The sequence below is a fragment of the Scleropages formosus genome, chromosome 25, assembly GCF_900964775.1.
Source record: "Scleropages formosus chromosome 25, fSclFor1.1, whole genome shotgun sequence".
NCBI lineage: Eukaryota > Metazoa > Chordata > Actinopteri > Osteoglossiformes > Osteoglossidae > Scleropages > Scleropages formosus.
Window position 1 is genome coordinate 18,235,648 of NC_041830.1, and position 142,184 is coordinate 18,377,831.

The 142,184-nt window shown below is 43.8% G+C and overlaps 1 long non-coding RNA gene and 5 gene segments (V, D, J or C); all 6 read right to left on the reverse strand.

Moving 5' to 3' along the window:
* Positions 1–10,487: 10,487 nt before the first annotated feature.
* LOC114909462 (T cell receptor alpha variable 26-1-like) lies at positions 10,488–11,132 on the reverse strand. The segment is given in 2 exon segments: positions 10,488–10,798; positions 10,934–11,132. Coding segments are annotated over 2 exon segments (414 nt in total).
* An 8,937-nt stretch (positions 11,133–20,069) lies between these two features.
* LOC108937470 (T cell receptor alpha variable 14/delta variable 4-like) lies at positions 20,070–21,668 on the reverse strand. The segment is given in 3 exon segments: positions 20,070–20,307; positions 21,281–21,449; positions 21,593–21,668. Coding segments are annotated over 3 exon segments (456 nt in total).
* An 11,857-nt stretch (positions 21,669–33,525) lies between these two features.
* LOC114909463 (T cell receptor alpha variable 26-1-like) lies at positions 33,526–34,043 on the reverse strand. The segment is given in 2 exon segments: positions 33,526–33,836; positions 33,973–34,043. Coding segments are annotated over 2 exon segments (354 nt in total).
* An 8,295-nt stretch (positions 34,044–42,338) lies between these two features.
* On the reverse strand, positions 42,339–103,950 carry LOC114909464 (T cell receptor alpha variable 26-1-like). The segment is given in 2 exon segments: positions 42,339–42,646; positions 103,848–103,950. Coding segments are annotated over 2 exon segments (411 nt in total).
* A 5,305-nt stretch (positions 103,951–109,255) lies between these two features.
* On the reverse strand, positions 109,256–109,731 carry LOC114909511 (uncharacterized). The gene is made up of 3 exons (XR_003797337.1): positions 109,663–109,731; positions 109,376–109,499; positions 109,256–109,298 (listed from the first exon to the last, which is right to left on the reverse strand). It is a non-coding gene; the product is annotated as an uncharacterized LOC114909511 (long non-coding RNA).
* Positions 109,732–130,557: 20,826 nt separating this feature from the next.
* On the reverse strand, positions 130,558–132,499 carry LOC114909465 (T cell receptor alpha variable 19-like; the record flags this gene model as incomplete). The annotated part of the segment is given in 3 exon segments: positions 130,558–130,815; positions 132,039–132,343; positions 132,438–132,499. Coding segments are annotated over 3 exon segments (612 nt in total), but the record flags the coding sequence as incomplete, so codon positions are not given.
* Between the last annotated feature and the right edge of the window lie 9,685 nt (positions 132,500–142,184).

Consider the following 142,184-nt stretch of genomic DNA (forward strand, 5'->3'; position numbering starts at 1 on the left):
ATATTTCCAGTACATTGCGTGACCTGAAAATGTGCGCTTTTTAACAAACACAAATATTAAGACAAACTATAAACTGTCTGTGGGGGGAGCATCGCCTCGCGAACCTTGAAATCGCCTTGCAAACGCGGGCGCAATGACGTCATTTGGACAACCGTGTTCTGTGTAGTACCACATTCCAACGCTGGGCGGAGACATTGGCCAACAAATACGACCTTTCTTGCGCAGAAGCGTTCAGTTCAGGTCAACTGCGTGTCCCCTTGTTGTAACATTTCGGACGAACGCGGGGGGGGGGGAATTGACCGACAAATTCGATCACTGAAGCCCAAAAGGCGCTTTTCATGCAGACGGACTTTTGAACACTGGGGGGAGACGACGATGAACAATTAATTTACATTTATTTATTCAGCTGATGCTTTTCTCCAAAGTGACTTATGATGTTAAGGCTACAGTTATTACAAGCAATTTCTGTCCAAAAGTATCTCTGTCAGCTGTACATTTGTTCAATGAAAATGCAGAAATGTAGAAAATGTAGAAAAACAGGAGCGGGATGGTTATCTGCGCGAGGTGTACTCTGTTAAAGAGCATGATGGTGGACTGGAGTTTGTAATGATGACGTATCATGGTGGAGACTAAGGGGTTGCTCCGCCCCCTCGATGCTCGCTCCCGGGCGCGCAGGCTGATATACTTGGCCGTGTACACCTTTTGTGCCTCGCACGTTTTGGAGATTACTTTAATGTTGTTTATTTTATTGTAAGGACAGCTGTGTGAAATATGTCATCCATAGTTGCCCACAAGATATTAAAAAGAAGAGCTTCCTTTTGTCCGTGTCCATCTGGATTTATATAATTTTACGCCTTTCTGGAATCCACGTGAGGATCTGGGCTAACTCATTAGCTTAGCCGGATCGTTACAAGTTGCCGGTGGATATCCCCGCTGTAGGGGAGATAAAGTGGGAAATGGATGTGTGCCCCCCAAGGTGGGGGTAAGTGCAAGTTGCAGTGCGGTGGGCAAGGCCGTCTTCAGCACCTGGCCCAAACGGGTTCCTTACTGGGTGTGCTAAAGTTGTTGTGGAGGTTGATGGCTGTTGTATGGAAGAAAGGGGTAATTCCCAAATCCTGGCAGAGAGCAAGAAGAGTTTTTATTCCTAAGGAAAAGGAGGCTGTTGGGGTAGGCCTTCTCAGTGTTGAAGGGAAGATCTTCTTTACTGTTGTGGCAAGGAGGTTGGTAGTGTACTTGAAAGCCAACAGGCTGATTGATACCTTCGTGCAGAAGTCAGGGCTTCCAGGATGCTCTGGGTGCTTGGAGCACACCAGTATGATGTGGCATCAGATTCAGTCTGCCAAGAAGAAGAAAAGAAATCTCCGTCTGGTATTCTTGGACTTAGCAAATGCTTATGGGTTGGTTCCACACAGAGGAATAGGATGGACCAAGAAGAGCCAACAAAGACACCGAAGGACCATGAAGAGCCACAGCCGTGTTTGCCGATCACAATCGTAACCCTAACTCCACAACTTGTATTTGGAAAATATGATGTATGTCGATCTCACTTTCTTAAAATGAAAAAAAAAATTCAGTTATTCTCTGCAGTGTTAGCATGTTCAGTAAAGGGATGGACTTATCGCATTTGTACCACAGACAGCTGATATGCAGTTGTGTGAAGCACAGACAGGCATTCATTAACACTGAAGGAAGTGTTACAGCCCCTCCGCGAACCGCCACCTTACCGAGGTGGAGGGGTTAGAGTGCCTGAATGATCTCAGGAGCTATGTTGCCTGGGGCTATATGCCCCTGGTAGGGTCTCCCAAGGCAAACAGGTCCTGGGTGACAGACGAGACAAAGCGCGGTTCAAAATCCCCTTATGACTATTAAATCAAAGATCTCGTTCACCCCCCCCCGGTATGGGGTCACCAGGCGGGGTCACTCGTCCATTACCCTGGCTGAAATTGCTGAGGTAGTCAAAAAACTCCTCGGTGGCAAGGCTCGGGGGTGGATGAGATCCGCCCCAAGTTTCTCAAGTCTGGAGAGACTATGTCTCCCAGCTGGCCTGGGAAGGCATTGGGGTTCCCCCAGAGGAGCTGGAGGAGGTTTGGGGGGAGAGGGAAGTCTGGGGGGCTCTGCTTGGACTACTGCCCCCGCGACCCGGTCCTGGATGAGCGGAGGAAGATGGATGGATGGATCTGACGACTGCACCCCTCCATCTCTACTACGGTTCAGTATGGTGTGCCACAGGTCTCTGTGTTGGGTCCATTACTGTTCTCACTTTATATGTTACCACTGGGTGATATTATTCGCAAGCACAATGTTAATTTCCATTCGTATGCCGATGACACACAGCTTTATGTGTCATTCAAGCCTGATGATCCATCACATGTGGTGTCATTAGCTAATTGTTTTACCAGTATAAAATTATGGATGAGTATTTTTTTTTCTCTAAATTCCAGTAAAACAGAGGTACTTGTGGTGGGTGGTGCTAAAACTCTCGACATAATCTCACCAATCTTTACAACAAATGGTATTACCTCCAAGTGTCCGGATTGTGTCAAGGATTTGGGTGTCCTGCTGGATGGAAAGCTGTCATTTGTATCTCATGTAAATGCTTTGACTAAGTCGTGCTTCCTTCAGTTAAGAAGCATAGCTAAAATGCGGCGATTCCTTTGCAGACGGGATTCTGAGAAACTGGTTCATGCTTTTGTTTCCAGCAGGCTGGATTACTGTAATGCTTTATTGTTGGGTTGACCGTATCCAGGCTACAGTTGGCACAAAATGCTGCTGTGAAAATTGTCACTAGAACTAGGAAGTTTGATCATATAACACCTGTGCTTAAATCCTTGCATTGGCTCCCGGTCTCTTATAGATTTGATTATAAAATCCTACTTTTGACCTATAAGGCAGTACATGGTATTGCTCCGGCTGACCTTTGTGAGATCATTAATTTTTATATCCCAGGACGATATCTCCGTTCATTAGATGCAGGTTACCTTAAAGTACCTGTGATCAATAAGACCTCAGCAGGAGGTTGAGCCTTTAATTATAGAGCACCTAAACTGTGGAATAGTCTTATCAGTTACTGTCAGAAATGCCCCGTCCGTTTCTGTTTTCAAATCCCAACTAAAGACTTATATGTTCACACAGGCATTCCACCTCGTAATGTAATTCGACCTGCCTTGGCTGTTTATTTTATTACCTTTACAAAAATGCATTTTAAATTTACTTAGGACAGAGTTAGTAATTTGTTACTTATCTTCTCGTTGAGCACTACCTTGCTACATGAGGCCTGAGGAGGCCAGCCAGCAGTGACAGACGAATCCCGTGCTGACAGAGGATAATGTTCATCTGCCATGACGATCGAAACGTTCCATGCCGAGTTGGGGATCCAAGATGCCATTTACCAACATTATAATTACTTGTTACACACTGGCTTACAAATTGTTACTTTCTAGAATGCCCAGGGGGGTGGGCTACCACTGGCCCGTGGACCCCCAGAGGTTTTTTTTTTTTCTCCCCTCGACCTTCAGTTGGGAGTTTTTGTTCCTTTTCCCGGTGGCCAGTAGGTATACTTGTAGCTCTATAATAAGTTCTTCATTATGGTAGCCATTAGTTGACTGTCTTCTTTGTTTGTATCAATTTTTCTTGCTGTATGCCTGTGTTAAAGCGCTCTGTGTCACTGCGTGAGAAGAGTGCTCTATAAAATAAAAATAATAATAATAGTGTCACATTGAAGCATTTTTTGTAAATACTTGTGAATGACAGGAACTGTGGAGAAAATGTAAAAGTTATTTAACTGGCGTGGGGGGTTAACAGGGTTTATTAGGGAGTGAGTGCCTGTTGGGAAGTGTAGAAGACAAGCTTGAGGTGTAGATACTTGAGAAAAATGGGTCCTGGGACTGAGTCCATTATTTCCTCACGTGTTTGTTGATACCTTTCACTGTGTGCTGGTGTTCCCCTAAATGATAATACTGAACAGTGAAACTGATACACGTTTCACTACCATGTAGCTACACCACAAAACTGAACTGGGTTCAGAGCAAACAGACTGGTTGGGTAAGAGCCAGTTTATATCATAATGATCTGCTTCATTTCCTCATGAAGGAAACACTGTGGTTTTTCAGTTTGTCTTTTATAGACAGGAGGTGAACCAAGTTTTTGTACGAGTGTTGATGTAGATTCATCACTGTGGTCTGCAGCGCGCAGTAATACACAGCAGAGTCTTCTAGTTGAACTCTTGAGATGGTCAGAGAGGCTTCACCAGATGATTTGTCAGCACTTGAGGAGAATCTTTCTTTTGCAAACTCTGCACTGTAGCTATCGGACCCACTGAACAGTATGAACTGGGGAGCTGTTCCTGGATACTGGCGGTACCAGTGGATCCAGTATCTAGTGCTGGTTGTGCTGAAGGTACATTCCAGAGAAACACTCTGTCCTTCTTCCTTCGACAGCGAGGACTCCTTCTGTTGAATCTCATCTCCAGCTGAAATGGCTGTGAACAACAGATAAAAACCCATCGAACTGTTTAATGATGAGAAAAGAACCAGTTTGGTAATGAAACAAAGACTCCAGAGACACTTACGGAGGCTCATAATGAACAGCATTCCCACAAGAGGTTGCATTTTGTCTCAGTGTGAACCTTCACAGTGCTGGAGGACAGACGACTGGAAGAATAAACGTGTTCTTGGTGTCTTTGGGTGGATGTCAGTCCTGTGATGTGGGTGGGGCGATGAGACCTTCTTGTGGAAGCTGTGGAAAACAAAGGAAGTTCTGACATATGACATCATCTGTGCACAGCAGTTTCACATCCATTTTGCTAAATTTTTTTACTTTCAGAGAGGAGACGGTGAGGATCAGTTTTAGCTATAATGACCCACGAAGTTCTCACAAGCTGTGTATAGTTTAGAAGAACTGATTGAATTTGGTTTCACCAGTACCATGAGACATACTGGTGTCCCATCTCTGCATATGAGCTGTTACATTTATTTCATGGCGTTTATTTTATTTCCACAGAAAACTAGCAATTTATGTCTTCTCATCCTCCAAGTTCTTATGTAGCTGCTTTTAGACAAGAAGTGATCAAAGTTGGTTTCATTAGAGGGCAGAATGGTGGTGGTGCTGCTTTGTAGTGCCTGGGCTGTGGGTTCAAAACTCGCTCAGTCTGGGCAGAGTTTGCATCTCTCTTATTTGCATGGGTTTCGATCCACATTCCGTAGATGTGTTCAAGTGGATTGGTGACTCTAAATTGCCAGTACGTGTGTGCGGTGTTGATGCGAATGAATGATTCTTCTTTTGACCACTAGAAAGCAGCAGATGTTCACTTCAGAGACCAACAGCTATTATTGTACTGCCACCAGTCCACTAATTATCACTGCATTCAGTTCTGCAATAACAGGCTTTTCACTGAAGTGATTTTGATGTGACACAGGAGGAATGCAAATTTGTGGAATACGATTTTCTCTGCGATTGTGACTGTGGAATAATGAAATTCACTTCATAAAGCTGAGACTTGATGACTGCATTGTGTGAATTTTTCTCCTTTAGTGAGTTTTCTTTATGGTGGTCCCGCGCGCGAAAAGCAAAGCATGGAGGTTCTCGGTTCTGGCTCCATTGAGGTGGAATTACCTCCCTCCTCTCACTCAGAACTGAAACTCTCTCTATATTCAAGAAGGGTCTGAAAACTCACCTTTTGCAGACCCACTTCGCCCATCATCTCTCCAACTCATGTATGGTGTAAATGTTCATGCACCGTAACTTTATGATCATACACAGATAACCCTTTATAGAGCCGCTACTCTCTATTCTATGTGAATGTCTGTGTACCTTATAAAGATTATAAAAATTCTATTAGAAAAATTTAATATTATAAAGATTTTTAAGATTATAAAAATTTAGGAAGGTATGTCTGCAACTATGTGTCTTTCTCCTAATGTAATGTACAAATTGTATTTTTGATGAGACGTACGTTGCTTTGGAGAAAAGCCTCTGCTAAATGAATAAATGTGAAAGTGAATGTAAAATCTCACAATATGAATATTCTGTGCAGTCGTTAGTTCATTATTTTCATGTGCTTTATTTATTTGTAGTACATTATTCTTTGCTTGGTGGCTTGACTGGCGACTTTTTCCTATGAATCATTTTTTTATGGTTTCTGGAAAATAAATATACACACACACACACACACACACACACTTTCAGAACCGCTTGTCCCACCTGCGGTCGCGGAGAACCGGAGCCTACCCGGCAACACAGGGCATAAGGCCAGAGGGGGAAGGGACACACCCAGGACTGGACGCCAGTCCATTGCAAGGCACCCCCAGGGGGACTCGAACCCCAGACCCACCGGAGAGCAGGACTGTGGTCCAACCCACTGTGCTACCACACCCCCCTTGAAAATAAATAACTGGAAGCAATAAAATGACATTTTACTGTGCAACTGCATTTTAATGCTTGAAAGAGGGTGCATCAATTTTATTCAGATCTCCATACATTTACATAAATATAGTAACAGCAAAAAGTTTGACTTTTTTGTTGTGAAATGCCATTCTCTGAGTTTTTTTTTTTTTTTTTTTTTCAGTCACACTGAGGTTTTTGTACAGAGTAAATGGGTTTCCTGTCACTGTGGGCCTCAAGGCACAGTAGTACATCGCAGAGTCTGTCAGTGCTGTAGAGGAGAACTCCAGATCCACAGTGCTGTTCTTTTTGTGAACTTTGGCAGACAGGTGTGGATTTGGAGGACTGGCTTCCTGTACCTTTCCTGTGGATTCTAAAATGAGCAGGAGATATTCTGGTTTTGACCTGGAGTTCTGTCGGTACCACAGAAAACTATCAGCTGAACCACTGTAGTTGCAGGAAAGTGTAACATTGTTTCCCTCCAAAACATGAACTACATCACTGAGTGGTGTAATTGAATCCCCAGCACTGTAATCTGTGGGAAATGAAATAGATGTTAACTTAAATTCATAAATAACAGTTAAATGTCTTATGTTCATAATTACAATCAATGTAATTGTCTTTGTATTTGCTGAACACATTTTTTTGAAATGGTGGTATGAGGCAGTTGTTTCATTCATATGTTTTAGTGTTAGGGGGGTGCGGTGGCGCAGTGGGTTGGACCGCAGTCCTACTCTCCGGTGGGTCTGGGGTTCGAGTCCCGCTTGGGGTGCCTTGTGACGGACTGGCGTCCCGTCCTGGGTGCGTCCCCTTCCCCCTCCGGCCTTACGCCCTGTGTTGCCGGGTAGGCTCCGGTTCCCTGTGACCCCGTAAGGGACGAGCGGTTCTGAAAATGTGTGTGTGTGTGTGTGTGTGTGTGTGTGTGTGTGTGTGTGTGTGTGTGTGTGTGTGTGTGTGTGTGTGTGTGTGTGTTTTAGTGTTACCAAACGTATGAACTGTGTGTAAAGTGTGACTTACCTACAAGTGCTGAGAGCAGGAGAAATGAAGAGAACAACATCGTGGTGGATGGAGAAAGACACACTGACAGTGTGTACAGTTAGAGCTCAACACTTCCTCTACTGTACAGGAGAACTCCTCCTGCCCTGAAGTGCTCAGCTCCTCCTTCACACACACACACACACACACACTCAACTGTGCAGGAACACATGTCAGCATCAGGTTATTGCAGGTGATATAGTAAGGCTGAATATATTTAATGCACTGCATCATCTGCAGGTGAAAACATGTTGTCCCCATGTTTATACCTGGTATTAATGCTGACATTAATAATGAGATACTGTACTGCCACTGATTCGTAATTATGTAAAAACAGTTACTGAAATAAATATAAATTTTTTGATTTTTGAGACATCTTACATTTCATGTGAATGTGAAGAGATGCACAGTTCAGTTTCTGTAAGGGGTTCAGAGTGTTACTGTCGCTGTGGGCCTCAGCGCACAGTAATACTCAGCAGAGTCACACAGCTGCACGTTCTCTATTGTCAAAGGAACTGTTTTCAGACTTGTGTTTAGAGTGGCATTGAATCTCCCCTGGAACCCTGGGGCATGTTCTTCACCTCCAAAAGAAAACTTTGTCAGCATGTACTTGGGAGGGTCATTCGGATGCTGGATGTACCAGAACAGGTAGTGTGTGGTTGTGCTGTTAAGTGTATAGGTACAGCTGAGAGTCACTGATCCTCCTTCATATCCAATCACATCTCCTGTGGACTGAGTCACCGTATCTTGAGCTCTGATTTCTGGGGAGAAAAGGACACAATATTTATGAGACACAACCAAAATCCATCATAATTGATTGAACAAAATGATTAATTGTGAATATTGCAGTCATACCAAGGCAAAATGCAGCAAGAATGACAATAATGTTGAGCCCATGTGCCATTACTGATCTGCTCAGTGACTAAAGACAACAAACTGATCTGTGTGTCTGTTGCATTTATCAGTCTCTCTGGTTGTCTCCCGACTTTTAGACCAAACCTCTCTGCAGTGACAAATGTTAACGGGAAGGTTGCAAAAACTGCTGGGGCTGAAAGAGAAGATGTTTCTGGAGTGGTGTCGCCCCCATTAGGCCATATGTGGAATAACACGCTCACAACCTCAGCAGCAGCTTCGTGTGTCAGACCCACAGGTGGACGGAGTGGTCAAAAGCAAAACTCAAGCAAATATACGATATACAGACCTGGACATGGAGGTGCGACTTCAGCTTCAGTCTGTAACTCCACCTGGACACATTTTGGAAATAGAGACACACACAGGTTCTCAGTCACCACAGTCCAATGTGCCATTGTGGAATGTGTGCAGCCACAAGTACTTTTGGACCTCCAGAGGTTTATTCATCCCTCCTTGTTCTATTTGGAAGATTTTAGTTTTACGCTCCTCACTTACCAGTTTGCTTACTTTTTAGCTTTTATTATTTAGCGAATATTGTATTGTTGCTGGGGCGTGGTGGTGCAGTGGGTTGGACCACAGTCCTGCTCTCCAGTGGGTCTGGGGTTCGAGTCCCGCTTGGGGTGGCTTGTGATGGACTGGTGTTCCATCCGGGGTGTGTCTCTTCCCCTTCTGGTCTTGTGCCCTGAGTTTGGCTCCTGTTCACTGCAACCCTGCTTAAGACAAGCGATTTCAGACAGTGTGTTTGTATACATATATATTATTGTACCTTTTTGGATCTTTGTGTTGTATTTCCTGGAACTTGTTCAGTGCCCTGAGTCACTCCAGTGAGAAGAGCACCATGTAAAAATAAGCTGGACCGAACTGAACTTTTTCACAAAGGGACTTCATGTACAGTTAGATTGACATATTTTTTGCAAAGATAACAGTGCATATGTGAAGCGTTAGTGGATGCGTAGCCAGTGTACCCTTTAGGGTTAACTCTCACCGGCATTCTGTGTGCAAACAAACCAAGAAATTGATTTCACTTCAACAATAAAAATTACTTTACAACAAAAATTACTGTATATTACTTTGGTATTATTATTATTGCTGCTGTTGTTGTTGCATCCTCTTCCCTGTGAGTAAGATAATTTGAATTGCTTGAGTTAAAAAATTTAACTGCAGAAATGGATAAATAACTGAATCTGGCTTACATTTACATGTCTGTTCATTTATCAGACACTTTTCTCCAAACCGACGCACATCTCATAGGAAATACAATGTGTTCATCACATGAGCAGGAAGAAACACTTAGATGCAGACGCATGAGTTTAAAGTACAGTTACTTACTTTCTACTATATGAACCAATGTACATGACACAAGTAGCTGTATAAAGCTTAATCAGGATACCCACGATTTCTCATCACATTCCTAGTAATTAAATTTTTTTGTTGTTGTTGGATTAGCTGTGTAAAGGTTTATTCGGGCACGATCTTAAAGTTATAGTGCATGAGCATTAACCCTTACATGAACTTAAGAGATCATGAATCTCTGTCCACATTTAAAAAGGGTCTAAGAACTCTCCTCTTCCAGACTCACTTAGCCACTGATCTCTTAAGTTCATGTAAGGTATAAATGTTCATGCAAATAGAATAACCCCAACACTCTCATGACCCTGGGTTTCAGTTCCTTGCAGGACCACCAGAGGTCCTCCCTTTCCCGAAATTGGAAAAGGCATCACGAGTGTGCGTGTGGAGTCTTGTGTGTGTGACAGTGCTTGACTAGTTACAGAAACACTCGAGTGTTTGTCTTTGTGTATCTCACCAGGCCTGGTGCTGCTCCTGTTCCTGAGTGTCCTCTGTGTTCTCTGAAGGTCCATCTCACTTGAAGATTTGAACCTTTCTCTCTCTAAATAAATTCTGGACACACTTCATCCACCTGTCTGTGCTACAGCTACTGTACCAGTTCTGACCACATTTACAGCACCTTCCTCCCATATTTACTTCACTCTCTCACCCCATCAGCTCCACACAGTCATGTTTACCACAATAACCACAGTTACTTCTGAAGCTCTGCTGCTGTGGAACTGATCCCACACTGTCGGAAAGAAGCTGCATTTCATGGTTGCTGAGAGGAAGTTCTGGGCAAAGGAGTTTTTGTAGAGCTTCTCAGTTACTTTTGCTCACTGTGCCACCCTCAGAGCGCAGTAGTAGATGGCTGTGTCTGACATGGTAAGAGCTTCGATGGTGAGCTGGGTTGAGTCCCTGGATGTAGTACATTTGAATCTCTTATTTGTACTGTGTTCAGCACTACTGTCTGATCGGGCCCCCTTGTAGAGGAGGTACTGAGGAGCCTGGTTTGAGTTCTGTCTGTACCAGTAGAGATAAACATATTCACTGTTAGTACTGTATTTACAGCTCAGTGTCACTGATTCTCCTTCTTTACCGGACTGTCGATCCTTTTCAGGTCTGATATCATCACCAGCACTCAGTCCTGAAAAGAGAACATATAAATATCAAGGATGACAAAGAAATGACACAAGAACACAACCCTACAATATTTATCACAGTAAAGAACACAAATCCGAGGTGACAGTGACAACAGGAATTACTGTCCAACAGCTCTGACCTGTGGTGATGGTGACAATCAGTAAGATGAATGATTTCTCCATGTAGAACTGAGAGTAACACGACTGCGCTCCTGTGTTCGCTGTGCTGTGGGTTGTGCTCATTGTTACCTCGTTCTTCTGGGCTTAATCAGGTCACATGACCTCCCCTAAGGAATCCTTGCTCTATGTGTCATCCATATATGGCCCTGACCTTCTTCATTTCAGACCCCTAGGTGGCAGTGTTTTCTTTACTTTTTATGTTGTATTTCTTCTCCAGGAGTTTCTGTAAGGGGTTCAGAGTATTACTGTCACTGTGGGCCTCAGCGCACAGTAATACACAGCAGAGTCACACAGCTGCACATCCTCTATTGTCAAAGGTACGCTGCTGTTAACTTTCCTGAAAGTGGATTTAAATCTGAGTTTAAATTCTGGCTCTGTGCTATGTCCTTCATTTGTATCTCCTCTCAAAATGTATCTGGGAGAGTCATGAGGACGCTGGATGTACCAGAAGAGATCTGGTGCACCATAGCTAGTTTTATAGGTACAGCTGAGAGTCACCGATCCTCCTTCATATCCGATCACATCTCCTGTGGACTGAGTCACTGTATCCTGAGCTCTGATTTCTGGGGAGCAAAAGACACAATATTTATAAGACACAACCAAAATCCATCATAACTGACTGAAAAAATTAATTAATTGTGAATATTGCAGTCATACCAAGGCAAATTTCAGCAAGAATGACAATAATGTTGATCCCACGTGCCATTACTGATCTGCTCAGTGACTAAAAGCAACAAACTGATCTGTGTGTCTGTTGCATTTATCAGTCTCTCTGGTTGTTTCCTGACTTTTAGACCAAATCTCTCTGCATTGGCTGACAAATGTTAATGAGAAGCTTATGTGATAATTATCGCAGCTGAAACTCTGCTTCTTTGTGATGTTGTGTCGCCCCCTTTAGGAAGTGTGTCTAACAACATGATCACAACAGACTACGTTTCTGTCAGTAGTTTCCAAGTTTTTGAACGTTTTGCTGGATTTCCCACAAGTAAAAATGAAATCATTTTAAAGTAATTACGACAAGGAAAGAATTAAAGTGTATGAAAAAATGTTTTGATTTGTCTTCTTTTATTGTTAATAAAGGTGAATAGGAATTTTGGTTTTATGTCATTTTATCTTGTAGGGGAGACAAGTATTAATCCCATATTTAGTAAATTGTAAAATTTATTGATATAGTCTTATCTCAAGTGATGTGCAAGAGGCTGCATGTATTGTACTTTGAGCTCCTAAGTCAAAGTTTCTTTAAGGGGTCCAGAGTGTTACTGTCACTGTTGGCCTCAAGGCAAAGCAACATTAAAAAGCAACGATAAAAAATAAAGACCATACTATTACAAAATGTAGTAAGAACAAAAATAATTCTCAGCTGTGTTTCTATTTTTCAAGTGTGAGATGATGAGAAACGGGAAACAAGTAGATCTTTGTAGACAGTGAGCAGTAAAAGTCTTTCTTTTTGTTTTGAGTAATTTACTCCATGTGTTTCAAGTGGACATGGGGGTGCGGTGCCGCAGTGGGTTGGACCGGGTCCTGCTCTCCAGCAGGTCTGGGGTTCGAGTCCCACTTGGGGTGCCTTGCGACGGACTGGCGTCCCGTCCTGGGTGTGTCCCTTCCCCCTCCGGCCTTACGCCCTGTGTTACCGGGTAGGCTCCGGTTCCCTGTGACCCCGTATGGGACAAGCGGTTCTGAAGATGTGTGTGTGTGTGTGTGTGTGTGTGTGTGTGTGTGTGTGTGTGTGTGTGTGTGTGTTTCAAGTGCTAAAATTTTGTGTGGAGTTTATGTGTCTGAGTTACAACTCGAATGTAGGATATTTGTGCTACAATGTCGCCCCCAACAGGACACATGTGTAACCACATCCTCGCATCTTCAGTGTCCTATCTTCCTTGATCTGGTCTTTATATGTCTGTTCTTGTGTTCGTACATATATATGCATACAGTTTTCTGTTTGTAGAGTTATTTCCAGAAATCACTGCAGAATACAAGAAATGTATTTCCTATAGTGGCGTTAACATTAACAAAAGGATCCTGGACTGTATGGAGTATTATCAGTAATATAGGAAGACTACATATGAAGAGCAGTAATACATCAAGCTCTTGTACTATATTTGTAGAGTTAATATGAAAATACTCCTCCGTGAACCGCCACCTTACCGTGGTGGAGGGGTTTGAGTGCCTGAATGAGTCCAGGAGCTATGTTGTCTGGGGCTATATGCCCCTGGTAGGGTCTCCCATGGCAGACAGGTCCTGGATGACAGACGAGACAAAGCGCGGTTCAAAAACCCCTTATGACGGAAAAATCGAGGCTTTCGTTTACCCCGCCCGGTATGGGGTCACCGGGGCCCCACCCTGGAGCCAGGCCTGGGGGGGGGGCTCGCATGCGAGCGCCTGGTGGCCAGGTCTATGCCCACGGGGCCTGGCCGGGCTCAGCCCGAAGCCATGACGTGGAGCCGCTCTTCGGTGGGCTCACCACCTGCCGGAGAAACTGTAAGGGGCCGGTGCATTGTGATTTGGGCGGTGGTCGGGGCCGAGTGCCCGGCCGACCCAAACCTCGGGCGCCAACTCTGGTTTTTGGGACTTGGAATGTCACCTCACTGGCGGGGAAGGAGCCTGAGCTGGTGTGGGAAGTTGAGAGATACCGTCTAGATATAGTCGGGCTCACTTCCACTCACAGCTTGGGTTCTGGAACCACTCTACTCGATCGGGGGTGGACTCTCCACTATTCTGGCGTTGCCCAAGGTGAGAGGCGGCGGGCTGGTGTGGGCTTATTAATAGCCCCCCAGTTCAGCCGCCATGTGTTGGAGTCTACCCCGGTGAATGAGAGGGTCGTCTCCCTACGCCTTCGGGTCAGGGAACAGTCTCTCACTGTCGTTTGTGCTTATGCGCCTAGCGGCAGTGTAGAGTACCCGGCCTTTTTAGAGTCCCTGGGGGGCGTGCTAGAAAGCGCTCCCACTGGGGACTCTGTTGTTCTACTGGGGGACTTTAACGCCCACATGGGCAGCGACAGTGATACCTGGAGGGGCGTGATTGGGAGGAACGGCCTCCCTGATCTGAACCCGAGCGGTGAGTTGTTATTGGATTTCTGCGCTAGTCGCGGTTTATCCATAACGAACACCATGTTCATGCATAAGGGTGTCCATCAGTGCACTTGGCACCAGAACACCCTAGGTCGGAGGTCGATGATCGACTTTGTAGTTGTTTCTTCTGACCTTCGGCCATATGTCTTGGACACTCGGGTGAAGAGAGGGGCTGAGCTGTCAACTGATCACCACCTGGTGGTGAGTTGGATTCAATGGCGGGGGAAAAAGCTGGACAGACCTGGCAGGCCCAAACGCATAGTGAGGGTCTGTTGGGAACGTTTGGCGGAGGCCCCTGTCAGAGAGGTCTTCAACTCCCACCTCCGACAGAGCTTCAACCAGGTCCCGAGGGAGGTGGGGAACATTGAGTCTGAATGGACTATGTTCCGCGCCTCCATTGTCGGGGCGGCGGTTCGAAGCTGCGGCCATAAGGTCTCCGGCGCCTGTCGCGGCGGCAATCCCCAAACACGGTGGTGGACACCGGAAGTAAGGGATGCCGTCAAGCTGAAGAAGGAGTTCTATTGGGCCTGGCTGGCTCATGGGACTCCTGAAGCAGCTGACGGGTACCGACGGGCCAAACGGAGCGCGGCTCTGGCAGTCGCCACGGCAAAAACTCGGGCTTGGGAGGAGTTCAGTGAGGCCATGGAGGAAGACTTTCGGTCGCTCTCAAAGAGATTCTGGCAAACCGTCCGGCGACTCAGAGGGGGGAAGCGGTGTTCCACGAACACTGTTTACAGTGGAAGTGGTGCGCTGCTGACCTCAACTGAGGATGTTCTCGGGCGGTGGAAGGAGTACTTTGAGGATCTCCTCAATCCCTCCGACACGCCTTCCGTAGAGGAAGCTGAGGCTGGGGACTTGGGGGGGGACTCGTCCATTACCCTGGCTGAAGTTGCTGAGGTAGTCAAAAAACTCCTCGGTGGCAAGGCTCCGGGGGTGGATGAGATCCGCCCCGAGTTTCTCAAGTCTCTGGATGTTGTGGGGCTGTCTTGGCTGACACGCCTCTGCAGCATCGCGTGGAGTTTGGGGACGGTGCCTCTGGACTGGCAGACCGAGGTGGTGGTCCCTCTTTTTAAGAAGGGGGACCGGAGATTATGTTCCAACTACAGGGGGATCACACTCCTTAGCCTCCCTGGGAAAGTCTATGCCAGGGTACTGGAAAGGAGAATCCGACCGATAGTCGTCCTCGGATTCAGGAGGAGCAATGCGGTTTTCGCCCTGGCCATGGAACACTGGACCAGCTCTATACCCTCACTAGGGTGCTGGAGGGTTCGTGGGAGTTTGCCCAACCAGTCCATATGTGTTTTGTGGACCTGGAGAAGGCATTCGACCGTGTCCCTCGTGGCATCCTGTGGGGGGTACTTCGGGATTATGGGGTTCGGGGCTCGTTGCTACGGACTGTTCGTTCCCTGTATGACCGGAGCAGGAGCTTGGTTCGCATTGCCGGCAGTAAGTCAGACCTGTTCCCGGTGCATGTTGGACTCCGCCAGGGCTGCCCTTTGTCACCGATTCTGTTCATTATCTTTATGGACAGAATTTCTAGGCGCAGTCAGGGAACGGAGGGTGTCTGTTTTGGTGGCCGCGAGATCTCGTCTCTGCTTTTTGCGGACGATGTGGTCCTGTTGGCTTCATCGAATCAAGACTTGCAGCGTGCACTGGAGAGGTTTGCAGCCAAGTGCGAAGCGGCAGGGATGAGAATCAGCACCTCCAAATCCAAGGCTATGGTTCTCAGTCGGAAAAAGGTGGATTGCCCCCTCCGGGTTAGGGGGGAGTTGCTCCCTCAAGTGGAGGAGTTTAAGTATCTCGGGGTCTTGTTCACGAGTGAGGGAAAAATGGAACGGCAGGTTGACAGACGGATCGGTGCGGCGTCCGCAGTAATGCGGTCATTGTACCGGTCTGTTGTGGTGAAGAAGGAGCTGAGTCGTAAGGCGAAGCTTTCAATTTACCGGTCGATCTACGTTCCTACCCTCACCTATGGTCATGAACTCTGGATCATGACCGAAAGAATGAAATTGCGGATACAAGCGGCAGAAATGAGTTTCCTCCGCAGAGTGGCTGGGCGCACCTTTAGGGATAGGGTGAGGAGCTCGGTGTAGAGCCGCTGCTCCTCCGCATCGAGAGGAGCCAGTTGAGGTGGCTCGGGCATCTGTTCCGGATGCCTCCTGGACGCCTCCCTGGGGAGGTGTTCCGGGCTTGTCCCACTGGGAGGAGGCCTCGGGGCAGACCCAGGACACGTTGGAGAGACTATGTCTCCCGGCTGGCCTGGGAACGCCTTGGGGTTCCTCCAGAGGAACTGGAGGAGGTGTGCGGGGAGAGGGAAGTCTGGAGTACTCTGCTCGGACTGCTGCCCCCGCAACCCGGCCCCGGATAAAAGCGGAGGAAGATGGATGGATGGATGGAATATGAAAATATAATGACCTGTATTGCTCAAAAGTGTCACATTTGAGCATTTATTATAAACACTTGAGGGGGTGCGGTGGCACAGTGGGTTGGACCGCCGTCCTGCTTTCCGGTGGGTCTGGGGTTCAAGCCCTGCTTGGGGTGCCTTGTGACGGACTGGCGTCCCGTCCTGGGTGTGTTCCCCCCCTCTCTGGCCTTGTGCCCTGTATTACCGGGTAGGCGCCGGTTCCCCGTGACCCCGTCAGGGACAACCGGTTCTGAAAATGTGTGTGTATAAATACTTGTGAATGACTGGAATTGTGGGAAAAATGTAAGAGTTGTTGAATCACCATGGGGACTGACAGGATTTATTAGGGAATGAGTGCCTGTTGGGAAGTGTAGAAGACCAGCTTGAGGTGTAGCTCCTTGAGAAAAATGGGTCCTGGGACTGAGTCAATTATTTCCTCACATTCCTCTTGATACCTTTCACTGTATGCTGGTGTTCCCCTAAATGATAATAGTGAACAGTGTCTCTTTGCCCCATTCAAACCCAGAACAGTGTGCACTACAATAAACATGAAGGAACCCAGAAGTATTTATGTGCTTCTTTAAATGAAAAGAGGTCACATAATAATTGATATAATCTAAGACAGATTTGAAATGTTTTCCAAACAATTATGTGGGCTTATAGATCTGTTTCATCCTTCTCCTTCCCTCTGTCTCCTTTTGCTATGAATCTGATGCACACTTCACTACCATGTAGCTACACCACAAAGCTGAACTGGGTTCAGAGCAAACAGGGATGAGAGCCAGTTTATATCATAATGATCTGCTTCATTTCCTCATGAAGGAAACACTGTGGTTTTACAGTTTGTCTTTCATAGACAAGAGGTGAAGCAGGTTTTTGTACAAGTGTTGATGTAGATTCAGCACTGTAGTATCCAGCGCACAGTAGTGCACAGCAGAGTCTTCTAGTTGAGATGGATAGAGAGGCTTTACCAGATGACTTGTCAGCACTTGAGGAGAATCTTTCTTTCGCAAAGTCTGCACTGTAGCTATCGGACCCACTGAACAGTATGAACTGTGAAGCTGTTCCTGGATACTGGCGGTACCAGTGGATCCAGTAGCTAGTGCTGGTTGTGCTGAAGGTATATTCCAAAGAAACACTTGTTCCTTCTTCCTTCGACAGCAAGGAATCCTTCTGATGAATCTCATCTCCAGCTGAAATGGCTGTGAACAATGGATAAAACCCATAGAACTCTTTAATAATGAGATAAGAACCAGTTTGGTAATGAAATAAAGACTCCAGAGACACTTACGGAGGCTCATGATAAACAGGATTCCCACAAGAGGTTGCATCTTGTCTCAGTGTGAACCTTCACAGTGCTTGAGGACAGACGACTGGAAGAATAAACGTGTTCTTGGTGTCTTTGGGTGGATGTCAGTCCTGTGATGTGGATGGGCAACGAGCCCTAGTTGTGGAAGCTGGAGAAATGAGACGAAGATTCAAAACTCTTTTGTGTACTTCAGGTTTTACCCTGATTGTGTGGCATTTATTATTTTTTCTTTTTTTTACAAAAAACAGGTATCAAAAATTTTCTGTCTTCTAACTCAATAATGACTTGTTTTGAATTTAATTCCACTGCATTTCTAAGTTCTGCTGTTCAGGTCTTGCGCCAGGAGAATTGCACTGTGTTCACTCTGGAAAGTTTAGGTGTTTGTCTGAACACCTTGCTTTTGTTGGGCGGAAACCTGTCATTTGTGTCTCATGTTACTACACTGACTTGGTCGTGCTTCCTTCAGCTGAGAAATATAGTGAAATCGAGGCAATTTTTATGTAGTTGGGATGCTGAGAAACTTGTTCCTACTTCTATTTCAAGTAGGTTGGACTGCTGTAATGCTCTGTTATTGAACTGTCCGTACCAGACTGTATCCAGGTTACAGTGGATACAAAATGCTGATGTGAGACATGTTACTACAAGTACAAAGTACAAGGTTTATTAATCCATAACCTAGATTATTCGAGTACTTTCAGACATTTTTACTGTTTCTGTGTGATTCTATATAGACAAACATATAGGTGTGGCATCCAGATTTTTCCCTTTTGACTTTGGATACAGTGAACTGAATTCAGTGCACACTGTATCATATTTTCAAATAGCTTTTACAATACCTTAAATTAAAATAACCTGTGCAATTTGTACAAAATGATATAGTAGCTATTTGATGCAATAAACTACTGTGGATCTTTCAGTTATTGTGAGAGTGCAGTATTTCTCAGTCACAGTGAGGTTTTTGTACAGAGTAAATGGGTTTCCTGTCACTGTGGGACTCAAGGCACAGTAGTACATCGCAGAGTCTGTCAGTGCTGTAAAGGAGAACTTGAGATCGACACGGTTGTTTCCTTTATCCAGTATAACTGACAGATGAGGATGTGTAGATTTCTTTTCCTTGTCACTTGGGTAAATGATCAGGAGATTTTCTGGTTTTGATCTGGAGTACTGTCGATACCACTGTAGGTTATTTACAGTACCACTGTAGCTGCAAGAAAGTGTAACATTGTTTCCCTCCAAAACATGAACTACATCACTGAGTGGTGTAATTGAATCCCCAGCACTGTAATCTGTGGAAAACAAGAATTATCATATTAATTCAAGGACATTAATAAATACTTTGAAAATAAAGTGTTTACAGTCTTGCGTTTTTCCCTGAGTAGAACAAGTTCACTTGAAAAGCTGACTTGATGCAGTTTTCATAATTTTTACATCAATGTGTAAAAAAAAATGAACTGTAAATTGACTTACCTAGGAGTGCTGAGAGCAGGAGAAATGAAGAGAACAACATCGTGGTGGATGGAGAAAGACACACTGACAGTGTGTACAGTTAGAGCTCAACACTTCCTCTACTGTACAGGAGAACTTCTCCTGCCCTGAAGTGCTCAGCTCCTCCTTCACACACAGCACAGACACACACACACACACACTCATCTGTGCTGGAAGACACATCAATATTATTACACATGACTCTCTAGAGTTAAATATGAATCAGGTATCAACTGAAAATATTATCACTTAGTACCAAGTTTGCATGATGTTGAATTTTTCATTTGTGTTTTTAGATGTTTAGAAGGTTGGTGCAGTGCGTTTAGCAGGTGCTGGCTGTGTGGTGGGTCTGGGGTTTGAGTCCTGATTAAGGTGCTTTGTGATGGACTGGCGTCCCCTCCGGGGTCTGTCCCTTTGACCTTGCACCCTGTGTTGCTGGGACTCTGCTCGGGACAAGAGGTTGTTGACAATGGATAGTTGGGTGGATGGATTTTGAATTTAATTCAACTGGTTTCCTGCAACAGTCCAAAGAATAAGTGTGTGTCAGGTGAACTGGTGACTCTAACCTGCAGTGTGTGAGTGAAAGTGTTACCCTGCCCTATAAACAGGTGCATGGCTGTTGGGAGTTTGACAACCCATATCTAGCACTGTAATTTACCATGAATGAAGGTTCCAGACAAGTTCTAGACAGAAATACTGTTACTTCACCGTAATTAAGGGGCTGCTATTGAATATTGCAGAATTTATTTATAAATAATAGAGAAATTTGAGAATGAAGCAGAAAGTCTCCTACTGTAAGATTGTGCCAGTGTCCTGGAGTTTCTGTAAAGGGTTCAGAGTGTTACTGTCACTGTGGGCTTCAGTGCACAGTAATACACAGCAGAGTCACACAGCTGCACATCCTCTATTGTCAAAGGAACTGTTTTCAGACTTGTATTTAGACTGGCTGTGAACCTGCCCTGGAATCCTGGGGCATGTTTTTCATCTCCAGAAGAAAACTTTGTCAGCATGTACTTGGGAGGGTCATTAGGACGCTGGATGTACCAGAACAGGTAGTGTGTGGTTGTGCTGCTAAGTGTATAGGTACAGCTGAGAGTCACTGATCCTCCTTCGTATCCGATCACATCTCCTGTGGACTGAGTCACCGAATCCTGAGCTCTGATTTCTGGGGAGAAAAGGACACAATATTTATAAGACACAACCAAAATCCATGAGAACTGACTGAACAAAATAATTAATTGTGAATATTGCAGTCATACCAAGGCAAATTGCAGCAAGAATGACAATAATGCTGATCCCACGTGCCATTTCTGATCTGCTCAGTGACTAAAGACAATAAACTGATCTGTGTGTCTGTTGCATTTATCCTTCTCTGGTTGTTTCCTGACTTTTAGACCAAACCTCTCTGCAGTGACAAACGTTATTGAGAAACCTAGATGATAATAACCAACTGTGCTTCTTTGTGATGTTGTGTCGCCCCCTTTAGGAAGTGTCTATATAACAACATGGTCGCAACAGACGACATTTCTTTCAGTTTCCAAGGTTTCTGCTTGCATTTTTTGAACGTTTTGTTTGATTTCCCACAAGTTGAAAGTGAAATTATTTTAGAATAAATATAATGGCAGAATTAAAGTGTCTGAGAAAATGTTTATAATTTTTTGTTCAAAAAACCAGAAGAAATGTAAAACTTTGTTTAACTGTTAAAAATGCTGGAAATTTGATTTAATGTCATTCTCTCTTGTAGGGGAGACAACTGTTAACCAGATATTCTGTAAACTGTAAATTTAAATTATTATAATTATATATTCTCTCAGACTAATGTGCAAGAAACTGCATGTTTTGTACTTTAAGAGTTGCTTGTCTCCAAGAGTTTCTGTAAGGGGTTCAGAGTGTTACTGTCACTGTGGGCTTCAGCGCACAGTAATACACAGCAGAGTCACACAGCTGCACATCCTCTATTGTCAAAGGAACCTCAGTTTTCGTTTTGTTTGCAACAGCTGTAAATCTTCTCTTAAACTCAGGAGCGGTGTGACCTTTTCCGTACGTATTTTCTCTCATCATATACTTGGGAGAGTCACTTTGCCGTTGAATGTACCAGAAAAGTTCTGCTGTTGTATCACTAGTTGTGTAGTTACAGCTGAGAGTCACCGATCCTCCTTCATGTACAAAAACACCTTCTGTGGACTGAGTCACTGTGTCTTCAGCTCTGATCTCTGCAGATAAAAGATATTTTGAGACACATTAATGAACAGCAGAGGAAGGTATCTGTATACTGAAAGCGGAGATACAGCATTAATTTTTTCAATAATCTCTTTGAAAAAGAGGGCAAAGCAGAGTTTCTGGCAGTAAATCATACCTTGATAGAATATGGAAAGAATTAAAACGATCTTCAGCTGATGTTCCATAATTCAGCGGAACATGGATGAAAACGGTATGTATGGCTTCTCAATGTATTTGAGTAGGAGCAGGTGAACAGCCTTTCTGGTTGTCACTTTCTGTCTTCTAGCTCATATCCCCCCTGCGATGCTAAGCCTCCATGAGGACTTTATGCAACAGTGTCGCCATCTTGAGGAAGGAGGTGCAACACTCTCTGCATCTGTGTGCTTCTCATACTTTACTGTACCATATCTGCTCCTGTCCCCAGAGAACTTTTCCAGGTTTTCAAAGTGATTTAAGTACATTAAAAGATTGCCCCTAGATCATGCACTACAGAAGGCGGTGAGAAAATTGGAGGATATGATATTTAAACATTTTTCTGAAGTTTTTTGTAAAACAAAAAAATGGAAAGTACGATGATGCATAAATGATAACGAAAATGTGAAAAGTTTAGAGCTATTGAGGTAGTTAGAAACAAATTGCACTTAACTCTGAAACACTATCTGACTCTGACTCTGAACCCAAGTAATGGAAGAGAAAACGGGGAACACGAGAGATGTGGAGGTGGAGATGGATCACTGTTGGATGAGGACGGGAGGGTAACCACAGACTTTGCTGAGGAACAGTTCAGCATCTTTACTGTAAGAAAGTGCCGCAGTGACTGTCCGTGTCGATGCTCTTTTATTGTGTTCAGTGTTGATTGGTGTCCAGCGAGGGTGTGTGTCCTCAGTCAGGAATTTGCTGCTTGACAGTTAATTGATAACTGATTTGGTACCATCACTGACAGTTTAACTAGTTCCGCTAAGAATTTCCAAGAAGGGATGGAAATCCTTTACGCTCGTGTACTTTCAGAACACACACACAACTTTCTGAACCGCTTGTCCCTTACGGGGTCACGGGGAACCAGAGCCTACCCGGCAACACAGGGTGTAAGACCGGAGGGGGAGGGGGCACACCCAGGGCGGGACGCCAGTCCGTCGCAAGGCACCCCAAGCGGGACTCGAACCCCAGACCCACTGGAGAGCAAGACCAGGTCCAACCCACTGCGCTACCCCCCCCATTACTTTCAGAACACTTGTAGTAAATTCCAGTAATTTATGAATATCCTATTAATCAGCTGTGCTTTAATTTAACCATTAATGTTATCAGTTCCAAAGAGTTAATTATCTATTACATTTTTCCCAACTGACACATATTTGGAGCTGTATTTTCCTCACTCACTCACTATAAATAGCTGCTTTTCCCAAGACCAGGTTGTGAGGGTCTTGAGCCTATCCTGGAAATGCAGGGTGCTAGGCTAGTCAGGGTAGGTGAGGGGAAGGTGGAGGTGGAGGTGAAGGTAGGTGAAGTCATTGCAAGGTGACCACACACTGTAAGCAGTGTGGAGTCACCAGTCCAGTTCAGTTCAATGTATTTCTGTGTGTCTCCCTCAACCAGGATGTAACTGAGCTCAACCTCCAGCAGCAGCACTGATATCTTATTAAACAGCACTGTAACCGCACCTTTTGGCCACCGTTTTTAGGAAGTCAGGAGCATCGCACAGATGTGATTGTGGTGAACCAACAGTAGAGGAATTAGTTCCTCAAAGGGTCGATAAGCATCTGGATGCCACTTGATTTCTGCTGAAGGTTTTTGCTGGAGTGCAGAGTCTCTCGTGTCACTGTGGTAGCTTCTATGGCGCAGTAGTAGATGGCAGAATCGTCAGCTGTCGGCGTAATTCTCAGTGTTCCTCTCTTTTCTGAGGTGACCACTTCTGGCTGATACTTCCCGCTGTAATCTCCATATTTAGTGGAACCTGTTGCTCTATTTATGTATTTAGGAGAACCACCATTAATGGGCTGTTTGTACCACTGCATCGCATAAAAGTTACTGGTTTTGTAACTGCAGTCGATAATGACGGATTGACCCTCTGTCACCTCCTTAGACGCCGGGCTTTGTGTCACTTCATCTGCGCTCTGAACATCTGAGGAGGTAAAGAAAAGCATGAGGTGAGTGAGAGATGATGGAGCAATGGAAGCAGATGACAATGTGATGTGCGGGAGAAACCCTGCAGTGGTACTCACATGGTACGAGTGAGCAGACTGACCAGGCCAGCAGGTGGCAGGAGAAGCGAACATGTACAGAAATGAACATTGTCCGGTGTTTTTCGTCTGCTCGGGATGGACGCTCTCTGCTTCCTTTCACCTCCTCCTCTCTCATATGAAGGGAAACGCTAAACGGGAAGTAGGAGGGGCTTGGTGAGTCTGCACTAAAACTGCACACTGCAGTATAGCAGAAAAGTCCTGAAATATGAAAAGATTTGGTTTCTGCCTGTAAAAGTTCTCATGGTGAAAATAATGTGAGATTAACTGATATGTAAGTGCAATACAGAAGATGTGATAGTCGTTTGACTCAGTATATAATGTGGGAATGTGAGTCAAGTTTCGAAATCAGCAAGTTAATCATAAAATAATTTAGTTTCCCAACAGAATTTTCACCAACAGGAATGATGACTTGGTGGTGTGCTGAGGAGCTGTTCTATCCCCCAAGGGCTGGGCAGTTTAGGCATACAGTATATTTAAGTGCAATACAGACTGTGCATGTTCATCTTGCGTTTATGTGGGTTTTATCCAGGTGCTCTGGTTTCCTCCCACAGTCCAAAGTCAAGTGTATCAGGTGAACTAGTGACTCAAAATTACCAAAGTGTGTATAAATGTGTGAATATGGCTACCATGTAGTGGACTGGGGTCACATTCAGGGTTTAACCCAGCCAGGGTTTCTGGGACAGGCTCAAAATTACCACAATGCTGAGTTGGAGAAGTGGTTAACGTTTGTTGGGGGGGTGCGGTGTCGCAGCGGATTTGGCCGGGCCCTGCTGTGTGGTGGGTCTGGGGTTCAAGTCTTGTGTGGGTTGCCTTACTGTGCCCTGGCATCCCGTCCTGGGGTGTCCTCTCGCCTTCCAGACTTGCGCCTTCTGTTGCTGGGTCAGGCTCCGGTTTGCTGAGACCCTGCTCGGGACTAGCAGTTATAGACATTGTGTTTGTGTGTGTGTGTGTGTCTGTGTGTGTGTGTGTGTGTTAATGTTCTGACAGCTGGTTCTAGACTACAGTAAATATTTTACCCACCTGAGAATACCAGTGCATGACTGTACAGTATATATGTCTCTATTAAAGAATAAAGACAATTTGCCTACATCTGATTCTAGTCTCCTCTAATACTGCGACTGCATCTCTTGGTATTGAGCTCATGTGACAAATGGACTGTCATGAATGCAGTGGGTGAATTGCTACATGGAACAACAGCACCATCTGGAGTTTCATATCCAAACAGCTGTTCTCCAGGCTTTGACTCAAAGCAGTCAGTCAAAACGTTAGTGAATGTAAACCCTCGAAGCTTACTTTATTTGGAAAGATGCTGCAATTTGAAAATGATGAATAAATCAAAGAGGAACAGATCTGGGCGTGAAACAGCATAGTTCATGAGTTGTTCATTTAACTGGTGCAACAGCTGGTAACACTGGGGTTTCACCGTTTATGAGCTGTGCATTGAAGTGCAGGTTTGAACCCAGAAAGGCAATAGATAGCAATATATTGCAAAAGCAGTGTACTTTTCATCTCCACGTAGTTCCCCATGAACCTCAATTAGCTTACATGTTACCCGGCTGAGTGCTCTGGATCCAGGTTTTATCTAAATGATCACTGCTTTTTCCAGCTCTGGTAAACCTCTGAGTTTTTAATTTTTTTTTTTCTGGACTCTTTTCTATAGGCAAACCAGGTTTTTGTACGAGTGTTTAGGTGGATTCATTACTGTGGTCACCAGCGCACAGTAATACACAGTAGAGTCTTCTAGTTCCTCTCTTGAGATGGACAGAGAGGCTTTACCAGATGACTTGTCAGCACTTGAGGAGAATCTTTCTTCTGCAAACTCCGCACTGTAGCTATCGGACCCACTGAACAGAATGAACTGTGGAGGTGTTCCTGGATACTGGCGGTACCAGTGGATCCAGTAGCTAGTGCTGGTTGTGCTGAAGGTACATTCCAGAGAAACACGCAGTCCTTCTTCCTTCAACAACGAGGACTCCTTCTGTTGAATCTCATCTCCAGCTGAAATGGCTGTGAACAACAGATGAAAACCCATTTACATTTATTCAGTTAGCAGATGTTTTGTCCAAAGTGACATAGATTTCAGCAAAAGTACAATTTATGCATTACATTCAGAGAAGGAGACATAGCTGCAGACATGAAAGTCTCAAGCAAACCTAGTTTGTTCCCTACCACTTGCCGCACCGAGGTTCATCGTTCAATTAGCTGCATAAGACACGGGATAGACAAAACCCGATACCCCACAAACACACACACACACTTTCCGAACCGCTTGTCCCATAGGGGGTCACGGGAAACCGGAGCCTAACCTGGTAACTCAGGGCGTAAGGCTGGAGGGGGAGGGGACGCACCCAGGACGGGATGCCAGTCCGTCGCAAGGCACCCCAAGCGGGACTCAAACCCCAAACCCACTGGAGAGCAGGACCTGGTCCAACTCATTGCGCCACCAAGCCCAAATCCCAATACCCTCCCACCAATTTTTTTAAAATTTAAAAAAAATATTATAAGACACACAAATGAACAAGTACAATGCCAGAGTAATGACTGAATAAAGATTGTATCTGGGGATGCTTATGGAGTTACGATGCCTGGACAGTTACACCGTAAACTAGCTGGAGAGATCTTGGGTAAAGTGGCTCTGGAAAAGGTGGGCTTTCAGACCCTTCTTGAAAACAGAGAGAGTTTCTACAGTTCTGAGTGACAGGGGAAGGTCGTTCCACCACAACGGACCGAGAACCTCCCAGTGTTGCTTTTCGTGCACAGGACCACCAAAGGAGGAGAAGTAGATGAGTGAAGGGGCCTGGCTGGGGTGTACCGCTTGATCAAGTCCTGTAAATAGCTGGGAGCAGTTCGACTGATGCATCTGTACACACTAACCAGGGTTTTGAATTTGATTCGGGCAGCTATAGGAAGCCAGTGCAGAGAGATGAGTAGAGGCGATACATGGGAGGGCTTTGGCAAATCAAACACAACTCGTGCAGCAGCATTCTGTAGAAGCTGCAGAGGTTTGATGGCATTAGCAGGAAGGCCACACAGGAGAGAGTTGCAGTAGTCCAGATGGGAAGTCACCCTGGCCTGGACAAGTAGTTGGGGGGAGTCAGTAGTGAGGTAGGGACAGATCCTACAAATATTACGCATTATGTATCTGCAGGACAGCGTTGTGGCTTCGATATGTTGAGAGAATGACAGACTCGCATCAATCGTTATACCCAGACTCTTAGCGAAGAAGCCAGGAGAAATGAGTGAGTTGCTCAGTTTGATCGAGAGGTCGTGACAGGAGGACAGGCCAGCTGGGAGGTAAAGAATCTCTGTTTTGGAGAGGTTGAGTTGGAGGTGAAGAGATGTCCGACAGGCAGGCAGCAATGCGTGCGGAGATGTCTGACGCACCAGTTTTACACCCATTTTGTAGAATTTTTTTACTTCCAGAGAGACGGTGAGGATCAGTTTTAGCTTTAATGACCCACCAAGTTCTCACAAGCTGTGTTTAGTTTAGAAAAACTGATTGAATTTGGTTTCACCAGTAACATGAGACATACTGGTGTCCCATCTGTGCACATGAGTTGTTACATTGATTTCATGGCATTATTTTATTTACACAGAAAACAAGCATTTTATGTCTTCTAATCCTGCAACTTCTTACGTAGCTGCTTTTAGACAAGAAGTGATCAAAGTTGGTTTCACTAGAAAGCAGAATGGTGGTGGTGCTGCTTTGTAGTGCCTGGGCTGTGGGTTCAAAACTCACTCAATCTGGGCAGAGTTTGCATCTCTCTTATTTGCATGGGTTTCAATCCACATTCCGCAGACATGTGTTCTAGTGGATTGGTCACTCTAAATTCCCAGTACCGTGTGTGTGGGTGTTGATGCGACTGAATGATTCCTCTTTTGACCACTAGAAAGCAGCAGATGTTCACTTCAGAGACCAACAGCTATTATTGTACTGCCGCAAGTCCACTAAATTATCACAACAGTCAGTTCGGCAATAACAAGCTTTTCACTGAAGTGATTTTGATGTGACACAGGAGGAATGCAAATTTTTGGATACGATTTTCATTGTCGCTGTGATTTGGGAATAATGAAATTTCATTCATAAAATTGAAACTTTATGATTGCATTGTCTGAACTTCTCTCCTTCGTTGAGTTTTCTTTATGGCACAAATAGGTCTCAAGTGAAAATCTCACGATATGAATAATTCTTGCAGTCATTTGTTCATTATTTTCATGTGCAACAAAAAAACATTATTTCAGTGTACAGCTGTTTTTTTATGTGTGAAAGGGGGTGCATCAAATTTATTCAGACTTGCATATATTTAGATAATAGTAAGAGCAAAAAGTTTGCCATTTTTCTAAAAGTAGTTTATTCAGTCACAGTGAGGTTTTTGTACAGAGTAAATGGGTTTCCTGTCACTGTGGGCCTCAAGGCACAGTAGTACATCGCAGAGTCTGTCAGTGTTGTAGAGGAGAACTCCAGATCCACAGTGCTGTTCTTTTTGTGAACTTTGGCAGACAGGTGTGGATATGGAGGACTGGCTTCCTGTACATATCCTGTGGATTCTAAAATTAACAGGAGGAATTCTGGTTTTGACCTGGAGTACTGTCGATACCACTGTAGGTTATTTATGTTGCCGCTATAGTTGCAGGAAAGTGTAACATTGTTTCCCTCCAATATATGAACTACATCATTGACTGGTGTTATTGAATCTCCAGCACTGTAATCTGTGGGGAACAAGAATTATTATGTTAATTCATGGACATTAATACTTTCAATATAAAATGTTTACAGTCTTGTGTTTATCCCTGAATAGAACAAGTTCACTTGAAATGCTGACTTGATGCAGATTTCATCCTTTTTACATCAATGTGTAAAAAAAAATGAACTGTAAATTGACTTACCTACAAGTGCTGAGAGCAGAAGAAATGAAGAGAACAACATCATGGTGGATGGAGAAAGACACACTGACAGTGTGTACAGTTAGAGCTCAACACTTCCTCTACTGTACAGGAGAACTCCTCCTGCCCTGAAGTGCTCAGCTCCTCCTTCACACACAGCACACACACACACTCAGCTGTGCTGGAACACAGATCAGTATTATTACACATGACTTTGTAGAGTTAAATATGAATCAGATATCAACTGCAAATATTATCACTTAATAGCAAGTCTGCATGATTTTGAGTTTTTTAATTTGTCTTCTTAGATGTTTGGAAAGGTGGTGCAGTGCGTTCAGCTGATGCTGGCTGTGTGGTGGGTCTGGAGTTTGAGCCCTTCTTAGGGTGCTTTGTGATGGACTGGCGTCCCCTCCGGGGTCTGTTCTTTCGACCTTGCACCCTGTGTTGCTGGGACTCTGCTTGAGACAAGCGGTTGTGGACAATGGATAGTTGGATAGATGGATTTTGAATTTAATTCAACTGGTTTCCTGCAATAGTCCAAAGAATAAGTGGTGTGTCAGGTGAAGTGGTGACTCTCAACTGCTCGCAGTGTGTGAGTTGAAAGTGTTACCTTGCTCTATAAACACTATAATCAAACAGCAGCTATTGAATAACTTGCAGTATTAATTTATAAATAATAGAGAAATCTGAGAATGAAGCAGAAAATCTCCTACTGTAAGAGTGTGCCAGTGTCCTGGAGTTTCTGTAAGAGGTTCAGAGTGTTATTGTCACTGTGAGCCTCAGCGCACAGTAATACACAGCAGAGTCACACAGCTGCACATCCTCTATTGTCAAAGGAACTGAACTTGTGTTGAGTTTTGCATTAAATCTCTTCTTGTACTCTTGTACTGTATCGTTGCTGTATTTGTCACGTCTCAGCATGTACTTGGGAGGGTCATTAGGACGTTGGATGTACCAGAACAGGTAGTGTGTGTTTGTGCTGCTAGTTGTAAAGGTACAGCTGAGAGTGACTGATCCTCCTTCGTATCCGATCACATCTCCTGTGGACTGAGTCACTGTATCTTCAGCTCTGATTTCTGGTGAAAAAAGAATACATATTTTTTTAATGCATAAGAGTAGTTTAACAAAATGCACTAAATAAAAATATGGATGAAATTATACCTAAGTAACAAGCAGTGAGGATAACAGCTATTCTGAGGCACAATTCCATACTGAAGTTATAAAACACTTGAAAACTACAGAGAGTTTGTGGTGTGTGTAAAAAATCTCTCTTGTTGTTTCCAGTCTTGTCGTCAGTATCTCTCTGCAGTTCCAAGTCCTGATGAGGAGTTTATGAGGGTGTTCAAAGTACAGGAGTGGAAATATTGCTACAATGTCGCCCCCAGGAGGATGTGTGTAAATACTTGCTCACGTCTCCAGGAAAGTACAGTACACACACACATCATCTGAAACCACTAGTTCCATGTGGGGGTCACCAGGCAACAGAGGGTGTAAAGCTGCAGGGGGAGGGAACACACCCAGGACAGGATGCCAGTCTGTCGCAGGGCACCCCAAGTGGGACTCAAACCCCAGACCCACCGGAAAGCAGAACCCAGTCAAACCCACTGCACCACTGTGCCCCCCCAGTACAGTACAGTATTTTTAAATTTGTCAGAGTCCAGAGGAGCTGGAGGAAGCAGAAGAAGGAACAGATGTACCGACACAGTGCTTCACGTCTCCTCTTTTCATTGTTCTTTCTCTCTGTTAGTCCTTGTTTCCTTTTCATTTCATGTGAAAACTAAATGTGCTTTCAGCTGTTACATGGCTGCACCACAAAGATGAATGTACTTCTGTGCTCATATGCTGACTAGATTACAATCAGGTATTATCAGCTCTCTTTCCTGCTGAGGCCAACCTCTGGTTGTGTCAGTTTGCCCTATAGAGCCCCTGGGGGGAAGTAGGTTTTTGTACCACTGATGCCCTGAGTTCATCACTGTGGGCCTCAGTGCACAGTAATACACAGCGGAGTCAGTCAGTTGCAGCCTCTGAATTGTTAAAGGTACCGTGGTTTTCTCAATGTTGGCATCGAATCTGTCCTTGAATTCAGTGGCAGTATCACCACCTCCAGATGTGAACCTTCTCAGAATGTACTTGGGAGAACCGTTAAGGTGGTGGATGTACCAGTAGAGATATGCAGCTGTGCTGCTAGTTGTAAAGGTACAGCTGAGAGTCACTGATCCTCCTTCGTATCCGATCACATCTCCTGTGGACTGAGTCACTGTGTCCTGAGCTCTGATTTCTGGGGAGAAAAGGACACAATATTTATGAGACACAACCAAAATCCATCATAATTGATTGAACAAAATGATTAATTGTGAATACTGCAGTCATACCAAGGCAAATTGCAGCAAGAATGACAATAATGTTGATCCCATGTGCCATTATTGATCTGCTCAGTGACGAAACACAACAAACTGATCTGTGTACTTTTCAGCACATCAACAGTCTATCGGTCTGTTTCTTCCACTCCTGTAGCCTATTTGTCTGTCTCTCTCTCTCTCTCTCTCTCTCTCTCTCTCTCTCTCTCTCTCTCTCTCGATCTGCCTAATTTCAGTAAAAACCTTATTTTTACTTGAGTTTTTGCAGTGAAAGTAAGTGTATATGGTGTGGTGTAATACCACCCCCATTAGGATGTATGTGTGACAACCCGAAGACTTTTAACCTTCACAATGTGTTCCTTAGTGATGTCAAGCAGCACCTAATGCAAAGACACTCTGCCCCCTGCAGGGCGTGGGTCTCTACTGCACATACCGGTCTTCAGATAGTCCTGCCTGCTTTGTAAGCGTGTTTCTGACATCCTGTGACTCTTTATCACCTGTAACAGTGATGAGTTCTAAAGCCAAAAAAGCTCAAAAGTAAGAGGTACAAGTTGATTAAAGAAGTTGAAAGACACACATAAAACCGGAAGGGACAGACATCATAACACTCTTAAAACTCCCAGTCATAACACTCCTTTGAAAAGCAACATCATGATGAAAGATTTTCTATTTTCACTTTTACTACGGCATTCATTTATTGGAAATGATACTGTAACAGCACTGAGGGGAGTAAATGTGTAAATAGTTGGCATTAGTGTTTATGTGTGTCTACATAGTTGTGTGTGGTTTCTGACTGGTTGTCGTTCTATTTATGTTAAGTGTTCGAGAGTGGAATTCTGGGGAGTCCCGGGGGAACCCCTTAACCATGGGGTGCAGCAGGGGGGCTGGGAGTGACCCAGAGGGATTCTGAAGCATTCTGTGTCTTGTATTGTCTGAAGAGTTTTTGTTAAGACTGCTGCTGAGAGACATGTATGGGTTTTTCCCCCCCACCCTGTTTTCTGAGTTGGTTTCTAGTAGTTTTGAGAAAGCATGTGACAATACTTTACAAATAGTTCAGCAGAAAGGATTTACTAGCATTAGAACTGATTACAGTAATTTTGTTGTTATTCATAATATTGCAGAAGACATGATAGGCTTCATCATAGACAATGTACTTGTACTTAGTATATAACATACAGTAAACAACCTTGTTCTTAGCATGAGAAAAACCAAGAAGCTAATTTCTGATTACTGGAAAATTAGGATCAACGAACACAATCCCATTCACAGCAATGGTACAGAAGTGGAAAAGATCCGTTTTTTTTTTTAAGGTCCTCAGAGTCTCGTGGTCTCTCAACACCTCTGCAGTTCAGGTGATGAGAGACCATGTATCAGAGACCACCAAGTATCAGTCCAACGTCCTGGAGAAAAACACCACCGCTGTCCAGACCCTGGGTTTCAGTTCCTTGCGTGGCCACCAGAGGTCCCCCCTCCCCAGAATTTGAAAAGCGGTCACAAGAGTGTAACGATTGTAAATAAATTCTGAAAATTCTGGACACACATCATCCACCTGTCTGTGCAACAGCTACTGTACCAGTTCTGACCACATTTGCAGCACCTTCCTCCCAGATTTACTTCACTGTCTCACCCCATCAACAGTCATGTTTACCACAGTAACCACAGTTACTTCTGAAGTTCCGGCTTACCCTTAAAAGATCATTAATTTTTATATCCCAGGACGATATCGCCGTTCATTAGATACAGGTTACCTTAAAGTACCTGTCATCAATAAGACCTCAGTAGGAGGTCGCACCTTTAGTTATAGAGCACCTAAACTGTGGAATAGTCTACCAGTTACTGTCAGAAATGCCCCGTCTGTTTCTGTTTTCAAATCCCGACTTAAGACTTATATGTTCACTCAGGCATTCCACCTCGTAATGTAATTCAACCTGCCTTGGTTATTTATTTTATCACCTTTACAACAATGCATTTTAAATTTTCTTAAGTAACAAATGACTAACTCTGTCCTATCTTCTCGTTGAGCACTACCTCTCTACATAAGACCTGAGGAGGCTAGCCAGCGGTGACAGACGAATCCCGTGCTGACAGAGGATGATGCCCATCTGCCGTGACGATCGAGACGTTCCATGCCGAGTTGGGGATCCAAGATGCCATTCACCAACATTATAATTACTTGTTACACTGGTTTACAAATTGTTATTTTTTAGAATGCCCAGGAGGGGTGGACAACCACTGGCCCGTGGACCCCGAGAGGTTTTTTTCTCCCTCAACTTACAGTTGGGAGTTTTTGTTCCTTTCTCTGATGGCCAGTAGGTATACTTATAGTGCTGTAATAAGTTCTTCATTATGGTAGCCATTAGTTGACTGTCTTCTTTGTTTGTATCTGTTTTTCTTGCTGTATGCCTATGTTAAAGCGCTCTGTGTCACTGCGTGAGAAGAGCGCTCTATAAAAAATAAAATAATAATAATAATAAAATTCTGCTGCTGTGGAACTGATCCCACACTGTCGGAAAGAAGCTGCATTTCATGGTTGCTGAGAGGAAGTTCTGGGCAAAGGAGTTTTTGTAGAGCTTCTCAGTGGCTTTTGCTCACTGTGCCACCCTCAGAGCACAGTAGTAGACGGCTGTGTCTGACATGGTAAGAGCTTCGATGGTGAGCTGGGTTGAGTCCCTGGATGTGGTACATTTAAATCTCTTATTTGTACTGTGTTCCATGCTACTGTATGATCGGGCCCCCTTGTAGAGGAGGTACTGAGGAGCCTGGTTTGAGTTCTGTCTGTACCAGTAGAGATAAACATTGTCACTGTTAGTACTGTATTTACAGCTCAGTGTCACCGATTCTCCTTCTGTACCGGACTGTTGATCCTTTTCAGGTCTGATATCATCACCAGCACTCAGTCCTGAAAAGAGAACATATAAATATCAAGGATGACAAAGAAATGACACAAGAACACAACCCTACAATATTTATCACCGAGAAGAACACAAATCCCCAGGTGACAGTGACAACAGGAATTACTGTGCAACAGCTCTGACCTGTGGTGATGGTGACAATCAGTAAGATGAATGATTTCTCCATGTAGAACTGAGAGTAACACGACTGCGCTCCTGTGTTCACTGTGCTGTGGGTTGTACTCATTGTTACCTCATTCTTCTGGGCTTAATCAGGTCACATGACCTCCCCTAAGGAATCCTTGCTCTATTTGTCATCCATATGTGGCCCTGAGCTTCAATTTCAGACCCCTAGGGGGCAGTGTTGTCTTTACTTTTTATGTTGTACTTCTTATCCAGGAGTTTCTGTAAGGGGTTCAGAGCGTTACTGTTACTGTGGCCCTCAGCGCACAGTAATACACAGCAGAGTCACACAGCTGCACATCCTCTATTGTCAAAGGTATGCTGCTGTTAACTTTCCTGAGAGTGGATTTAAACCTGAGTTTAAATTCTGGCTCTGTGCTATGTCCTTCATTTGTATCTCCTCTCAAAATGTATCTGGGAGACTCATGAGGACGCTGGATGTACCAGAAGAGATCTGGAACTGAATAGGTTGTTTTATAGGTACAGCTGAGAGTCACTGATCCTCCTTCATATCCGATCACATCTCCTGTGGACTGAGTCACTGTATCTTCAGATCTGATTTCTGGGGAAAAAAGAATATATTTTTTTAATGCATGAAAGTAGTTTTTACAGAATGCACTGAAATAAAAATATGGATGAAATTATACCTAAGTAACAAGCAGTGAGGATAACAGCTATTCTGAGGCACAATTCCATACTGAAGTTATAAAACACTTGAAAACTATAGAGTTTGTGGAGTGTGTAAAAAATCTCTCTTGTTGTTTCCAGTCTTGTCGTCAGTATCTCTCTGCAGTTTCAAGTCCTGATGAGGAGTTTATGAGGGTGTTCAAAGTACAGGAGTGGAAATATTGCTACAATGTCGCCCCCAGGAGGATGTGTGTAAATACTTGCTCACGTCTCCAGGAAAGTACAGTACACACACACATCATCTGAAACCACTAGTTCCATGTGGGGTAGCGGGGAGACGGAGCCTAACCGGGCAACATAGGGCGTAAGGCTGCAGAGGGAGGGGACACACCCAGGACGGGACGCCAGTCTGTCGCAAGGCACCCCAAGTGGGGCTCAAACTTCAGACCCACCGGAAAGCAGAACCCAGTCAAACCCACTGCACCACTGTGCCCCCCCAGTACAGTACGCACACACACACACACTTTCCGAACCGCTTGTCCCATACAGGGTCACGGGGAACCGGAGCCTACCCGGCAACACAGGGCGTAAGGCCGGAGGAGACACATGCAGGATGGGACGCCAGTCCGTCGCAAGGCACCCCAAGGGGGATTCAAACACCAGACCCAGCGGAGAGCAGGACTGTGGTCCAACCCACTGCGCCACCACGCCCCCCATCAGAACAGTACAGTATTTTTAAATTTGTCAGAGGTTTTGCACCGAGTCCAGAGGAGCTGGAGGAAGCAGAAGTAGGAACAGGTGACAAACAAAATCTACTTATCTCAGATGAACCGACACAGTGCTTCATGTCTCCTCTTTTCATTTTTCCTTCTTTCTGTTAATCCTCGTTTCCTTTTCATTTCATGTTAAAACTGAATGCGCTTTCAGTCGTTACGTGGCTGCACCACAAAGATGAATGTACTTTTGTGCTAATATGCTGACTAGATTACAATCAGGTATTATCATCTCTCTTTCCTGCTGAGGCCAACCTCTGGTTGTGTCAGTTTGCCCTATAGAGCCCCTGGGGGAAGTAGGTTTTTGTACCACTGTTGCCCTGAGTTCATCACTGTGGGCCTCAGTGCACAGTAATACACAGCGGAGTCAGTCAGTTGCAGCCTCTGAATTGTTAAAGGTACCGTGGTTTTCTCAATGCTGGCATCGAATCTGTCCTGGAATTCAGCGGCAGTATCACCAGCTCCAGATGTGTACCTTCTCAGAATATACTTTGGAGAGCCATTAGGGTGTTGGATGTACCAGAAGAGAAATGGAGCTGTGCTGCTAGTTGTAAAGCTACAGCTGAGAGTCACTGATCCTCCTTCGTATCCGATCACATCTCCTGTGGACTGAGTCACTGTGTCCTGAGCTCTGATTTCTGGGGAGAAAAGGACACAATATTTATAAGACACAACCAAAATCCATCAGAACTGACTGAACAAAATAATTAATTGTGAATATTGCAGTCATACCAAGGCAAATTGCAGCAAGAATGACAATAATGTTGATCCCATGTGCCATTACTGATCTGCTCAGTGACTAAATACAACAAACTGATCTGTGTGTCTGTTGCATTTATCAGTCTCTCTGGTTGTTTCCTGACTTTTAGACCAAACCTGTCTGCAATGACAAATGTTAATCAGAAGCTTATATGATGATAATCACATTTGAAACTCTGCTTCTTTCTGATGTTGTGTCGCCCCCTTTAGGAAGTGTGTGTAACAACATACACACTTCCTAAACACAACAGACGACATTTCTGTCAGTAGTTTCCAAGGTTTTGAACGTTTTGCTGGATTTCTCACAAGTAAAAATGAAATTATTTTAAAGTAAATATGATAAGGAAAGAATTGAAGTGTGTGAAAAAATGTTTTGATATTTTGTTCAAAATGTCAGAAGAAATGTAAAATCTTTGTCTTTTATTATTAATAAAGGTGAATAGGAATTTTGGTTTTATGTCATTTTATCTTGTAGGGGAGACAAGTATTAATCCCATATTTAGTAAATTGTAAAATTTATTGCTATAGTCTTATCTCAAGTGATGTGCAAGAGGCTGCATGTATTGTACTTTGAGCTCCTAAGTCAAAGTTTCTTTAAGGGGTCCAGAGTGTTACTGTCACTGTTGGCCTCAAGGCAAAGCAACATTAAAAAGCAACGATAAAAAATAAAGATCATACTATTACAAAATGTAGTAAGACCAAAAATAATTCTCAGCTGTGTTTCTATTTTTCAAGTGTGAGGTGATAAGAAACAGGAAACAAGTAGATCTTTGTAGACAGTGAGCAGTAAAAGTCTTTCTTATTGTTTTGAGTAATTTACTCCATGTGTTTCAAGTACTAAAATTTAGTGTGGAGTTTATGTGTCTGAGTTACAACTGGAATGTAGGATATTTGTGCTACAATGTCGCCCCCAAAAGGACACATGTGTAACCACATCCTCACATCTTCAGTGTCTTATCTTCATTGATCTGGTCTTTATATGTCTGTTCTTGTGTTCGTACATATATATGCATACAGTTTTCTGTTTGTACAGTTATTTCCAGAAATCACTGCAGAATACAAGAAATGTATTTCCTATAGTGGCGTTAACAGTAACAAAAAGGATACTGGACTGTATGGAGTACACACACACACACACACATTTTCAGAACCGCTTGTCCCATACAGGGTCGTGGGGGAACCAGAGCCTACCCGGCAACACAGGGCGTAAGGCCGGAGGGGGAGGGGACACACCCAGGACGGGACGCCAGTCCGTCGCAAGGCACCCCAAGCGGGACTCGAACCACAGACCCACCAGAGAGCAGGACTGTGGTCCAACCCACTGCGCCACCGCGCCCCCTATGACTGTATGGAGTATTATCAGTTATATGGCAAGACTACATATGAAGAGCAGTAACACATCAAGCTCTTGCACTATATTTGTAGAGTTAATATGATAATATAATGACCCGTATTACTCAAAAGTGTCACATTTGAGCATTTATTATAAATACTTGTGAATGACAGGAATTGTGGGAAAAATCTAAGAGTTGTTGAATCACCGTGGAGACTGACAGGATTTATTAGGGAGTGAGTTCCGATTGAGAAGTGTAGAAGATGAGCTTGAGGTGTAGATCCTTGAGAAAAATGGGTCCTGGGACTGAGTCCATTATTTCCTCAGATGTTTGTTAATTCTTTTCACTGTAGGCTGACGGGGGGTGCAGTGGCACAGTGGCACAGTGGGTTGGACCAGGTCCTGCTCTCTAAAGGGTTTGGGGTTCGAGTCCCACTTGGGATGCCTTGCAGCAGACTGGTGTCCTGTCCTGGGTGAGTCCCCCCTGACGCCCCAAGCTGCTGGGCTAGGCTCCGGCTCCCCACAACCCCATATGGAACAAGCAGTTCAGATAGCGCGCGTGTGTGTGTGTGTGTGTGTGTGTGTGTGTGGAGCTGTCTGTTTGTTCACACTTACTTTTTCTACAATGATGTTGATGTGTTTCTTTATTACCACACTTACACTTTATTATTACACTTTATTACAAGTGTAACTCGTATTTTAAAACTGGTTTTACAATACCTTAGTTTAAATAAACCAATGCAATTAGTAAAAAATGATATATTAGCCATTTGATATAGTAAACTACTGTGGATCTTTCAGTTATTGTGAGAATGCAGTGTTTTTCAGTCACAGTGAGGTTTTTGTACCGAGTAAATGGGTTTCCTGTCACTGTGGGACTCAGGGCACAGTAGTACATCGCAGAGTCTGTCAGTGCTGTAGAGGAGAACTTCAGATCCACACGGTTGTTTCCTTTATCCAGTATAACTGACAGATGAGGATGTGTAGATTTCTTTTCCTTTTCACCTGAGTAAATGATCAGGAGATATTCTGGTTTTGATCTGGAGTACTGTCGATACCACTGTATGCTACTTAGAGTACCACTGTAGTTGCAGGAAAGTGTAACATTGTTTCCCTCCAAAACATGAACTACATCACTGAGTGGTGTAATTGAATTTCCAGCACTGTAATCTGTGGGGAACAAGAATTATTATGTTAATTCATGGACATTAATACTTTCAATATAAAATGTTTACAGTCTTGTGTTTATCCCTGAGTAGAACAAGTTCACTTGAAATGCTGACTTGATGCAGTTTTCATAATTTTTACATCAATGTGTAAAAAAATGAACTGTAAATTGACTTACCTAGGAGTGCTGAGAGCAGGAGAAATGAAGAGAACAACATCATGGTGGATGGAGAAAGACACACTGACAGTGTGTACAGTTAGAGCTCAACACTTCCTCTACTGTACAGGAGAACTCCTCCTGCCCTGAAGTGCTCAGCTCCTCCTTCACACACAGCACAGACACACACACACACACACACACACACACACACACACACACACACACACACTCAGCTGTGCTGGAACACACACACACACACACACACACACACACACACACACACACACACACACACACACACACACACACACTCATCTGTGCTGGAACACATGTGAATATCAGGACACAGCAGGTGATGTTTCAGTGTTAGGAAGTTGTAAACTTAATCTATTTTCGTTGTTGTTGTTGCTGTTGTGGGGATGCGGTGGCGCAGTGGGTTGGACCGCAGTCCTGCTCTTTGGTGGGTCTGGGGTTCGAGTCCCGCTTGGGGTGCCTTGCGACGGACTGGCATCCCGTCCTGGGTGTGTCCCCTTCCCCCTCCGGCCTTACGCCCTCTGTTGCCGGGTAGGCTCCGGTTTCCCGTGACCCCGTGAGGGACAAGCGGTTCTGGAAATGTGTGTGTGTGTTGTTGTTGTTGTTAATGTTATATACTGAAAGTTGCCAAAAAGTTTATTCATTTCCAGTCACAAAATTTGAAACGGTGCTTTGTCGAATTTTCACAAAGCTGGATTTGCCTAATTTTCTTTTCATAAACCCAAAACAAAATATACAATATAAAATACTCAGGTGGAAGGAATCAGCGTTGCACTGTCCTGCACCTACAGTGTTAATGTAAATAACCGATAGTGGTATCGTACCCCAGATCAAAACCGGAATACCTCCTGCTCAGTTACGCGAGTGAAACAGAAAAGAAACGTACGCATCTGTGCCTGTCAGTAAATATAAATGAAAAATACTTATTAACTGTAAATGAAGGTCTCTCCATGGAAATTTAATTTACACTGATTTTTTTCACACAAGGAGGGCATCTACAAATGTGATGTGAACTGTGATTGAATTTTGGGTGAGATTAAATACGTGAAGCTGCATGTATTGTACTGTAAGAGCTGCTCTCCAGGAGTTTCTGTAAGGGGTTCAGAGTGTTACTGTCACTGTGGGCCTCAGCGCACAGTAATACACAGCAGAGTCACACAGCTGCACATCCTCTATTGTCAAAGGAACTGTCTTCGTAGCTTTGTCCAGGCTGGCATTGAATCTTCTGTTGAACTCGACAGCATTTTCACCACCTCCCAAAGCAAACCTTTTCAGGACGTACTGGGGATACTGGTTTGGCCGCTGAAGGTACCAGAAGAGATAAGCATTTATGTTGCTAGTGGTGTAGCTACAGTTGAGAGTCACTGATCCTCCTTCATATCCGATCACATCTCCTGTGGACTGAATCACCGTATCCTGAGCTCTGATTTCTGGAGAGAAAAGGACACAATATTTATAAGACACAACCAAAATCCATCATAATTGATTGAACAAAATGATTAACTGTGAATATTGCAGTCATACCAAGGCAAATCGCAGCAAGAATGACAATAATGTTGAGCCCATGTGCCATTTCTGATCTGCTCAGTGACTAAAGACAACAAACTGATCTGTGTGTCTGTTGCATTTATCAGTCTCTCTGGTTGTTTCCCGACTTTTAGACCAAACCTGTCTGCAGTGACAAATGTTAACGGGAAGGTTGCAAAAAGTGCTGGGGCTGAAAGAGCAGATGTTTCTGGAGTGGTGTCGCCCCCATTAGGCCATATGCGGAATAACACGCTCACAACCTCAGCAGCAGCTTCGTGTGTCAGACCCACAGGTGGACGGAGTGGTCAAAAGCAAAACTCAAGCAAATATACGATATACAGACCTGGACATGGAGGTGCGACTTCAGCTTCAGTCTGTAACTCCACCTGGACACATTTTGGAAATAGAGACACACACAGGTTCTCAGTCACCACAGTCCAATGTGCAATTGTGGATTGTGTGCAGCCACAAGAACTTTTGGACCTCCAGAGGTTTATTCATCCCTCCTTGTTCTATTTGGAAGATTTTAGTTTTATGCTCCTCACTTACCAGTTTGCTTACTTTTTAGCTTTTGTTATTTTGCAAATATGGTATTGTTGTTAGAAGGTGCAGTGGCGCAGTGGGTTGGACCGGGTCCAGCTCCCCCGTGGGTCTGGGGTTCAGGTCTTGCTTGGGGTGCTTTGTGCGGGACTGACTTTCTGTCCTGGGTGTGTCCCCTCCCCCTCCGGCCCTGTGTTGCTGGGTTCGGCTCCTGTTCACCGAAACCCTGCTTAAGAGAAGTGATTTCACACAGTGTGTTTGTATATATATTATTGTACCTTTTTGGATCTTTGTGTTGTATTTTCTGGAACTTGTTCAGTGCCCTGAGTCACTCCAGTGAGCAGAGCACCATATCTAAAAGTAAAATGTGTAACTGTAGAAATGCATAAATACTGACGATGGCTTATATTTACATGTCCATGTGTTCATTTATGAGAGCCTTTACTCCAAAGTGACATACATCTCATAGAAAAAAAAATGTGTTCATTACATGAGCAGGAAGAGACACTTAGATGCAGAGGGATGATTCTGAAGTACAGGTAGTTACTTTCCATCACATGAACCAATGTACATGACACAAGTAGCTGTTTAAAACTTTATCAGGATATCCACGATTTCTCATTACATTCCTAGCAATTTTTTTTTTTTTGTTAGAGATACATTGAAATATTTGTATTACGTTACAGGAGTAGCTGTGTAAAGGTTTATCCGGGCATGATCTTAAAGTTATAGTGCATGAGCATTAACCCTAACATGAACTTAAGAGATCATGAATCTCTATCTGCATATAAAAGGGTCTAAGAACTCTCCTCTTCCAGACTCACTTGACCATTGATCTCTTAAGTTCATGTAAGGTATAAATATTCATGCAAATAGAATAACCCCAACACTCTCATGACCCTGGGTTTCAGTTCCTTGCAGGACCACCAGAGGTCCCCCCTTCCCAGAATTGGAAAAACCATCACAAGAATGTGTGTGTGGAGTCTTGAGTGTGTGACAGTGCTTGACTAGTTACAGAAACACTCAAGTGTTTGTCTTTGTGTATCTCACCAAGCCTGGTCCTGCTCCTGTTCCTGAGTGTCCTCTGTGTTCTCTGAAGTTCCATCTCACTTGAAGATTTATACCTTTCTCTCTCTAAATAAATTCTGGACACACTTCATCCACCTGTCTGTGCTACAGCTACTGTACCAGTTCTGACCACATTTACAGCACCTTCCTCCCATATTTACTTCACTCTCTCACCCCATCAGCTCCACACAGTCATGTTTACCACAGTAACCACAGTTACTTCTGAAGCTCTGCTGCTGTGGAACTGATCCCAGACTGTGGGAAGGAAGCTGCATTTCATGGTTGCTGAGAGGAAGTTCTGGGCAAAGGAGTTTTTGTAGAGCTTCTCAGTGGCTTTTGCTCACTGTGCCACCCTCAGAGCGCAGTAGTAGATGGCTGTGTCTGACATGGTAAGAGCTTCGATGGTGAGCTGGGTTGAGTCCCTGGATGTGGTACATTTGAATCTGTCATCTGTTGTATGCTCGCTGCTATATGATCGGGCCCCCTTGTAGAGAAGGTACTGAGGAGCCTGGTTCAGGTTCTGTCTGTACCAGTAGAGATAAACATATTCACTGTTAGTACTGTATTTACAGCTCATTGTCACTGATTCTCCTTCTGTACCGGACTGTTGATCCTTTTCAGGTCTGATATCATCACCAGCACTCAGTCCTGAAAAGAGAACATATAAATATCAAGGATGACAAAGAAATGACACAAGAACACACACACACACACACACACACACATTTTCAGAACCGCTTGTCCCAGACAGGGTCGCGGGGAACCAGAGCCTACCCAGCAACACAGGGCGTAAGGCTGGAGAGAGGGAGAGGACACACCCAGGACAGGACACCAGCCCGTCGCAAGGCACCCCAAGCAGGACTAGAACCCCAGACCCACCGGAGAGCAGGACTGCGGTCCAACCCACTGCGCCACCGCGCCCCTCTCGACACAAGAACACAACCCTACAATATTTACCACAGTAAAGAACACAAATCCCCAGGTGACAGTGACAACAGGAATTACTGTGCAACAGCTCTGACCTGTGGTGATGGTGACAATCAGTAAGATGAATGATTTCTCCGTGTAGAACTGAGAGTAACACGACTGCGCTCCTGTGTTCGCTGTGCTGTGGGTTGTGCTCATTGTTACCTCGTTCTTCTGGGCTTAATCAGGTCACATGACCTCCCCTAAGGAATCCTTGCTCGATGTGTCATCCATATGTGGCCCTGACCTTCTTCATTTCAGACCCCTAGGGGGCAGTGTTGTCTTTACTTTTTGTGTTGTACTTCTTATCCAGGAGTTTCTGTAAGGGGTTCAGAGTGTTACTGTCACTGTGGGCCTCAGCGCACAGTAATACACAGCAGAGTCACACAGCTGCACATCCTCTATTGTCAAAGGTACTGAGCTTGTGTTGAGTTTCGCATTAAATCTTTTCTTGTACTCTTCTACTGTATCGTTGTTCTATGCATTCCGCCTTAGGATGTATTTGGGAGAATCACGAGGACGCTGGATGTACCAGAAGAGATCTGGGACTGAAGAGGTTGTTTTATAGGTACAGCTGAGAGTCACTGATCCTCCTTCATATCCGATCACATCTCCTGTGGACTGAGTCACTGTGTCTTCAGCTCTGATTTCTGGGGAAAAAAGAATACATATTTTTTTTAATGCATAAGAGTAGTTTAACAAAATGCACTAAATAAAAATATGGATGAAATTATACCTAAGTAACAAGCAGTGAGGATAACAATTATTCTGAGGCACAATTCCATATTGAAGTTACAAAACAGTTTAAAACTTCAGAGAGTTTGTGGTGTGTGTAAAAAATCTCTCTTGTTGTTTCCAGTCTTGTCGTCAGTATCTCCCTGCAGTTTCAAGTCCTGATGAGGAGTTTATGAGGGTGTTCAAAGTACAGGAGTGGAAATATTGCTACAATGTCGCCCCCAGGAGGATGTGTGTAAATACTTGCTCACGTCTCCAGGAAAGTACAGTACACACACACATCATCTGGAACTACTAGTTCCATGTGGGGTCGTGGGGAGCCGGAGTCTAACCCGGCAACAGAGGGAGTAAGGCTGCAGGGGGAGGGGACACACCCAGGACAGGATGCCAGTCTGTCACAAAGCACCCCAAGTGGGACTCAAACCCCAGACCCACCGGAAAGCAGGACCCAGTCAAACCCACTGCACCACCGTGCCCCCCCAGTACAGTACAGCACAGTATTGTAAATTTGTCAGAGGTTTTGCACGGAGTCCAGAGGAGCTGGAGAAGGAAGAAGTAGGAACAGATGAACCGACACAGTGCTTCACGTCTCCTTATTTTATTTTTCCTTCTCTCTGTTAGTCCTCCTTTCCTTTCCTTTTCATGTGAAAACTAAATGTGCTTTCAGCTGTTACATGGCTGCACCACAAAGATGAATGTACTTCTGTGCTAATATGCTGTGTAGATTACAATCAGGTATTATGAGCTCTCTTTCCTGCTGAGGCCAACCTCTGGTTGTGTCAGTTTGCCCTATAGAGCCCCTGGAGGGAAGTAGGTTTTTGTACCACTGATGCCCTGAGTTCATCACTGTGGGCCTCAGTGCACAGTAATACACAGCAGAGTCAGTCAGTTGCAGCCTCTGAATTGTTAAAGGTACTGCAGTTTTCTCAATTTTGGCATCGAATCTGTCCTTGAATTCAGCGGCAGTATCACCAGCTCCAGATGTGTACCTCTGCAGAATGTACTTTGGAGAGCCGTTAAGGTGGTGGATGTACCAGTAGAGAATGTATGTAGCTGTGCTGCTAGTTGTAAAGGTACAGCTGAGAGTCACTGATCCTCCTTCGTATCCGATCACATCTCCTGTGGACTGAGTCACCGAATCCTGAGCTCTGATTTCTGGGGAGAAAAGGACACAATATTTATAAGACACAACCAAAATCCATCATAATTGATTGAACAAAATGATTTATTGTGAATATTGCAGTCATACCAAGGCAAATTGCGGCAAGAATGACAATAATGTTGATCCCATGTGCCATTTCTGATCCGCTCAGTGACTAAATACAACAAACTGATCTGTGTGTCTGTTGCATTTATCCGTCTCTCTGGCTGTTTTCTGACCTTTAGACCAAACCTCTCTGCAGTGACAAATGTTAATGAGAAGCTTATATGATGATAATCACATCTGAAACTGTGCTTCTTTGTGATGTTGTGTCGCCCCCTTTTAGAAGGTGTGCGTAACGACATGATCGCAACAGACTCCTCCTGCCCTGAAGTACTCAGCTGTGGAAGCTGGAGAAATGAGATGAACAGTCAAAAGTCTTCTGTGTACTTGAGGTTTTAGAATCAGAATCAGAACAAGCTTTACTGCCAAGTATGTTCACACATACAAGGAATTTGTCTTGGTGACAGAAACTTCTACAGCACAGACAGAGTTACAGTAACAAGACACAGATGAGAAGATAGAATATGTGAATCAAGGATAAAAAATATAAAGTACATAATATACAAAAATAGTCACTAGACATTGTATGTATGTACAGGTGTGTTCTATACAAATGCAAAGGAATGTGAGTAAGACATATGATGTGATAAATAGATATAAATATAAACAGCATTATGTATTGCACTGGTTTACTCTCTAGGGGGGATTTAGCTGTTCATGAGGTAGATGGCCTGAGGAAAGAAACTTTTCTTGTGCCTGGCTGTCCTGGTGCTCAGTGCTCTGTAGCGCCGGCCAGATGGCAAAGGTTCGAAGAGGAAGTGGCCTGGATGCGAGGGTCTACAATGATTTTGCTCGCCCTTTTACTGACTCTGGACGAGTGCAGTTCTTGGAGAGCTGGGGGGGGGGGGATGTGCCGATGATTCTTCCAGCAGTCCGAACTATCCGCTGTAACCTTCTGATGTCTGATTTCGTAGCTCAGCCGAACCAGACAGTTATAGAAGTGCAGAGGACAGACTTGACGACTGCAGAGTAGAATTGCATCAGTAGCTCCTCTGGCAGCTTCAACTTCCTCAGCTGGCGAAGGAAGTACAACCTCTGCTGGGCCTTCTTCACAATCGAGTCTATGTGGAACTCCCACTTCAGGTCCTGTGAGATGGTGGTGCCCAGAAACCTGAATGACTCCACTGTTGCCACAGTGCTGTTCATGATGGTGAGTGGGGATAATGCTGAGGTGTTTCTCTTAAAGTCCATGATCATCTCCACTGTTTTGAGTGTGTTCAGCTCCAGGTTGTTATGACTGCACTAGACAGCCAGCTCTTGGACCTCCTGTCCGTAAGCAGACTCGTCACCATCCCGGATGAGGCCGATGAGTATGGTGTCGTCTGCAAACTTCAGGAGTTTGACAGAGGGGTCTTTTGCGGTGCAGTCGTTGGTGTACAGAGAGAAGAGCAGTGGGGAGAGCACACATCCCTGGGGGGCGCCAGTACTGATCGTGCGAGTATGGGATGAAAATTTTCCCAGCCTCACTAGCTGATGCCTGTCTGTCAGGAAGTTGGTGATGCACCGACAGATGGAGGTGGGCACAGAGAGCTGGCTTAATTTGGCAGGAGGAGGTGTGGGATGATGGTGTTGAAGGCTGAGCTGAAGTCCACGAACAGGATTCTCGCATAACTCCCTGGTTTGTCCAGATGTTGCAGGATGTAGTGCAGTCCCATGTTGACTGCATCATCCACAGACCTGTTTGCTCGGTAAGCAAACTGCAGGGGGTCCAGCAAGGGTCCAGTGATGTCTTTCAGGTAGTCCAACACCAGTCTTTCAAATGACTTCATGACCACAGACATTAAGGCGACAGGTCTGTAGTCATTAAGTCCTGTGATTTTGGGTTTCTTCGGGATGGGGATGATGGTGGAGCGTTTGAAGCAGGAAGGAACTTCGCACATCTCCAGTGATCTGTTGAAGATCTTTGTGAAGATAGGGGCCAGCTGGTCAGCACAGGTTTTTAGGCAGACTGGTGAGACACCGTCTCGGCCTGGTGCTTTCCTTGTCTTCTGTTTGTGGAAGACCCGACACAGCTCCTCTTCACAGATCAAAGGTGCAGGAGGTGGGAAGGTGGGGGTTACTGGAGGTGTTAATCGATGCATGGAGAGAAGGTCAGAATGGGTGTGGGGCGTGAGACAGGGTTTTTCAAACCTGCAATAAAACTCATTCAAATTGTCGGCCAGTCATTGAGTTGACACGGTTCTGGAGGATGGTGTCTTGTAATTTGTGATGTCTTTCAGGCCTTTCCACACTGATGCAGGATCGTTGGCTGAAAACTGTTTCTTCAGCTTTTCAGAGTAGTTTCTCTTAGCCACTCTGATCTCCTTTGCCAGTGTGTTTTTGGCCTGTTTATACAAGACTCCGTCCCCGTTCTTGTAGGCGTCTTCTTTGGCCTGACGAAGCTGTCTGAGTTTTGCAGTGAACCACGGTCTGTCATTGTTGTATGTTAAACGAGTCCTGGTAGGGATGCACATATCCTCACAGAAACTGACATATGATGTTACAGAGTCTGTGAGCTCATCTAGATCGCTAGCAGCAGCCTCAAAAACACTCCAATCGGTGCACTCGAAGCAGGCTTGTAAGTCCTGCTCTGCTTCCTCAGTCTATCTTTTAAGAGTCCTTATTACAGGTTTAGCTGATTTCAGTTTCTGCCTGTAGGTTGGTATAGGTCAGTATGTTTACACGGATTTTGTAGCATTTATTTTATTTTTTTTTTACCAGAAAGAGGTATCAATAATTTTATCTCTTCTAACTCAATAATGACTTGTTTTGAATTTAGTTTCACTGTATTTCTTACTTCTGCTGTTCAGGTCTTGCACCAGAGAGAATTGCATTGTGTTCACTCTGGAAAGTTTAGGTGTTTGTCTGAACACCTTGGTTTTGTTGGACGGAAACCTGTCATTTGTGTCTCATGTTACTACACTGACTTGGTCGTGCTTCCTTCAGCTGAGAAATATAGTGAAATCGAGGCAATTTTTATGTAGTTGGGATGCTGAGAAACTTGTTCCTACTTCTATTTCAAGTAGGTTGGACTGCTGTAATGCTCTGTTATTGAACTGTCCGTACCAGACTGTATCCAGGTTACAGTGGATACAAAATGCTGCTATGAGACATGTTACTAGAAGTAGGAAGTAAGACCATCAAACACCGGGTCTTAAATCGCTACATTGGCTTCTAGTTCAGTTTGGAATGGGTTCTAAATTTTATTCTCGATCTACCAGGCAGTAAATGGCATTTCTCCAGTTTACCTTAGTGAGAATATTGATTCTTTCTGTGTGTTCCAGAGGGGGGGGGGGGGGGGGGCACAGTGGCGCAGCGGGTTTGACTGGTTACTGCTCTCTGGCTGGTCTGGGGTTTGAGTCCTGCTTGGCAAAGCTAGTTATTTCTCTCTTACCTTTTGGTTGGGTTTTTATTTGTTCCTTTCATCTGTGACCAGTTGACTTACTTATAGCTTTAATAATTAATACAGTTATTGCAGTGATTTAATGTATAGCCAACATTTTCTTGGTGTTATGTCTCTGATCTTTTGTTCAACGCTCTGAGTCACTGTGAGAGAAGAGCTTGATGAAAATACATTGAATTCAATGCTGGTGTTTGATAAACTCTTAATTAAAAAGTGTTATTTTCACCACTAGATGAAAGCAGAAACTTTTTGAACAGGGTTGTGATCTTTATCCTAAAAACTGTGTTCTTTTTCAAATATCTGAAAATCAGAGAGTGGAGTGCGGTGCCTGGGTCCTGCTCTCTGGTGTGTCTGAGGCTCTAGTCCTGCTTGGGGTGTCTTTGATGGACTGGTGTCCCGTCCTTCGTTGCCGGGTTAGGCTCTGGTTCGCTGTGACTCTGCTTGAGAAAAGTGGTTTTAGACAGTGCGTGCGTGCGTGTGTGTGTGAAAATGAGATGTGTTTAAGTCTCGACATGACGATATGGGACAATGACAAAACAGGGAAAGACCTTTATTACATATTCACACTTAGTTTTAATTGAAAGATAACTTACTTTACCTTTTCCAAGGTTTATTAATCCATAACCTACATTAATGCAGTTCTTTCAAACATTTTTACTGTGTTTCTGTATGATTCTAAATTGGCAAACATATTGGTGTGGTATACAGTGTTTTCCCCTTTATTTCTTTAGGTTCAGTGAATTCAGTGCAGTTCACATTGTTTTACACTTCAATCTTACTCATATTTTCAAAGGGTTTAACAATACCTTAGTTTAAATACATACACACACACACACACACATACACACACACACACACACACACACACTCATCTGTGCAGGAACACACATCAATATTATTACACATGACTCTCTAGAGTTAAATATGAATACTATAGCAAAGTTTGCATGATTTTCGAGTTTTTAATTTGTGGTTTTAGATTTTGAATTAAATTTTTCTGGTTTCCTACAACAGTCCAAAGAATAAGTGGTGTGTCAGGTGAACTGGTGACTCTACACTTTTTTAGTGAAAGTGTTACCCTGCCCTATAAACAGATGAATGGCTGAGGGAGTTTCGGGACCCATGTCTAGCACTGTACATTACCATGAATGAAGGTTCTGGAAGAGCTCTTGAAGGAAATAATTACAAGTCATTTTGGAGAGAATTGTTTTCCAGTAAGAAGATGTTTAAATATTTATGAGCTGGTGACTGAAGATGCTGGAATAAAGACACTTAACCATAATAAAGAGACAACTACAGAATAACTTGCAGTCTTTATTTATAAATAATAGAGAAATCTGAGAATGAAGCAGAAGGTGTCCTACTGAAAAAGTGTGACAGTGTTCTGGAGTTTCTGTAAGGGGTTCAGAGTGTTACTGTCACTGTGGGCCTCAGCGCACAGTAATACACAGCAGAGTCACACAGCTGCACATCCTCTATTGTCAAAGGTACTGAACTTGTGTTGAGTTTCGCATTAAATCTTTTCTTGTACTTTTGTACTGTATCGTTGCTGTATTTGTCACGTCTCAGCATGTACTTGGGAGGGTCATTAGGACATTGGATGTACCAGAAGAGATACGGATTAGAATCGCTTGTTGTAAAGTTACAGCTGAGAGTGAGTTAATTTCAGCTGATCACTGAACAAATGAAGAAAGTTTTCAGCATTTATTGTTTAATTTCTTCTGCATTTTGTTGCATTCTAAGCAAAATAACTGTGAATTATTTTAAAATAATTATAATGGAAGAATTCAAGACCATGACATTTTTCAATTTTTTATTCATAAAGTTAGATATGTAAGATCTTTGTTGAACTTTTAATAAAGCTGATTCGGAAATTTGATTTCATGTCATTTTATCTTGTAGGATAGGCAAGTATTAATCCAGTCATCAGTACATTTTAAAATTTATTTATTTATATCGTCAATTTAAATGTATTTGATATTGTTGTGTTAACGTTAACATAAAAGGTATTGGACTGTATGGAGTCTTATCGGTTATACAGCAAGACTACATATGAAGAGAAATAACACATCAAGCTCTTGTACTCTATTTGTAGAGTTAATATGATAATGTAATGACCCGTATTATTCAAAAGTGTCACATTTGAGCATTTATTATAAACACTTGTGAATGACAGGAACTGTGGGAAAAATGTATAAGAGTTGTTTAACCATCGCAGGGGCTGACAGGGTTTATTAGGGAGTGAGTGCCTGCTGGGAAGTGTGGAAGACGAGCTTGAGGTGTAGATACTTGTGAAAAATGGGTCCTGGGACTGAGTTCATTATTTCCTGACATTCCTTTTGATACCTTTCACTGTATGCTGGTGTTCCCCTAAGTGATAATAATGAACAGTGTCTCTTCCTCCTTCTTTGCCCCATTCAAACCCAGAATGGTGAGCACTACAATAAATATGAAGGAACCCACAAGCATTTATCTGCTTCTTTGAATAAAAAGAGGTCACATAATAACTGATATTATCTAAGACTGATCTGAAATGTTTTCCAAACAATTATGTGGGCTTATAGATCTGTTTATCCTTCTCCTTCCCTCTTTCTCCTTTTGCTATGAAACTGATGCACACTTCACTACCATGTAGCTACACCACAAAGCTGAACTGGGTTCAGAGCAAACAGGGATGAGAGCCAGTTTATATCATAATGATCTGCTTCATTTCCTCATGAGGGAAACACTGTGTTTGTCTTTTACAGACATGAGGTGAAGCAGGTTTTTGTACGAGTGTTGATGTAGATTCATCACTGTGGTCTCCAGCGCACAGTAATACACAGCAGAGTCTTCTAGTTGAACTCTTGAGATGGACAGAGAGGCTTCACCAGATGACTTGTCAGCACTTGAGGAGAATCTTTCTTTCGCAAACTCTGCACTGTAGCTATTGGACCCACTGAACAGTATGAACTGTGGAGCTGTTCCTGGATACTGGCGGTACCAGTGGATATTGTAATAAGTGCTGGTTGTGCTGAAGGTACATTCCAGAGAAACACGCAGTCCTTCTTCCTTCAACAACGAGGACTCCTTCTGTTGAATCTCATCTCCAGCTGAAATGGCTGTGAACAACGGATAAAACCCATAGAACTCTTTAATGATGAGAAAAGAACCAGTTTGGTAATGAAACAAAGACTCCAGAGACACTTACGGAGGCTCATGATGAAGAGCATTCCCACAAGAGGCTGCATCTTGTCTCAGTGTGAACCTTCACAGTGCTGGAGGACAGACGACTGGAAGAATAAACGTGTTCTTGGTGTCTTTGGGTGGAGGTCAGTCTTGTGATGTGGGTGGGGCGATGAGACCTTCTTGTGGAAGCTGTGGAAAACAGAGGAAGTTCTAACATATTGCATCATCTGTGCACAGCAGTTTTCCACCCATTTTGTAGAATTTTTTTACTTTCAGAGAGGAGACAGTGGGGATCCGATTTAGCTATAATGACCCACCAAGTTCTCACAAGCTGTGTTTAGTTTAGAAAAACTGTCCCATCTGTGCACATGAGTTGTTACATTTATTTCATGGTGTTTATTTTATTTACAGAGAAAAGAAGCGATTTATGTCTTTTCATCCTGCAAGTTCTTACGTAGCTGCTTTTAGACAAAAAGGGATCAAAGTTGGTTTCACTAGAGGGCAGAATGGTGGTGGTGCTGCTTTGTAGTGCCTGGGCTGTGGGTTCAAAACTCGCTCAGTCTGGGCAGAGTTTGCATCTCTCTTATTTGCATGGGTTTCTATCCACATTCCGTAGACGTGTTCAAGTGAATTGGTCACTCTAAATTGCCAATTCCGTGTGTGTGTGTGTGTGTGTGTGTGTGTGTGTGTGTTCATGAGAATGAATGATTCCACTTTTGACCACTAGAAGGCAGCACATGTTCACTTCAGAGACCAACAGCTATTATCGTTGTGCCACAAGTCCACTAAATTATGACAACAGTCAGTTCTGCAATAACAGGCTGTAAGAAACGAAGCAGAAGACAGCAGATACGGTGCCTGTCGGTGAGGGGTTTTATTTGCTCTCAGTGCAGGGAGAAGGAAGGGGATGGAAAAGGGGGGCCAGGGAACAGGTAAGATGGGGCTTCGTGCGGGTCGGGGGGCTGGGAGCCTCGGGTCGGTCCCAACACCGGCGTCGTCTCCGGGTTCGGGTTCATCTCTTGGGGTTTGCTCTCCTCCTCCATCTCTCTCTCTCTCTCTCTCTCTTACTGGCAGGCGCCGGGGAAGAAATAGGGAAGGTAATTAGCCCCAGCTGTGGCTGCTTTGCCCCCGTCTCTGTCCCCATCCCAGGCCGCCTCGACATGCTACACAGCCTTTCCACTGAAGTGATTTTCATGTGACACAGGAGGAATGCAAATCTGTGGAATACGATTTTCTTTGTCACTGTGATTTGGGAATAATGAAATCTCATTCATAAAATTGAAACTTTATGACCGCATTGTCTGAACTTTTCTCCTTCGGTGACTTTTCTTTATGGTACAAGTAGGTCTCAAGTGAAAATCTCACAATATGAATAATTCTTGCAGGAATGTGTTTATTATTTTCATGTGCTTTATTTATTTGTAATACATTATTCCTTGCTTGCTGGTTTTACTGGCTGTACTTTGAGATTACTTTTTCCTATAAATGATTTTTGTATGGTTTCAGAAAAGTATATAACTGGAAGCAATAAAATGACATTATTTTACTGTACAGCTGTGTTTTAATGCTTTAAAGTGAGTGCATCAATTTTATTCAGATCTGCATACATTTACATAAATATAATAACAGCAAAAACTTTTACTTTTTTATTGTGAAATACCATTTTCTGAAAGGAGTTCTTTCAGTCACACTGAGGTTTTTGTACAGAGTAAATGGGTTTCCTGTCACTGTGGGCCTCAAGGCACAGTAGTACAAAGCAGAGTCTGTCAGTGCTGTAGAGAACTTCAGATCCACAGTGCTCTTCTTTTTGTGAACTTTGGCAGACAGGTGTGGATATGGAGGACTGGCTTCCTGTACATATCCTGTGGATTCTAAAATTAACAGGAGATATTCTGGTTTTGATCTGGAGTTCTGTCGGTACCACAGAAAACTATCAGCTGAGCCACTGTAGTTGCAGGAAAGTGTAACATTGCTTCCCTCCAAAACATGAACTGCATCACTGAGTGGTGTTATTGAATCTCCAGAACTGTAATCTGTGGGAAATGAAATAGATGTTAATTTAAATTCATAAATAACAGTTAAATTTATCATGTTCATAATTACAATCAATGTAATTATCTTTGTATTTGCTGAACACATTTTTTTGAAATGGTGGTATGAGGCAGTTGTTTCATTCAGATATTTTAGTATTTCCAAACGTATGAACTGTGTGTAAAGTGTGACTTACCTAGAAGTGCTGAGAGCAGGAGAAATGAAGAGAACAACATCGTGGTGGATGGAGAAAGACACGCTGACAGTGTGTACAGTTAGAGCTCAACACTTCCTCTACTGTACAGGAGAACTCCTCCTGCCCTGAAGTGCTCAGCTCCTCCTTCACACACAGCACACACACACACACACACACACACACACACACACACACACACACACACACTCATCTGTGCTGGAACACATGTCAGCATCAGGTTATTGCAGGTGATATAGTAATGCTGAATGTATTAATTGCATCACCATCTGCAGGTGAAAACATTATGTTGTCCCTATATTTTTACCTGGTATTTATGCTGATATGAATAATGAGATACTCTACTCCCACTGATTCTGTATTCCTGTTAATCAAATATTCCATATAAAATTTAATATGTATGTAAACTGTTCAAGCAATGTCATTTTGTACCCTAGAGCAAACCCATATTCCACTATGGTAAATCAAGGTACTTACCCTCCATTCAAACAACAAAAATGCTCTGCTGTGCAAATGGGTAAATCAGTGCAAAGTGCTTTTCTCAAAGTAATCAGTTCAATATAGACTAATAATATAAGAGCAGCTACTGAAATATTAATTTTACGTTTTTTGAGACATGTTATGTTTCAGAGGAATGTGAAGAGATGAGCTGAGCTGTGCAGTGCAGTTTCCATAAGGGGTTCAGAGTGTTGCTGTCACTGTGGGCTGCACAGCACAGTAATACACAGCTGAGTCTTCTGTCTGAGTGTCACTGATGGACAGGTTGGTCGAACGTCCCTTTCTGTCCACATCCATTGAGAACCTTCCTTTGGAATCGGCTTCATTAACTCCATGAATAATATATTCAGGTTCTTTGTTCACGTGCTGTACATACCAGTACATAGAGTTGAAGTTAGTGATGTCATGGTTGCATGTCAGCAGAGCTTTGTCTCCCTCCAAAAAATATATAAAAGGTTCCTGTTTGACTTTATCTGCATCAACTCCTACTGAAAAAAGGACAAGAAAAAAAAACTAATTAGACTGAGAAATGATATTTCCACTGTTAGAAGCTAAATGATAAACATACTTACAGATTAGTCCAATAAGCAGCACTGTTGTAAAAACAATCATGGTGTCAATTACAGATGACTTTAAAATATGGTTTGAGATCAGTTTCTTCTGGTTGGATCACTGTGGTTACTCAGGTTTATACCCGGCTGTAAAAAGTGGTTTGTTGATGTTTCGGCTCTGGGTTTGAGGGAAGAATGTTCCCAGAAAGATCCAGAACCTTATAAAGTAGAAATAGTGTCATGTACAGTCTGCATCACACAAGCAATTTGTCTGTTACTTCAAAACGCCTTTTTATTCCCTGTTGTGAGGGTGGGAACTTTTGTTAAAGAGCGCCACCAAGAGTTCAGGCAGAGAATTAATAAGTGAAAATTAATTTCCCTCGTTTAAGTAATGACTGCAATTATTCAATTTTATTAACAAATATAGATCAGGCAATTTCAATCTGAGAGCAGTATTTTCTTTTAAAACTATGTGAACCTTATCACAAATAATACTGTAAAATACAGTACAGTTTAAGTGTTTGGATTGTGCCACATTTTTTGTTAAGCTGGTTCTATACACCGCACACTGTATGCAACATGAAAGAACAACTATGAGGTTAAAATGCAGACTTTTGGCATTAATTTGAGGGTTTATACAGTTATAAAGAGTGAACTGTGTGGTGATTACAGCTCTTTGTATGTGCTGGACACCCATTTTAAAGAACCAAAAGTAATGGGAGAAAGTAACACAATTTCAAACAAAATCACCATGTTTAGTACTTGGCTGCAAATCATCAGCATTTGGAGACTTCCTAAATTCTGCTACTTGTAGGAATAACCAGATGCTGGACATCTTCCCTGGAGATGATTGTAGTGCAGCCACATTCCATTGCTGCTGGTCTTCTGCATTTGAACAGCAAACTCAACCAGCATAACCAACAGATGTGTGGTGTACCATATCTCCGTGTGTGGTGTACACAGTGCAGTAGATAGCATTCATTTCACATTCAAGGTAAAGTTCATTATTTGTCACATACACATCCATACTTTGTAAGACGTGCAGTGAAATGCTTTTCCAACTGTCCGTAATAGAGACTGATAGAAGAGATAATATAAATAAGGCAATACAAATAAAGTAGAAATTAGAAACATACTGCGAAAGTATGAAGGATATACAGTATAATGCTTAAAACAGGATACAATAAGTAGTAAAACAAATAAAGTAACAAAAAATATAGTGGTAAAAGAATCTGAAAAAAAATAAAAATATGTAGAGGTGTAAAAATGTGGAATAAACACATTTCACCACTAGAGGGGAGAGATCTTCACGTCACATGACCAATGACTTTTACTCCACATACAGAAATGATATTAATGTTCTGTTACTATGGGACAAATATGTCACAAATACTGAATGAAAACATGGACAGTAAAATTAATAAATGTGGTTGATTATACCCCGTCAGTTAATATACAATTAAAACTAATAAGCAAACTGGAGTTTCATAGTGTGTATTGAACGCGTCTCAAAGTATCAGTCAATGTAAAAAAGACGTGCGTTTCAGGTTAACTGACGACTCAAAATTGCCGATAGATAGATAGATAGATAGATAGATAGATAGATAGATAGATAGACACTTTATTTACAAACATTTAATGATAAGGGGGAGTGAAACCTTGTACACAAATGACGAGTAAAATTCCAAATAAGCACTGAATTTGAAGAGTGTCAAAGTGAAGTGTTGTATGTGTAGGCAAAGATCCCAGGATTTATCTGTTTATCTGACACTTTTTTGAAAGTCACTAACAACAATTAATATTTACATTTACATTCATTCACTTAGCTGATGTTTTTCTCCAACGCAACTAAAAATGTTAAGGTATTTTCCATTATTTACCCATTTATACAGCTGGGTAATTTTTACTGGAGCAATACAGGGTAAATACAGTATCTTGTTCAAGGTACTACTGCTGGAGGAGGAATTCAAACCTGGGTCCTTCTAGTGTAAGGGGGTGATGCTACCCACTACACTACCTGCTGCCCCCTTAAATTTTAATTGTTGAGTGTATGTTGAGTGTGTTGTGAAAGTGCAGTGTTTCTCAGTCACAGTGAGGTTTTTGTACAGAGTAAATGGCTTTCCTGTCACTGTGGGCGTCAAGGCACAGTAGTACAAAGCAGAGTCTGTCAGTGCTGTAGAGGAGAACTCCAGATCCACAGTGCTCTTCTTTTTGTGAACTTTGGCAGACAGGTGTGGATATGGAGGACTGGCTTCCTGTACCTTTCCTGTGGATTCTAAAATTAACAGGAGGAATTCTGGTTTTGACCTGGAGTACTGTCGATACCACAGGAGAGAGTTAGCTGATCCGCTGTAGCTGCAGGAAAGTGTAACATTGTTTCCCTCCAAAACATGAACTACATCACTGAGTGGTGTTATTGAATTTCCAGCACTGTAATCTGTGAGGAAACAAGAATTATCATGTTAATTCAAGGACATTGATAAATACTTTGAAAGTAAAGTGTTTACAGTCTTGCGTTTATCCCTGAGTAGAACAAGTTCACTTGAAATGCTGATTTGATGCAGTTTTCATAATTTTTACATCAATGTGTGGAAAAAATGAACTGTAAATTGACTTACCTAGGAGTGCTGAGAGCAGGAGAAATGAAGAGAACAACATCATGGTGGATGGAGAAAGACACACTGACAGTGTGTACAGTTAGAGCTCAACACTTCCTCTACTGTACAGGAGAACTCCTCCTGCCCTGAAGTGCTCAGCTCCTCCTTCACACACACACACACACACACACACACACACACACACACACACACACACACACACACACACACACACACACACACACACACTCATCTGTGCTGGAACACATGTGAATATCAGGACACAGCAGGTGATGTTTCAGTGTTAGGAAGTTGTAAACTTAATCTATTTTCGTTGTTGTTGTTGTTGTTGTGGGGATGCGGTGGCGCAGTGGGTTGGACTGCAGTCCTGCTCTTTGGTGGGTCTGGGGTTCGAGTCCCGCTTGGGGTGCCTTGCGACGGACTGGCGTCCCGTCCTGGGTGTGTCCCCTTCCCCCTCCGGCCTAACGCCCTGTGTTGCCGGGTAGGCTCCGGTTTCCCGTGACCCCGTGAGGGACAAGCGGTTCTGGAAATGTGTGTGTGTGTGTGTGTGTGTGTTGTTGTTGTTAATGTTATATACTGAAAGTTGCCAAAAAGTTTATTCATTTCCAGTCACAAAATTTGAAACGGTGCTTTGTCGAATTTTCACAAAGCTGGATTTGCCTAATTTTCTTTTCATAAACCCAAAACAAAATATACAATATAAAATACTCAGGTGGAAGGAATCAGCGTTGCACTGTCCTGCACCTACAGTGTTAATGTAAATAACCGATAGTGGTATCGTACCCCAGATCAAAACCGGAATACCTCCTGCTCAGTTACGCGAGTGAAACAGAAAAGAAACGTACGCATCTGTGCCTGTCAGTAAATATAAATGAAAAATACTTATTAACTGTAAATGAAGGTCTCTCCATGGAAATTTAATTTACACTGATTTTTTTCACACAAGGAGGGCATCTACAAATGTGATGTGAACTGTGATTGAATTTTGGGTGAGATTAAATACGTGAAGCTGCATGTATTGTACTGTAAGAGCTGCTCTCCAGGAGTTTCTGTAAGGGGTTCAGAGTGTTACTGTCACTGTGGGCCTCAGCGCACAGTAATACACAGCAGAGTCACACAGCTGCACATCCTCTATTGTCAAAGGAACTGTCTTCGTAGCTTTGTCCAGGCTGGCATTGAATCTTCTGTTGAACTCGACAGCATTTTCACCACCTCCCAAAGCAAACCTTTTCAGGACGTACTGGGGATACTGGTTTGGCCGCTGAAGGTACCAGAAGAGATAAGCATTTATGTCGCTAGTGGTGTAGCTACAGTTGAGAGTCACTGAAACTCCTTCGTATCCCATCACATCTCCTGTGGACTGAATCACTGTGTCTTGAGCTCTGATTTCTGGGGAGAAAAGGACACAATATTTACAAGACACAACCGAAAATGATCATAATTAATTGAACAAAATAATTAATTGTGAATACTGCAGTCATACCAAGGCAAATTGCAGCAAGAATGACAATAATGCTGATCCCATGTGCCATTACTGATCTGCTCAGTGACTAAAGACAATAAACTGATCTGTGTGTCTGTTGCATTTATCAGTCTCTCTGGTTGTTTCCCCACTTTTAGACCAAACCTCTCTGCAGTGACAAATGTTAACGGGAAGGTTGCAAAAAGTGCTGGGGCTGAAAGAGCAGATGTTTCTGGTGTGGTGTCGCCCCCATTAGGCCATATGTGGAATAACATGCTCACAACCTCAGCAGCAGCTTCGTGTGTCAGACCCACAGGTGGACGGAGTGGTCAAAAGCAAAACTCAAGCAAATATACGATATACAGACCTGGACATGGAGGTGCGACTTCAGCTTCAGTCTGTAACTCCACCTGGACACATTTTGGAAATAGAGACACACACAGATCCTCTGTCACCACAGTCCAATGTGCAATTGTGGAATGTGTGCAGCCACAGGTACTTGGACCTCCAGAGGTTCATTCATCCCTTCTTTTTCTCTTTGGAAGATTTTAGTTTTACGCTCCTCACTTACCAGTTTGCTTACTTTTCAGCTTTTATTATTCAGCGAATATTGTATTGTTGCTGGGGGACATAGTGACGCAGTGGGTTTGGCTTGGTCCTGTTGTGTGCGGGGTCTGGGGTTCAAGTTCCGCTTGGGGTGGCTTGTGATGGACTGGTGTTCCATCCGGGGTGTGTCTCTTACCCTTCTGGCCTTGTGCCCTGGGTTTGGCTCCTGTTGACCGCAACCCCGCTTTAGACAAGTGATTTCAGACAGTGTGTTTGTATACATATATATTATTGTACTTTTTTGGATCTTTGTGTTGTATTTTCTGGAACTTGTTCAGTGCCCTGAGTCACTCCAGTGAGAAGAGCACCATATAAAAATAAGCTGGACTGAACTGAACTTTTTCACAAAGGGACTTCATGTACAATTAGATTGACATCTTTTTGCAAAGATAACAGTGCATATGTGAAGCGTTAGTGGATGCGTAGCCAGTGTACCCTTTAGGTTTAACTCTCACCGGCATTCTGTGTGCAAACAAACCAAGAAATTGATTTCACTTCAACAATAAAAATATAACTGTATATTACTTTGGTATTATTATTGTTGTTGCATCCTCTTCCCTGTGAGCAAGATAATGTGAATTGCTTGAGTAAAAAAATTTAACTGTAGAAATGGATAAATAACTGAATCTGGCTTACATTTACATGTCTGTTCATTTATCAGACACTTTTCTCCAAACCGACGCACATCTCATAGGAAATACAATGTGTTCATCACATGAGCAAGAAGAGACACTTAGATGCAGACGCATGAGTTTAAAGTACAGTTACTTACTTTCTACTATATGAAGCAATGTACATGACACAAGTAGCTGTATAAAGCTTAATCAGGATACCCACGATTTCTCATCACATTCCTAGTAATTAAATTTTTTTTGTTGTTGTTGGATTAGCTGTGTAAAGGTTTATCCGGGCATGATCTTAAAGTTATAGTGCATGAGCATTAACCCTTACATGAACTTAAGAGATCATGAATCTCTGTCTGCATATAAAAGGGTCTAAGAACTCTCCTCTTCCAGACTCACTTGACCATTGATCTCTTAAGTTCATGTAAGGTATAAATATTCATGCAAATAAAATAACACCAACACTCTCATGACCCTGGGTTTCAGTTCCTTGCAGGACCACCAGAGGTCCCCCCTCCCCAGAATTGGGAAGGTCGTCACGAGTGGGTGTGTGTGTGTGTGTGTGTGTGTGTGTGTGTGTGTTTGTGTGTGGAGTCTTGAGTGTGTGACAGTGCTTGACTAGTTACAGAAACACTCGAGTGTTTGTCTTTGTGTATCTCACCAAGCCTGGTCCTGTTCCTGAGTGTCCTCTGTGTTCTCTGAAGGTCCATCTCACTTGAAGATTTATACCTTTCTCTCTCTAAATAAATTCTGGACACACTTCATCCACCTGTCTGTGCTACAGCTACTGTACCAGTTCTGACCACATTTACAGCACCTTCCTCCCATATTTACTTCACTCTCTCACCCCATCAGCTCCACACAGTCACGTTTACCGCAGTAACCACAGTTACTTCTGAAGCTCTGCTGCTGTGGAACTGATCCCAGACTGTGGGAAGGAAGCTGCATTTCATGGTTGCTGAGAGGAAGTTCTGGGCAAAGGAGTTTTTGTAGAGCTTCTCAGTGACTTTTGCTCACTGTGCCACCCTCAGAGCGCAGTAGTAGATGGCTGTGTCTGACATGGTAAGAGCTTCGATGGTGAGCTGGGTTGAGTCCCTGGATGTGGTACATTTGAATCTGTCATCTGTTGTATGCTCGCTGCTATATGATCGGGCCCCCTTGTAGAGAAGGTACTGAGGAGCCTGGTTTGGGTTCTGTCTGTACCAGTAGAGATAAACATTGTTACTGTTAGTACTGTATTTACAGCTCAGTGTCACTGATTCTCCTTCTTTACCGGACTGGTGATCCTTTTCAGGTCCGATATCATCACCAGCACTCAGTCCTGAAAAGAGAACATATAAATATCAAGGATGACAAATAAATGACACAAGAACACAACCCTACAATATTTACCACAGAGAAGAACACAAATCCCAAGTGAGAGTGAGAACAAGAATTACTGTCCAACAGCTCTGACCTGTGGTGATGGTGACAATCAGTAAGATGAATGATTTCTCCGTGTAGAACTGAGAGTAACACGACTGCGCTCCTGTGTTCGCTGTGCTGTGGGTTGTGCTCATTGTTACCTCGTTCTTCTGGGCTTAATCAGGTCACATGACCTCCCCTAAGGAATCCTTGCTCTATGTGTCATCCATATATGGCCCTGACCTTCTCCATTTCAGACCCCTAGGTGGCAGTGTTGTCTTTACTTTTTATATTGTACTTCATATCCAGGAGTTTCTGTAAGGGGTTCAGAGTGTTACTGTCACTGTGAGCCTCAGCGCACAGTAATACACAGCAGAGTCACACAGCTGCACATCCTCTATTGTCAAAGGTACTGAGCTTGTGTTGAGTTTCGCATTAAATCTTTTCTTGTACTCTTCTAATGTATCGTTGTTATATGCATTCCGCCTTAGGATGTATTTGGGAGAATCACGAGGACGCTGGATGTACCAGAAGAGATCTGGGACTGAAGAGGTTGTTTTATAGGTACAGCTGAGAGTCACTGATCCTCCTTCGTATCCGATCACATCTCCTGTGGACTGAGTCACTGTGTCCTGAGCTCTGATTTCTGAGGAGAAAAGGACACAATATTTATAATACACAACCAAAATCCATCATAATTGACTGAACAAAATGATTAATTGTGAATATTACAGTCATACCAAGGCAAATTGCAGCAAGAATGAAAATAATGTTGAGCCCATGTGCCATTTCTGATCTGCTCAGTGACTAAATACAACAGACTGATCTGTGTGTCTGTTGCATTTATCAGTCTGTCTGGTTGTTTCCCCACTTTTTGACCAAACCTCTCTGCAGTGACAAATGTTAATGAGAAGCTTATATGATAATAATCGCAGCTGAAACTGTGCTTTTTTGTGATGTTGTGTCGCCCCCTTTAGGAAATGTGTGTAACAACATGATCGCCAAAGATGACATTTCTGGCAATAGTGCGCAGCTAACTAAAGTTTCCAAGTTTTCTCCTTATAATTTTGAACGTTTCTGCTGGATTTTGCACAATTTGAAATGAAAATATTTTAAAATAGATATGATAGAGATGAATTAAAGAATGTTAAGAAAATGTTTTGATGTTTTGTTCCAGGGGGTGCGGTGGCGCAGTGGGTTGGACCGCAGTCTTATTCTTTGGTGGGTCTGGGGTTCGAGTCCAGCTTGGGGTGTCTTGTGACGGACTGGTGTCCCGTCCTGGGTGTGTCCCCTTCCCCCTCTGGCCTTACGCCCTGTGTTTCTGGGTAGGCTCCGGTTCCCTGTAACCCTGTAAGGGACGAGCGGTTCTGAAAATGTGTGTGTGTGTGTGTGTGTGTGTGTGTGTGTGTCTGTCTGTGTTTTGTTCCAAAAACTCAGAAGAAATGTAATATCTTTGTTTAAGATCTTCTTTTTTTTTAATAAAGCTGATAAGGAAATTTGTTTTTATGTCATTTTATCTTGTAGGGGAGACGAGTTTTAATCTGATAATCAGTAAATTGTAAAATGTGTTGAGTCTTTTAAATCTCTTATTATAGTCTGTATCAAGTAATACGCAAGAGGCTGCATGTTTTGTACTTTGAGTTCCTAAGTCCGAGATTCTGTAAGGCTTCAGAGTCTTACTGTCAGAGTGGGCCTCAAGGCACAGTAATACACAGCAGAGTCACACAGCTGCACATCCTCTGTTGTGAAAGAACATTTTCATGGCTTTGTCCAGCTTGGCATTGAATCTTCTCTTGAACTCTGGGGGATTTTCACTATTTCCAAAGCTGTCCTTTTTCAGCATGTATTTAGGATGCTGATTTTGATGCGGGATATACTAGAAGAGATAAGTGTTTGTGCTGCTAGTGGTATAATTACAAATGAGAATCCGTTGTCTTCTTTTATAGCCGATCACATCTCCCGTGGGCTGAATCACTGCGTCTTCATCTCTGATTTCTGGAGGAACATAACAGCAGATTTGTAAGACAAATTGTAACTTCATAAAATTTAATGAACAAATGATAAAAAACAATGTAAAGAATAAAGACAATACTATGGGAAAATGTAGTAAGGACAAAAATAGTTCTCAGCTGTGTTCCCATTTTTTAACTGTAAGGTGATGAGACATAGTAAACAAGTAGATCAATGTGGACAGTGAAGCAGTAAAAGTCTTTCTTTTTGTTTTGAGTTATTTACTCCATGTGTTTCAAGTACTTAAATTTAGTGTGGAGTTTATGTGTCTGAGTTACAACTGGAATGTAGGATATTTCTGCTACAATGTCGTCCCCAAAAGGACACATGTGTAACGACATCCTCGCATCTTCAGTGTCGTATCTTCCTTGATCTGGTCTTTATATGTCTGTTCTTGTGCTCGTACATATATGTGCATACAGTTTTCTGTTTGTACAGTTATTTCCAGAAATAATTGCAGAATACAAGAAATGTATTTCCTATAGTGGCGTTAACAGTAACAAAAAGGATACTGGACTGTATGGAGTATTATCAGTTATATGGCAAGACTACATATGAAGAGGAATAATACATCAAGCTCTTGTACTCTATTTGTAGAGTTAATATGATAATATAATGACCCGTATTACTGAAAAGTGTCACATCCGAGCATTTATTATAAATGCTTGTGAATGACAGGAATTGTGGGAAAAATGTACGAGTTGTTGAATCACCGTGGGGACTGACAGGATTTATTAGGGAGTGAGTTCCTGTTGGGAAGTGTGGAAGACGAGCTTGAGGTGTAGATCCTTGAGAAAAATGTGTCCTGGGACTGAATCCATTATTTCCTCACATTCTTGTTGATACCGTTTGCTGTGTGCTGGTGTTCCCCTAAATGATAATAATGAACAGTCTCTCTCGCCCTTCTTTGCCCCATTCAAACCCAGAACGGTGTGCACTACAATAAATATGAAGGAACCCACAAGCGTTTATGTGCTTCTTTAAATGAAAAGAGGTCACGTAATCATTGATATAATTTGAAATGTTTTCCAAACAAATATGTGGGCTTATAGATCTGTTTCATCCTTCTCCTTCCCTTTGTCTCCTTTTGCTATGAAACTGATGCACACTTCACTACCATGTAGATACACCACAAAGCTGAACTGGGTTCAGAGCAAACAGACTGGTTGGCTGAGAGCCAGTTTATATCATAATGATCTGCTTCATTTCCTCATGAGGGAAACACTGTGTTTGTCTTTTACAGACATGAGGTGAAGCAGGTTTTTGTACGAGTGTTGATGTAGATTCATCACTGTGGTCTCCAGCGCACAGTAATACACAGCAGAGTCTTCTAGTTGAACTCTTGAGATGGACAGAGAGGCTTTACCAGATGACTTGTCAGCACTTGAGGAGAATCTTTCTTTTGCAAACTCTGCACTGTAGCTACCAGACCCCCTGAGCAGTATGAACTGTGGAGCTGTTCCTGGATACTGGCGGTACCAGTGGATATTGTAATAAGTGCTGGTTGTGCTGAAGGTACATTCCAGAGAAACACTCTGTCCTTCTTCCTTCGACAGCGAGGACTCCTTCTGTTGAATCTCATCTCCAGCTGAAATGGCTGTGAACAACAGATAAAAACCCATCGAACTGTTTAATGATGAGAAAAGAACCAGTTTGGTAATGAAACAAAGACTCCAGAGACACTTACGGAGGCTCATGATGAACAGGATTCCCACAAGAGGCTGCTTCTTGTATCAGTGTGAACCTTCACAGTGTTGGAGGACAGACGACTGGAAGAATAAACGTGTTCTTGGTGTCTTTGGGTGGATGTCAGTCCTGTGATGTGGATGGGCAACGAGCCCTAGTTGTGGAAGCTGGAGAAATGAGACGAAGATTCAAAACTCTTTTGTGTACTTCAGGTTTTACCCTGATTGTGTGGCATTTATTATTTTTTCTTTTCTTTTTTTTTTTAACAAAAAACAGGTATCAAAAATTTTCTGTCTTCTAACTCAATAATGACTTGTTTTGAATTTAGTTCCACTGTATTTCTTACTATGGGGGCGCGGTGGCGCAGTGGGTTGGACCACAGTCCTGCTCTCCGGTGGGTCTGGGGTTCAAGTCCCGCTTGGGGTGCCTTGTGACGGACTGGCGTCCCGTCCTGGGTGTGTCCCCTCCCCCTCTGGCCTTACGCCCTGTGTTACCGGGTAGGCTCCGGTTCCCCGTGACCCCGTAAGGGACAAGCGGTTCTGAAAATGTGTGTGTGTGTGTGTGTGTGTGTGTGTGTATTTCTTACTTCTGCTGTTCAGGTCTTGCGCCGAGAGAATTGCACTGGTGTTAAAGTGCTCTGTGTCACTGCGTGAGAAGAGCGCTCTATAAAAAATAAAATGATTAAGAAAAAAAAAAAAAAGTACCATGTACAAGTGTCATGAAATTCTTCCTGAATGCTTCTCCACAGACCATGGACAAGGACAGAGACAATAGAAATACTGCACAAACAAAACAATGACAATGACAGTGAGTAGTGCAACAGCAATAGCAATAAATAATGGTAACAGTAATAACAATAATTCCAGTTGACAACCAGAGAACTCAGAACGAGAGAATGAGAATGAGAATACTTAAAGGTGGCAGGGTAATTTACCAATGTGCTTGGGAGGAGCAGTCCAACTCTAGTTACTAAAGGTGGCACATTGGTTAGTGTTGTATAGTCCTACAGCAGTTGGGTAAAAGCTGTTCCTGTACCTAGCACTGCGGGTTATGAAACATGGCGCCGGCACAAGGCGATGTGTTGATTGCTTCTCCTTGGAGACTTGTTAGCTTAGTGTATATTATTTCGTTTGTGTCACTGTCCTTGGAGTCAGTTTATTCCCTTATTACTTATGACCGCCAAACACTTCTGCAAATACATGAAACAGTGCGATCAGACGCAATTCTTAGCGTTAGAGAGCTGAACTCGCTACCTTCATTCTGCCGCGAACAACATTATGACCGCGACCCACCTGGGACCACTCAGAAGACGTGAGCTCAGAAACGGGGCCGCAGGGCCAGCGTACAGATTAGAGCGAAACACCGCGAGCTATGACCTCCGATGCCCAGAATTTTCCTGTCCAACGTTCAGTCTCTGGACAACAAACTGGACGATCTCAGAGGGCGACTTAAATTCCGAAGAGACTTATGGAACTGCTGTGCTTTCTGCTTTACGGAGACGTGGTTCACCACGAGCACCCTGGACCACGCAGTCCAGCCCGAAGGCTTTTCAATTTACTGCGCAGATCGGACTGGTTCATCGGGTAAAAAAAGAGGAGGGGACGTATGCTTTCTTATTAATGACACATGGTGTACGAATGTGGAAGTGATTGCACAGAACTGCACTCCGGACCTTGAATACCTTCTGATCAAATACCGACCCTTCTATCAGCCCAGGGAGTTCTCGGCTGTGCTCATGGCCGCAGTTTACATCCCACCCCAATGGAACACACACAGCGCTCTGAACGAACTGTACCACGTTGTCACTAAGTACGAGAACAAGCACCCAGATGGACTGTTCATTATCTCTGCCTGGGACTTCAACCAAGCCGACTTCAGGAACGTGTACCCAAAATACCATCAGCACATCTCCTGTCCCACCAGAGGCTCAAACACCCTCGACCATTGCTACACTTCACACAAAGGTGCGTACCGCTCCCTGCTGCGTCCACACCTCGGGCAGTCAGATCACGTCTCGATTCTGCTGCTCCCGGTCTACAAGCGGAACCTGAAGCGAGAGGAATCTGTGACGCGGACTGTGCAGCGCTGGACACCACAAGCGGAGGAAAGGCTCCAGGACTGCTTTGGCTCCGTGGACCGGGACATGTTCAGAAACTCATCCTCCAATCTGGACGAGTATGCCACAGTGGTCACGGACTTCATCGGGTACTTTGTAAATGTCTGCATACCACATAAAACAGTCCGCTCATTCTCCAACCAAATACCGTGGATCACCGCTAAAATATGAAATAAGATCTGCGCGCAAACTTGAGCGTTTCAGTCCGGAGACATGGACACATACAAGGAGAGCAAGTACAAGCTTTGCAAAGTCATCACCAGCACGACACAGGAATACAACAGGAAGGTGGAATCAGAGTTTAACTGCACTCAAGATCCTTACAGGCTGTGGCAGGGAATCCAAACACACACACACACATTTTCAGAACCGCTTGTCCCATACGGGGTCGCAGGGAACCGGAGCCTACCCGGTAACACAGGGCATAAGGCCGGACGGGGAGGGGACACACCCAGGACGGGATGCCAGCCCGCCGCAAGGCACCCCAAGCAGGACTCGAACCCCAGACCCACTGGAGAGCAGGACTCGGTCCAAACCACTGCGCCCCCCGCTGGAATCCAAACATTAACAGATTATAAAACACAGACGCGAACATTGACAGGTGCCGCCCCGTCTCTCCTTGACGAAGTGAATGCATTTTATGGCCACTTCGAGATCACGAACAAAGACTCCCGGTGCAAATCCCCACAGGCGCTGAATGACCCCAGTCTCACCGTCTCTGTAGCACAAGTGAGAAAAACTTTAAGCCGAGTCAACATCCACAAAGCTGCTGGTCCGGACAGAATTTCAGGGCGAGTTCTAAAAACATGCCGTGAGCGTTCCTAAGAAAATTAAAGTGAACTGCCTTAATGACTATCGCCTGGTGGCACTGACCCCCATTGCAATGAAATGCTTTGAGAGGCTGGTGCTGGGACACATTAAGGACACCATCCCAGACACTCTGGATCCACTGCAGTTTGCCTACCATCACAACAGATCCACTGAAGACGCAATATCACACACACTTCACACCATTCTGTCTCACCTGGATAATAAAAACTGCTATGCAAGGCTATTATTTGTAGACTATAGCTCAGCATTTAACACTGTCATCCCAACCAAGCTGATCCACAAACTACTAGGTCTGGGACTGAGTGCCACATTGTGCAACTGGATCCTGGATTTCCTCACCAACAGACCCCAGTGTGTGTGGATTGGCAGTAATACCTCCTCCCCACTGACCCTCAACACTGGTACTCCACAGAGAAGTGTCCTGAGCTCAGTGCTATACTCCCTGTTCACACATGACTAGGGGGCCAGGCACAGCTCCAGCACCATCATAAAGTTTGCTGACGATACCACCATTGTGGGTCTGATCACCAACAACGATGAGACGGCCTACAGAGACGAGGTGAGGCTCCTGGGAGAGTGGTGCCAGGACAACAACCTGTCTCTCGATGTCAGTAAAACTATTGACTTCAGGAAACAGGATACGGTTCATGCACCTATCTGCATAGGAGGGGACGTTGTAGAGAGGGTCAACAGCTTCAGATTCCAAGGGGTCACCCTCACTGCCAAACTCACATGGACTGAGCACACAGCATCAGCCATCAAAAAGGCCCATCAACTTCTCCACTTTCTCAAGCGTCTGAAGAAAACCCGGATGTCCACTACAGTCCTCACCACTTCTGTGGAGTCCGTCCTCACAAGGTGTATTACATCTTGGGGCGGCAGCTGCTCCATACAGGACAAGAAAGCCCTACAGAGGGTGGTCAAAACGGCTCAGGGAATCATTGGCACGCAGCTACCAGCAGTCCAGGATACCCACACCACACGCTGCCTCAGAAAGACGATGCATATCATGAGAGACCATAGTCACCCCACACGGGCACTTTTCTCTTCTCTGCCATCTGCAAAGTGGCTCAAGTCTATTCTAATATTCATTGTTCTGGTCTTTATATGTCTGTTCTTGTGTTTGTCCGTTTCAGCAGTTATTTCTAGTAATAATAACAATAATATAAAAAATGTATTTCATATTGTGGCTTTTACATTAACCTAGAAGATATTGGACTGTCTGGAGTGTTATCATTTGTATAGCAAGACTACATATGAAGAGAAGTAACACATCAAGCACAGTTATGTGGTCTTACAGATCTGTTTAATCTCTCTCCTTCCCTCCGTCTCCTTTTGCTATGAAACTGATGAACGTTTCGCTACCATGTAGCTACACCACAAAACTGAACTGGGTTCAGAGCAAACAGGCTGGCTGGGTGAGAGCCAGTTTATATCATAATGATCTGCTTCATTTCCTCACGAAGGAAACACTGTGGTTTTTCAGTTTGTCTTTCATAGACAGGAGGTGAAGCAGGTTTTTGTACGAGTGTTGATGTAGATTCATTACTGTGGTCTCCAGCGCGCAGTAATACACAGCAGAGTCTTCTAGTTGAACTCTTGAGATGGACAGAGAGGCTTCACCAGATGCCTTGTCAGCATTTGAGGAGAATCTTTCTTTTGCAAACTCTGCACTGTAGCTATTGGACCCACTGAACAGTATGAACTGTGGAGCTGTTCCTGGATACTGGCGGTACCAGTGGATCCAGTATCCAGTGCTGGTTGTGCTGAAGGTACATTCCAGAGAAACACTCTGTCCTTCTTCCTTCAACAACGAGGACTCCTTCTGTTGAATCTCATCTCCAGCTGAAATGGCTGTGAACAACAGATTAAAAACCCATCGAACTGTTTAATGATGAGACAAGAACCAGTCTGGAAATGAAACAAAGATTCCAGAGACACTTGTACTGAGGTTCGAAGTACTTACGGAGGCTCATAATGAACAGCATTCCCACAAGAGGTTGCATTTTGTCTCAGTGTGAACCTTCACAGTGCTGGAGGACAGATGACTGGAAGAATAAACGTGTTCTTGGTGTCTTTGGGTGGATGTCAGTCCTGTGATGTGGGTGGCGCGATGAGACCTTCTTGTGGAAGCTGTGGAAAACAAAGGAAGTTCTGACATATGACATCATCTGCGCACAGCAGTTTCACATCCATTTTGCAGAATTTTTTTACTTTCAGAGAGGAGACGGTGAGGATCCGATTTAGCTATAATGACCCACGAAGTTCTCACAAGCTGTGTATAGTTTAGAAGAACTGATTGAATTTGGTTTCACCAGTACCATGAGACATACTGGTGTCCCATCTCTGCATATGAGCTGTTACATTGATTTCATGGCATTATTTTATTTACACAGAAAACAAGCATTTTATGTCTTCTAATCCTTCAACTTCTTATGTAGCTGCTTTTAGACAAGAAGTGATCAAAGTTGGTTTCATTAGAGGGCAGAATGGTGGTGGTGCTGCTTTGTAGTGCCTGGGCTGTGGGTTCAAAACTCGCTCAGTCTGGGCAGAGTTTGCGTCTCTCTTATTTGCATGGGTTTCGATCCACATTCCGTAGACATGTGTTCCAGTGGATTGGTCACTCTGAATTGCCAGTACGTGTGTGCGGTGTTGATGCGAATGAATGATTCTTCTTTTGACCACTAGAAGGCAGCAGATGTTCACTTCAGAGACCAACAGCTATTATTGTACTGCCACAAGTCCACTAAACAATCACTGCAGTCAGTTCTGCAATAACAGGCTTTTCACTGAAGTGATTTTGATGTGACACAGGAGGAATGCAAATTTGTGGAATACGATTTTCTCTGCGATTGTGACTGTGGAATAATGAAATTCACTTCATAAAGCTGAGACTTGATGACTGCATTGTGTGAATTTTTCTCCTTTAGTGAGTTTTCTTTATGGTGGTCCCGCGCGCGAAAAGCAAAGCATGGAGGTTCTCGGTTCTGGCTCCATTGAGGTGGAATTACCTCCCTCCTCTCACTCAGAACTGAAACTCTCTCCATATTCAAGAAGGGTCTGAAAACTCACCTTTTGCAGACCCACTTCGCCCATCATCTCTCCAACTCATGTATGGTGTAAATGTTCATGCACCGTAACTTTATGATCATACACAGATAACCCTTTATAGAGCCGCTACTCTCTATTCTATGTGAATGTCTGTGCACCTTATAAAGATTATAAAAATTCTATTAGAAAAATTTAATATTATAAAGATTTTTAAGATTATAAAAATTTAGGAAGGTATGTCTGCAACTATGTGTCTTTCTCCTAATGTAATGTACAAATTGTATTTTTGATGAGACGTACGTTGCTTTGGAGAAAAGCCTCTGCTAAATGAATAAATGTAAAATGTGAATGTAAAATCTCACAATATGAATATTCTTTGCAGTTGTTAGTTCATTATTTTCATGTGCTTTATTTATTTGTAGTACATTATTCTTTGCTTGGTGGCTTGACTGGCGACTTTTTCCTATGAATCATTTTTTTATGGTTTCTGGAAAATAAATATACACACACACACACACTTTCAGAACCGCTTGTCCCACCTGCGGTCGCGGAGAACCGGAGCCTACCCGGCAACACAGGGCATAAGGCCAGAGGGGGAAGGGACACACCCAGGACTGGACGCCAGTCCATTGCAAGGCACCCCCAGGGGGACTCGAACCCCAGACCCACCGGAGAGCAGGACTGTGGTCCAACCCACTGTGCCACCACACCCCCCTTGAAAATAAATAACTGGAAGCAATAAAATGAATTTTACTGTGCAACTGCATTTTAATGCTTGAAAGAGGGTGCATCAATTTTATTCAGATCTCCATATATTTACATAAATATAGTAACAGCAAAAAGTTTGACTTTTTTGTTGTGAAATGCCATTCTCTGAGTTTTTTTTTTTTTTTTTTTTCAGTCACACTGAGGTTTTTGTACAGAGTAAATGGGTTTCCTGTCACTGTGGGCCTCAAGGCACAGTAGTACATCGCAGAGTCTGTCAGTGCTGTAGAGGAGAACTCCAGATCCACAGTGCTCTTCTTTTTGTGAACTTTAGCAGACAGGTGTGGATTTGGAGGACTGGCTTTCAGTACCTTTCCTGAGGATTCTAAAATGAGCAGGAGATATTCTGGTTTTGATCTGGAGTTCTGTCGATACCACTGTATGCTACTAACAGTACCACTGTAGTTGCAGGAAAGTGTAACATTGTTTCCCTCCAAAACATGAACTACATCACTGAGTGGTGTAATTGAATTTCCAGCACTGTAATCTGTAGGAAATAAAGTAGATGTTAATTTCAATTTATAAATTTTAACAGTTACGTTTATTATTCTCATAATTACAAATGATCTAATTAGCTTTCTTATTTTAAATGGTGCTCTAATTCAAAAATGTCATTAATACTAATAAAAATATTTTAGTATTACCAAATATATGAACTGAGTGTAAAGTGTGACTTACCTACAAGTGCTGAGAGCAGGAGAAATGAAGAGAACAACATCATGGTGGATGGAGAAAGACACACTGACAGTGTGTACAGTTAGAGCTCAACACTTCCTCTACTGTACAGGAGAACTCCTCCTGCCCTGAAGTGCTCTGCTCCTCCTTCACACACACACACACACACACACACACACACACACACACACACACACACACACACTCAGCTGTGTGGGAACACATGTTAATATCAGGACACTGCAGGTGATGTTTCAGTGTTAGGAAGTTACGATATACTAACAGAAACATTTGACAAAGTGATGTTACATAGCCACAATACCTAACTGTTCCAGCTTGCATCAAAATCCAACTTAGAGACAGACTGTGGAACTGAACTTGTTCAGAATCCAGGGACTGGCTGTACAGTTTTGTAAATTTGTCAGGAGTTTTGCACGGAGTCGAGAGGAGCTGGAGGAAGCAGAAGTTGGAACAGGTGACAAATAGATGAACCGACACAGTGCTTCATGTCTCCTCTTTCCATTGTTCTTTCTCTCTATTAGTCCTCGTTTCCTTTCCTTTTCATGTGAAAACTGAGTGCGCTTTCAGTCGTTACATGGCTGCACCACAAAGATGAATGTACTTCTGTGCTCATATGCTGACTAGATTACAATCAGGTATTATCAGCTCTCTTTCCTGCTGAGACCAACCTCTGGTTGTGTCAGTTTGCCCTATAGAGCCCCTGGAGGGAAGTAGGTTTTTGTACCACTGTTGCCCTGAGTTCATCACTGTGGGCCTCAGTGCACAGTAATACACAGCGGAGTCAGTCAGTTGCAGCCTCTGAATTGTTAAAGGTACCGTGGTTTTCTCAATTTTGGCATTGAATCTGTCCTTGAATTCAGTGGCAGTATCACCACCTCCAGATGTGAACCTTCTCAGAATGTACTTGGGAGAACCGTTAAGGTGGTGGATGTACCAGTAGAGATATGCAGCTGTGCTGCTAGTTGTAAAGGTACAGCTGAGAGTCACTGATCCTCCTTCGTATCCGATCACATCTCCTGTGGACTGAATCACTGTATCCTGAGCTCTGATTTCTGGGGAGAAAAGGACACAATATTTATAAGACACAACCAAAATCCATCAGAACTGACTGAACAAAATAATTAATTGTGAATATTGCAGTCATACCAAGGCAAATTGCAGCAAGAATGACAATAATGTTGATCCCATGTGCCATTACTGATCTGCTCAGTGACTAAAGACAACAAACTGATCTGTGTGTCTGTTGCATTTATCCGTCTCTCTGGCTGTTTCCCGACCTTTAGACCAAACCTCTCTGCAGTGACAAATGTTAACGGGAAGGTTGCAAAAAGTGCTGGGGCTGAAAGAGCAGATGTTTCTGGTGTGGTGTCGCCCCCATTAGGCCATATGTGGAATAACATGCTCACAACCTCAGCAGCAGCTTCGTGTGTCAGACCCACAGGTGGACGGAGTGGTCAAAAGCAAAACTCAAGCAAATATACGATATACAGACCTGGACATGGAGGTGCGACTTCAGCTTCAGTCTGTAACTCCACCTGGACACATTTTGGAAATAGAGACACACACAGGTCCTCAGTTACCACAGTCTAAAGTGCCATTGTGGAATGTGTGCAACCACAGGTACTTGGGCCTCCAGGGGTTCATTTATCCCTGGGGTCTGGGGTTCAAGTTCCGCTTGGGGTGGCTTGTGATGGACTGGTGTTCCATCCGGGGTGTGTCTCTTCCCCTTCTGGTCTTGTGCCCTGGGTTTGGCTCCTGTTCACTGCAACCCCGCTTAAGACAAGTGATTTCATACAGTGTGTTTGTATACATATATATTATTGTACCTTTTTGGATCTTTGTGTTGTATTTTCTGGAACTTGTTCAGTGCCCTGAGTCACTCCAGTGAGAAGAGCACCATGTAAAAATAAGCTGGACCGAACTGAACTTTTTCACAAAGGGACTTCATGTACAGTTAGATTGACATATTTTTTGCAAAGATAACAGTGCATATGTGAAGCGTTAGTGGATGCGTAGCCAGTGTACCCTTTAGGTTTAGCTCTCACTGGCATTCTGTGCGCAAACAAACCAAGAAATTGATTTCACTTCAACAATAAAAATTACTTTACAACAAAAATTACTGTATATTACTTTGGTATTATTATTATTGCTGCTGTTGTTGTTGCATCCTCTTCCCTGTGAGTAAGATAATTTGAATTGCTTGAGTTAAAAAATATAACTGTAGAAATGGATAAATAACTGCATCTGGCTTACATTTACTTGTCTGTTCATTTATCAGACACTTTTCTCCAAACCGACGTACATCTCATAGGAAGCCCAGTGTGTTCATTACTTGAGCAGGAAGAAACACTTAGATGCAGACGCATGAGTTTAAAGTACAGTTACTTACTTTCTACTGTATGAAGCAATGTACATGACACAAGTAGCTGTATAAAGCTTAATCAGGATATTCACGATTTCTCATCACATTCCTAGTAATTTAATTTATTTTTTGTTGTTGGATTAGCTGTGTAAAGGTTTATCCGGGCACGATCTTAAAGTTATAGTGCATGAGCATGAACCCTTACATGAACTTAAGAGATCATGAATCTCTGTCCACATTTAAAAAGGGTCTAAGAACTCTCTTCTTCCAGACTCACTTAGCCATTGATCTCTTAAGTTCATGTAAGGTATAAATGTTCATGTAATAGAATAACACCAACACTGTCATGAACCTGGGTTTCAGTTCCTTGCAGGACCACCAGAGGTCCCCCCTTCCCAGAATTGGAAAAACCATCACAAGAATGTGTGTGTGGAGTCTTGAGTGTGTGACAGTGCTTGACTAGTTACAGAAACACTCGAGTGTTTGTCTTTGTGTATCTCACCAGGCCTGCTCCTCTTCCTGAGTGTCCTCTGTGTTCTCTGAAGGTCCATCTCACTTGAAGATTTGAACCTTTCTCTCTCTAAATAAATTCTGGACACACTTCATCCACCTGTCTGTGCTACAGCTACTGTACCAGTTCTGACCACATTTACAGCACCTTCCTCCCATATTTACTTCACTCTCTCACCCCATCAGCTCCACACAGTCATGTTTACCGCAGTAACCACAGTTACTTCTGAAGCTCTGCTGCTGTGGAACTGATCCCAGACTGTGGGAAGGAAGCTGCATTTCATGGTTGCTGAGAGGAAGTTCTGGGCAAAGGAGTTTTTGTAGAGCTTCTCAGTGACTTTTGCTCACTGTGCCACCATCAGAGCGCAGTAGTAGATGGCTGTGTCTGACATGGTAAGAGCTTCGATGGTGAGCTGGGTTGAGTCCCTGGATGTGGTACATTTGAATCTCTTATTTGTACTGTGTTCAGCACTACTGTATGATCCTGCCCCCTTGTAGAGGAGGTACTGAGGAGCCTGGTTCGAGTTCTGTCTGTACCAGTAGAGATAAACATTGTTACTGTTAGTACTGTATTTACAGCTCAGTGTCACTGATTCTCCTTCTTTACCCGACTGTCGATCATTTTCAGGTGCGATATCATCACCAGCACTCAGTCCTGAAAAGAGAATATATACATAAATACCAACAAAGACAATAAAATGACACAAGGACAGAACACTTCAATATTTACCACAGTAAAGCACACAAATCCCAGGTGACAGTGAGAACAGGAATTACTGTCCAACAGCTCTGACCTGTGGTGATGGTGACAATCAGTAAGATGAATGATTTCTCCATGTAGAACTGAGAGTAACACGACTGCGCTCCTGTGTTCGCTGTGCTGTGGGTTGTGCTCATTGTTACCTCGTTCTTCTGGGCTTAATCAGGTCACATGACCTCCCCTAAGGAATCCTTGCTCGATGTGTCATCCATATGTGGCCCCGATCTTCTCCATTTCAGACCCCTAGGGTGCAGTGTTTTCTTTACGTTTTATATTGTACTTCATATCCAGGAGTTTCTGTAAGGGGTTCAGAGTGTTTCTGTCACTGTGGGCTTCAGCGCACAGTAATACACAGCAGAGTCACACAGCTGCACATCCTCTATTGTCAAAGGAACCATCTTCATACTTGTGTTTAGACTGACATTGAATCTCCCCTGGAACCCTGGGGCATGTTCTTCACCTCCAAAAGACAACTTTTTTAGCATGTACTTGGGAGAATCATGAGGACGCTGAATGTACCAGAATAGGTAGTGTCCACCTGTGATGCTTGTGGTGTAGTTACAGCTGAGACTCACTGATCCTCCTTCGTATCCGATCACATCTCCTGTGGACTGAGTCACTGTATCCTGAGCTCTGATTTCTGGGGAGAAAAGGACACAATATTTATAAGACACAACCAAAATCCATCAGAACTGACTGAACAAAATAATTAATTGTGAATATTGCAGTCATACCAAGGCAAATTGCAGCAAGAATGAAAATAATGTTGATCCCATGTGCCATTAGTGATCTGTTCAATGACTAAAGACAACAAACTGATCTGTGTGTCTGTTGCATTTATCCGTCTCTCTGGTTGTTTCCCGACTTTTAGACCAAACCTCTCTGCAGTCACAAATGTTAATGAGAAGCTTATATGATGATAATCACATCTGAAACTGTGCTTCTTTGTGATGTTGTGTCGCCCCCTTTAGGAAGTGTGTGTAACAACATGATCGCAACAGACAGTTAATTTCAGCTGATCACTGTGAACAAATGAAGAAAGTTTTCAACATTTATTGTTTAATTTCTTCTGCATTTTGTTGCATTCTAAGCAAAATAACTGTGAATTATTTTAAAATAATTATAAGGGAAGAATTCAAGACCATGAAATTTTTCAATTTTTTATTCATAAAGTTAGATATGTAAGATCTTTGTTGAACTTTTAATAAAGCTGATTCGGAAATTTGATTTCATGTCATTTTATCTTGTAGGGGAGGAAAGTATTAATCCAGTCATCAGAACACTGTAAAATTTATTTATTTATATACACACACACACATCTTCAGAGCCGCTTGTCCCATACGGGGTCGCGGGGAACCGGAGCCTACCCGGTAACACAGGGCGTAAGGCCGGAGGGGGAGGGGACACACCCAGGACGGGACGCCAGTCCGTCACAAGGCACCCCAAGCGGGACTCAAACCCCAGACCCACCGGAGAGCAGGACTGCGGTCCAACCCACTGCGCCACCGCACCCCCCCTTTTATTTATATAGTCAACTTAAATGTATTTGATATTGTGTTAACGTTAACATAAAAGGTATTGGACTGTATGGAGTCTTATCAGTTATACAACAAGACTACATATGAAGAGAAGTAACACATCAAGCTCTTGTACTCTATTTGTAGAGTTAATATGATAATGTAATGACCCGTATTACTGAGAAGTGTCACATTTGAGCATTTATTATAAATACTTGTGAATGACAGGAACTGTGGGAAAAATGTAAAATAGTTGTTTAACCACTGCGGGGGCTGACAGGGATTATTGGGGAGTGAGTGCCTGTTGGGAAGTGTGGAAGACGAGCTTGAGGTGTAGCTCCTTGAGAAAAATGGGTCCTGCGACTGAGTCCATTATTTCCTCACATTCCTCTTGATACCTTTCACTGTATGTTGGTGTTCCCCTAAATGATAATAATGAACAGTGTCTCTTCGTCCTTCTTTGCCCCATTCAAACCCAGAATGGTGAGCACTACAATAAATATGAAGGAACCCACAAGCATTTATCTGCTTCTTTGAATAAAAAGAGGTCACATAATTGATATAATCTAAGACAGATTTGAAATGTTTTCCAAACAATTATGTGGGCTTATAGATCTGTTTCATCCTTCTCCTTCCCTCTTTCTCCTTTTGCTATGAAACTAATGAACGTTTCACTACCATGTAGCTACACCACAAAGCTGAACTGGGTTCAGAGCAAACAGGGATGAGAGGCACTTTATATCATAATGATCTGCTTCATTTCCTCATGAAGGAAACACTGTGGTTTTTCAGGTTGTCTTTTATAGACAGGAGGTGAAGCAGGTTTTTGTATGAGTGTTGATGTAGATTCAGCACTGTGGTCTGCAGTGCACAGTAATACACAGCAGAGTCTTCTAGTTGAACTCTTGAGATGGACAGAGAGGCTTTACCAGATGATTTGTCAGCACTTGAGGAGAATCTTTCTTTCGCAAACTCCGCACTGTAGCTATCGGACCCACTGAGCAGTATGAATTGGGGACCTGTTCCTGGATACTGGCGGTACCAGTGGATCCAGTATCTAGTGCTGGTTGTGCTGAAGGTACATTCCAGAGAAACACTCTGTCCTTCTTCCTTCGACAGCGAGGACTCCTTCTGTTGAATCTCATCTCCAGCTGAAATGGCTGTGAACAACAGATAAAAACCCATCGAACTGTTTAATGATGAGAAAAGAACCAGTTTGGTAATGAAACAAAGACTCCAGAGACACTTACGGAGGCTCATGATGAACAGCATTCCCACAAGAGGTTGCATCTTGTCTCAGTGTGAACCTTCACAGTGCTGGAGGACAGACGACTGGAAGAATAAACGTGTTCTTGGTGTCTTTGGGTGGAGGTCAGTCCTGTGATGTGGGTGGGGCGATGAGACCTTCTTGTGGAAGCTGTGAAAAACGGAGAAAGTTCTAACATATTGCATCATTTGTGCACAGCAGTTTTCCACCCATTTTGTAGAATTTTTTTACTTTCAGAGAGGAGACAGTGGGGATCCGATTTAGCTATAATGACCCACCAAGTTCTCACAAGCTGTGTTTAGTTTAGAAAAACTGTCCCATCTGTGCACATGAGTTGTTACATTTATTTCATGGTGTTTATTTTACTTACAGAGAAAAGAAGCGATTTATGTCTTCTCATCCTGCAAGTTCTTACGTAGCTGCTTTTAGACAAAAAGGGATCAAAGTTGGTTTCACTAGAGGGCAGAATGGTGGTGGTGCTGCTTTGTAGTGCCTGGGCTGTGGGTTCAAAACTCGCTCAGTCTGAGCACAGTTTGCGTCGCTCTGTATTTGCATGGGTTTCTATCCACATTCCGTAGACGTGTTCAAGTGAATTGGTCACTCTAAATTGCCAATTCCGTGTGTGTGTGTGTGTGTGTGTGTTCATGAGAATGAATGATTCCACTTTTGACCACTAGAAGGCAGCACATGTTCACTTCAGAGACCAACAGCTATTATCGTACTGCCACAAGTCCACTAAATTATCACAACAGTCAGTTCTGCAATAACAGGCCGTAAGAAACGAAGCAGAAGACAGCAGATGCGGTGCCTGTCGGTGAGGGGTTTTATTTGCTCTCAGTGCAGGGAGAAGGAAGGGGATGGAAAAGGGGGGCCAGGGAACAGGTAAGATGGGGCTTCGTGCGGGTCGGGGGGGCTGGGAGCCTCGGGTCGGTCCCAACACCGGCGTCGTCTCCGGGTTCGGGTTCATCTCTTGGGGTTTGCTCTCCTCCTCCATCTCTCTCTCTCTCTCTTACTGGCAGGCGCCGGGGAAGAAATAGGGAAGGTAATTAGCCCCAGCTGTGGCTGCTTTGCCCCCGTCTCTGTCCCCATCCCAGGCCGCCTCGGCATGCTACACAGCCTTTCCACTGAAGTGATTTTCATGTGACACAGGAGGAATGCAAATCTGTGGAATACGATTTTCTTTGTCACTGTGATTTGGGAATAATGAAATCTCATTCATAAAATTGAAACTTTATGACCGCATTGTCTGAACTTTTCTCCTTCGGTGACTTTTCTTTATGGTACAAGTAGGTCTCAAGTGAAAATCTCACAATATGAATAATTCTTGCAGTCATTTGTTCATTATTTTCATGTGCTTTATTTATTTGTAATACATTATTCCTTGCTTGCTGGTTTTACTGGCTGTACTTTGAGATTACTTTTTCCTATAAATGATTTTTGTATGGTTTCAGAAAAGTATATAACTGGAAGCAATAAAATGACATTATTTTACTGTACAGCTGTGTTTTAATGCTTTAAAGTGAGTGCATCAATTTTATTCAGATCTGCATACATTTACATAAATATAATAACAGCAAAAACTTTTACTTTTTTATTGTGAAATACCATTTTCTGAAAGGAGTTCTTTCAGTCACACTGAGGTTTTTGTACAGAGTAAATGGGTTTCCTGTCACTGTGGGCCTCAAGGCACAGTAGTACATCGCAGAGTCTGTCAGTGCTGTAGAGGAGAACTCCAGATCCACAGTGCTGTTCTTTTTGTGAACTTTAGCAGACAGGTGTGGATTTGGAGGACTGGCTTTCAGTACCTTTCCTGAGGATTCTAAAATGAGCAGGAGATATTCTGGTTTTGATCTGGAGTACTGTCGGTACCACAGGAAAGAGTAAGCCGATCCGCTGTAGTTGCAGGAAAGTGTAACATTGTTTCCCTCCCAAACATGAACTTCGTCACTGACTGGTGTAATTGAATCCCCAGCACTGTAATCTGTGGGAAATGAAATAGATGTTAACTTAAATTCATAAATAACAGTTAAATGTCTTATGTTCATAATTACAATCAATGTAATTATCTTTGTATTTGTTGAACACATTTTTTTGAAATGGTGGTATGAGGCAGTTGTTTCATTCATATATTTTAGTGTTACCAAACGTAGGATCTGTGTGTAAAGTGCAACTTACCTACAAGTGCTGAGAGGAGGAGAAATGAAGAGAACAACATCATGGTGGATGGAGAAAGACACACTGACAGTGTGTACAGTTAGAGCTCAACACTTCCTCTACTGTACAGGAGAACTTCTCCTGCCCTGAAGTGCTCAGCTCCTCCTTCACACACACACACACACACACACACACACAGCACACACACACTCATCTGTGCAGGAACACATGTCAATGTCAGGTTATTGCAGGTGATATAGTAATGCTGAAAATTTTGAATGCGTCACCATCTGCAGGTGAAAACATTATGTTGTCCCCATGTTTTCACCTGGTATTTATGCTGACATTAATAACGAGATACTGTACTGCCACTGATTCGTAATTATGTAAAAACAGTTACTGAAATAAATATAAATTTTTGGATTTTTGAGACATCTTACATTTCATGTGAATGTGAAGAGATGCACAGTTCAGTTTCTGTAAGGGGTTCAGAGTGTTACTGTCGCTGTGAGCCTCAGCGCACAGTAATACTCAGCAGAGTCACACAGCTGCACATCCTCTATTGTCAAAGGTACTGAACTTGTGTTGAGTTTTGCATTAAATCTCTTCTTGTACTCTTGTACTGTATCGTTGCTGTATTTGTCACGTCTCAGCATGTACTTGGGAGGGTCATTAGGACGCTGGATGTACCAGAAGAGATACGGATTTGTAGAACTTGTAGCTGTAAAGGTACAGCTGAGAGTGACTGATCCTCCTTCGTATCCGATCACATCTCCTGTGGACTGAGTCACTGTGTCCTGAGCTCTGATTTCTGGGGAGAAAAGGACACAATATTTATAACGCACAACCACAATCAATCATAATTAATTGAACAAAATGATTAATTGTGAATATTGCAGTCATACCAAGGCAAATTGCAGCAAGAATGACAATAATGTTGATCCCACGTGCTATTTCTGATCTGCTCAGTGACGAAACACAACAAACTGATCTGTGTGTCTGTTGCATTTATCCGTCTCTCTGGTTGTTTCCCCACTTTTAGACCAAACCTCTCTTCAGTGACAAATGTTAATGAGAAGCTTTTGTGATAATAATCACAGCTGAAACTGTGCTTCTTTCTGATGTTGTGTCGCCCCCTTTAGGAAGGTGTGTGTAACGACATGATCGCAACAGACAGTTTGTTGCAGTTCATCACCGTGCATAAATTAAGAACATTTTCAACATTTTCAGTTTGTAATTTTTCTGCATTTTGTTGCGTTTTCAGCAAGATCAACGTGAATTATTTTAAAATAATTATAAGGGAAGAATTTAAGACCGTGAAAAAATGTTTTAAATTTTTATTCATGAATTCAGAAGAAATGTAAGATCTTTGTTCAACTGTTAATAAAGCACACACACACACACACACACACACACGTACATTGAAGAGCAGTAACACATCAAGCTCTTGTCCTCTGTTAAACACACCTGGAGCACTGGTGCCAGGAAAACAACCTCCTCATCAACGTCAGGAAGACTAAGGAGTTGATTGTGGACTTCAGCACAAAGCAGGAGAGGAGCTACCCACCCCTTATGATCAACGGGACTCCAGTGGAGAGAGTGGACAGTTTCCAGTACCTGGGTGTTCGCATCACGCAGGACTTGTCATGGTCCTGTCATGTTAACACCCTGGTGAAGAAGGCCCGACAGCGTCTCTACCACCTTAGGCACCTGAGAGACTTCAGGCTGCCCTCTAAGGTGCTAAGAAACTTTTACACCTGCACCACTGAGAGCATGATGACAGCAAGGATCACAGCCTGGTTTGGGAAGAGCACCCAGCAGAACAGACGGGCTCTACAGAGGGTGGTGCGCTCAGCTGAACATACCATCCAAGTGGAGCTCCCTGACCTGCAGTCTATCTACAGCAAGCGGTGCTGGAACAAGGCCAGGAAAACAGTGGAAGACATCAGGCATCCGAGCAACGGACTCTTCTTTGTGTTGCGGTCAGGGAAGCGTTTCCGCTCCGAAGGCCAATACAGAGAGGATGAAGAGGAGCTTCTCACCTCAGGCTTTTCGGGCCCTCAACCGATACAACACCAAGGACTAAAAACCAGTCACCTCGAGGAACCACTCCACCTCTGCTATTTCATTTCTTAAATACAAACTCTAACTTCTTGCACATTACATTGCATTGTTGCACACCATATTGCACTGCATTTTATGCTGCACAAATTTGTATAATTCATTGCACATCTTTTAATAGATATTTATTTATTTGGCTTTTTCATATGCATGATATACACACACACACACATTTTCAGAACCGCTTGTCCCTTACGGGGTCACGGGGAACCGGAGCCTACCCGGCAACACAGGGCGTAAGGGGACGCACCCAGGACGGGACGCCAGTCCGCCGCAAGGCACCCCAAGCGGGACTCGAACCCCAGACCCACCGGAGAGTAGGACTGCGGTCCAACCCACTGCGCCACCGCACCCCCAGTATGCATGATATATAGATTTTATATACACTTTTACATTTTACTACTTGTAATTTGATTTTGTGGTGATGTTAACTTAGTGTGTTTCATCATTAAAATCTTTGAATAATAATTCTCCGGCTTCTCTTGTTCGCTGAAGACAAAAAAGTAATGACCTGTGTACCGTGCAGTGTTTGTTTCTTGTCATAAGCCGATTTTTGATTTGTTTAAGAAGTACGTTAGTCACATCTAGTGGTGGAAAAATGTTATCGCACTACTCTCTAGAGCGTAACCGGAAGTCTAAAAAGTTCTAGAAGAAGAGACTGTGATCGGCGTCCAGAGTCGCGTTGTTGTTTGCTTTCAATCCTTGGGGTAGATACGACCGAAAGTCACTATTTTTATTCTGAAAACATCTGTAATACTTCTTTTGTGTTAGTTTGATGAAAGATGGTCGATATTGACGTGTTTAAAGATTGATGTTCTGTCCTGAAATCCATCGCGATCAGATGACTAACATGCTGACGGAGCTGTGCATCATTTTCATATATACGTATTACGTCACGTGCACGTCATTAATGCGCTTCGATTGTTTATTTAGCTGTTTGAATGTGTTAGCGGATGTTTATAAAGGTGAAAGTTGTATGTTATTTGTGATATTTTGTGAGTTACTTTGTAATTTGTATCTTTCTTTGTATTTTCTTTTTTAGTTTTACAAAAAAGTCAAATAAAGTCAAGTGTGCATCACAGAAGGAGAAGCGGCGCAAAGAAGAACGTGTGATGGAGCTTTATTTCTGTTAACTGTCAACGTTTTGGTTCAGAACACCACTGCCAGGGGCCAGGGCAGAATGACCTGTATTCCTGAAAAGTGTCACATTCGAGCATTTATTGTAAATACTTGTGAATGATAGGAATTCTGGGAAAAATGTAAAAGAGTTGTTTAACCACCGCGGGGGCTGACAGGGTTTATTAGGGAGTGAGTGCCTGTTGGGAAGGGTAGAAGATGAACTTGAGGTGTAGATACTTGAGAAAAATGGGTCCTGGAACTGAGTTCATTATTTCTTCATGTTTTTGTTGATACTTTTCACTGTGTCCTGGTGTTCCCCTAAATATTAATAATGAACAGTGAAACTGATGCACATTTCACTGCCATGTAGCTACACCCCAAAACTGAACTGGGTTCAGAGAGAACAGACTGTGTCCTCTTCTTATCCAGCCTTGCGCTCTGTGATGCCGGGTTAGGCTCTGGTTCGCTGAGACTCCACTTGGGACAAGTGGTTGTACGCTCTGTGTGTGTATGTGTGGGTGGGTGTGTGTGTGTGTGTGTGTGAAAATCAGATGTGTTCAAGTCTCGAAATGACAATATGGGACTATGACGAAACAAAGAATAACATTTATTACATATTCACACTAAGTTTTAGTTGAAGGATAACTTATTTTACCTTTTTTTCCAAGGTTTATTAATCCATAACCTACATAAAGTACTTTGAAACATTTTTACTGTGTTTCTGTATGATTCTAAATTGGCAAACATATTGGTGTGGTATACAGTTTTTTCCCGTTTTTACTTTGCATGTTTCACTAACATGTAACTACACCACAAAGCTGAACTGGGTTCAGAGCAAACAGGCTGGCTGGGTGAGAGCCAGTTTATATCATAATGATCTGCTTCATTTCCTCATGAAGGAAACACTGTGGTTTTTCAGTTTGTCTTTCATAGACAGGAGGTGAAGCAGGTTTTTGTACGAGTGTTGATGTAGATTCATTACTGTGGTCTCCAGTGCACAGTAATAGACAGCAGAGTCTTCTAGTTGAACTCTTGAGATGGACAGAGAGGCTTTACCAGATGCTTTGTGAGCCCTTGAGGAGAATCTTTCTTTTGCAAACTCTGCACTGTAGCTACTATACCCCCTGAACAGTATGAACTGGGGAGCTGTTCCTGGATACTGGCGGTACCAGTGGATATTGTAATAAGTGCTGGTTGTGCTGAAGGTACATTCCAGAGAAACACTCTGTCCTTCTTCCTTCGACAGCGAGGACTCCTTCTGTTGAATCTCATCTCCAGCTGAAATGGCTGTGAACAACAGATAAAAACCCATCGAACTGTTTAATGATGAGAAAAGAACCAGTTTGGTAATGAAACAAAGACTCCAAAGACACTTACAGAGGCTAATGATGAAGAGCATTCCCACAAGAGGCTGCATCTTGTCTCAGTGTGAACCTTCACAGTGCTGGAGGACAGACGACTGGAAGAATAAATGTGTTCTTGGTGTCTTTGGGTGGATGTCAGTCCTGCGATGTGGGTGGGGCAAAGAGTCCTTCTTGTGGCAGCAGGAGAAATGAGAAGTCTTCTGTGTACTTGAGGTTTTACACTGATTTTGTAGGCTTTATTTTACTTTTTTTTCATCAGAAAGAGGTATCAAGAATTTAATTTATTTTTTTGTTTATTTTTATTTTTATAGAGTGCTCTTCTCACGCAGTGACACAGAACACTTTAAGGCAGGCATACAGCAAGAAATATTGATACAAACAAAGAAGACCGGCGACTAATGGCTACCATAATGAAGAACTTATTACAGCGCTATAAGTATACCTACTGGCCATCGGGGAAAGGAACAAAAACTCCCAACTGAAGGTTGAGGGAGAAAAAAACCTCTCGGGGGTCCACGGTCCAGTGGTTGCCCACCCTGCCTGGGCATTCTAGAAAATAACAATTTGTAAGCCAGTGTTTAACAAGTAATTATAATGTTGGTAAATGGCATCTTGGATCCCCAGCTCGGCATGGAACGCCTCGATCGTCATGGCAGATGGACATCATCCTCTGTCAGCGTGGGATTCGTCTGTCACCACTCTTTTCTCTCTTCTAACTCATTAAAGACTTTTTCTAAATTTAGTTTCGCTGTATTTCTTACTTCTGCTGTTCAGGTCTTGCACCAGAGAGAATTGCATTGTGTTCACTCTGGAAAGTTTAGGTGTTTGTCTGAACACCTTGCTTTTGTTGGGCGGAAACCTGTCATTTCTGTCTCATGTTACTACACTGACTTGGTCGTGCTTCCTTCAGCTGAGAAATATAGTGAAATCGAGGCAATTTTTATGTAGTTGGGATGCTGAGAAACTTGTTCCTACTTCTATTTCAAGTAGGTTGGACTGCTGTAATGCTCTGTTATTGAACTGTCCGTACCAGACTGTATCCAGGTTACAGTGGATACAAAATGCTGCTGTGAGACATGTTACTAGAAGTAGGAAGTAAGACCATCAAACACCGGGTCTTAAATCGCTACATTGGCTTCTAGTTCAGTTTGGAATGGGTTCTAAATTTTATTCTCGATCTACCAGGCAGTAAATGGCATTTCTCCAGTTTACCTTAGTGAGATTATTGATTCTTTCTGTGTGTTCCAGGGGGGGAGCACAGTGGCGCAGCGGGTTTGACTGGTTACTGCTCTCTGGCTGGTCTGGGGTTTGAGTCCTGCTTGGCAAAGCTAGTTATTTCTCTCTTACCTTTTGGTTGGGTTTTTATTTGTTCCTTTCATCTGTGACCAGTTGACTTACTTATAGCTTTAATAATTAATACAGTTATTGCAGTGATTTAATGTATAGCCAACATTTTCTTGGTGTTATGTCTCTGATCTTTTGTTCAACGCTCTGAGTCACTGTGAGAGAAGAGCTTGATGAAAATACATTGAATTCAATGCTGGTGTTTGATAAACTCTTAATTAAAAAGTGTTATTTTCACCACTAGATGAAAGCAGAAACTTTTTGAACAGGGTTGTGATCCTTATCCTAAAAACTGTGTTCTTTTTCAAATATCTGAAAATCAGAGAGTGGAGTGCGGTGGCTGGGTCCTGCTCTCTGGTGTGTCTGAGGCTCTAGTCCTGCTTGGGGTGTCTTTGATGGACTGGTGTCCCGTCCTGCGTTGCCGGGTTAGGCTCTGGTTCGCTGTGACTCTGCTTGAGAAAAGTGGTTTAAGACAGTGCGTGCGTGCGTGTGTGTGTGAAAATGAGATGTGTTTAAGTCTCGAAATGACAATATGGGACAATGACAAAACAGGGAAAGACCTTTATTACATATTCACACTTAGTTTTAATTGAAAGATAACTTACTTTACCTTTTCCAAGGTTAATTAATCCATAACCTGCATTAATGCAGTACTTTCAGACATTTTTACTGTGTTTCTGCATTATTCTAAATTGGCAAACATATGGGCATGGTATACAGTTTTCTTTTCCCTTTTTACTTTAGGTTCAATGAATTGAATTCAGTTCACACCGTTTTACACTTCATATTTTCAAAAGGTTTAACAATACCTTAGTTTAAATAAACCAATGCAATTTGTACAAAATGATACAGTAGCCATATGATATAGTAAACTACTGTGGATCTTTCAGTTATTGTGAGAGTGCAGTGTTTCTCAGTCACAGTGAGGTTTTTGTACAGAGTAAATGGGTTTCCTGTCACTGTGGGACTCAGGGCACAGTAGTACATCGCAGAGTCTGTCAGTGTTGTAGAGGAGAACTCCAGATCCACAGTGCTCTTCTTTTTGTGAACTTTGGCAGACAGGTGTGGATTTGGAGGACTGGCTTCCTGTACATATCCTGTGGATTCTAAAATTAGCAGGAGGAATTCTGGTTTTGACCTGGAGTACTGTCGGTACCACAGGAGTGAGTTAGCTGATCCGCTGTAGCTGCAGGAAAGTGTAACATTGTTTCCCTCCAAAACATGAACTACATCACTGACTGGTGTTATTGAATTTCCAGCACTGTAATCTGTGGGGAACAAGAATTATTATGTTAATTCAAAGCCATTAATAACTATTTTGAATATAAAGTGTTTACATTCATGCGTTTATACCTGAGTGGAACACGTTCAGTTGAAACGCTGACCTGATTGCAGTTTTCATAATTTTTACATCAATGTGTAAAAAAATGAACTGTAAATTGACTTACCTAGGAGTGCTGAGAGCAGGAGAAATGAAGAGAACAACATCATGGTGGATGGAGAAAGACACACTGACAGTGTGTACAGTTAGAGCTCAACACTTCCTCTACTGTACAGGAGAACTCCTCCTGCCCTGAAGTGCTCAGCTCCTCCTTCACACACAGCACAGACACACACACAGCACACACACACTCATCTGTGCTGGAACACACATCATTAATATTATTATTACACATGACTCTCTAGAGTTAAACATGAATCAGATATCAACTGCAAATATTATCACTTAGTAGCAAGTCTGCATGATTTTGAGTTTTTTAATTTGTCTTCTTAGATGTTTGGAAAGGTGGTGCAGTGCGTTCAGCCAGTGCTGGCTGTGTGGTGGGTGTGGGGTTTGAGTCCTGATTAAGGTGCTTTGGGACAGACTGATGTCCCATCCAGGGTCTGTCCCGTCAGGCTTGCACCCTGTGTTGCTGGGACTCTGCTCGGCACAAGCGGTTGTTGACAATGGATAGTTGGGTGGATGGATTTTGAATTTAATTCAGCTGGTTTCCTGCAGAGAAGGGGGCGCGGTGGCGCAGTGGCGCGGTGGCGCAGTTCTCCTCTCCGGTGGGTCTGGGGTTCGAGTCCCACTTGGGGTGCCTTGCGGCGGACTGGCGTCCCGTCCTGGGTGTGTCCCCTTCCCCCTCTGGCCTTACGCCCTGTGTTGCCGGGTAGGCTCCGGTTCCCCGTGACCCCGTAAAGGACAAGTGGTTCTGAAAATGTGTGTGTGTGTGTGTGTGGTTTCCTGCAACAGTCCAAAGAATTAGTGTGTGTGTCAGGTGAACTGGTGACTTTAAACTGCTTTCGGTGTGTGAGTGAAAATGTTACCCTGCCCTATAAACAGGTGCATGGCTGTTGGGAGTTTGACAACCCATATCTAGCACTGTAATTTACCATGAATGAAGGTTCCAGACAAGTACTAGAGAGAAATACTATTACTTCACCGTAATTAAGGAGCTGCTATTGAATATTGCAGAATTTATTTATAAATAATAGAGAAATTTGAGAATGAAGCAGAAAGTCTCCTACTGTAAGATTGTGCCAGTGTCCTGGAGTTTCTGTAAAGGGTTCAGAGTGTTACTGTCACTGTGGGCCTCAGCGCACAGTAATACACAGCAGAGTCACACAGCTGCACGTTCTCTATTGTCAAAGGAACTGTTTTCAGACTTGTGTTTAGACTGGCTGTGAACCTGCCCTGGAATCCTGGGGCATGTTTTTCATCTCCAGAAGAAAACTTTGTCAGCATGTACTTGGGAGGGTCATTAGGACGCTGGATGTACCAGAACAGGTAGTGTGTGGTTGTGCTGCTAAGTGTATAGGTACAGCTGAGAGTCACTGATCCTCCTTCGTATCCGATCACATCTCCTGTGGACTGAGTCACCGAATCCTGAGCTCTGATTTCTGGGGAGAAAAGGACACAATATTTATAAGACACAACCAAAATCCATGAGAACTGACTGAACAAAATAATTAATTGTGAATATTGCAGTCATACCAAGGCAAATTGCAGCAAGAATGACAATAATGCTGATCCCACGTGCCATTTCTGATCTGCTCAGTGACTAAAGACAATAAACTGATCTGTGTGTCTGTTGCATTTATCCTTCTCTGGTTGTTTCCCGACTTTTAGACCAAACCTCTCTGCAATGACAAACGTTACTGAGAAACCTAGATGATAATAACCAACTGTGCTTCTTTGTGATGTTGTGTCGCCCCCTTTAGGAAGTGTCTATATAACAACATGGTCGCAACAGACGACATTTCTTTCAGTTTCCAAGGTTTCTGCTTGCATTTTTTGAACGTTTTGTTTGATTTCCCACAAGTTGAAAGTGAAATTATTTTAGAATAAATATAATGGCAGAATTAAAGTGTCTGAGAAAATGTTTATAATTTTTTGTTCAAAAAACCAGAAGAAATGTAAAACTTTGTTTAACTGTTAAAAATGCTGGAAATTTGATTTAATGTCATTCTCTCTTGTAGGGGAGACAACTGTTAACCAGATATTCTGTAAACTGTAAATTTAAATTATTATAATTATATATTCTCTCAGACTAATGTGCAAGAAACTGCATGTTTTGTACTTTAAGAGTTGCTTGTCTCCAAGAGTTTCTGTAAAGGGTTCAGAGTGTTACTGTCACTGTGGGCTTCAGCGCACAGTAATACACAGCAGAGTCACACAGCTGCACATCCTCTATTGTCAAAGGAACCTCAGTTTTCGTTTTGCTTGCAACAGCTGTAAATCTTCTCTTAAACTCAGGAGCGGTGTGACCTTTTCCGTACGTATTTTCTCTCATCATATACTTGGGAGAGTCACTTTGCCGTTGAATGTACCAGAAAAGTTCTGCTGTTGTATCACTAGTTGTGTAGTTACAGCTGAGAGTCACCGATCCTCCTTCATGTACAAAAACACCTTCTGTGGACTGAGTCACTGTGTCTTCAGCTCTGATCTCTGCAGATAAAAGATATTTTGAGACACATTAATGAACAGCAGAGGAAGGTATCTGTATACTGAAAGCGGAGATACAGCATTAATTTTTTCAATAATCTCTTTGAAAAAGAGGGCAAAGCAGAGTTTCTGGCAGTAAATCATACCTTGATAGAATATGGAAAGAATTAAAACGATCTTCAGCTGATGTTCCATAATTCAGCGGAACATGGATGAAAACGGTATGTATGGCTTCTCAATGTATTTGAGTAGGAGCAGGTGAACAGCCTTTCTGGTTGTCACTTTCTGTCTTCTAGCTCATATCCCCCCTGCGATGCTAAGCCTCCATGAGGACTTTATGCAACAGTGTCGCCATCTTGAGGAAGGAGGTGCAACACTCTCTGCATCTGTGTGCTTCTCATACTTTACTGTACCATATCTGCTCCTGTCCCCAGAGAACTTTTCCAGGTTTTCAAAGTGATTTAAGTACATTAAAAGATTGCCCCTAGATCATGCACTACAGAAGGCGGTGAGAAAATTGGAGGATATGATATTTAAACATTTTTCTGAAGTTTTTTGTAAAACAAAAAAATGGAAAGTACGATGATGCATAAATGATAACGAAAATGTGAAAAGTTTAGAGCTATTGAGGTAGTTAGAAACAAATTGCACTTAACTCTGAAACACTATCTGACTCTGACTCTGAACCCAAGTAATGGAAGAGAAAACGGGGAACACGAGAGATGTGGAGGTGGAGATGGATCACTGTTGGATGAGGACGGGAGGGTAACCACAGACTTTGCTGAGGAACAGTTCAGCATCTTTACTGTAAGAAAGTGCCGCAGTGACTGTCCGTGTCGATGCTCTTTTATTGTGTTCAGTGTTGATTGGTGTCCAGCGAGGGTGTGTGTCCTCAGTCAGGAATTCGCTGCTTGACAGTTAATTGATAACTGATTTGGTACCATCACTGACAGTTTAACTAGTTCCGCTAAGAATTTCCAAGAAGGGATGGAAATCCTTTACGCTCGTGTACTTTCAGAACACACACACAACTTTCTGAACCGCTTGTCCCATACGGGGTCGCGGGGAACCGGAGCCTACCCGGCAACACAGGGTGTAAGACCGGAGGGGGAGGGGGCACACCCAGGACGGGACGCCAGTCCGTCGCAAGGCACCCCAAGCGGGACTCGAACCCCAGACCCACTGGAGAGCAAGACCAGGTCCAACCCACTGCGCTACCCCCCCCATTACTTTCAGAACACTTGTAGTAAATTCCAGTAATTTATGAATATCCTATTAATCAGCTGTGCTTTAATTTAACCGTTAATGTTATCAGTTCCAAAGAGTTAATTATCTATTACATTTTTCCCAACTGACACATATTTGGAGCTGTATTTTCCTCACTCACTCACTATAAATAGCTGCTTTTCCCAAGACCAGGTTGTGAGGGTCTTGAGCCTATCCTGGAAATGCAGGGTGCTAGGCTAGTCAGGGTAGGTGAGGGGAAGGTGGAGGTGAAGGTAGGTGAAGTCATTGCAAGGTGACCACACACTGTAAGCAGTGTGGAGTCACCAGTCCAGTTCAGTTCAATGTATTTCTGTGTGTCTCCCTCAACCAGGATGTAACTGAGCTCAACCTCCAGCAGCAGCACTGATATCTTATTAAACAGCACTGTAACCGCACCTTTTGGCCACCGTTTTTAGGAAGTCAGGAGCATCGCACAGATGTGATTGTGGTGAACCAACAGTAGAGGAATTAGTTCCTCAAAGGGTCGATAAGCATCTGGATGCCACTTGATTTCTGCTGAAGGTTTTTGCTGGAGTGCAGAGCCTCTCGTGTCACTGTGGTAGCTTGTATGGCGCAGTAGTAGATGGCAGAATCGTCAGCTGTCGGCGTAATTCTCAGTGTTCCTCTCTTTTCTGAGGTGACCACTTCTGGCTGATACTTCCCGCTGTAATCTCCATATTTAGTGGAACCTGTTGCTCTATTTATGTATTTAGGAGAACCACCATTAATGGGCTGTTTGTACCACTGCATCGCATAAAAGTTACTGGTTTTGTAACTGCAGTCGATAATGACGGATTGACCCTCTGTCACCTCCTTAGACGCCGGGCTTTGTGTCACTTCATCTGCGCTCTGAACATCTGAGGAGGTAAAGAAAAGCATGAGGTGAGTGAGAGATGATGGAGCAATGGAAGCAGATGACAATGTGATGTGCGGGAGAAACCCTGCAGTGGTACTCACATGGTACGAGTGAGCAGACTGACCAGGCCAGCAGGTGGCAGGAGAAGCGAACATGTACAGAAATGAACATTGTCCGGTGTTTTTCGTCTGCTCGGGATGGACGCTCTCTGCTTCCTTTCACCTCCTCCTCTCTCATATGAAGGGAAACGCTAAACGGGAAGTAGGAGGGGCTTGGTGAGTCTGCACTAAAACTGCACACTGCAGTATAGCAGAAAAGTCCTGAAATATGAAAAGATTTGGTTTCTGCCTGTAAAAGTTCTCATGGTGAAAATAATGTGAGATTAACTGATATGTAAGTGCAATACAGAAGATGTGATAGTCGTTTGACTCAGTATATAATGTGGGAATGTGAGTCAAGTTTCAAAATCAGCAAGTTAATCATAAAATAATTTAGTTTCCCAACAGAATTTTCACCAACAGGAATGATGACTTGGTGGTGTGCTGAGGAGCTGTTCTATCCCCCAAGGGCTGGGCAGTTTAGGCATACAGTATATTTAAGTGCAATACAGACTGTGCATGTTCATCTTGCGTTTATGTGGGTTTTATCCAGGTGCTCTGGTTTCCTCCCACAGTCCAAAGTCAAGTGTATCAGGTGAACTAGTGACTCAAAATTACCAAAGTGTGTATAAATGTGTGAATATGGCTACCATGTAGTGGACTGGGGTCACATTCAGGGTTTAACCCAGCCAGGGTTTCTGGGACAGGCTCAAAATTACCACAATGCTGAGTTGGAGAAGTGGTTAACGTTTGTTGGGGGGGTGCGGTGTCGCAGCGGATTTGGCCGGGCCCTGCTGTGTGGTGGGTCTGGGGTTCAAGTCTTGTGTGGGTTGCCTTACTGTGCCCTGGCATCCCGTCCTGGGGTGTCCTCTCGCCTTCCAGACTTGCGCCTTCTGTTGCTGGGTCAGGCTCCGGTTTGCTGAGACCCTGCTCGGGACTAGCAGTTATAGACATTGTGTGTGTGTGTGTGTGTGTGTGTGTGTGTGTGTGTGTTAATGTTCTGACAGCTGGTTCTAGACTACAGTAAATATTTTACCCACCTGAGAATACCAGTGCATGACTGTACAGTATATATGTCTCTATTAAAGAATAAAGACAATTTGCCTACATCTGATTCTAGTCTCCTCTAATACTGCGACTGCATCTCTTGGTATTGAGCTCATGTGACAAATGGACTGTCATGAATGCAGTGGGTGAATTGCTACATGGAACAACAGCACCATCTGGAGTTTCATATCCAAACAGCTGTTCTCCAGGCTTTGACTCAAAGCAGTCAGTCAAAACGTTAGTGAATGTAAACCCTCGAAGCTTACTTTATTTGGAAAGATGCTGCAATTTGAAAATGATGAATAAATCAAAGAGGAACAGATCTGGGCGTGAAACAGCATAGTTCATGAGTTGTTCATTTAACTGGTGCAACAGCTGGTAACACTGGGGTTTCACCGTTTATGAGCTGTGCATTGAAGTGCAGGTTTGAACCCAGAAAGGCAATAGATAGCAATATATTGCAAAAGCAGTGTACTTTTCATCTCCACGTAGTTCCCCATGAACCTCAATTAGCTTACATGTTACCCGGCTGAGTGCTCTGGATCCAGGTTTTATCTAAATGATCACTGCTTAGGGGTGCGGTGGCGCAGTGGGTTGGACCACAGTCCTGCTCTCCGGTGGGTCTGGGGTTCGAGTCCCGCTTGGGGTGCCTTGCGACGGACTGGCGTCCCGTCCTGGGTGTGTCCCCTTCCCCTCTGGCCTTACGCCCTGTGTTGCCGGGTAGGCTCCGGTTCCCCGTGACCCCGTATGGGACAAGCGGTTCTGAAAATGTGTGTGTGTGTGTGTGTGTGATCACTGCTTTTTCCAGCTCTGGTAAACCTCTGAGTTTTTAATTTTTTTTTTTCTGGACTCTTTTCTATAGGCAAACCAGGTTTTTGTACGAGTGTTTAGGTGGATTAATTACTGTGGTCACCAGCGCACAGTAATACACAGTAGAGTCTTCTAGTTCCTCTCTTGAGATGGACAGAGAGGCTTTACCAGATGACTTGTCAGCACTTGAGGAGAATCTTTCTTCTGCAAACTCCGCACTGTAGCTATCGGACCCACTGAACAGAATGAACTGTGGAGGTGTTCCTGGATACTGGCGGTACCAGTGGATCCAGTAGCTAGTGCTGGTTGTGCTGAAGGTACATTCCAGAGAAACACTCTGTCCTTCTTCCTTCGACAGCGAGGACTCCTTCTGTTGAATCTCATCTCCAGCTGAAATGGCTGTGAACAACAGATAAAAACCCATTTACATTTATTCAGTTAGCAGATGTTTTGTCCAAAGTGACATAGATTTCAGCAAAAGTACAATTTATCCATTACATTCAGAGAAGGAGACATAGCTGCAGACATGAAAGTCTCAAGCAAACCTAGTTTGTTCCCTACCACTTGCGCACCGAGGTTCATCTTTCAATTAGCTGCATAAGACACGGGATAGACAAAACCCGATACCCCACAAACACACACACTTTCCGAACCGCTTGTCCCATAGGGGGTCACGGGAAACCGGAGCCTAACCTGGTAACTCAGGGCGTAAGGCTGGAGGGGGAGGGGACGCACCCAGGTCGGGATGCCAGTCCGTCGCAAGGCACCCCAAGCGGGACTCAAACCCCAAACCCACTGGAGAGCAGGACCTGGTCCAACTCATTGCGCCACCGAGCCCAAATCCCAATACCCTCCCACCAATTTTTTTAAAATTTAAAAAAAATATTATAAGACACACAAATGAACAAGTACAATGCCAGAGTAATGACTGAATAAAGATTGTATCTGGGGATGCTTATGGAGTTACGATGCCTGGACAGTTACACCGTAAACTAGCTGGAGAGATCTTGGGTAAAGTGGCTCTGGAAAAGGTGGGCTTTCAGACCCTTCTTGAAAACAGAGAGAGTTTCTACAGTTCTGAGTGACAGGGGAAGGTCGTTCCACCACAACGGACCGAGAACCTCCCAGTGTTGCTTTTCGTGCACAGGACCACCAAAGGAGGAGAAGTAGACGAGTGAAGGGGCCTGGCTGGGGTGTACCGCTTGATCAAGTCCTGTAAATAGCCGGGAGCAGTTCTATTGATGCATTTGTACACAGTAACCAGGGTTTTGAATTTGATTCGGGCAGCTATAGGAAGCCAGTGCAGAGAGATGAGTAGAGGAGATACATGGGAGTGCTTTGGGAAATCAAACAACTCGTGCACCAGAATTCTGTAGAAGCTGCAGAGGTTTGATGGCATTAGCAGGAATGCCACACAGGAGAGAGTTGCAGTAGTCCAGACGGGAAGTCACCCTGGCCTGGACAAGTAGTTGGGTGGAGTCAGTAGTGAGGTAGGAACGGGTCCTACGAATATTATAAAGGATGAATCTGCAGGACAGCGTTGTGGCTTCGATATGTTGAGAGAATGACAGACTCGCATCAATCGTTACTCCCAGACTCTTAGCGAAGAAGCCACGAGAAATGAGTGAGTTGCTCAGTTTGATCGAGAGGTCGTGACAGGAGGACAGGCCAGCTGGGAGGTAAAGAATCTCTGTTTTGGAGAGGTTGAGTTGGAGGTGGTGATCATACATCCATGAAGAGATGTCCGACAGGCAGGCAGCAATGTGTGAGGACATGTCTGACGCACCAGTTTTACACCCATTTTGTAGAATTTTTTTACTTCCAGAGAGACGGTGAGGATCAGTTTTAGCTATAATGACCCACCAAGTTCTCACAAGCTGTGTTTAGTTTAGAAAAACTGATTGAATTTGGTTTCACCAGTAACATGAGACATACTGGTGTCCCATCTGTGCACATGAGTTGTTACATTGATTTCATGGCATTATTTTATTTACACAGAAAACAAGCATTTTATGTCTTCTAATCCTGCAACTTCTTACGTAGCTGCTTTTAGACAAGAAGTGATCAAAGTTGGTTTCACTAGAAAGCAGAATGGTGGTGGTGCTGCTTTGTAGTGCCTGGGCTGTGGGTTCAAAACTCGCTCAGTCTGGGCAGAGTTTGCGTCTCTCTTATTTGCATGGGTTTCAATTCACATTCCGCAGACATGTGTTCTAGTGGATTGGTCACTCTAAATTCCCAGTACCGTGTGTGTGGGTGTTGATGCGACTGAATGATTCCTCTTTTGACCACTAGAAAGCAGCAGATGTTCACTTCAGAGACCAACAGCTATTATTGTACTGCCGCAAGTCCACTAAATTATCACAACAGTCAGTTCGGCAATAACAAGTTTTTCACTGAAGTGATTTTGATGTGACACAGAAGGAATGCAAATTTTTGGAAGACGATTTTCTCTTTGACTGTGATTTGGGAATAATGAAATTCCATTCATAAAGTTGAAACTTTATGATTGCATTGTCTGAACTTCTCTCCTTCAGTGAGTTTTCTTTATGGCACAAATAGGTCTCAAGTGAAAATCTCACGATATGAATAATTCTTGCAGTCATTTGTTCATTATTTTCATGTGCAACAAAAAAACATTATTTCAGTGTACAGCTGTTTTTTTATGTGTGAAAGGGGGTGCATCAAATTTATTCAGACTTGCATATATTTAGATAATAGTAAGAGCAAAAAGTTTGCCATTTTTCTAAAAGTAGTTTATTCAGTCACAGTGAGGTTTTTGTACAGAGTAAATGGGTTTCCTGTCACTGTGGGCCTCAGGGCACAGTAGTACATCGCAGAGTCTGTCAGTGCTGTAGAGGAGAACTCCAGATCCACAGTGCTGTTCTTTTTGTGAACTTTGGCAGACAGGTGTGGATATGGAGGACTGGCTTCCTGTACATATCCTGTGGATTCTAAAATTAACAGGAGGAATTCTGGTTTTGACCTGGAGTACTGTCGATACCACTGTAGGTTATGTATGTTGCCGCTGTAGTTGCAGGAAAGTGTAACACTGTTTTCCTCCGAAACATGAACTACATCACTGACTGGTGTTATTGAATCCCCAGCACTGTAATCTGTGGGAAACAAGAATTATTATGTGAATTCAAGGACATTAATGACTATTTTGAATATAAAGTGTTTACATTTGTGCTTTTATCCCCGAGTGGAACACGTTCACTTGAAATGCTGACCTGATTGCAGTTTTCATAATTTTTAAATCAATGTGTAAAAAAAAATGAACTGTAAATTATGACTTACCTACAAGTGCTGAGAGCAGGAGAAATGAAGAGAACAACATCATGGTGGATGGAGAAAGACACACTGACAGTGTGTACAGTTAGAGCTCAACACTTCCTCTACTGTACAGGAGAACTCCTCCTGCCCTGAAGTGCTCTGCTCCTCCTTCATACACAAGCACACACACACTCATCTGTGCTGGAAGACAGATCAGTATTATTACACATGACTTTGTAGAGTTAAATATGAATCAGATATCAACTGCAAATATTATCACTTAGTACTAAGTTTGCATGATTTTGAGTTTTTTAATTTGTCTTCTTAGATGTTTGGAAAGGTGGTGCAGTGCGTTCAGCTGATGCTGGCTGTGTGATGGGTCTGGAGTTTGAGCCCTTCTTAGGGTGCTTTGTGATGGACTGGCGTCCCCTCCGGGGTCTGTTCTTTCGACCTTGCACCCTGTGTTGCTGGGACTCTGCTTGAGACAAGCGGTTGTGGACAATGGATAGTTGGATAGATGGATTTTGAATTTAATTCAATTGGTTTTCTGCAATAGTCCAAAGAATAAGTGTGTGTCAGGTGAACTAGTGACTCTAAACTGCTTTCAGTGTGTGAGTTGAAAGTGTTACCTTGCTCTATAAACACCGTAATCAAACAGCAGCTATTGAATAACTTGCAGTATTAATTTATAAATAATAGAGAAATCTGAGAATGAAGCAGAAAGTCTCCTACTGTAAGAGTGTGCCAGTTTCCTGGAGTTTCTGTAAGGGGTTCAGAGTATTACTGTCACTGTGGGCCTCAGCGCACAGAAATACACAGCAGAGTCATACAGCTGCACATCCTCTATTGCCAAAGGAACTGAACTTGTGTTGAGTTTTGCATTAAATCTCTTCTTGTACTCTTGTACTGTATCGTTGCTGTATTTGTCACGTCTCAGCATGTACTTGGGAGGGTCATTAGGACGCTGGATGTACCAGAAGAGATACGGATTTGTAGAACTTGTAGTTGTAAAGGTACAGCTGAGAGTGACTGATCCTCCTTCATATCCGATCACATCTCCTGTGGACTGAGTCACTGTGTCTTCAGCTCTGATTTCTGGTGAAAAAAGAATACATATTTTTTTAATGCATAAGAGTAGTTTAACAAAATGCACTAAATAAAAATATGGATGAAATTATACCTAAGTAACAAGCAGTGAGGATAACAGCTATTCTGAGGCACAATTCCATACTGAAGTTATAAAACACTTGAAAACTATAGAGTTTGTGGAGTGTGTAAAGAATCTCTCTTGTTGTTTCCAGTCTTGTCGTCAGTATCTCTCTGCAGTTCCAAGTCCTGATGAGGAGTTTATGAGGGTGTTCAAAGTACAGGAGTGGAAATATTGCTACAATGTCGCCCCCAGGAGGATGTGTGTAAATACTTGCTCACGTCTCCAGGAAAGTACAGTACACACACACATCATCTGGAACTACTAGTTCCATGTGGGGTCATGGGGAGCTGGAGTCTAACCGGGCAACATAGGGCGTAAGGCTGGAGGGGGAGGGGACACACCCAGGACAGGATGCCAGTCTGTCACAAAGCACCCCAAGCGGAGCTCAACCCCCAGACCCACCGGAAAGCAGGACCCAGTCAAACCCACTGCACCACCGTGCCCCCCCAGTACAGTACAGTACAGTATTTTTAAATTTGTCAGAGGTTTTGCACGGAGTCCAGAGGAGCTGGAGAAGGAAGAAGTAGGAACAGAAGAACCGACACAGTGCTTCACGTCTCCTCTTTTCATTGTTCTTTCTCTCTGTTAGTCCTCGTTTCCTTTTCATTTCATGTTAAAACTGAATGCACTTTCAGTCGTTGCATGGCTGCATCACAGAGATGAATGTACTTCTCTGCTAGAGCCCCTGGGGGGAAGTAGGTTTTTGTACCACTGTTGCCCTGAGTTCATCACTGTGGGCCTCAGTGCACAGTAATACACAGCGGAGTCAGTCAGTTGCAGCCTCTGAATTGTTAAAGGTACCGTGGTTTTCTCAATGCTGGCATCGAATCTGTCCTTGAATTCAGCCGCAGTATCACCAGCTCCAGATGTGTACCTCTGCAGAATATACTTGGGAGAGCCGTTAAGGTGGTGGATGTACCAGTAGAGATATGCAGCTGTCCTGCTAGTTGTAAAGTTACAGCTGAGAGTCACTGATCCTCCTTCGTATCCGATCACATCTCCTGTGGACTGAGTCACTGTATCCTGAGCTCTGATTTCTGGGGAGAAAAGGACACAATATTTATGAGACACAACCAAAATCCATCATAATTGATTGAACAAAATGATTAATTGTGAATACTGCAGTCATACCAAGGCAAATTGCAGCAAGAATGACAATAATGTTGATCCCATGTGCCATTACTGATCTGCTCAGTGACCAAACACTACAAACTGATCTGTGTACTTTTCAGCACATCAACAGTCTATCGGTCTGTTTCTTCCACTCCTGTAGCCTATTTGTCTGTCTCTCTCTCCCTCTCTCTCTCTCTCTCTCTCTCTCTCTCTCTCTCTCTCTCTCTCTCGATCTGCCTAATTTCAGTAAAAACCTTATTTTTACTTGAGTTTTTGCAGTGAAAGTAAGTGTATATGGTGTGGTGTAATACCACCCCCATTAGGATGTATGTGTGACAACCCGAAGACTTTTAACCTTCACAATGTGTTCCTTAGTGATGTCAAGCAGCACGTAATGCAAAGACACTCTGCCCCCTGCAGGGCGTGGGTCTCTACTGCACATACCGGTCTTCAGATAGTCCTGCCTGCTTTGTAAGCGTGTTTCTGACATCCTGTGACTCTTTATCACCTGTAACAGTGATGAGTTCTAAAGCCAAAAAAGCTCAAAAGTAAGAGGTACAAGTTGATTAAAGAAGTTGAAAGGCACACATAAAACCGGAAGGGACAGACATCATAACACTCTTAAAACTCCCAGTCATAACACTCCTTTGAATAGCAACATCATGATGAAAGATTTTCTATGATCACTTTTACTACGGTGTTCATTTATTGGAAATGATACTGTAACAGCACTGAGGGGAGTAAATGTGTAAATAGTTGGCATTAGTGTTTATGTGTGTCTACATAGTTGTGTGTGGTTTCTGACTGGTTGTCGTTCTATTTATGTTAAGTGTTCGAGAGTGGAATTCTGGGGAGTCCCGGGGGAACCCCTTAACCATGGGGTGCAGCAGGGGGGCTGGGAGTGACCCAGAGGGATTCTGAAGCATTCTGTGTCTTGTCTTGTCTGAAGAGTTTTTGTTAAGACTGCTGCTGAGAGACATGTATGGTTTTTTTCCCCTCACCCCATCTTCTGGTTTGGTTTCTAGTAGTTTTGAGAAGGTATTGTGACAATACTTTACAAATAGTTCAGCAGAAAGGATTTACTAGCGTTAGAACTGATTACAGTAATTTTGTTGTTATTCATAATATTGCAGAAGACATGATAGGCTTCATCATAGACAATGTACTTGTACTTAGTATATAACATACACTAAACAACCTTGTTCTTAGCATGAGAAAAACCAAGAAGCTCATTTCTGATTACTGGAAAATTAGGATCAACGAACACAATCCCATTCACAGCAATGGTACAGAAGTGGAAAAGATCCGTTTTTTTTTTTAAGGTCCCCAGAGTCTCGTGGTCTCTCAACACCTCTGCAGTTCAGGTGATGAGAGACCATGTATCAGAGACCACCAAGTATCAGTCCAACGTCCTGGAGAAAAACACCACCGCTGTCCAGACCCTGGGTTTCAGTTCCTTGCGTGGCCACCAGAGGTCCCCCCTCCCCAGAATTTGAAAAGCGGTCACAAGAGTGTAACGATTGTAAATAAATTCTGAAAATTCTGGACACACATCATCCACCTGTCTGTGCAACAGCTACTGTACCAGTTCTGACCACATTTGCAGCACCTTCCTCCCAGATTTACTTCACTGTCTCACCCCATCAACTCCACACAGTCATGTTTACCACAGTAACCACAGTTACTTCTGAAGTTCCGGCTTACCCTTAAAAGATCATTAATTTTTATATCCCAGGACGATATCGCCGTTCATTAGATACAGGTTACCTTAAAGTACCTGTCATCAATAAGACCTCAGTAGGAGGTCGCACCTTTAGTTATAGAGCACCTAAACTGTGGAATAGTCTAGCAGTTACCGTCAGAAATGCCCCGTCTGTTTCTGTTTTCAAATCCCGACTTAAGACTTATACGTTCACTCAGGCATTCAACCTCGTAATGTAATTCAACCTGCCTTGGTTATTTATTTCATCACCTTTACAAAAATGCATTTTAAATTTACTTAAGTAACAAATTACTAACTCTGTCCTATCTTCTCGTTGAGCACTACCTCTCTACATAAGACCTGAGGAGGCTAGCCAGCGGTGACAGACGAATCCCGTGCTGACAGAGGATGATGCCCATCTGCCGTGACGATCGAGACGTTCCATGCCGAGTTGGGGATCCAAGATGCCATTTACCAACATTATAATTACTTGTTACACTGGCTTACAAATTGTTATTTTCTAGAATGCCCAGGAGGGGTGGACAACCACTGGCCCGTGGACCCCGAGAGGTTTTTTTCTCCCTCAACTTACAGTTTTTGTTCCTTTCCCCAGTGGCCAGTAGGTATACTTGTAGCTCTACAATAAGTTCTTCATTATGGTAGCCATTAATTGATTGTCTTCTTTGTTTGTATCTGTTTTTCTTGCCCTATGTCTGTGTTGAAGCGCTCTGTGTCACTGCGTGAGAAGAGCGCTCTATAAAAAATAAAATAATAATAATAATAATAATAAAATTCTGCTGCTGTGGAACTGATCCCACACTGTCGGAAAGAAGCTGCATTTCATGGTTGCTGAGAGGAAGTTCTGGGCAAAGGAGTTTTTGTAGAGCTTCTCAGTGGCTTTTGCTCACTGTGCCACCCTCAGAGCACAGTAGTAGACGGCTGTGTCTGACATGGTAAGAGCTTCGATGGTGAGCTGGGTTGAGTCCCTGGATGTGGTACATTTGAATCTCTTATTTGTACTGTGTTCCACACTACTGTATGATCGGGCCCCCTTGTAGAGGAGATACTGAGGAGCCTGGTTCGGGTTCTGTCTGTACCAGTAGAGATAAACATTGTCACTGTTAGTACTGTATTTACAGCTCAGTGTCACTGATTCTCCTTCTTTACCGGACTGGTGATCCTTTTCAGGTCTGATATCATCACCAGCAATCAGTCCTGGAAAGAGAACATATAAATATCAAGGATGACAAAGAAATGACACAAGAATACAACCCTACAATATTTACCACAGTAAAGAACACAAATCCCCAGGTGACAGTGACAACAGGAATTACTGTGCAACAGCTCTGACCTGTGGTGATGGTGACAATCAGTAAGATGAATGATTTCTCCATGTAGAACTGAGAGTAACACGACTGCGCTCCTGTGTTCGCTGTGCTGTGGGTTGTGTTCATTGTTACCTCGTTCTTCTGGGCTTAATCAGGTCACATGACCTCCCCTAAGGAATCGTTGCTCTATGTGTCATCCATATGTGGCCCCGATCTTCTCCATTTCAGACCCCTAGGGTGCAGTGTTTTCTTTACGTTTTATATTGTACTTCATATCCAGGAGTTTCTGTAAGGGGTTCAGAGTGTTTCTGTCACTGTGAGCCTCAGCGCACAGTAATACACAGCAGAGTCACACAGCTGCACATCCTCTATTGTCAAAGGTACGCTGCTGTTAACTTTCCTGAGAGTGGATTTAAACCTGAGTTTAAATTCTGGCTCTGTGCTATGTCCTTCATTTGTATCTCCTCTCAAAATGTATCTGGGAGACTCATGAGGACGCTGGATGTACCAGAAGAGATCTGGAACTGAATAGGTTGTTTTATAGGTACAGCTGAGAGTCACTGATCCTCCTTCATATCCGATCACATCTCCTGTGGACTGAGTCACTGTGTCTTCAGCTCTGATTTCTGGTGAAAAAAGAATACATATTTTTTTAATGCATGAAAGTAGTTTTTACAGAATGCACTGAAATAAAAATATGGATGAAATTATACCTAAGTAACAAGCAGTGAGGATAACAGCTATTCTGAGGCACAATTCCATACTGAAGTTATAAAACACTTGAAAACTATAGAGTTTGTGGAGTGTGTAAAGAATCTCTCTTGTTGTTTGCAGTCTTGTCGTCAGTATCTCTCTGCAGTTCCAAGTCCTGATGAGGAGTTTATGAGGGTGTTCAAAGTACAGGAGTGGAAATATTGCTACAATGTCGCCCCCAGGAGGATGTGTGTAAATACTTGCTCACGTCTCCAGGAAAGTACAGTACACACACACATCATCTGAAACCACTAGTTCCATGTGGGGGTCACCAGGCAACAGAGGGTGTAAAGCTGGAGGGGGAGGGAGCACACCCAGGACGGGACGCCAGTCTGTCGCAAGGCACCCCAAGTGGGGCTCAAACTTCAGACCCACCGGAAAGCAGAACCCAGTCAAACCCACTGCACCACCGTGCCCCCCCAGTACAGTACGCACACACACACACACACACACACTTTCCGAACCGCTTGTCCCATACAGGGTCACGGGGAACCGGAGCCTACCCGGCAACACAGGGTGTAAGGCCGGAGGAGACACATGCAGGATGGGACGCCAGTCCGTCGCAAGGCACCCCAAGGGGGATTCAAACACCAGACCCAGCGGAGAGCAGGACTGTGGTCCAACCCACTGCGCCACCACGCCCCCCATCAGAACAGTACAGTATTTTTAAATTTGTCAGAGGTTTTGCACCGAGTCCAGAGGAGCTGGAGGAGGAAGAAGTAGGAACAGGTGACAAACAGATGAACCGACACAGTGCTTCACGTCTCCTCTTTTCATTTTTCCTTCTTTCTGTTAATCCTCGTTTCCTTTCCTTTTCATGTGAAAACTGAATGCGCTTTCAGTCGTTACATGACTGCACCACAAAGATGAATGTACTTTTGTGCTAATATGCTGACTAGATTATAATCAGGTATTATAAGCTCTCTTTCCTGCTGAGGCCAACCTCTGGTTGTGTCAGTTTGCCCTATAGAGCCCCTGGGGGAAATAGGTTTTTGTACCACTGTTGCCCTGAGTTCATCACTGTGGGCCTCAGTGCACAGTAATACACAGCGGAGTCAGTCAGTTGCAGCCTCTGAATTGTTAAAGGTACCGTGGTTTTCTCAATGCTGGCATCGAATCTGTCCTGGAATTCAGCGGCAGTATCACCAGCTCCAGATGTGTACCTTCTCAGAATATACTTTGGAGAGCCATTAGGGTGTTGGATGTACCAGAAGAGAAATGGAGCTGTGCTGCTAGTTGTAAAGTCACAGTTGAGAGTCACTGATCCTCCTTCGTATCCGATCACATCTCCTGTGGACTGAATCACTGTGTCTTGAGCTCTGATTTCTGGGGAGAAAAGGACACAATATTTACAAGACACAACCAAACTCCATCATAATTAATTGAACAAAATGATTAATTGTGAATATAAAAGTCATACCAAGGCAAATTGCAGCAAGAATGACAATAATGTTGATCCCATGTGCCATTAGTGATCTGTTCAGTGACTAAATACAACAAACTGATCTGTGTGTCTGTTGCATTTATCAGTCTCTCTGGTTGTTTCCTGACTTTTAGACCAAACCTGTCTGCAGTGACAAATGTTAATCAGAAGCTTATATGATGATAATCACATTTGAAACTCTGCTTCTTTCTGATGTTGTGTCGCCCCCTTTAGGAAGTGTGTGCAACAACATACACACTTCCTAAACACAACAGACGACATTTCTGTCAGTAGTTTCCAAGGTTTTGAACGTTTTGCTGGATTTCCCACAAGTAAAAATGAAATTATTTTAAAGTAAATATGATAAGGAAAGAATTGAAGTGTGTGAAAAAATGTTTTGATATTTTGTTCAAAATGTCAGAAGAAATGTAAAATCTTTGTCTTTTATTATTAATAAAGGTGAATAGGAATTTTGGTTTTATGTCATTTTATCTTGTAGGGGAGACAAGTATTAATCCCATATTTAGTAAATTGTAAAATTTATTGCTATAGTCTTATCTCAAGTGATGTGCAAGAGGCTGCATGTATTGTACTTTGAGCTCCTAAGTCAAAGTTTCTTTAAGGGGTCCAGAGTGTTACTGTCACTGTTGGCCTCAAGGCAAAGCAACATTAAAAAGCAACGATAAAAAATAAAGATCATACTATTACAAAATGTAGTAAGACCAAAAATAATTCTCAGCTGTGTTTCTATTTTTCAAGTGTGAGGTGATAAGAAACAGGAAACAAGTAGATCTTTGTAGACAGTGAGCAGTAAAAGTCTTTCTTATTGTTTTGAGTAATTTACTCCATGTGTTTCAAGTACTAAAATTTAGTGTGGAGTTTATGTGTCTGAGTTACAACTGGAATGTAGGATATTTGTGCTACAATGTCGCCCCCAAAAGGACACATGTGTAACCACATCCTCACATCTTCAGTGTCTTATCTTCATTGATCTGGTCTTTATATGTCTGTTCTTGTGTTCGTACATATATATGCATACAGTTTTCTGTTTGTACAGTTATTTCCAGAAATCACTGCAGAATACAAGAAATGTATTTCCTATAGTGGCGTTAACAGTAACAAAAAGGATACTGGACTGTATGGAGTACACACACACACTTTCAGAACCGCTTGTCCCATACAGGGTCGCGGGGGAACCAGAGCCTACCCGGCAACACAGGGCGTAAGGCCGGAGGGGGAGAGGACACACCCAGGACGGGACGCCAGTCCGTCGCAAGGCACCCCAAGCGGGACTCGAACCACAGACCCACCAGAGAGCAGGACTGTGGTCCAACCCACTGCGCCACCGCGCCCCCTATGACTGTATGGAGTATTATCAGTTATATGGCAAGACTACATATGAAGAGCAGTAACACATCAAGCTCTTGCACTATATTTGTAGAGTTAATATGATAATATAATGACCCGTATTACTCAAAAGTGTCACATTTGAGCATTTATTATAAATACTTGTGAATGACAGGAATTGTGGGAAAAATCTAAGAGTTGTTGAATCACCGTGGAGACTGACAGGATTTATTAGGGAGTGAGTTCCGATTGAGAAGTGTAGAAGATGAGCTTGAGGTGTAGATCCTTGAGAAAAATGGGTCCTGGGACTGAGTCCATTATTTCCTCAGATGTTTGTTAATTCTTTTCACTGTAGGCTGACGGGGGGTGCAGTGGCACAGTGGGTTGGACCAGGTCCTGCTCTCTAAAGGGTTTGGGGTTCGAGTCCCACTTGGGATGCCTTGCAGCGGACTGGTGTCCTGTCCTGGGTGAGTCCCCCCTGACGCCCCAAGCTGCTGGGCTAGGCTCCGGCTCCCCACAACCCCATATGGAACAAGCAGTTCAGATAGCGCGTGTGTGTGTGTGTGTGTGGAGCTGTCTGTTTGTTCACACTTACTTTTTCTACAATGATGTTGATGTGTTTCTTTATTACCACACTTACACTTTATTATTACACTTTATTACAAGTGTAACTCATATTTTAAAACTGGTTTTACAATACCTTAGTTTAAATAAACCAATGCAATTAGTAAAAAATGATATATTAGCCATTTGATATAGTAAACTACTGTGGATCTTTCAGTTATTGTGAGAATGCAGTGTTTCTCAGTCACAGTGAGGTTTTTGTACAGAGTAAATGGGTTTCCTGTCACTGTGGGACTCAGGGCACAGTAGTACATCGCAGAGTCTGTCAGTGCTGTAGAGGAGAACTTCAGATCGACACGGTTGTTTCCTTTATCCAGTATAACTGACAGATGAGGATGTGTAGATTTCTTTTCCTTTTCACCTGAGTAAATGATCAGGAGATTTTCTGGTTTTGATCTGGAGTACTGTCGATACCACTGTATGCTACTTAGAGTACCACTGTAGTTGCAGGAAAGTGTAACATTGTTTCCCTCCAAAACATGAACTACATCACTGAGTGGTGTAATTGAATCTCCAGCACTGTAATCTGTGGGGAACAAGAATTATTATGTTAATTCATGGACATTAATACTTTCAATATAAAATGTTTACAGTCTTGTGTTTATCCCTGAATAGAACAAGTTCACTTGAAATGCTGACTTGATGCAGATTTCATCCTTTTTACATCAATGTGTAAAAAAATGAACTGTAAATTGACTTACCTAGGAGTGCTGAGAGCAGGAGAAATGAAGAGAACAACATCATGGTGGATGGAGAAAGACACGCTGACAGTGTGTACAGTTAGAGCTCAACACTTCCTCTACTGTACAGGAGAACTCCTCCTGCCCTGAAGTGCTCAGCTCCTCCTTCACACACAGCACAGACACACACACACACACACACACACACACACACACACACAGCACACACACACTCAACTGTGCAGGAACACATGTTAGCATCAGGTTATTGCAGGTGATATAGTAAGGCTGAATATATTTAATGCACTGCATCATCTGCAGGTGAAAACATGTTGTCCCCATGTTTATACCTGGTATTAATGCTGACATTAATAACGAGATACTGTACTGCCACTGATTCGTAATTACGTAAAAACAATTACTGAGATAAATATAAATTTTTGGATTTTTGAGACATCTTACATTTCATGTGAATGTGAAGAGATGCACAGTTCAGTTTCTGTAAGGGGTTCAGAGTGTTACTGTCGCTGTGGGCCTCAGCGCACAGTAATACACAGCAGAGTCACACAGCTGCACGTCCTCTATTGTCAAAGGAACTGTCTTCATACTTGTGTTTAAGTTGGCACTGAACCTCCCATGGAGCTCTTCTGAAACATGGACACCACTGTCAAAGGAGTTCTTTTTCAGCATGTACTGGGGAGGGTCATTAGGACGCTGGACGTACCAGAAGAGAGTGTATGAAACTGTACTACTGCTGAGTGTAAAGTTACAGCTGAGAGCCACCGATCCTCCTTCGTATCCCATCACATCTCCTGTGGACTGAGTCACTGTGTCTTCAGCTCTGATTTCTGGGGGAAAGATATGTTGAGATACATTAATGAACAGCAGAGGAAATATTTGCTTCCAAAAAAATGGAGATGTAGAACTGTTATATGAAGCAGAAAATAATTTCCATGAAGCAAATGTTTCCAAGTGAAAGTGAACTGAAATAAAATAATGACGAAATCATACCTAAGCAACACACAGCAAAAACGAGAAGAGTCCTCAGGCACCATTCCATGGTAAAGCTGTAGAAATGACTACAGGCAACAAAGAATCAGTTTATTCTGTGAAGGAGGTAAAACTGTCTTTCTTCCTTTGGCTTCCAGTCTGTCTGTTTGTGTCTCTGAGTAAAACCAACCCCAAGTGAGATGTCTGTCAGACAGCACTTGAATGAAAAAGGATGCTTGGGCCCCCTTCAGGAAGAATGTGTAACAAGATTCTTACATATTCATTCGATTCTCATCAGAGATTTCTTCTGCTTCATACAATTCATCTCTCTTTTATGTGTGACTCTATGTGAATGTATTATGAATTTAATCATAACTTTTATACAATTAGTTTTTCTGAAACTCTGTATGCATTGTTTGGGTTACTGCCTTTGGATCCAAAGGTCGCAGGTTCATTCCCACCTCTGGCTGTAGTACCCTTGAGCAGGGTACTTACCCTAAATTGCTCCAGTAAAATTACCCAGCTGCATAAATGGGTAAATAATTGTAACCCGGACAATGTAAGCGGATTTGGAGAAAAGCGTGAGATAAATGAATAAATATAAACGTAGATGTACTGTTATACTGAACACTTTCAGAAGAGTCTTTTATCCAGTTTTTTATTTTGATATTAATGATTGTTTCTGGTAGCAGACTTAAATTTCATTATTTTGTGAAGAATGTCTGGTATAATTAGTATAAATTGAATGTTTTTTCCATATAGATTCACCACTGATTGTTAGTGAAGCTGTAACTGTTCTTGTATCATCACAGAGACACAGTGTATCACTGTGGGCTCCACAGCACAGTAATACACAGCTGAGTCTTCTGTCTGAGTGTCACTGATGGACAGGTTGGTCGAACGTCCCTTTCTGTCCACATCCACTGAGAACCTTCCTTTGGAATCGGCTTCATTAAATCCATGAATAATATATTCAGGTTCTTTGTTCACGTGCTGTACATACCAGTACATAGAGTTGAAGTTAGTGATGTCATGGTTGCATGTCAGCAGAGCTTTGTCTCCCTCCAAAAAATATATAAAAGGTTCCTGTTTGACTTTATCTGCATCAACTCCTACTGAAAAAAGGACAAGAAAAAAAAACTAATTAGACTGAGAAATTCTATTTCCACTGTTAGAAGCTAAATGATAAACATACTTACACATTAGTCCAATAAGCAGCACTGTTGTAAAAACAATCCATCCATCCATCCATCTTCCTCCGCTTTTATCCGGGGCCGGGTCACGGGGGCAGCAGTCCGAGAAGAGTCCTCCAGACTTCCCTCTCCCCGCACACCTCCTCCAGTTCCTCTGGAAAAACCCTAAGGCGTTCCCAGGCCAGCCGGGAGACGTAGTCTCTCCAACGTGTCCTGGGTCTGCCCCGAGGCCTCCTCCCAGTGGGACAAGCCCGGAACACCTCCCCAGGGAGGCGTCCGGAACAGATGCTCGAGCCACCTCAACTGGCTCCTCTCGATGCGGAGGAGCAGCAGCTCTACTCTGAGCTCCTCCCGGGAGACTGAGCTCTTCATCCTGTCCCTAAGGATCCGCCCAACCACTCTTCGGAGGAAACTCATTTCTGCTGCTTGTATCCGCGATCTCATTCTTTCGGTCATGATCCAGAGTTCATGACCATAGGTGAGGGTAGGAACGTAGATCGACCGGTAAATTGAAAGCTTCACCTTACGACTCAGCTCCTTCTTCACCACAACAGACCGGTGCAATGACCGCATTACTGCGGACGCTGCATCGATCCGTCTGTCAACCTGCTGCTCCATTTTTCCCTCACTCGTGAACAAGACCCCGAGATACTTAAACTCCTCCACTTGAGGGAGCAACTCCCCCCTAACCCGGAGGGGGCAATCCACCTTTTTCCGACTGAGAACCATGGCCTCGGATTTGGAGGTGCTGATTCTCATCCCCGCCGCTTTGCACTCGGCTGCAAACCTCTCCAGTGCACGCTGCATGTCTTGATTCGATGAAGCCAACAGGACCACATCGTCCGCAAAAAGCAGAGACGATATCCTGTGGCCACCAAAACAGACACCCTCCGTTCCGTGGCTGCGCCTAGAAATTCTGTCCATGAAGACAATGAACAGGATCGGTGACAAAGGGCAGCCGTGGTGGAGTCCAACATGCACCGGCAACAGGTCTGACTAACTGCCGGCAATGCGAACCAAGCTCCTGCTCCAGTCATACAGGGAACGAACAGCCCGTAGCAGCGAGCCCTTAACCCCATAATCCCGAAGTACCTCCCACAGGATGCCACGAGGGACACGGTCGAATGCCTTCTCCAGGTCCACAAAACACATATGGACTGGTTGGGCAAACTCCCATGAACCCTCCAACACCCTAGTGAGGGTATAGAGCTGGTCCAGTGTTCCACGGCTAGGGCGAAAACCACATTGCTCCTCCTGAATCCGAGGCTCGACTATCGGTCGGATTCTCCTCTCCAGTACCCCGGCATAGACTTTCCGAGGGAGGCTAAGGAGTGTGATCTCCCTATAGTTGGAACACAATCTCCGGTCCCCCTTCTTAAAAAGAGGGACCACCACCCCGGTCTGCACCGTCCCCAAACTCCACGCAATGCTGCAGAGGCGTGTCAGCCAAGACAGCCCCACAACATCCAGAGACTTGAGAAACTCGGGGCGGATCTCATCCACCCCCGGAGCCTTGCCACCGAGGAGTTTGACTACCTCAGCAACTTCAGCCAGGGTAATGGACGAGTCCCCCTCCGAGTCCCCACCCTCAGCTTCCTCTACGGAAGGTGTGTCGGAGAGATTGAGGAGACCCTCAAAGTACTCCTTCCACCGCCCGAGAACATCCTCAGTTGAGGTCAGCAGCGCACCACTTCCACTGTAAACAGTGTTGGCGGAACACTGCTTCCTCCCTCTGAGTCGCCAGATGGTTTGCCAGAATCTCTTTGAGAGCGACCGAAAGTCTTCCTCCATGGCCTCACCGAACTCCTCCCAGGCCCGAGTTTTTGCCGCGGCGACTGCCAGAGCCGCGCTCCATTTGGCCCGCCGGTACCCGTCAGCTGCTTCAGGAGTCCCATGACCCAGCCAGGCCCGATAGAACTCCTCCTTCAGCTTGACGGCATCCCTTACCTCCGGTGTCCACCACCGTGTTCGGGGACTTTTTAGCCGCAGCTCCGAACCGCCGCCCTGACAATGGAGGTGTGGAACATAATCCATTCGGACTCAATGTCCCCAGTCTCCCTCGGGACCTGGTTGAAGCTCTGTCGGAGGTGGGAGTTGAAGACCTCTCTGACAGGGGCCTCCACCAAATGTTCCCAGCAGATCCTCACTATGCGTTTGGGCCTGCCAGGTCTGTCCAGCTTTTTCCCCCGCCATCGAATCCAACTCACCACCAGGTGGTGATCAGTTGACAGCTCAGCCCCTCTCTTCACCCGAGTGTCCAAGACATATGGCCGAAGGTCAGAAGAAACGACTACAAAGTCGATCATCGATCTCCGACCTAGGGTGTCCTGGTTCCAGGTGCACTGATGGACACCCTTATGCATGAACATGGTGTTTGTTATGGACAAACCATGACTGGCACAGAAATCCAATAACAACTCACCGCTCGGGTTCAGATCAGGGAGGCCGTTCCTCCCAATCACGCCGCTCCAGGTGTCACTGTCGCTGCTCACGTGGGCATTACAGTCCCCCAGTAGAACGGCAGAGTCCCCAGTGGGAGCGCTTTCCAGCACGCCCCCCAGGGACTCTAAAAAGGTCGGGTACTATGCACTGCCGCTAGGCGCATAAGCACAAACGACAATGAGAGACTGTTCCCTGACCCGAAGGTGCAGGGAGACGACCCTCTCATTCACCGGGGTAGACTCCAACACATGGTGGCTGAACTGGGGGCTATTAATAAGCCCACACCAGCCCACCGCCTCTCACCTTGGGCAACGCCAGAATAGTGGAGAGTCCACCCTTGGTCGAGAAGAGTGGTTCCAGAACCCAAGCTGTGAGTGGAAGTGAGCCCGACTATATCTAGACGGTATCTCTCAACCTCTGAGATCATTCAGGCAGTCAAACCCCTCCACCACGATAAGGTTCATTTATTTTATTTATTTTTATTTTTATAGAGCACTCTTCTCACGCAGTGACACAGAATGCTTTAAGACAGGCATAAAGAAAGAAAAACAGATACAAACAAAGAAGACAGTTGACTAATGGCTACCATAATGAAGAACTTATTACAGCACTATAAGTATACCTACTGGCCATCGGGGAAAGGAACAAAAACTCCCAACTGAAGGTTGAGGGAGAAAAAAACCTCTCGGGGGTCCACGGTCCAGTGGTTGCCCACCCCTCCTGGGCATTCTAGAAAGTAACAATTTGTAAGCCAGTGTTTCACAAGTAATTATCATGTTGGTAAATGGCATCTTGGATCCCCACTCGGCATGGAACATCTCGATCGTCATGGCAGATGGACATCATCCTCTGTCAGCACGGGATTTGTCTGTCAACACTTGCTAGCCTCCTTAAGTCTTATGTGGCTAGGTAGTGCTCAACGAGAAGATAGGACAGAGCTAGTAATTTGTTACTTAAGTAAATTTAACATGCATTTTTATAAAGGTGATAAACAACCAAGGCAGGTGGAATTACATTACGAGGTGGAATGCCTGAGTGAACATATAAGTCTTTAGTTGGGATTTGAAAATAGAAACAGACGGAACATTTCTGACAGTAACTGATAGACTATTCCACAGTTTAGGTGCTCTATAATTAAAGGCTCGACCTCCTACTGAGGTCTTATTGATCACAGGTACTTTAAGGTAACCTGCATCTAATGAACGGAGATATCGTCCTGGGATATAAAAATTAATGATCTCACAAAGGTCAGCCGGAGCAATGCCATGTACTGCCTTATAGGTCAAAAGTAGGATTTTATAATCAAATCTATAAGAGACCTGGAGCCAATGCAAGGATTTAAGTACCGGTGTTATATGATCAAACTTCCTAGTTCTAGTGACAATTCTCGCAGCAGCTTTTTGTACCAACTGTAGCCTGGATACAGTCTGGTACGGACAACCCGACAATAAAGCATTACAGTAATCCAGCCTGCTGGAAACAAAAGCATGAACCAGTTTCTCAGGATCCCGTCTGCAAAGGAATCGCCGCATTTTAGCTATGCTTCTTAACTGAAGGAAGCACGACTTAGTCAAAGCGTTTACATGAGATACAAATGACAGCTTTCCATCCAGCAGGACACCCAAATCCTTGACACAATAAAATTTAGTGTGGAGTTTATGTGTCTGAGTTACAACTCGAATGTAGGATATTTGTGCTACAATGTTGCCCCCAACAGGACATATGTGTAACAACATCCTCACATCTTCAGTGTCTAGTTCCAGTTCAAGTTCAAGTTTATTGTCATAGATACAAGTACCATGTGCAAGTGTCTTGAAATTCTTCCTGAATGTTTCTCTACAGGAGGGGGTGTGGTGGTGCAGTGGGTTGGACTGCAGTCCTGCTCTCCGGTGGGTCTGGGGTTCGAGTCCCGCTTGGGGTGCCTTGCGACGGACTGGCGTCCTGTCCTGGGTGTGTCCCCTCCCCCTCCAGCCTTACACCCTGAATTTCCGGGTTAGGCTCCGGTTCCCCGCGACCCTGTATGGGACAAGTGGTTCTGAAAATGTGTGTGTGTGTGTGTGTGTGTGTGTGTGTGTGTGTGTGCTTCTCCACAGACTATGGACAAAGACAGAAACATCAGAAATACTGCACAAACAAAACAATGACAGTGAGTAGTGCAACAGCAATAACAATAAATCATGGTAACAGTAATAACAATAATACCAGTTGACAGCCAGAGAACTCAGAATCAGAATGCTTAAAGTGGCAGTGTAATTTACCAATGTGCTTGGGCGGAGCAGTCCAACTCTAGTTACTAAGGGTAGCACATTGGATAGTGTTGTATAGTCCTACAGCAGTTGGGTAAAAGCTGTTCCTGTACCTAGCACTGCGGGTTATGAAACATGGCGCCGGCACAAGGCGATGTGTTGATTGCTTCTCCTTGGAGACTTGTTAGCTTAGTGTATATTATTTCGTTTGTGTCACTGTCCTTGGAGTCAGTTTATTCCCTTATTACTTATGACCGCCAAACACTTCTGCAAATACATGAAACAGTGCGATCAGACGCAATTCTTAGCGTTAGAGAGCTGAACTCGCTACCTTCATTCTGCCGCGAACAACATTATGACCGCGACCCACCTGGGACCACTCAGAAGACGTGAGCTCAGAAACGGGGCCGCAGGGCCAGCGTACAGATTAGAGCGAAACACCGCGAGCTATGACCTCCGATGCCCAGAATTTTCCTGTCCAACGTTCAGTCTCTGGACAACAAACTGGACGATCTCAGAGGGCGACTTAAATTCCGAAGAGACTTATGGAACTGCTGTGCTTTCTGCTTTACGGAGACGTGGTTCACCACGAGCACCCTGGACCACGCAGTCCAGCCCGAAGGCTTTTCAATTTACTGCGCAGATCGGACTGGTTCATCGGGTAAAAAAAGAGGAGGGGACGTATGCTTTCTTATTAATGACACATGGTGTACGAATGTGGAAGTGATTGCACAGAACTGCACTCCGGACCTTGAATACCTTCTGATCAAATACCGACCCTTCTATCAGCCCAGGGAGTTCTCGGCTGTGCTCATGGCCGCAGTTTACATCCCACCCCAATGGAACACACACAGCGCTCTGAACGAACTGTACCACGTTGTCACTAAGTACGAGAACAAGCACCCAGATGGACTGTTCATTTTCTCTGCCTGGGACTTCAACCAAGCCGATTTCAGGAACGTGTACCCAAAATACCATCAGCACATCTCCTGTCCCACCAGAGGCTCAAACACCCTCGACCATTGCTACACTTCACACAAAGGTGCGTACCGCTCCCTGCTGCGTCCACACCTCGGGCAGTCAGATCACGTCTCGATTCTGCTGCTCCCGGTCTACAAGCGGAACCTGAAGCGAGAGGAATCTGTGACGCGGATTGTGCAGCGCTGGACACCACAAGCGGAGGAAAGGCTCCAGGACTGCTTTGGCTCCGTGGACCGGGACATGTTCAGAAACTCATCCTCCAATCTGGACGAGTATGCCACAGTGGTCACGGACTTCATCGGGTACTGTGTAAATGTCTGCATACCACATAAAACAGTCCGCTCATTCTCCAACCAAATACCGTGGATCATCGCTAAAATATGAAATAAGATCTGCGCGCAAACTTGAGCGTTTCAGTCCGGAGACATGGACACATACAAGGAGAGCAAGTACAAGCTTTGCAAAGTCATCACCAGCGCGAAACGGGAATACAACAGGAAGGTGGAATCAGAGTTTAACTGCACTCAAGATCCTTATAGGCTGTGGCAGGGAATCCAAACACACACACACACACACACACACACACACACACACACACACACATTTTCAGAACCGCTTGTCCCATACGGGGTCGCAGGGAACCGGAGCCTACCCGGTAACACAGGGCATAAGGCCGGAGGGGGAGGGGACACACCCAGGACGGGATGCCAGCCCGCCGCAAGGCACCCCAAGCAGGACTCGAACCCCAGACCCACTGGAGAGCAGGACTCGGTCCAAACCACTGCGCCACTGCGCCCCCCGCTGGAATCCAAACATTAACAGATTATAAAACACAGACGCGAACATTGACAGGTGCCGCCCCGTCTCTCCTTGACGAAGTGAATGCATTTTATGGCCACTTCGAGATCACGAACAGAGACTCCCGGTGCAAATCCCCACAGGCGCTGAATGACCCCAGTCTCACCGTCTCTGTAGCACAAGTGAGAAAAACTTTAAGCTGAGTCAACATCCACAAAGCTGCTGGTCCGGACAGAATTTCAGGGCGAGTTCTAAAAACATGCCGTGAGCGTTCCTAAGAAAATTAAAGTGAACTGCCTTAATGACTATCGCCTGGTGGCACTGACCCCCATTGCAATGAAATGCTTTGAGAGGCTGGTGCTGGGACACATTAAGGACACCATCCCAGACACTCTGGATCCACTGCAGTTTGCCTACCATCACAACAGATCCACTGAAGACGCAATATCACACACACTTCACACCATTCTGTCTCACCTGGATAATAAAAACTGCTATGCAAGGCTATTATTTGTAGACTATAGCTCAGCATTTAACACTGTCATCCCAACCAAGCTGATCCACAAACTACTAGGTCTGGGACTGAGTGCCACATTGTGCAACTGGATCCTGGATTTCCTCACCAACAGACCCCAGTGTGTGTGGATTGGCAGTAATACCTCCTCCCCACTGACCCTCAACACTGGTACTCCACAGAGAAGTGTCCTGAGCTCAGTGCTATACTCCCTGTTCACACATGACTAGGGGGCCAGGCACAGCTCCAGCACCATCATAAAGTTTGCTGATGATACCACCATTGTGGGTCTGATCACCAACAACGATGAGACGGCCTACAGAGAGGAGGTGAGGCTCCTGGGAGAGTGGTGCCAGGACAACAACCTGTCTCTCAATGTCAGTAAAACTATTGACTTCAGGAAACAGGATACAGTTCATGCACCTATCTGCATAGGAGGGGACGTTGTAGAGAGGGTCAACAGCTTCAGATTCCAAGGGGTCACCTTCACTGCCAAACTCACATGGACTGAGCACACAGCATCAACCATCAAAAAGGCCCATCAACTTCTCCACTTTCTCAAGCGTCTGAAGAAAACCCGGATGTCCACTACAGTCCTCACCACTTCTGTGGAGTCCGTCCTCACAAGGTGTATTACATCTTGGGGCGGCAGCTGCTCCATACAGGACAAGAAAGCCCTACAGAGGGTGGTCAAAACGGCTCAGGGAATCATTGGCACGCAGCTACCAGCAGTCCAGGATACCCACACCACACGCTGCCTCAGAAAGACGATGCATATCATGAGAGACCATAGTCACCCCACACGGGCACTTTTCTCTTCTCTGCCATCTGCAAAGTGGCTCAAGTCTATTCTAATATTCATTGTTCTGGTCTTTATATGTCTGTTCTTGTGTTTGTCCGTTTCAGCAGTTATTTCTAGTAATAATAACAATAATACAAAAAATGTATTTCATATTGTGGCTTTTACATTAACCTAGAAGATATTGGACTGTCTGGAGTGTTATCATTTGTATAGCAAGACTACATATGAAGAGAAGTAACACATCAAGCACAGTTATGTGGTCTTACAGATCTGTTTAATCTCTCTCCTTCCCTCCGTCTCCTTTTGATATGAAACTGATGAACGTTTCGCTACCATGTAGCTACACCACAAAGCTGAACTGGGTTCAGAGCAAACAGGCTGGCTGGGTGAGAGCCAGTTTATATCATAATGATCTGCTTCATTTCCTCATGAAGGAAACACTGTGGTTTTTCAGTTTGTCTTTTATAGACAGGAGGTGAAGCAGGTTTTTGTACGAGTGTTGATGTAGATTCAGCACTGTGGTCTGCAGTGCACAGTAATACACAGCAGAGTCTTCTAGTTGAACTCTTGAGATGGACAGAGAGGCTTTACCAGATGACTTGTCAGCACTTGAGGAGAATCTTTCTTTTGCAAACTCTGCACTGTAGCTACTATACCCCCTGAACAGTATGAACTGGGGACCTGTTCCTGGATACTGGCGGTACCAGTGGATCCAGTATCCAGTGCTGGTTGTGCTGAAGGTACATTCCAGAGAAACACTCTGTCCTTCTTCCTTCAACAACGAGGACTCCTTCTGTTGAATCTCATCTCCAGCTGAAATGGCTGTGAACAACAGATAAAAACCCATCGAACTGTTTAATGATGAGAAAAGAACCAGTTTGGTAATGAAACAAAGACTCCAGAGACACTTACGGAGGCTCATGATGAACAGCATTCCCACAAGAGGCATTATCTTGTCTCAGTGTGAACCTTCACAGTGCTGGAGGACAGACGACTGGAAGAATAAACGTGTTCTTGGTGTCTTTGGGTGGATGTCAGTCCTGTGATGTGGGTGGGGCGATGAGACCTTCTTGTGGAAGCTGTGGAAAACAAAGGAAGTTCTGACATATGACATCATCTGCGCACAGCAGTTTCACATCCATTTTGCTAAATTTTTTTACTTTCAGAGAGGAGACGGTGAGGATCAGTTTTAGCTATAATGACCCACGAAGTTCTCACAAGCTGTGTATAGTTTAGAAGAACTGATTGAATTTGGTTTCACCAGTACCATGAGACATACTGGTGTCCCATCTCTGCATATGAGCTGTTACATTTATTTCATGGCGTTTATTTTATTTCCACAGAAAACTAGCAATTTATGTCTTCTCATCCTCCAAGTTCTTATGTAGCTGCTTTTAGACAAGAAGTGATCAAAGTTGGTTTCATTAGAGGGCAGAATGGTGGTGGTGCTGCTTTGTAGTGCCTGGGCTGTGGGTTCAAAACTCGCTCAGTCTGGGCAGAGTTTGCGTCTCTCTTATTTGCATGGGTTTCGATCCACATTCCGTAGACATGTGTTCCAGTGGATTGGTCACTCTGAATTGCCAGTACGTGTGTGCGGTGTTGATGCGAATGAATGATTCTTCTTTTGACCACTAGAAGGCAGCAGATGTTCACTTCAGAGACCAACAGCTATTATTGTACTGCCACAAGTCCACTAAACAATCACTGCAGTCAGTTCTGCAATAACAGGCTTTTCACTGAAGTGATTTTGATGTGACACAGGAGGAATGCAAATTTGTGGAATACGATTTTCTCTGCGATTGTGACTGTGGAATAATGAAATTCACTTCATAAAGCTGAGACTTGATGACTGCATTGTGTGAATTTTTCTCCTTTAGTGAGTTTTCTTTATGGTGGTCCCGCGCGCGAAAAGCAAAGCATGGAGGTTCTCGGTTCTGGCTCCATTGAGGTGGAATTACCTCCCTCCTCTCACTCAGAACTGAAACTCTCTCCATATTCAAGAAGGGTCTGAAAACTCACCTTTTGCAGACCCACTTCGCCCATCATCTCTCCAACTCATGTATGGTGTAAATGTTCATGCACCGTAACTTTATGATCATACACAGATAACCCTTTATAGAGCCGCTACTCTCTATTCTATGTGAATGTCTGTGCACCTTATAAAGATTATAAAATTCTATTAGAAAAATTTAATATTATAAAGATTTTTAAGATTATAAAAATTTAGGAAGGTATGTCTGCAACTATGTGTCTTTCTCCTAATGTAATGTACAAATTGTATTTTTGATGAGACGTACGTTGCTTTGGAGAAAAGCCTCTGCTAAATGAATAAATGTAAAATGTGAATGTAAAATCTCACAATATGAATATTCTTTGCAGTTGTTAGTTCATTATTTTCATGTGCTTTATTTATTTGTAGTACATTATTCTTTGCTTGGTGGCTTGACTGGCGACTTTTTCCTATGAATCATTTTTTTATGGTTTCTGGAAAATAAATATACACACACACACACACACTTTCAGAACCGCTTGTCCCACCTGCGGTCGCGGAGAACCGGAGCCTACCCGGCAACACAGGGCATAAGGCCAGAGGGGGAAGGGACACACCCAGGACTGGACGCCAGTCCATTGCAAGGCACCCCCAGGGGGACTCGAACCCCAGACCCACCGGAGAGCAGGACTGTGGTCCAACCCACTGTGCCACCACACCCCCCTTGAAAATAAATAACTGGAAGCAATAAAATGAATTTTACTGTGCAACTGCATTTAATGCTTGAAAGAGGGTGCATCAATTTTATTCAGATCTCCATACATTTACATAAATATAGTAACAGCAAAAAGTTTGACTTTTTTGTTGTGAAATGCCATTCTCTGAGTTTTTTTTTTTTTTTTTTCAGTCACACTGAGGTTTTTGTACAGAGTAAATGGGTTTCCTGTCACTGTGGGCCTCAAGGCACAGTAGTACATCGCAGAGTCTGTCAGTGCTGTAGAGGAGAACTCCAGATCCACAGTGCTGTTCTTTTTGTGAACTTTGGCAGACAGGTGTGGATTTGGAGGACTGGCTTCCTGTACCTTTCCTGTGGATTCTAAAATGAGCAGGAGATATTCTGGTTTTGATCTGGAGTACTGTCGATACCACTGTATGCTACTAACAGTACCACTGTAGTTGCAGGAAAGTGTAACATTGTTTCCCTCCAAAACATGAACTACATCACTGAGTGGTGTAATTGAATTTCCAGCACTGTAATCTGTAGGAAATAAAGTAGATGTTAATTTCAATTTATAAATTTTAACAGTTACGTTTATTATTCTCATAATTACAAATGATCTAATTAGCTTTCTTATTTTAAATGGTGCTCTAATTCAAAAATGTCATTAATACTAATAAAAATATTTTAGTATTACCAAATATATGAACTGAGTGTAAAGTGTGACTTACCTACAAGTGCTGAGAGGAGGAGAAATGAAGAGAACAACATCATGGTGGATGGAGAAAGACACACTGACAGTGTGTACAGTTAGAGCTCAACACTTCCTCTACTGTACAGGAGAACTCCTCCTGCCCTGAAGTGCTCAGCTCCTCCTTCACACACAGCACAGACACACACAGCACACACACACAGCACACACACACTCAACTGTGCAGGAACACATGTTAATATCAGGACACAGCAGGTGATATTTCAGTGTTAGGAAGTTACGATATACTAACACAAACATCTGACAAAGTGATGTTACATAGCCACAATACCTAACTGTTCCAGCTTGCATCAAAATCCAACTTAGAGACAGACTGTGGAACTGAACTTGTTCAGAATCCAGGGACTGGCTGTACAGTTTTGTAAATTTGTCAGGAGTTTTGCACGGAGTCGAGAGGAGCTGGAGGAAGCAGAAGTAGGAACAGGTGACAAACAGATGAACTGACACAGTGCTTCATGTCTCCTCTTTCCATTGTTCTTTCTCTCTATTAGTCCTCGTTTCCTTTCCTTTTCATGTGAAAACTGAATGCGCTTTCAGTCGTTACATGGCTGCACCACAAAGATGAATGTACTTCTGTGCTCATATGCTGACTAGATTACAATCAGGTATTATCAGCTCTCTTTCCTGCTGAGGCCAACCTCTGGTTGTGTCAGTTTGCCCTATAGAGCCCCTGGGGGGAAGTAGGTTTTTGTACCACTGATGCCCTGAGTTCATCACTGTGGGCCTCAGTGCACAGTAATACACAGCGGAGTCAGTCAGTTGCAGCCTCTGAATTGTTAAAGGTACCGTGGTTTTCTCAATGTTGGCATCGAATCTGTCCTGGAATTCAGTGGCAGTATCACCACCTCCAGATGTGAACCTTCTCAGAATGTACTTGGGAGAACCGTTAAGGTGGTGGATGTACCAGTAGAGATATGCAGCTGTGCTGCTAGTTGTAAAGGTACAGCTGAGAGTCACTGATCCTCCTTCGTATCCGATCACATCTCCTGTGGACTGAATCACTGTATCCTGAGCTCTGATTTCTGGGGAGAAAAGGACACAATATTTATAAGACACAACCAAAATCCATCAGAACTGACTGAACAAAATAATTAATTGTGAATATTGCAGTCATACCAAGGCAAATTGCAGCAAGAATGACAATAATGTTGATCCCATGTGCCATTACTGATCTTCTCAGTGACCAAACACTACAAACTGATCTGTGTGTCTGTTGCATTTATCCGTCTCTCTGGCTGTTTCCCGACCTTTAGACCAAACCTCTCTGCAGTGACAAATGTTAACGGGAAGGTTGCAAAAAGTGCTGGGGCTGAAAGAGCAGATGTTTCTGGTGTGGTGTCGCCCCCATTAGGCCATATGTGGAATAACATGCTCACAACCTCAGCAGCAGCTTCGTGTGTCAGACCCACAGGTGGACGGAGTGGTCAAAAGCAAAACTCAAGCAAATATACGATATACAGACCTGGACATGGAGGTGCGACTTCAGCTTCAGTCTGTAACTCCACCTGGACACATTTTGGAAATAGAGACACACACAGGTCCTCAGTTACCACAGTCTAAAGTGCCATTGTGGAATGTGTGCAACCACAGGTACTTGGGCCTCCAGGGGTTCATTTATCCCTGGGGTCTGGGGTTCAAGTTCCGCTTGGGGTGGCTTGTGATGGACTGGTGTTCCATCCGGGGTGTGTCTCTTCCCCTTCTGGTCTTGTGCCCTGGGTTTGGCTCCTGTTCACTGCAACCCTGCTTAAGACAAGTGATTTCAGACAGTGTGTTTGTATACATATATATTATTGTACCTTTTTGGATCTTTGTGTTGTATTTTCTGGAACTTGTTCAGTGCCCTGAGTCACTCCAGTGAGAAGGGCACCATGTAAAAATATGCTGGACCGAACTGAACTTTTTCACAAAGGGACTTCATGTACAGTTAGATTGACATCTTTCTGCAATGATAACAGTGCATATGTGAAGCGTTAGTGGATGCGTAGCCAGTGTACCCTTTAGGGTTAGCTCTCACTGGCATTCTGTGCGCAAACAAACCAAGAAATTGATTTCACTTCAACAATAAAAATTACTTTACAACAAAAATTACTGTATATTACTTTGGTATTATTATTATTGCTGCTGTTGTTGTTGCATCCTCTTCCCTGTGAGTAAGATAATTTGAATTGCTTGAGTTAAAAAATATAACTGTAGAAATGGATAAATAACTGCATCTGGCTTACATTTACATGTCTGTTCATTTATCAGACACTTCTCTCCAAACCGACGTACATCTCATAGGAAATACAATGTGTTCATCACATGAGCAAGAAGAGACACTTAGATACAGACGCATGAGTTTAAAGTACAGTTACTTACTTTCTATTATATGAACCAATGTACATGACACAAGTAGCTGTATAAAGCTTAATCAGGATATTCACGATTTCTCATCACATTCCTAGTAATTTAATTTATTTTTTGTTGTTGGATTAGCTGTGTAAAGGTTTATCCGGGCACGATCTTAAAGTTATAGTGCATGAGCATTAACCCTTACAAGAACTTAAGAGATCATGAATCTCTGTCCACATATAAAAGGGTCTAAGAACTCTCCTCTTCCAGACTCACTTAGCCATTGATCTCTTAAGTTCATGTAAGGTATAAATATTCATGCAAATAGAATAACCCCAACACTTTCATGAACCTGGGTTTCAGTTCCTTGCAAGACCACCAGAGGTCCCCCCTCCCCAGAATTTGAAAAACCATCACAAGAATGTGTGTGTGGAGTCTTGAGTGTGTGACAGTACTTGACTAGTTACAGAAACACTCGAGTGTTTGTCTTTGTGTATCTCACCAGGCCTGGTCCTGTTCCTGAGTGTCCCCTGTGTTCTCTGAAGGTCCATCTCACTTGAAGATTTGAACCTTTCTCTCTCTAAATAAATTCTGGACACACTTCATCCACCTGTCTGTGCTACAGCTACTGTACCAGTTCTGACCACATTTACAGCACCTTCCTCCCAGATTTACTTCACTCTCTCACCCCATCAGCTCCACACAGTCATGTTTACCACAGTAACCACAGTTACTTCTGAAGCTCTGCTGCTGTGGAACTGATCTCAGACTGTGGGAAGGAAGCTGCATTTCATGGTTGCTGAGAGGAAGTTCTGGGCAAAAGAGTTTTTGTAGAGCTTCTCAGTGACTTTTGCTCACTGTGCCACCATCAGAGCACAGTAGTAGATGGCTGTGTCTGACATGGTAAGAGCTTCGATGGTGAGCTGGGTTGAGTCCCTGGGATGTGGTACATTGAATCTGTCATCTGTTGTATGCTCGCTGCTATATGATCGGGCCCCCTTGTAGAGGAGGTACTGAGGAGCCTGGTTCATGTTCTGTCTGTACCAGTAGAGATAAACATTGTTACTGTTAGCACTGTATTACAGCTCAGTGTCACGGATTCTCCTTCTGTACGGACTGTTGATCCTTTCAGGTCTGATATCATCACCAGCACTCAGTCCTGGAAAGAGAACATATAAATATCAAGGATGACAAAGAAATGGCACAAGAACACAACCCTACAATATTTATCACGAGAGAACACAAATCCCCAGGTGACAGTGACAACAGGAATTACTGTCCAACAGCTCTGACCTGTGGTGATGGTGTGTTGGAGATTCTATTCAGTGTGCTCTCATGTTGGTGAAATATCTATCGATCACATGACCTTTGTTGTGCGTGATGTGTTCTGATGAAGCACGTACGTAAATAAATGTTCTCCCCTTCCGGTTTAAGCAAACCGATGGTGTGAACGTGTACTTTGTTACCTCCGTTAAGTATAATCTATTTACCACTTCTCAAACGCAGAGATGGCTTCGCCAACAGGTTATGGGCCCAGAAGAGAAGTAGGTAATAGACTGAGCAGACTGTGTTTCGACGGAGACGAAAAGAATTACGAACTTTGGGAGACAAAGTTTTTTGGGGCACCTGCGTCTGCTGGGACTGAAAGGGACCATATTGAAAGTCCCCACACCGAGCGATAGAGACAGCGCGGACGAAGATGAGATCGACGACACTGATAAAATGAAGAAGCCTACGCGGAATTGATCCAGTTTTTGGATGATAAAAGTCTTTCCCTTATAATGAGAGAAGCCGCAGATGACGGAAGAAAGGCGCTGCAAATACTGAGGGGCTATTATGCAGGAAAAGGGAAGCCGCGAATTATTAACCTGTACACAGAATTAACATCCCTTCAGAAAACTGCAAAGGAAAGTATTACGGATTACATTATTCGGGCAGAAAACAGCCATTACCGCTCTGAGGAATGCTGAGGAGACGCTCAGTGACGGACTGTTGATTGCAATGATTCTTAAAGGTTTGCCAGAATCGTTTAAACCATTCGCAGTTCAATGTAACACAGAGTGATGAAACTATGACTTTTGCAGAATTTAAGACAAAGCTCAGAAGTTTTGAAAACACTGAAAGTATGCTAGGTGAAATGACGACAACGTTATGAAAGCGAGTGGTGCAGCTCCTGTGAGAAGAGGGAGAGAGAGAAAAACGCAGACCCTGATATATTACATGTTATAATTGCGGTCAAAAAGGACATAAAGCCTGGAGATGTCCAAATGAACGTCGTAAAAGTCAAAAACAGTGGTGTAGCTATTGCAAAAGCTCAACACACAAAGACGCATCTTGCAGACGCAAACAGAAGAGGACGACGCAAAACAAGCGACCGCATGAAGAGGACGCAGATAACATGCTGCATTTGTCTTCAAAACGTGTGATTATCAACTAGACGGGCTGAAACATAAAGGACTAATGGTGATACGGGAGCAACATCACACATAATTACCGACATCGGAAAGTTTAAGAAATTTGACGAGACTTTCCAAACGGGCAAACATTTCATTGAGCTTGCGGACGGGACAGAGCGATTGGCGTTGCGCTGAAGAGAGGTGACGCGGAGATATGTTGATTGACAGTGAAGGTAAGCAAGTGAGCACAACGCTAAAGAAAGCATTGTACATTCCTTCATATCCACAAGACATAATTCTCTGTTAAAGCAGCGACTGCCAACGGGGCTTCTGTTCGTTTTCGACAAGGACATGACGAGCTCATCCACAAGGATGGCACGAGATTTTGAAATAAAAGAGTATAATAGACTGTACTATCTAAACACTATAGATAAGGGAGGAGATTATTGTAACGGCTGTTACGACATTCAAACTTGGCACGAAATCCTCGGCCACTGCAACTATGATGATGTTTCCAAGTTGCCAGATATTGTGGAAGGAATGGAAATCAAGGAAAGATTGACAAGTCCAAACTGCAACTGTGAAGTCTGCACACAAGGCAAATTTGCGCAAAGCAGAACAGAGAACCCGATCACGTGACACAAGTCCCACTTGAACTTGTGCACACAGACTTGGCTGGTCCTATTCACCAGAGGCTAAAGAGGGTCCACAGGTATGCACTTGTATTTGTTGATGATTTCTAGGCACAATATTTGTTTACTTCCTGAAAGCGAAAAGTGACACTGTAAAGGCTACGGAAAAAATTCCTAGCAGACACTGCTCCTTATGGTACTGTAATAGTGCATTAGGTCAGATAATGGCACTGAATTCACCAGCAACAAATTTTCGGTCATTGCTAAGCAAAAATCGCATAAACATGAGACCTCTGCACCGTATTCACCCCACCAAAACGGGTACTGCTGAAAGAAGTTGGGCGACATTGTTTGAAATGGCCAGATGCCATGCTCATTGAGAGTAAATTACCAAAAGAGTTATGGACTTACGCTGTGATGACTGCTGCAGTAATTCGCAACAGATGCATTAATAACAGAGTAAAGCAGACTCCATACTACATGGTTGACAGGAAGAAGAACCGGATCTTTCAAAGATGAGAGTTTTGGATCCATGTGCTAGCATACAAACACGACAGAAAGAAGCTAGATTCACGTTGTGAGAAGGGAATATTTGTTGGGTATGACAAGAATAGCCCTTCATACCTGGTGTATTACACAGACACTGGAAAGGTACCTTAAACACAGGCTTGTCAAATTCTTCAAGAAATGTGCTGTCGAGCAGCAAACTCAAACTGACCCACAATACCAAGATGAGATGTTTATGGGGGAAGTATTTGCCATCTAAGGTAACAACAAACATCACTGAACAGAGTCAGGGAAGTCTCAAGATAGTGGAGACAAAACAGATCTTCAAATGATGATCAGACTGAAAATATCAGAATAGATGCAACCCAAAAGGAACAGGAAAGCTCCCCAATACGTATCCGACTACGTAACTGATATTGAAGATGATGATCAGATACTTACGAATATTGACTACTGTTACAGATGTGTAATGTACCACAAACCTTCAAAGAAGCCATGAGTTCAACCAAATCACAGAATCTGGATTAAAGCCATGGAAGAAGAGATGGATTCTCTAAAATAAAATGGAACTTTTACGTTGATGACTCTACCCGAAGCAACATGCAGTGGGGGGTAGATGGGTCTATGCAATCAAGAACAATGCAGATAACAATGAAACATATAAGGCTAGATATGTTGCTAAGGGTTATAGTCAAGTTAATGGGAAGAGACTATAAGGAAACCTTTTCTCCAACAGCAAATATCACATCAGTTTCGTGTCTTGATGCAAATGGCAGCACAGTATGACCTTGTTCTACATCAGATGGATGTGAAACGGCTTACTTACATGCTCCAATTGATTGTGAGATCTATGTGGAACAGCCAGAAGGTTTTGAGGTAAAATCGAATACTGGTGAAAAACTGTCTGTAAACTGAACAAGTCATTGTATGGTCTGAAACAGGTCAGGCTAGAAACTGGAATAAGTTACTGCATGATTACCTGAGTGAAAATGACTTTATGCAAAATCCTGCAGACTCTTGTGTCCTACAGTAGACAAACTGGAAAAGAGAGGAGTGATGCGAATAATCTGGGTGATATCTGTTATTGCTTCTAGTACCAACGAGGTTACTAAATGATGTGAAAAGGATGCTGACAGCTAAATTCAAGATGAAAGACCTTGTAAATTGAAACATTTCCTAGCATTGATTTTGAGCAAATGGATGGAGTTGTGAAAATGAATCAAAAAGGGGTACATCTTAAAATACTGGAAAGGTCAACATGTCGAATAGTAAGTCCAGATCGACCCCATGTGAACAAAAGCTAGAGTATAACGGTGATGGAAACTCTGTAAACCACACAAAGTATCGTGAAGCAGTAGGTAGTTTGACCTATCTAAGGACATGTACTAGACCAGATCTTAGTTGGGCTGTGAGTAAATTGTCTCAATCTATGTCAAACCCAATGAGCGAACACTGGTGTACAGTGAAACATGTGATGAGGTATCTGAAAGGTACAGTAAACCAAGAACTGACGTACAAGAAGAGTAACGAGAAGCTGAAACTTACAGCAATACAGCGATGCTGACTGGGCCATCAGATCCAAATGACAGAACGAAGTACGACTGGATACTGTTTAGTCCTAACCAAAAATGGTCCCCTCATTTCCTGGAAGTCAAAGAAGCAGCCTACAGTTGCTTTGTCAACATGCGAAGCGGAATATATGGCACTGGCTGCGAGCCACCAAGAAAGTCTGTACCTTGTACAATTGATGAATGGACTGGAAAACGGATGTCAGTATGCACCGGTAAAAATCTTTGAGGATAACCAAGGTGCAATTGCTCTTTCCAAAAACCCTGTTTGTCGACAAAGATGTAAACACGTTGACGTTAGGTACCACTTCATTCGATCAGCAATTAGTGATGGTAAAATAACAATTGAGTACTGTCCAACAACAGAAATGGTTGCTGATGTGATGACTAAACCAATGACGAAGTATAAGAAAGAAAAGTTTGAAAGCTTTATGTTTGGGGCATAAATGTTGCTGATACAGGGATGTAACTGTGTGTTGTATTGTAAATGGACCTGTAGAGAATGAGAGCAAGTGGGGGTGTTGGAGATTCTATTCAGTGTGCTCTCATGTTGGTGAAATATCTATCGATCACATGACCTTTGTTGTGCGTGATGTGTTCTGATGAAGCACGTACGTAAATAAATGTTCTCCCCTTCCGGTTTAAGCAAACCGATGGTGTGAACGTGTACTTTGTTACCTCCGTTAAGTATAATCTATTTACCACTTCTCAAACGCAGAGATGGCTGCGCCAACATGGTGACAATCAGTAAGATGAATGATTTCTCCATGTAGAACTGAGAGTAACACGACTGCGCTCCTGTGTTCGCTGTGCTGTGGGTTGTGCTCATTGTTACCTCGTTCTTCTGGGCTTAATCAGGTCACATGACCTCCCCTAAGGAATCCTTGCTCTATGTATCATCCATATATGGCTCTGACCTTTCCATTTCAGACCCCTAGGGGCCAGTGTTGTCTTTACTTTTTATGTTGTACTTCTTCTCCAGGAGTTTCTGTAAGGGGTTCAGAGTGTTTCTGTCACTGTGGGCTTCAGCGCACAGTAATACACAGCAGAGTCACACAGCTGCAAATCCTCTATTGTCAAAGGTACGCTGCTGTTAGCTTTCCTGAGAGTGGATTTAAATCTGAGTTTAAATTCTGGCTCTGTGCTATGTGCTTCATATGTATCCCATTTCAAGATGTATTTGGGAGACTCATGAGGACGCTGGATGTACCAGAAGAGATCTGGGACTGAAGAGGTTGTTTTATAGGTACAGCTGAGAGTCACTGATCCTCCTTCATATCCGATCACATCTCCTGTGGACTGAGTCACTGTATCTTCAGATCTGATTTCTGGGGAAAAAAGAATATATTTTTTTAATGCATGAAAGTAGTTTTTACAGAATGCACTGAAATAAAAATATGGATGAAATTATACCTAAGTAACAAGCAGTGAGGATAACAGCTATTCTGAGGCACAATTCCATACTGAAGTTATAAAACACTTGAAAACTATAGAGTTTGTGGAGTGTGTAAAAAATCTCTCTTGTTGTTTCCAGTCTTGTCGTCAGTATCTCTCTGCAGTTTCAAGTCCTGATGAGGAGTTTATGAGGGTGTTCAAAGTACAGGAGTGGAAATATTGCTACAATGTCACCCCCAGGAGGATGTGTGTAAATACTTGCTCACGTCTCCAGGAAAGTACAGTACACACACACATCATCTGGAACTACTAGTTCCATGTGGGGTCGTGGGGAGCCGGAGTCTAACCCGGCAACAGAGGGAGTAAGGCTGCAGGGGGAGGGAACACACCCAGAACAGGATGCCAGTCTGTCGCAGGGCACCCCAAGTGGGACTCAAACCCCAGACCCACCGGAAAGCAGAACCCAGTCAAACCCACTGCACCACCGTGCCCCCCCAGTACAGTACAGTACACACACACACACACACACTTTCCGAACCGCTTGTCCCATACAGGGTCACGGGGAACCGGAGCCTACCCGGCAACACAGGGTGTAAGGCCGGAGGAGACACATGCAGGATGGGACGCCAGTCCGTCGCAAGGCACCCCAAGGGGGATTCAAACCCCAGACCCAGCGGAGAGCAGGACTGTGGTCCAACCCACTGCGCCACCACGCCCCCCATCAGAACAGTACAGTATTTTTAAATTTGTCAGAGGTTTTGCACCGAGTCCAGAGGAGCTGGAGGAAGCAGAAGTAGGAACAGGTGACAAACAAAATCTACTTATCTCAGATGAACCGACACAGTGCTTCATGTCTCCTCTTTTCATTTTTCCTTCTCTCTGTTAATCCTCGTTTCCTTTTCATTTCATGTTAAAACTGAATGCGCTTTCAGTCGTTACGTGGCTGCACCACAAAGATGAATGTACTTTTGTGCTAATATGCTGACTAGATTACAATCAGGTATTATCAGCTCTCTTTCCTGCTGAGGCCAACCTCTGGTTGTGTCAGTTTGCCCTATAGAGCCCCTGGAGGGAAGTAGGTTTTTGTACCACTGATGCCCTGAGTTCATCACTGTGGGCGTCAGTGCACAGTAATACACAGCGGAGTCAGTCAGTTGCAGCCTCTGAATTGTTAAAGGTACCGTGGTTTTCTCAATGTTGGCATTGAATCTGTCCTTGAATTCAGCCGCAGTATCACCAGCTCCAGATGTGTACCTCTGCAGAATATACTTGGGAGAGCCGTTAGGGTGTTGGATGTACCAGAAGAGAAATGGAGCTGTGCTGCTAGTTGTAAAGTCACAGTTGAGAGTCACTGATCCTCCTTCGTATCCGATCACATCTCCTGTGGACTGAGTGACTGTATCCTGAGCTCTGATTTCTGGGGAGAAAAAGACACAATATTTATAAGACACAACAAAAATCCATCAGAACTGACTGAACAAAATAATTAATTGTGAATATTGCAGTCATACCAAGGCAAATTGCAGCAAGAATGACAATAATGTTGATCCCATGTGCCATTACTGATCTTCTCAGTGACTAAATAGCAACAAACTGATCTGTGTGTCTGTTGCATTTATCAGTTTCTCTGGTTGTTTCCTGACTTTTAGACCAAACCTGTCTGCAGTGACAAATGTTAATCAGAAGCTTATATGATGATAATCACATCTGAAACTGTGCTTCTTTCTGATGTTGTGTCGCCCCCTTTTAGAAGGTGTGTGTAACGACATGATCGCAACAGACAGTTTGTTGCAGTTCATCACCGTGCATAAATTAAGAACATTTTCAACATTTTCAGTTTGTAATTTTTCTGCATTTTGTTGCGTTTTCAGCAAGATCAATGTGAATTATTTTAAAATAATTATAAGGGAAGAATTTAAGACCGTGAAAAAATGTTTTAAATTTTTATTCATGAATTCAGAAGAAATGTAAGATCTTTGTTCAACTGTTAATAAAGCACACACACACACACACACACACACGTACATTGAAGAGCAGTAACACATCAAGCTCTTGTCCTCTGTTAAACACACCTGGAGCACTGGTGCCAGGAAAACAACCTCCTCATCAACGTCAGGAAGACTAAGGAGTTGATTGTGGACTTCAGCACAAAGCAGGAGAGGAGCTACCCACCCCTTATGATCAACGGGACTCCAGTGGAGAGAGTGGACAGTTTCCAGTACCTGGGTGTTCGCATCACGCAGGACTTGTCATGGTCCTGTCATGTTAACACCCTGGTGAAGAAGGCCCGACAGCATCTCTACCACCTTAGGCACCTGAGAGACTTCAGGCTGCCCTCTAAGGTGCTAAGAAACTTTTACACCTGCACCACTGAGAGCATGATGACAGCAAGGATCACAGCCTGGTTTGGGAAGAGCACCCAGCAGAACAGACGGGCTCTACAGAGGGTGGTGCGCTCAGCTGAACATACCATCCAAGTGGAGCTCCTGACCTGCAGTCTATCTACAGCAAGCGGTGCTGGAACAAGGCCAGGAAAACAGTGGAAGACATCAAGTGATGTGCAAGAGTCTGCATGTATTGTACTTTGAGCTCCTAAGTCAAAGTTTCTTTAAGGGGTCCAGAGTGTTACTGTCACTGTTGGCCTCAAGGCAAAGCAACATTAAAAAGCAACGATAAAAAATAGACCATACTATTACAAAATGTAGTAAGAACAAAAATAATTCTCAGCTGTGTTTCTATTTTTCAAGTGTGAGATGATGAGAAACGGGAAACAAGTAGATCTTTGTGGACAGTGAGCAGTAAAAGTTTCTTTTTGTTTTGAGTAATTTACTCCATGTGTTTCAAGTGGACATGGGGGTGCGGTGCCGCAGTGGGTTGGACCGGGTCCTGCTCTCCAGCGGTCTGGGGTTCGAGTCCCACTTGGGGTGCCTTGCGACGGACTGGCGTCCCGTCCTGGGTGTGTCCCTCCCCCTCCGGCCTTACGCCCTGTTTACCGGGTAGGCTCCGGTTCCCTGTGACCCCGTATGGGACAAGCGGTTCTGAAGATGTGTGTGTGTGTGTGTGTGTGTGTGTGTGTGTGTGTGTGTGTGTTTCAAGTGCTAAAATTTTGTGTGGAGTTTATGTGTCTGAGTTACAACTCGAATGTAGGATATTTGTGCTACAATGTCGCCCCCAACAGGACACATGTGTAACCACATCCTCGCATCTTCAGTGTCCTATCTTCCTTGATCTGGTCTTTATATGTCTGTTCTTGTGTTCGTACATATATATGCATACAGTTTTCTGTTTGTAGAGTTATTTCCAGAAATCACTGCAGAATACAAGAAATGTATTTCCTATAGTGGCGTTAACATTAACAAAAGGATCCTGGACTGTATGGAGTATTATCAGTAATATAGCAAGACTACATATGAAGAGCAGTAATACATCAAGCTCTTGTACTATATTTGTAGAGTTAATATGAAAATACTCCTCCGTGAACCGCCACCTTACCGTGGTGGAGGGGTTTGAGTGCCTGAATGAGTCCAGGAGCTATGTTGTCTGGGGCTATATGCCCCTGGTAGGGTCTCCCATGGCAGACAGGTCCTGGATGACAGACGAGACAAAGCGCGGTTCAAAAACCCCTTATGAGGAAAAATCAAGGCTTTCGTTTACCCCGCCCGGTATGGGGTCACCGGGGCCCCACCCTGGAGCCAGGCCTGGGGGGGGGGCTCGCATGCGAGCGCCTGGTGGCCAGGTCTATGCCCACGGGGCCTGGCCGGGCTCAGCCCGAAGCCATGACGTGGAGCCACTCTTCAGTGGGCTCACCACCTGCCGGAGAAACTGTAAGGGGCCGGTGCATTGTGATTTGGGCGGTGGTCGGGGCCGAGTGCCCGGCCGACCCAAACCTCGGGCGCCAACTCTGGTTTTTGGGACTTGGAATGTCACCTCACTGGCGGGGAAGGAGCCTGAGCTGGTGGGGAAGTTGAGAGATACCGTCTAGATATAGTCGGGCTCACTTCCACTCGCAGCTTGGGTTCTGGAACCACTCTCCTCGATCGGGGTGGACTCTCCACTATTCTGGCGTTGCCCAAGGTGAGAGGCGGCGGGCTGGTGTGGGCTTATTAATAGCCCCCCAGTTCAGCCGCCATGTGTTGGAGTCTACCCCGGTGAATGAGAGGGTCGTCTCCCTACGCCTTCGGGTCAGGGAACAGTCTCTCACTGTCGTTTGTGCTTATGCGCCTAGCGGCAGTGTAGAGTACCCGGCCTTTTTAGAGTCCCTGGGGGGCGTGCTAGAAAGCGCTCCCACTGGGGACTCTGTCGTTCTACTGGGGGACTTTAACGCCCACATGGGCAGCGACAGTGATACCTGGAGGGGCGTGATTGGGAGGAACGGCCTCCCTGATCTGAACCCGAGCGGTGAGTTGTTATTGGATTTCTGTGCTAGTCGCGGTTTATCCATAACGAACACCATGTTCATGCATAAGGGTGTCCATCAGTGCACTTGGCACCAGACACCCTAGGTCGGAGGTCGATGATCGACTTTGTAGTTGTTTCTTCTGACCTTCGGCCATATGTCTTGGACACTCGGGTGAAGAGAGGGGCTGAGCTGTCAACTGATCACCACCTGGTGGTGAGTTGGATTCAATGGGGGGGAAAAAGCTGGACAGACCTGGCAGGCCCAAACGCATAGTGAGGGTCTGTTGGGAACGTTTGGCGGAGGCCCCTGTCAGAGAGGTCTTCAACTCCCACCTCCGACAGAGCTTCAACCAGGTCCCGAGGGAGGTGGGGGACATTGAGTCTGAATGGACTATGTTCCGCGCCTCCATTGTCGGGGCGGCGGTTCGAAGCTGCGGCCATAAGGTCTCCGGCGCCTGTCGCGGCGGCAATCCCCAAACACGGTGGTGGACACCGGAAGTAAGGGATGCCGTCAAGCTGAAGAAGGAGTTCTATTGGGCCTGGCTGGCTCATGGGACTCCTGAAGCAGCTGACAGGTACCGACGGGCCAAACGGAGCGCGGCTCTGGCAGTCGCCGCGGCAAAAACTCGGGCTTGGGAGGAGTTCAGTGAGGCTCTGTATGGAGGTAGCCCGCTCTTTTCGTTCGGCGGAACACTCGAAAGCTGCGGGTCCAGACGGCATCCCGGGCCGAGTCCTCAGAGTATGTGCGGTCCAGTTTAGCGGGTGTGTTTACGGACCATTTTTAACCTCTCCCCTCTCCCACTCAGTCGTCCCACTGTGTTTTAAAACTTCTACCATTGTGCCAGTTACCAAAACAATCAAAATTACTTGTTTAATGACTGGCACCCTGTTGCTTGACCTCCATAGTTCAGTAAGTGCCTGGAGAGATTGATCATGAGTACTATATCTGCTCTTTGCTGCCTGCCTCATTAGACCCTCTCCAGTTTGCCTACAGGAACAACCGTTCCACTGACGATGCTATTGCCTTCACTCTTCACACTGTTCTTTCCCACTTGGAGAAAAAGAACACTTATGTGAGAATGCTGTTTATAGATTACAGTTCAGCTTTTAACACCATTGTTCCCTCCAAGCTTAGTGTGAAGCTCCGGACTTTGGGTCTGAACAACTCCCTGTGCAGCTGGATATTGGACTTTTTAACTGGCAGGCGTCAGGTGGTAAGGATGGGCCGCAACATCTCCTCTCCGTTGACCCTCAACACCGGTGCCCCGCAGGGCTGCGTTCTGAGCCCTCTCCTGTATTCCCTCTACACTCATGACTGTGTAGCTACGCACAGCACCAATGCCATCGTGAAGTTTGCCGATGACACGACGGTTGTAGGCCTGATCACTGACAGCGATGAGGCGGCCTACAGGGAGGAGGTGCATACTCTGACACATTGGTGTCAGGAGAACCACCTCCTACTCAACACCACCAAGACCAAGGAGATCATCGTGGACTTCAGGAGGCAGGAGAGGGAACACACCCCCATCACCATCAGCGGGTCACCGGTGGAGCGGGTCACCAGCTTTAAGTTTCTCGGCGTCCATATCACCGAGGATCTCACATGGACCACTCACACTAATGCAGTGGTGAAGAAGGCCCATCAGCGCCTCTTCTTCCTCAGACGGCTGAGGAAGCTGAGGATGAACCAGAACATCCTCAAAACCTTCTACACCTGTGCAGTGGAGAGCATTATTACTGGCTGTATCACCTCCTGGTACGGTAACAGTACTGGACTCAACCGTAGGTCTCTCCAGAGGGTGGTGAGGACAGCCAGACACATTGTGGGGGTTGAGCTTCCCTCCCTCCAGGATATCTACAACAGGCGGTGTGTGAGGAAGGCACAAAGGATCGTTAACGATCCCAGCCACCCTAGTCACGGACTGTTCCACCTACTCCCCTCAGGTAGACGGCAGACGCAGGGCGTCTGACGTAAGGGAGATAAAATTCAAATCCGCTGCTTATTTCCCTGTATTCTCTGTTTTGTTTTTTACTTCTCTATTTTTCTTAATTTATTTATTTATTTATTTTTAATCTATTTTTATTTATTTTTATTCTTCTTATGACATACTTTTAATACTGCACTTTCTGGAGCTGCACTCAAGATTTTTCACTCTTCTCTACATGTTATGTTGATGATGATGTGACAATAAAGCTTGTATTGTATTGTATTGTATTGTATTGTAAGTACGTTGAAACATTTTTACTGTGTTTCTGTATGATTCTAAATTGGCAAACATATTGGTGTGGTATACAGTTTTTTCCCTTTTTTTACTTGCATGTTTCACTACCCTGTAACTACACCACAAAGCTGAACTGGATTCAGAGCAAACAGGCTGCTTGGGTGAGAGCCGGTTTATATCATAATCATCTGCTTCATTTCCTCGTGAAGGAAACACTGTGGTTTTTCAGTTTGTCGTTAATAGACAGGAGGTGAAGCAGGTTTTTGTACGAGTGTTGATGTAGATTCATTACTGTGGTCTCCAGTGCACAGTAATAGACAGCAGAGTCTTCTAGTTGAACTCTTGAGATGGACAGAGAGGCTTTACCAGATGCTTTGTGAGCCCTTGAGGAGAATCTTTCTTTTGCAAACTCTGCACTGTAGCTACATACCCCCTGAGCAGTATGAACTGGGGAGCTGTTCCTGGATACTGGCGGGTACCAGTGGATATTGTAATAAGTGCTGGTTGTGCTGAAGGTACATTCCAGAGAAACACGGAGTCCTTCTTCCTTCGACAGCGAGGACTCCTTCTGATTGAATCTCATCTCCAGCTGAAATGGCTGTGAACAACAGATAAAAACCCATAGAACTCTTTAATAATGAGAAAGAACCAGTTTGGTAATGAAACAAAGACTCCAGAGACACTTACAGAGGCTCATGATGAACAGCATTCCCACAAGAGGCTGCATCTTGTCTCAGTGTGAACCTTCACAGTGCTGGAGGACAGACGACTGGAAGAATAAACGTGTTCTTGGTGTCTTTGGGTGGATGTCAGCCCTGTGATGTGGGTGGGGCAAAGAGTCCTTCTTGTGGCAGCTGGAGAAATGAGACGAAGATTCAAAACTCTTTTGTGTACTTCAGGTTTTACCCTGATTGTGTGGCATTATTATTTTTTCTTTTTTTTACAAAAAACAGGTATCAAAAATTTTCTGTCTTCTAACTCAATAATGACTTGTTTTGAATTTAATTCCACTGTATTTCTAAGTTCTGCTGTTCAGGTCTTGCGCCAGGAGAATTGCACTGTGTTCACTCTGGAAAGTTTAGGTGTTTGTCTGAACACCTTGCTTTTGTTGGGCGGAAACCTGTCATTTGTGTCTCATGTTACTACACTGACTTGGTCGTGCTTCCTTCAGCTGAGAAATATAGTGAAAACGAAGCAATTTTTATGTAGTCGGGATGTAGAGAAACTTGTTCCTACTTCTATTTCAGTAGGTTGGACTGCTGTAATGCTCTGTTATTGAACTGTCCGTACCAGACTGTATCCAGGTTACAGTGGATACAAAATGCTGATGTGAGACATGTTACTACAAGTACAAAGTACAAGGTTTATTAATCCATAACCTAGATTATTCGAGTACTTTCAGACATTTTTACTGTTTCTGTATGATTCTAATAGACAAACATATAGGTGTGGCATCCAGATTTTTCCCTTTTGACTTTGGATACAGTGAACTGAATTCAGTGCACACTGTATATATTTTTCAAATAGCTTTTACAATACCTTAAGTTAAATTAACCTGTGCAATCTTGTACAAAATGATATAGTAGCCATTTGACACAATAAACTACTGTGGATCTTTCGGTTATTGTGAGAGTGCAGTGTTTCTCAGTCACAGTGAGGTTTTTGTACAGAGTAAATGGGTTTCCTGTCACTGTGGGACTCAGGGCACAGTAGTACATCGCAGAGTCTGTCAGTGCTGTAGAGGAGAACTTGAGATCCACACGGTTGTTTCCTTTATCTAGTATAACTGACAGATGAGGGAAGGTGGAGTCGCATGTATTATTCTGTCAGAGGATTCATATCTGAGCAAGAGGAATTCTGGTTTGATCTGGAGTACTGCCGATACCACAGGAAAGAGTTAGCTGATCCGCTGTAGTTGCAGGAAAGTGTAACATTGTTTCCCTCCAAAACATGAACTACGTCACTGAGTGATGTTATTGAATTTCCAGCACTGTAATCTGTGGGAAACAAGAATTATCATGTTAATTCAAGGACATTGATAAATACTTTGAAAGTAAAGTGTTTACAGTCTTGCGTTATCCCTGAGTAGAACAAGTTCACTTGAAATGCTGACTTGATGCAGTTTTCATCCTTTTTACATCAATGTGTAAAAAAAATGAACTGTAAATTGACTTACCTACAAGTGCTGAGAGCAGGAGAAATGAAGAGAACAACATCATGGTGGATGGAGAAAGACACACTGACAGTGTGTACAGTTAGAGCTCAACACTTCCTCTACTGTACAGGAGAACTCCTCCTGCCCTGAAGTGCTCAGCTCCTCCTTCACACACACACTCAGCTGTGCTGGAACACAGATCAGTATTATTACACATGACTTTGTAGAGTTAAATATGAATCAGATATCAACTGCAAATATTATCACTTAGTACTAAGTTTGCATGATTTTGAGTTTTTAATTTGTCTTCTTAGATGTTTGGAAAGGTGGTGCAGTGCGTTCAGCTGATGCTGGCTGTGTGGTGGGTCTGGAGTTTGAGCCCTTCTTAGGGTGCTTTGTGATGGACTGGCGTCCCCCTCGGGTCTGTTCTTTCGACCTTGCACCCTGTGTTGCTGGGACTCTGCTTGAGACAAGCGGTTGTGGACAATGGATAGTTGGATAGATGGATTTGAATTTAATTCAATTGGTTTCTGCAATAGTCCAAAGAATAAGTGTGTGTCAGGTGAACTAGTGACTCTAAACTGCTTTCAGTGTGTGAGTTGAAAGTGTTACCTTGCTCTATAAACACCGTAATCAAACAGCAGCTATTGAATAACTTGCAGTATTAATTTATAAATAATAGAGAAATCTGAGAATGAAGCAGAAAATCTCCTACTGTAAGAGTGGACAGTGTTCTGGAGTTTCTGTAAGGGGTTCAGAGTGTTACTGTCACTGTGGGCCTCAGCGCACAGTAATACACAGCAGAGTCACACAGCTGCACATCCTCTATTGTCAAAGGAACTGTCTTCGTAGCTTTGTCCAGGCTGGCATTGAATCTTCTGTTGAACTCGACAGCATTTTCACCACCTCCCAAAGCAAACCTTTTCAGGACGTATTGGGATACTGGTTTGGCCGCTGAAGGTACCAGAAGAGATAAGCATTTATGTCGCTAGTGGTGTAGCTACAGTTGAGAGTCACTGATCCTCCTTCGTGTCCGATCACATCTCTGCGGACTGAGTGACTGTGTCTTGAGCTCTGATTTCTGGGGAGAAAAGGACACAATATTTATAGACACAACCAAATCCATCACTGATTGAACAAAATGATTAATTGTGAATATTGCAGTCATACCAAGGCAAATTGCGGCAAGAATGACAATAATGCTGATCCCATGTGCCATTACTGATCTGCTGAGTGACTAAAGACAACAAACTGATCTGTGTGTCTGTTGCATTTATCAGTCTCTCTGGTTGTCTCCCGACTTTTAGACCAAACCTCTCTGCAGTGACAAATGTTAACGGGAAGGTTGCAAAAAGTGCTGGGGCTGAAAGAGCAGATGTTTCTGGTGTGGTGTCGCCCCCATTAGGCCATATGTGGAATAACATGCTCACAACCTCAGCAGCAGCTTTGTGTGTCAGACCCACAGGTGGACGGAGTGGTCAAAAGCAAAACTCAAGCAAATATACGATATACAGACCTGGACATGGAGGTGCGACTTCAGCTTCAGTCTGTAACTCCACCTGGACCATTTTGGAAATAGAGACACACACAGGTCCTCAGTCACCACAGTCCAATGTGCAATTGTGGAATGTGTGCAGCCACAAGAACTTTTGGACCTCCAGAGGTTTATTCATCCCTCCTTGTTCTATTGGAAGATTTTAGTTTTACGCTCCTCACTTACCAGTTTGCTTACTTTTTAGCTTTTATTATTTAGTGAATATTGTATGCTGTTTGGGGCGTGGTGGCGCAGTGGGTTGGACTGGGTCCTACTCTCCAGTGGGTCTGGGGTTTGAGTCCTGCTAGGGGTGCCTTGTGATGGACTGGTGTTCTGTCCTGGGTGTGTCTCCTCCCCCTCTGGCCTTGTGCCCTGTGTTGCTGGGTTCGGCTCCTGTTGACCGCAACCCCGCTTAAGGACAAGTGATATCAGACAGTGTGTTTGTATACATATATATTATTGTACCTTTTTGGATCTTTCTGTTGTATTTTCTGGAACTTGTTCAGTGCCCTGAGTCACTCCAGTGAGCAGAACCATATCTAAAAGTAAAATGTGTAACTGTAGAAAGCATAAATACTGACGATGGCTTATATTTACATGTCCATGTGTTCATTTATGAGAGACTTCACTCCAAAGCAACGTACATCTCATAGAAAATACCATGTGTTCATTACATGAGCAGGAAAAACTTAGATGGGGAAGGATGATTCTAAAGTACAGGTAGTTACTTTCCATCAAATGAATCAATGTACACGACACAAGTAGCTGTTTAAAACTTTATCAGGATATCCACAATTTCTCATTACATTCCAATCAATTTTATTTTTTTTTTTTGTTAGAGATACATAGAATATTTGTGTTACGTTACAGGAGTAGCTGTGTAAAGGTTTATCCGGGCATGATCTTAAGTTATAGTGCATGAGCATTAACCCTACATGAACTTAGAGAT